The sequence below is a fragment of the Bos indicus x Bos taurus genome, chromosome 10, assembly GCF_003369695.1.
Source record: "Bos indicus x Bos taurus breed Angus x Brahman F1 hybrid chromosome 10, Bos_hybrid_MaternalHap_v2.0, whole genome shotgun sequence".
NCBI classification, from domain to species: Eukaryota; Metazoa; Chordata; class Mammalia; order Artiodactyla; family Bovidae; genus Bos; species Bos indicus x Bos taurus.
In genome coordinates this window covers 82,481,321-82,622,357 of record NC_040085.1, presented here as the reverse complement: position 1 = coordinate 82,622,357, position 141,037 = coordinate 82,481,321, and the positions used below count along the sequence as shown (strand labels likewise).

The following is a 141,037-nucleotide window of genomic DNA, read 5'->3' as shown; positions in this document are numbered from 1 at the left end:
ACCATCTTCCTAGATGGATGTTGCTATGTCAAACAGTAATGGAAATTTAGTGCCCCTTTCTAGGGACATGATATTGCCAATATCTTATTATTGTATAGACTCAGAAACACCCCAGCTTATCTGTGTGGATGACTGACCAGAAGCTGCTTTGTTACCTGCTGCTTGCGACACAATTTGCCAAACTTTGATTTCTCCTCTGTCCTGCCCTTTTTTTTTTTCTTGAGTGTTAAATAATTGAGTTTATATTGTAATCTTTGGTGGGTTTTTTTTACAGGAATAAAAATTAACAGATTCATCCTTTATGTGTAGCTGGATTCTAAAATTAGTTCATAATAGGATAATTTTATATAATTAAAATTACCACCGAGAAAAAAAATCCCTTAAATTTTCCGTGATATATATTATATGAACACTGTGTGCATTATGTGTGACTCACTGAAAACCAACATGTCATTCAGTAAATCAGCAGTCAGCTTACCCTTCAGCATTTGAATAGGTGGTTCTTTAGTCAGCGGATTGTCAGATGAAGGTGTTGGCTCGTGGTCAGGGACAGTATTTTACAAACAGCGCGTGTTCAAACTGCTTATGGAGTGAGGTGCGTGCGCTGTGAGAAGCAGACCCGCCAAGAGGACAGCAGGCCCCTCATCAGCCAGGCTTCCTCCAAGGCTGTGCCTGTGGACTCGTCTGGGAGGTGGAGGGGGCTCAGCAGGACTCTTTGCACAATTCAGTTCTCGTTTTTATGTATATTTACTTCTGTGAGGCACATATACTTGAAGATGTATGTAATGCAACTCCACTTTGACACAGGAAATTACACAACTCAAGAAAAAGGGAATAAACTGGTAATGACTCGTACCCAATTTTTAGTTGTCTACCAGAAATTTTCTAAGTCAAGGGTCAACAAACTAACTCACCTCCTGTTGTCATATAACTATGAATAGTGTTTGCATTTTTAAATGAAAAGGGGCGGATTAGAAGAAGATTAGTGATACATGAAAATTATATGAAATTCTTGTCCATAAATAAAGTTTTATTGGAACACAGCCATACTTAATTCATTTACAAGTTATCTGTGGTTGCTCTCATGCTCAAATGACAGAGTTGAATAATTGTAACACAGACCACGTAGCCTACAAAATCTAAAAGATAGGATCCAGCCTCTGTGGTAAGTTTGCCAACAGCTGGAAAGGAAACCAGACCCCTCGAAAGGGACCTGAAACCAAGAGAAAAGACCAAGTGGAGGATTTTTCTTTTCTTTATTATTTTATATAAAAAATGCCAGGATAGATATTCAGTGTGATCTGGGATATCTGCGGTGTCAAGAGTCATGAATGTTAGGTCTGGGGAAATTGCCACACTAATACTCTGCAGGTGGGAAAGTAACTTGCTATAACCTCTGAGGCTCACTTTGGCATCCTGTAACCTGTAATGAATTCTGCATCCCAGTTTGGTCAGGGCAGTCCTCAGTGATGTTTCCTTTTCCTCTCAGAAGGGTTCTGGTTTGATGACAAATTATACGGTCGTCTTAATTATGTTTTAAAATCTGTACCACCTGACCCAGTAGATTTCACTTCTAGTTGAGTCTAAGGAGGTAATTAGAGCTGTCTGCAAGATTTTTGTGGAAAAACATAATAGTGAAAGTTCGAAATAAACTCCAGAGACAGGAGTCAGTTGATTAAATTCATGTATGTATGCAGTAAATGGTTTTTGTGCATTTTATTCTTTCCACAAAGCACTTGGCTTTGTGGTGTTTATTTCCTTGTGGAAATGACATAACCATACACTGGAGAACTAAAGCCGTTAAAATTCACGTCTTGGAAGAACAAGTAGAGATATGAGGAAATACTTGTATTTAATGAGAAAATTCAGTTATGAAACCATGCATAGTAATCTAATTCTGTACAGATTGTTTGCTATTTTAAAAAAGTGGAAGGCTTTGTATACCAAAGTGTGGATGATGGTGGGAGTATAATTGATGTTTCTTTTATTTGTGCTTTTCTGTATTTCTAATTTTTTGATTGAAAATCTTTTTAAATCATTTTTAAAATACAGCACGCTTGAATTTCTTTTAAAAAAATACTGTCTTACCTAGTAGTTCTGCCTCTGCTTGAAATATATTAGAATATAAATCTTAGGACATAAACATTGTCTAACAAGAGGAGCTTGTTTGATGAAGCTGTTTTATGTAATAAGATACTATATAAACAATATCACGTTTTAGAGATCTCTTCAGTGATCAGAAGAAATGCTCGATATGTTAACTGAAAAACAGCTTAAAAACAGTATATACAAGCATTTTACCAGTGTGTTTTGTATGTGCACAAAAAAGGCTGGAGGGTTATAATATATCTTGCAGATTTTCTACAGCAGCGTAGATTGGTCTTTGGAAGAAGGCTTTGGGATGCGTTCTGGAAAGGGGCAGGCAAGGTGCACAGTGCACTCAGCAGCAGCAGCTTTGTAAAGTGTCTGCTTGCTAAGTGCCCTCATCAGTGCCCTTCCAAGCTCAGAGGGACCCATCAGGCCCAGAGGGATCTGCTCACTGCTCTTGGTTTATTATTTCAGGAGAGCTGCTTTGTTTCCAGCACCCTTCATCAGGTTTTTCCTGAAGGATCCCAGGCCCACAGTGAGACAGAGATACGTTCAACAGACAGACTCAGCAAGACTTGGCTTGCCATGTTCTGATTTTTCCAATTTTTCACTAAAGTGAAAGTGAAAGAGAGTGAAAGTCGCTCAGTCCTGTGCGACTCTTTGTGACCCCACGGACTATACAGTCCATGGAATTCTCCAGGCCAGAATACTGGAGTGGGTAGCCTTTCCCTTCTCCAGGAGATCTTCCTAACCCAGGGATCAAATCCAGGTCTCCCACATTGCGGACGGATTCTTTACCAGCTGAGCCACCAGGGAAGCCCAAGAATACTGGCGTGGGTAGCCTATCCCTTCTCCAGCGGATCTTCCTGACGCAGGAGTTGAACCAGCGTCTACTGCACTGCAGGCGGATTCTTTACCAACTGAGTTTTCAGGGAAGCCCACTTTTCACTAAGCTGGACAGTAAAGAATCTGCCTGCAATACAGGGGACCTGGGTTCGATCCCTGGGTCAGGAAGATGCCCTGGAGAAGGGAATGGTTGCCCACTCCAGTATTGCCTGGAGCATTTCATGGACAGAGAAACCTGGCAGGCTACAATCCATGGGGTCGTGAAGAGTTGGACACGACTGAGCAACTAACACTTTGCTTTCAACCTGGTCTTAAGCCCTTTTCTGTTTTCACTTAATCTAAAAGGTTGGTTTATTAGAGCAGGGGAAAAAAAAATAAAAATCCTAATACCCTAGGTATATTCTGGTAAGGCAAATTAGACTGGTAATGAGGTGGAAAGGAGTCCAAGGAATGGTTATTGATCTCAGTGTGAGTGAAGGGCTGGCAGACATCAGTAGGAAAGACACCTCACCTGTTTCCTCTGCTTCAAAGATTACAGTGGAAAAAGCAAGGCAGATCTAGTTTCTTAGCCTGGGTAGTAAATGTTTATTGATATTGCTTTTGATCAACTATCCTCTCCAAACTTGAGCCCTCATGAAGATAAGTTTGTTGGCTGTCAATTAGTTTTATCGGTAAAACAAATTTTTGACTATATCTGTCCATCCTAAAGGAAATCAGTCCTGAATATTCATTGGAAGGACTGATGCTGAATCTGAAACTCCAATACTTTGGCCACCTGATGCGAAGAACTGACTCATTGGAAAAGACCCTGATGCTGGGAAAGATTGAAGGCGGGAGAAGAAGGGGACGACAGAGGATGAGATGATTTGATGGCATCACCGACTCAATGGACATGAGTTTGAGCAAGCTCCAGGAGATGGTGAAGGGCAGAGGAGCCTGATATACTGCAGTCCATGGGGTCGCAAAGAGGTGGACACGACTGAGCAACTGAACAGCAACAATAAAATCACCTGGGTGAGGCCTGCCTTCACTACCCTATTCAAAATCTCAGTCCCACTGGTGTTCCTCATCTTCTTTACCACACTCTCTTTTCCATAGGATTTATGACATAAAACTGCATTATAAGAAATAAGGAAATAATTTTATTGTCCCCCCCACACTAGATTCTGAGTTCCCTAGTTCTCTAGAAGAGTGGCTGGTACATAGTAGTTTCTCACTGTACATCAATACCTGTTGACTGAATGGGTGCCCGGTGTTGACAGGGTGTGTGAGAATGAGCCTGCATACATTCAGATCAGATCAGATCAGTCGCTCAGTCGTGTCCGACTCTTTGTGACCCCATGAATCGCAGCACTCCAGGCCTCCCTGTCCATCACCAACTCTCGGAGTTCACTCAGACTCACGTCCATCAAGTCAGTGATGCCATCCAGCCATCTCATCCTCTGTCATCCCCTTCTCCTCCTGCCCCCAATCCCTCCCAGCATCAGAGTCTTTTCCAATGAGTCAACTCTTCGCATGAGGTGGCCAAAGTACTGGAGTTTCAGCTTCAGCATCATTCCCTCCAAAGAAATCCCAGGGCTGATCTCCTTCAGAATGGACTGGTTGGATCTCCTTGCAGTCCAAGGGACTCTCAAGAGTCTTCTCCAGCACCACAGTTCAAAAGCATCAATTCTTTGGCGCTCAGCCTTCTTCACAGTCCAACTCTCACATCCATACATGACCACAGGAAAAACCATAGCCTTGACTAGACGAACCTTTGTTGACAAAGTAATGTCTCTGCTTTTGAATATACTATCTAGGTTGGTCATAACTTTCCTTCCAAGGAGTAAGCGTCTTTTAATTTCATGGCTGCAGTCACCATCTGTAGTGATTTTGGAGCCCAGAAAAATAAAGTCTGACACTGTTTCCCCTGTTTCCCCATCTATTTCCCATGAAGTGGTGGGACCGGATGCCATGATCTTCGTTTTCTGAATGTTGAGCTTTAAGCCAACCTTTTCACTCTCCACTTTAACTTTCATCAAGAGGCTTTTTAGTTCCTCTTCACTTTCTGCCATAAGGGTGGTGTCATCTGCATATCTGAGGTTATTGATATTTCTCCCGGCAATCTTGATTCCAGCTTGTGTTTCTTCCAGTCCAGCGTTTCTCATGATGTACTCTGCATATAAGTTAAATAAACAGGGTGACAATATACAGCCTTGACGTACTCCTTTTCCTATTTGGAACCAGTCTGTTATTCCATGTCCAGTTCTAACTGTTGCTTCCTGACCTGCATACAAATTTCTCAAGAGGCAGATCAGGTGGTCTGGTATTCCCATCTCTTTTAGAATTTTCCAGTTTATTGTGATCCACACAGTCAAAGGCTTTGGCATAGTCAATAAAGCAGAAATAGATGTTTTTCTGGAACTCTCTTGCTTTTTCCATGATCCAGCGGATGTTGGCAATTTGATCTCCGGTTCCTCTGCCTTTTCTAAAACCAGCTTGAACATCAGGAAGTTCACGGTTCACATATTGCTGAAGCCTGGCTTGGAGAAATTTGAGCATTACTTTACTAGCGTGTGAGATGAGTGCAATTGTGCGGTAGTTTGAGCATTCTTTGGCATTGCCTTTCTTTGGGATTAGAAGGAAAACTGACCTTTTCCAGTCCTGTGGCCACTGCTGAGTTTTCCAAATTTGCTGGCATATTGAGTGCAGCACTTTCACAGCATCATCTTTCAGGTTTTGGAGTAGCTCAACTGGAATTCCATCACCTCCACTAGCTTTGTTCATAGTGATGCTTTCTAAGGCCCACTTGACTTCACATTCCAGGATGTCTGGCTCTAGGTGAGTGATCACACCATTGTGATTATCTGGGTCGTGAAGATCTTTTTTGTACAGTTCTTCTGTGTATTCTTGCCGTCTCTTCTTAATATCTTCTGCTTCTGTTAGGTCCATACCATTTCTGTCATTTATCGAGCTCATCTTTGCATGAAATGTTCCCTTGGTATCTCTGATTTTCTTGAAGAGATCCCTAGTCTTTCCCATTCTGTTGTTTTCCTCTATTTCTTTGCATTGATCGCTGAAGAAGGCTTTCTTATTTCTTCTTGCTATTCTTTGGAACTCTGCATTCAGATGTTTATATCTTTCCTTTTCTCCTTTGCTTTTCGCTTCTCTTCTTTTCACAGCTATTTGTAAGGCCTCCCCAGACAGCCATTTTGCTTTTTTGCATTTCTTTTCCATGGGGATGGTCTTGATCCCTGTCTCCTGTACAATGTCATGAACCTCATTCTATAGTTCATAGGCACTCTTATCTATCAGATCTAGGCCCTTAAATCTATTTCTCACTTCCACTGTATAATCATAAGGGATTTGATTTAGGTCATACCTGAATGGTCTAGTGGTTTTCCCTACTTTCTTCAATTTAAGTCTGAATTTGGCAATAAGGAGTTCATGATCTGAGCCACAGTCAGCTCCTGGTCTTGTTTTTGCTGACTGTGTAGAGCTTCTCCATCTTTGGCTGCAAAGAATATAATCAATCTGATTTCGGTGTTGACCATCTGGTGATGTCCATGTGTAGAGTCTTCTCGTGTTTTTGGAAGAGGGTGTTATGACCAGTGCATTTTCTTGGCAAAATTCTATTAGTCTTTGCCCTGCCTTATTCCATATTCCAAGGCCAAATTTGCCTGTTACTCCAGGTGTTTCTTGACTTCCTACTTTTGCATTCCAGTCCCCTATATTGAAAAGGACATCTTTTTGGGGTGTTAGTTCTAAAAGGTCTTGTAGGTCTTCCTAGAACCGTTCACCTTCTTCAGCATATCATCAGTGTTTCATGCAATTTTGAGCCAGCACTTCTAGGTATCTTCCCTATAGAAAAGCCTGTCCAGGCACAAAATGATACATGTAAGATGTTCATTCCAGTGTTCACAACAGTGGAAAACTGGAAACAACCCAAATGTTAACCAGTGGGGAAAGAGTTGTTTGGATTATGGTTCATACACACTATGGAATATTAATACTATGGAGCCCTTCACAAGAATGTACAGACATGAAAAGTGCTCTCAGATATATTGGATATCTTGGTTAATGAAATTTTCAATAACTTTCAATTGGTTATTGAAAAACATGAAATGGTAGAATTCTATGTACAGTGCACCAACTAATATGTAAAACCTAAACACGACTATCGTCTGTAGATACATGTACCTGTGTGTAAAGATGGGAAAAAAGATGCATCCAAATGTAGTGGAAGGAGGAGGACGGGAAGGGAGTTTTTACTTTCTAGGTATTGTGTGTGGTCTGATTTTTTTTTTATATAAGAACATATTTGTGCACTACTCATAAATTTTTAAAATTATATAGCAAACCCTGTAAAGAATTGTATGCAGTAATTACATGAAAAATGGAGGAAATTCATCTTTTTTTCCCCAGACTCTCTGTAAGTTTCCTCTTATAAATAAGAACAGGTACTCTGTTAAGTGGACTTCCCAGGCGGTTCTAGTGGCAGAGAACCTGCCTGCCAGTGCAGAGACTCGGGTCCAGTCCCTGGGTCAGGAAGATAGATCCCCTGGAGGAGGCCATAGCAACTCACTCCAGTATTCTTGCCTGGAGAATCTCATGAAACAAGGAGCCTCACAGGCTACAGTCCATAGGGTTGCAAAGAGACACGACTCAATCAACTTAGCAGGCACACACTCTGGTAAGTGATGCAGAAAGCACAGTTTCAGCTACTCCCACAAAGATTTCTGGATTGGGTTCTCCAGGGGCTGACTAGGGAATGTATGATTCTATCCATCCAGGCAAGAGAACCAGCCTCCATCGTGTTTGGGTCTGTCCTGAGCTCAGGTGGCTCATCGCACCTGGAGACCTTATTCTCCATCCACCATGGAAACACCAACGTGGGCTTTGGTTGCTAGGGCGGTAAATAGTCAGCCTGAAGGTTGAACCAACTGGTGAGGGCCACAGTCGTCCTCTGAAAAGGATTACTATATTCTAGGGATGTTACTGGACAGATGAAATTGAAGTCTGCAGGGCCCTAAATTTATTATCTGTTAGCTCTGTGGTGAGGGAAAGCAGGAGGAGAGACCAAATCTGCTGTTTGGGGCACACTGGTGCGCGTTCGTGCACGTCTACTTTTCCTGGGCATAGCACGTGTTCCCTTTTGTTAGGTGTTAACTGTCCTATCCCCAAAGTGACATTAGGCCTGAACATGTGCCCAACCCTTGGCCAGCTACTCCCACTGCTCCCATCAAAAGGAATCAAGCACTTCCTCGGAGTGACCAGTTAGAGGCCCTACACACTTTGCTTCTTCATTTTTAGGTGGTGTTCAACACAAAGGCTCTAGTCTCAACAGCTGGAAAACACTCAAGTAACCACCTTGCCTGGGTTCTGGCCATGGACAATTCTTCTCTTATCTCTGAAGACAACCATGCCATGTCTGTGCTGTTATCCAACTAGTCCTGCCTTTGGAAGGATCACTCCAGTGGTGGAAGAACTGCCTACACGCGTTGAGGAAACACCAGCGTTGCTGCCGTCAGGCAGGCAGCAGCAGCCCTTGGTATTTATTAATCCAGCATCTCTGCAGCATGAGTCACTGTGTTTTGTGAATGTGATGGGCACTGTTTCTGCCCTCGGGGCTACAGTGAGTGGGAGAAACACCTCCGTGAACAGGTAATTAAATGTGCCGTGATGAGCCAAGAAAAAGGTGCAGCCGGAGGGGCATCCAACAGAGCTGGGAGGAAAAGGCTTCCTACAGGAAGGGACATAATAGCTGGCGAAGAATGAGCTGGCCTCAGCTTCACTACCCTCCCGTGCGGCTAAAGACCTTTTATTATCTCTATTGTTTCTTTGGTCTTATGGGAACAAAAGCGTCTGGAAACTTTTGAGGACCTTTTCACACCTTAATAGTTTATGATCCGGTAGGATTCATTCATTCTATTCACAGCCCTTAGCAATGTCTGCTGTCATGCCTTTTGTTCTCTTATGTGGGTCCTCCAAACAAAAAGCTAAGAGCAGGCTTTCCTTGTGTTGTTCACTGATAATTCCCTGACATCTAGAATATTGCTTGTATGTGCATGCATGCTAAGTCACTTCACTCATGTCTGATTCTTTGCAACCCTATGGGCTGTAGCCTGCTAGGCTGCTCTGCCCATGGGATTCTCCAGGTAAGAATACTGGAGTGGGTTGCCATGCCCTCCCCCAGGGGATCTTCCCCACACAGGGATCGAACCCAAGTCTCTAAGACTCTTGAGAGTCCCTTGGACTGCAAGGAGATCCAACCAGTCCATCCTAAAGGAAATCAGTCCTGAATATTCGTTGGAAGGACTGATGCTGAAGCTGAAACTCTAATACTTTGGCCACCTGATGTGAAGAACTGACTCATTGGAAAAGACCCTGATGTTGGGAAAGATTGAAAGCGGGAGAAGAAGGGGACGACAGAGGATGAGATGGTTGGATGGCATCACCGACTCAATGGACATGAGTTTGAGTAAACTCCAGGAATTGGTGATGGACAGGGAGGCCTGGCGTGTTGCAGTCCATGGGGTCTCAGAGTCGGACATGACTGAGCGACTGAACTGAACTGAGAAGCCCATTGCTTGTACATAGCTGCTCAATAAAATACTGTTGAATGATGGAAGAAAAATTTCCCAGGCAGCCTTTTGTGAGGGATTTACTGTTTATCCTGAGCAGGGATGTGGCTAGCAAAGGTACTTCCAGTGTCATCAGCCTAACCCTATCCAAGTGCTCCTCCTGCTTTAATGAGGAACCATTCCGCTGTAAGACACAAGCCTATCAAATTACGAAAAGTACCCAGGGGCAGGAAATGCAGAGCCTCCCTGAGAACTGCTGCTGCTGCTGCGAAGTCGCTGCAGTCGTGTCGGGCTCTTAGCGACCCCACGGACTGCAACTTACCAGGCTCCTCCGTCCATGGGATTTTCCAGGCAAGAGTACTGGAGCGGATTGCCATTGCCTTCCCTGAGAACTAGAGGCCGAAAAGTCCCCCGGACCACAGCAGCTCCCATACTTCCTCCCTTCCTCTCCCTCCCCAGTCTCTGCCTGTGTCTGCTTCCTGGGATGGCAGACCTTTTTCTGATTTTCCTTACACAGAGCTGCCCCTGAAGTTGCCCCTTCAGCCTTCCAGGTTGGATACAAATAGGTAATTAACCCGGATCCAAACTGCTGGAAGAAAATCTGCTCAATATTCTTCTGGTCCCTCGTGGTCCCCGGTCTGGTCAGCAGTGGCCAGAGATGCTGGGACACTTTCCTCATCAGAATCAAAGGTAGGATACAGGACTTCCCTGGTGGCCCAGTGGTTAAAGAACCTGCCTTTTAATGCAGGGGACACAGGTTCGATCCCTGGTCAGGAGCTAGGATTCCACAGGCTGAGGAGCAGCCAAGCCCATAGGCCACAACTACTAAGCCCATGTGTCCCAGAGCCCTTGCTCTGCAACAAGAGAAACCGCTGCCATGGGAAGCCCGAGCAGTGCAACTAGAGAAAGCCTGTGCACGCCAAAGAGCCAGCACGGTCAGAAATAAAGAAATCAAAGGAAGGATAATGGGTGGAAGGAAAGGAAATGATTAGTGGAAGAAATGATTGGCATCTCTACCGACATGCATCGTACAAATTTCCTTCTAGAATGAAGTGCTGGAGAAAGTTAACCCCAGATCACTAGACCAGGAGATAACAGAAGGGGGAACCTATCCATGGCTTTGTCCAAGCCCCTTCACCAGAGGTTATACTCTCAGGGCTCCCCCAGACAAAATTCATCAGTTGCCCCCGTGACATCCCTGCTGCTTGTTGCCTCTTGGGCTTTGTTGAAAGGTGGGAGATGGGGGTGAGTCATCTGCTGCCCCCGCAGCTCCATTGCTTGGGAGACCAGAGGTGACTGAGGCGCTTTCAGCCAGAAAAATATAATTTAAGGCCTTGGCATCTGGCTGGGAGCAGAGAGCTGTGTTGCCATGGCAATGCCTCGCTTCATTTAACAGCAGCATATCCCCAAGTTTGGTCACATCCACACTCAGGCACATACAGCTCCCTGTCTGCGGCCCCCACGACACGCACACACATACCTCTGGCAGAAATCCCTCTGCAGAAGTGAAACCCATTCCTGAGCCTACCTCCCCGTCATAGACACCCACGCCCACACCCTTTCCTGCAGTACCTCGGCCAATCGTGTGGGCTGCAAAAGCACCCCCAGACGGCACGGAGCCCTCCAGGGAATTTAGAGGGCCAGATGAGTGCAGAGCCCCTGTGACAGGTCCACGCGGAAGACTGCTGGGGATCCTTATGCTTTCCGGCCTTCCTAACACACATCCGTCTTCCTTTATAAATCTCCTTTATGCATCTCCAACCCCTTGTAAATCTCTAACCCTTTAATGACTCCCAAGAGCATAGGAAAGAGAGGAATAGTGGCATCTGGTGCACAAATGCAGTATATTTTCTAAAGAGGAAAGGGGTTAGGCCAAAACCCTGCAGGTACTTATCCAGAGACCCCTAAGCACCTGCTAAGCTTCTGTTTCTGGCCCTCCCTTAACTCAGGCAGCAGTGGACAGGATGGATCAGGGCAGGGAGACCTGGGAGCACAAGGATGTTCATAGCAATGCTATTTGAGGCAGGGAACAACCAGATACAGACTAAACGTCCTTTTGCAAGGAATAGGTAAATAAATTTAGAGAAAGAGAAAAGAAAGAAACTATAGATATTTCACCAGATTCCCAATGATAAGAAATAAAATGTCATCAGACTTGGAAATAGCTGCAAATGTGAAATAGATGTGCATATTATTACTGAGCTATCAAAATGGATGATGGGGATTGTCTGTTCTCTTCTGGATCTCTGCCACTGCTTGCTGATCATTAAGTAATTTTCAGAACCACATTTCCACCCGTAAAATGTAATGATTCTCTTTGATGAGGTCTTTGTGAAAAAAAAAAAAAGAGTGATGATTTCACACTTACACAATATTCCTGCAAAGACGGTTTGGTCCACTGGCATTGACGATTTAATAAAATAGTGCCCACAAAGGCAAAGAAAAAGAAGATGAACTAAAGAGAAAACAGAGCACCTCCGTTTTAACATGGCAAGTTTAAAGCATCACAATTCCCAACATGTCTTGTTATGTGCAGAGCATGGTGCAAAGCATCAAGTTCCCGGGACACAACAGGGAGAAGCAGAAAAAGAACTGAGACTATTAGAAAGATGCCAGCAATGAGTTGTCACCTGGGGTGCCAAACCCACAGGGAAGAAGAGGTCCCAGGTCGCACGCCTGGGATAGGACCACAGACAGGTGGAAGGGAAGGCTGTGGAGAAGGGAACTTCTTCCTCACTCCTGACATTTTCTTCCAGAGAAGGAAGCTTAACTAGTGGAACTTCTGGAACTCTCTCTGCCCCACTGCTCCAGTGACTTGCTGTTAACTTTGGCAAGAGTACTTGGGCCCCCTTGACTCCGCCCACATCTTGTTTCTCTTGGGTAACTAACTGTTCTCCCCACCTTCTTGCTTTTACTCTTTTTTTTTTTTAAGGAGTAGGCATTTTACTTATGTATTTCAGAACAATAAAGACTTTTATTACACGAACTGAGGTAGGAGGCAAGAGGGTTTATTTTTGCTTTTTTATTTATTCTGTTTTTTTGTTTTTTTTGAGACTTGCAGGATCTCAGTTCCCCAACCAGGGACTGGACCTGTGGCCCCTGCATTGGGAGTGCCAAGTCTTAACCACTGGACCGCCAGGGGAGTGCTTACTTTTACCCTTAAAGAGCAGGAGGTCTGTCTCCAGTCAGGTCTGCTTAAATTCTGGGGCTCGGTATTAGCAAATTCCGTTGCCTAAGAATGGTCTCTGACCGCCAATAGAGGTACTATTTCACCTTCCATACTTACTTTTGTTTTACACCTTGACTTATGCAAAACTCAGGTGGAAATAAGAATGCTAACACTTGGGAGCCACTTGAAGCCTGTCGTGGTTATCCGCTGCGGCATAACAAACTCCCCGCAGACTTTGTAACTTAAAATGACAAGTGTGTTATGTTTCCCAGGGGTGGCTTAGCGGAACGGTCATGAGGCTGCAGGTCAGGCTGCCGTGGTCTGAAGCTTGTTCAGAGCCAGAGCATCAGCTTCCAGCGTGGCTGTTGGTCAGAGGCCTCAGCTCCTCCCTCTGCAGCCTCTCCGCAGGGCTGCCTGTGGGCCCCTGACACAGGAAGGCTCCTCCAGGGCAGTGATCTAACTGACAAAGTGGGGGACATCACCAGGCCTTTATAACCTAGCTTCCAAAGTCAAACGCCATCACTTTTCTCTGTATTCTTTAGAAGGGAGTCCAGCCCAGAAGGGGAATTCAGCTCCATCTCTCCAGAGGAGTGTCAAAGAACTCAGGGATCATTCTTTTAAGAACCACAGAGTCCTCAACAGAGGAAAAGTGACTCTTCTGTCTCACGTAAGAAGCCAGGCAAGAGCTGGAGAAGGAGACGCCATTCGTTCAAGCAGTTTTTTTGTTTTTGGCTGAGCCTGCCTGGTGGCACGTGGGATCCTTGTTCCCTAACCAGGGATCAAACCTGTGTCCCTGGCACTGGAAGTGCAGAGTCTTCACCAATGGACAGCCAGGGAATTCCCCCTTCAAACAGCGTTTATCGCCCACTAGCTTGTGGGCTTCACACTAGAGATCACGTGGAAGGACGAATAACACAAGGCCCTTCACTGAGTATCTGGTGAGACCGGACACTTCTTTGACTCCCTCCTTTGACCATGGCCCTCCCCTCAAGGCGACTCATCCACAGGCCCTGCAGAGGGGCCTAGCCAGAGTACTGCACCCCCTTCTAGACTGTGCTCTGAGCAGCCAAGACCCCCAAATGCGCTTCCCAAATGGCCCAAGCCTCCTAACTGCGCCTTGCAGTCCTCATCCTCAGGGTCATTTTCCCACCCAGGTATGCACCCCCGGCCCACGGGCTACTTGCTGGGGTGTGGACGAAGCTTGGTCATGCAGACTGGGGTGTGCTTTATACATGGCGTGGAGGTGAGGAAGGGACAAGAAGAGAAGGAGGATGGGCCGGGGGGGTGGGGGGTGGCGGCCAGACGAGAGGTCAATTGTTAGACGCACGCAGGCCAAGGTGCCCACAGCACACCAGGGGTGTTCCTTTTCTTCCTAGCTTGCCAGTGCCCTTGTCTATCATCTAGCAGGCCTGTCTCAGCCAAGGGCCGATGTGGGTCGGACTTTGGCTCCCTTGGAAGCATCCCTTTGCAGCCAGGGACCAGCAGAGCATCAAGAAGCAGTGAGGTGGCACTTCTGAGCCCAGGCCTCCCTCTAGTGACCAGTCCGGGGACAACAGCGAGAGGCTCCTGGCCACTCTTCTGAATGGACGCCCCTTCCTGAACCTGCTTTCCAAAAATGGTATCTGATCCTGTGGTGCTTGGCTTAGACACCTCAAAAACAAAGCAAAATTTCTCAAGCTCCATGGCCCCTGCATCGATCTTCGAGGGAAAAGCAACGCCCACGCCTCTGTCCAGTGGACAAGGTCCTTCCCAGAGCCAGCCGCCCCCCGCCGCCCGCCCCATCCGCACCACCACCTCACCCCAACCTCGCCTCCAGCACAGTGCTCACCCTTGCGCTTCGGTCAGGCCAGAGGGCTCGCTCTTCCCCACTCACCAAGTGCTTTTGAGCCTCTCTTCTTTTGCTGGCAGCAAACAGCCCACCTCTGCTCATCAAACAGACTCTTACTCCCACCAAAAGACTCACTTAGCTTCTCTGTGGCTCCCCTGGGGGAGAATTCTCGACCTCTCAGAGGGTCTCTTTGAGTGCTTTTCTACAGAACAGCGGCTAACGCGGACTGAGCCATAATGCCAGTCCCAGCACTGAGGCCTCTAGTGACATTATGTCATTGAATCCTCACTAGAACCCCAAAGCCAGGAGCTATGAGCATCCCCATTTTACAGACCAGGAAACTGACAGGAGCAGGGTTAATCGTACGCCCGTGGACACACCAACAGCACATGAGAGTCTTATTCCCATGGACACACCAGCAGCCACCATGCGCTCTTGAGCTCCAAGCTGCCTCCTCTGAGCGTGGCTTGTGCATGGACTTGAGGGCCCCTGTGACTCCTGCCTGGAAAGGCCTCAACCTAGTTTCTGAGCCAATGGCAGACAGAAAGGGTTGGCTTTGCCTCCCACGCCTTTTCTCAGGTCCTCTGGTTCTCTGAATCTTGATTCTGACTGAATCTCTCATCTTGTTCCAGATTCAAAGCCAGTCACACATTGTTAATAAGGAAGGGCAGACCCATGGGCATAGTTTGCAGTTTAAAGATTAACTAAGAATAAGAAACAGGGTGTAACTTTGAGCTGGTTGCCAAAACAACTGATTCTTAATTCCCATCTCTAAATTAATAAACCCAAGTCAGCCAGGACCATCAGGGTTTGTGCTGACCCAGCCAGCTGCTCCCAAAGGAGGGCTGCCCACAGTCCCCACTGTCCCCCGTCCCCGGCAGAACCAGCCTGTGTCCCCAGGCCCCCCACCCCCGGCCCCTTCTTCCTCCCGACGGCATTCTCTGCTCTCTGTCCTCTAATTTAGGCAACAAGCACTAAGGAAACACTTTTTTGTCCACCCAAAGTACTCGAGTTACTAGGTTGTTACCGTGTCTTCCTTTTTTTTCTTCAAAATGAAAATACAGGATTTTGTTTAAAAATTCTTCCTGATTATGAAAGTAATACAGTCTGGTGAAAATACAAGCACACACATGTTTACAGTAGAAAGTAAAAGTTGCCAGCCCTTCCACCAGAACAAGATAATCACTGTTTTCAGTTTAGTTTCTAGCATTCCACATGTGTGTATGTGATTCCATATTAATCTGAGTTGTAAATGAAGACTTTTCTCATGGTAATTTCATTCCAGCAGTCCTGGGTTGAAGTGATGCTGCTGCTATAAGATCCAGGTCAAGAACCATCCAGATTCACCCAAACAGAATTTTCCAGCTTCCATCGGGAAGGGTTAAGAAGAGGGAACCTTTGGTTCCAGAAGATTCCTGAGGTCCTTATACCGATTGATCATAAAAGGTCTGTGTGTAAAGTGACCTTTACTAAAGCCATAGATAGGAAGTCTTTTTTATACCATTTCCTCAGAGCCAGGCTCCTACTTACTCATATCACTAAAACTAAGGGAGCCCACTGATGCGGTATTTCCCTTCACAGTAAGGAAACTCTGCTCTCCGGGGTACTTTGCTCTCTTTTCTTTAGAACTCAGCCTAGGATGGCACAGCTTTCATACCTGGTTCCTGTCCAGAGGAGCTCACAGGCTGTGGGAACAGTCCTCCCTCTCCAGGGCAGGAGGCAAATTTCTCCATAAACAGAAAAATGCCAGACTGTGTAAAGCAGGACTCATGCTCCAGTGGCTGACTCATGTCACCACACCCCAAGAGACGGAAGCGTAAAACCAGAAAAGCAGTTTGATCATCTTCTAATAAGAAGTAGATCCTGTAAACAGATTGATAGGCTACTTGCGTTTGCTGACCACCAGTTTCTCTCCCTGTGAGCTTATGATTACAAATGAAAATACAAATAGAAAAATGAGCACGATAACAGTTCCATTTGCTCTGTTGAGTGCCTACTGCGTGCTAGGTACTGCGCTGAGCATTTTATCTTCATCTTCTTAAATTAGTCTCTCTACAACACTACACAGCATCACCAGCTCAACGGACATGAGTTGGAGCAGGAGCTGGTGATGGACAGGGAGGCCTGGCGTGCTGCAGTCCATGGGGTCGCAGAGAGCCGGACAGACTGAGCGACTGAACTGAACTGAACAGCACTACGGTGGGTACTATTTTTATCCCCCCTTTGCAAGGGTGTTCAGAAATGTTTATAGCAAATAAGTAGTGGACCCATGGTTCAAACCCAGTTCTTCATGCTCCTGAGGCCCAAGCTCTGAATTTCCCACCCACCTGGCCTCTCCTTCCCTTCTGGGAAACCGGATTGCAATCTGGACTCAGACCAAGAGGGCGTTGTGCAGAGACTAGAACACAACTCAAATGCAATGGGCCTCTTCGGAGCCTATCTCAACACAGTGATGTACAGGGTCTGCATCCCACATACAGAGTGTCCACTGCGGTAGCCATCGTCCATGGAGGACTTGAGCATCCTCAGGTTTAAGTACCCACAGGGGTCCTGGAACCGAGGAATCACTGTACAGAGACAGCACAGATCTGACTCCAAAATCACCAATGCAGAAGGTCTATTTTCCTGAAAAGAAAAAAGAAAGTGAAGTCGCTCAGTCGTGTCCGACTCTTTGCGGCCCCATGGACTGCAGCCTACCAGGCTCCTCTGTCCATGGGATTTTCCAGGCAAGAGTACTGGAGTGGGTAACTAGCCTGGTAACAGCTAGACTTTACAGCAGTCCTTGGAATGGGTTTTCCTGGCATGTCTATGAATACGCATGAACACCTTGTAAACGGGACACTGAATGAAGTTCTCATGTGTGTGTGTGTGTGTGTGTGTGTGTGTGCTCACTCGTTCAGTTGTGTCCAACTCATTGCGACCCCATGGACTATAGCCCACCATGTTCCTCTGTCCATGGAATTTTCCAGGCAAGAATACTGGAACCGGTTGCCATTTCCTATTCCTGGGGATCTTCCCAACCCACGGATTGAACCCATGTCTCGTGTGCCTGCTACACTGGCAGGTGGATTCTTTACCACTGGGAAGCCTCTCCAAAGGCACTATCCACAGATGAAAAGGCAACCCATAGAATGGGAGAAAATATTTGCAAATTCCTGATAAGGGATTAATGCTCAATATCCAGAGAGCTCCTGCATATTCAACAACAACGTTCAACAATGAAGAAGCAACTAACCTGACGATAAATGGGCATGGCTGCTCATGGGAAATCATCCAGCGTGTACACCCAAGGAGAACATGCCCTCTGCACTCAAATGAATGCAGAGCAAAGGCCAGGCGTATCTCCTAGAGACTTGCTCTTATCACAGGGTAAAAGTCAGTTGGGCAATAAAAAGTGAATGCGTAACGTAACAGATGGTGATAACATAATATAAAGAGTTTAATATTTGTTCTAAGATGGGTGCTTCTAGTCTGACTTTTATACTTATGATAAGAATAAGCTTAGTGCCTAGTGATTCATCTTTGAAATAAACTTTCTCATTTTTACCTCAAGCTTGCTAAGTCACTTCAGTCGTGTCCGACTCTGTGCAACCCCATAGACCGCAGCCCACCAGGCTCCCCCATCCATGCGATTCTCCAGGCAAGAACACTGGAGTGGGTTGCCATTTCCTTCTCCAATGCACGAAAGTGAAAAGTGAAAGTGAAGTCGCTCAGTCGTGTCCAACCCTCAGTGACCGCATGGACTGCAGCCTTCCAGGCTCCTCCGTCCATGGGATTTCCAGGCAAGAGTACTGGAGTGGGGTGCCATTGCCTTCTCCGGGATTCATTTAATTATAATCCTTGAAGTTGTCAGTTGAACTTTTTGTTTTCTAATGAATCCAGCTTCTCTAGTGTCTTGCGATGGTAGACCATATTGTTGTTTAAGAGTATTCTCTGTTTCTCCCTTGGATAAGATTGTGTTACCTTGCCTTGTTGACATCAGGCTTGCCCTTGTGATTTGTTTGGGGCAATCAAATTTGAGTGGAAGTGATCTGTGTCACCTCTATAGCCAGCAGTTGCTTATCATTGTCCTTTCTTCTCTGGGCCACAATGAGGAGAGCCAGGCTCTGGAGTGAAGGCAACATGGAACAGAGCCTACTCCCTGCTGGATAAAGAGCCTGAATGAGAAATAAACCTTTGTCACGTGCCACTGAGATGTCAGGATTGTTTGTTACGGCAGCATAATCTAACCTATCCTGACCAAGACATGGGCAAACGAAGCAAAAATACTAACTCTGATAACACAATAGATTGCAAAGTTGTCTATTTTTTTCTTGTGTATCAAAATGATTTATATTTTCTCATTGATTGAGAAGTAAATACCATAAGTTTAAACTCATAAAGTAATTACATACCCATCAGATGCTCTATATAATGATACATAAAATTACAGCTATATACACCAGATACACACAAATCACCCTCCCAGGACAAAGCTTAGATAGGAAACTGTCAACGTTTGCTTTTTTGCAACTCCCCTTTTAAGCACCCGTTGCAGAATAAACCCCTTTCCAACAGACATATTTTTTCTTAAGAGAGGCCAATAGCTTTAATCAGCCTATTGTGTCAGGTTCTGCTAACGTAGAAGGCATTCTGCCTCTTGACGTGGCTGTGTATGTCTCAACTCAAATCCTTTATGAGTGAAATATTTTCAAAGTATTGCTGTAATACAGGTACCTGGGGAAAAAAAAGCTAGAGTAGCAAATGATAAGTAAACTCTCCCCCGCTGCCCCAGTCCCCAGTACCACTCTACAGAAGTAATCCTGTTAGGAGTGTCTCATCAGGGCCAGCTTCCAGGGTACACTATCCCCGTAGTCGCCCAGATCTCCATGCTCAGTATTCTGAACTTGGTTTAATGCTCTGCCATTACCATCTGAAATTCTTAATCAGTTTTGAGCAAGGGCCTAGCATTTTCATTTTGCACTGGGCCCCCAAATCATATTGCTGGTCCTGCTTATGTATATCCTTCAGAAACATTTCCATGCATGTACAAGCATATGTTAGCTTATTTTATTTTTTTTAAACACAGTAGCTCATCAAGTCCTTTTCTTCTTCCCGGGCGTGCAGAAAGACCTCATTTCTCAGCCTAACTTTCAGTTAAGTTGGAACTCTGTGACTGAGCTCTGGCCAGTGGAAGGTAGGCAGAAGTGAGGAACACCACCTCCAGAAGGATCCCCTAAAGGGACGTACCCACTCTTCTGCACAGTCCTTCTCTCGTGTGGATGGCTCTTGATGTTTGCACAGGAATGAAGGACTCTGAAAGCATACCGTCATGTGAGAGGAGGATCCCGTCATGAGTCATCCCTGAAGGGCGAGCCACTTGGAAGAACCTCTAACCCACATGAGACTGCAATTCTATCAGGCTGTGGCCTCTTTGGGGTGATTTATTACAGCCGTTGTAGTGTTAATTACTGTAAGACATACACAAATAAGATCATACTCTGTGTGTGTACACATTATGTGTGCATGTATGCTAAGTCACTTCAGTTGTGTCCAACTCTTTGGGACCCTACGGACTGTAGCCTGCTAGACTCACCTAGCCATAGGTTTCTCCAGTTCGAATGGTTTCGTATACCCTCCTTCAGGAAATCTTCCTGACTCAGATATCCCAGCCATGTCTCTTATGTCTTCTGCATTGGCAGGCGGGTTCTTTACCATTAGTGGCACCTGGGAAGCCCATATATTACATATATATATATATATACACATGTATGAAATATGTATATAAATGTTTATATATATAAGTATCATATATGTCTTTAATATATAAATATTATGTATACATGTAAATGTCTTTGGCACCTTTAGCGTCCCTGGTAGCTCAGCTGGTAAAGAATCCACCTGCAATGAAGGAGACCCTGGTTCCAATCCTGGGTCAGGAAGATCCCCTGGAGAAAGGACAGGCTACCCACACCAATATTCTTGGGCTTCCCTGGTGGCTTAGATGATAAAGAATCTGCGTGAAATGCGGGAGACCTGGGTTCAATCCCTGGGTTGGGAAGACCCCTGCAGGAGGGCACGGCAACCCACTCCAGTATTCTTGCTTGGAGAATCCCCATGGACAGAGGAGCCTGGCGGGCTACAGTCCATGGGATCGCAAAGAGCTGGACATGACTGAGTGAAGTGTTCTCATCATATGTATGTTGAATTTATACTTTAATTCATTGTGAGTTCTTTGTAGGCAATTCACCACAGCTCTGAGTAATGACAACCTAAGCGATGTGTATCAAGCGCAGAGCAGGAGAATTTCTACAGAACCCTTTGGTCCGGATCTATTTACCTCTTCTCCTTCCTCTGTGTCAAAGCAGAACTGACGCCTGTAGACTGTACTTCTTGAGCCAGCTGGCTTCCTGTTGGGCCTGGCCAACGGAAGACAAGAAATGAGGCGGGAGAAAGGGAAAGGCCAGAGTATTTTCTACTTTTCTTGTTGCCTTGATGCATCTTTAGCAGCTGCTGCGTGCTTTTGGTGCCTCTAGCTCTTACTGGACAGGCCCTCCAGAGTTCTGACTAAAACTAATTGATCCGGGCCCTGGGCTCCATAACACCATCTCCCTTCTTCATTATCGACTGAATGGCTGTGTCCTCCCCCTCCCCAAATCCATATGTTGACGCCCTAACCCTCACTGTAGCTGTATCTCCTTGTAAAGGAGATAGGTCCTTTACGAGGTGATCACGGTTAAATATGCTTATCAGAGTCCTGGTCCTTCTAAGGAGACACACCAGAGAGCTCTCTCTCTGTCTCTTTTCCTTCCCCCTTTATCTTCCCCCTCACGCACAGCACAGTGAGATGGTAGCTTCCTAGAGAAGCGACCTCAGAATGAACCCTACCTTGCCGGCACCTTGATCTTGGACTTCCTAGCCTCTAGAACTCTGAGAAATAAAGTTCTGTTGTGTGAACCACCCAGTACACGGTCTTTTATTAGAGCATCTTGAACAGATGGAGACCCCCTTCCAGCGGAGAAGGACTGGTAGCTGCCTGGCATTGCTCATTTCTGAGCTGTCTCACTGTTCTCCTTCCGGCTTCTCAGCTTTTCTATTGCCTGTTGTCTGCATTGAACTCCCTTTGTCTCAAGCACTCACCGTGGTTTCCTTTCTCCTGGCCAGACCCTGAATGACTCACTCCCATCCTGCTCAAAGACGTTGCATGGACTCAGACATATTCAGCTCCCTTCACTGACAACAGTGTGCTGCTTAAGAAAGATGTTACTGGGGCTTCCCTGGCAGCTCAGCGGTAAAGAATCTGCCTGCCAATGCACGAGATGCGTCTGGGTGGGGAAGACCCCACATGCCACAGAGCAACTGGGCTTGCACACCACAACTGTTAAACACGTGCCCTAGAGCCCAGGAGCCACAACCACGAGGCGCATGTGCCTCATAAAATCCTTGAAACCCTGGAGCCCGTGCTCCACGAGAGAGGCCACCACAATGAGGAGCCACACGCCACAAATAGAGTACCCACTGCTCACCACAGCTAGAGAAGAGCCCGCACAAAGCAACGAAGACCCAGGACAGCCAAAAAGAAATTAAAACAAAATTTTTTAAGACATTATCAAATCGGACTGGCCTGAGTTTGAATCCTGACCCCACCCACTTCCTGGTTTAGTCACCAGAGTGTCACTTTAGTCTCACTAAGGCTCAGTTTCCTCATCTGCAAAATGGTGATAAAAACACATAGCTGAAGTCTAGCTCACGAAGGATACAATGCTTGAAAGGGGGCTAAGCATAATGCCTGACACACAGGACGTGTTCAGTAAGTGTTAGCTAATATACCAGGAGGAGGGACAGGGCTTGGTGAGAAGCTGACATGACCGGGCATAATTGCCAGAATCTTCTTGTAATTTGCGATGTGTAGTCAGTCTCCTAATAGCACGGGGAGCCTCTTGTGCAGCATCCTAGGAACTTGTTTATAATCCCTTATTTATAATCAGGGTCCAGAACACATTATGGGAGAGTCTCAGAAAGTCTGGTTGGTCCTGATTTCCTAATTACTGCAGAGCACCTTACATTGGCCCTGTCTTTTTTCTTGTCCTGCCTCCAGCTGGCCCTGAACTTGCCCTAAGTTTCTGGGCCTTTATCCAAAGAACCACAATATCTGCAGTCCTCTTTCCCTTTACCTCTCACTTCCTCACATCTCAGATTCTCCCAGAATCTGAGACTTCCAAAGTCATCAAAAACCTAAGGAACTGCTGAGAATTCCCAACCTGGAGTCAGCAAGCTTTTTCTGTAAAGAGACAGATAGTAAATATTCCAGGGTTTATTTGCAGGCCACTTACAGTTTATGTGCTAACTACTCAGATCCACCTTTTTTGTGTGAATGCAGCTGTAAGTGAATGGGCATGGCTGTGTACCCATCAAACTATGTTTATAGAAACTGACAGTTGAATTTCATATAATTTTTACTTGTCAAAAAATATTATTTTTCTTTTGATCACTATTAAAGAAGTTATCTTTTTTTAACTATCTATATAATATAAAAAAATATTCTCAGCTCTCAAGCTGTACAAAAAACAGATAGCAGGCAGAATTTGGCCTGTAGGCCATAGCTTTCTGATGGCCTGGAATTTGGATGGAATTTTCTACTCAAATCCCTGTGCCTTTTTAGTTGTGGCCCTCTTCCTTTCCTTCTTTGCTGTGTGACACTGGGTAAGTCACTTAGCCTCTCTAAGCCACAGCAGGTTTTTTTTTCTTTTGCACTAAATTTATTTTTCAGTTTTATGAGATAGAACTGGCCTTCATTACAAGTTTAAGGTGGACAGCAGCATGATTTGATTTACATATATTGTAAAAGGATTACCATGATAATTTTAGTTCACATCCATGGTCTTCAGTTCTTTATCAGTAACTCCAGAGTAGCAGTAGATGCACGTTTATTAAAACCAGTTCTTCACTGAGGATGGGGCAGGAGAGCAGCTGTTGGTTTTGCTGTTACTGTTTTCAACCTTTTTGTTTGTTTGTTTAGGCATCCAGGTAAAAAAAATCTCATTTCAACAGAAAGTTCCCCTGGAATTAATCTGGGAAATTACGAAATGATCCAGTGGTTCCAAATCTTTTTCCTACCTCCTCATTCTTTACCCGCACAAAACAAATGCAGATTTCAAAGAGTAAAGTGGATTTGGCATAAAAGTTTACTTTCCTCCCTGAGAACTCCCTTATTAGACGATCAGTATGTTTGTTCATCATGGATGGAGGAGCCTGGCGGGCTGCAGACCGTAGCGTCGCACAGTCGGACACGACCAAAGCGACTTAGCAGGCACGCATGTTTGTTTATGACCTGTTTATATATTTGTTCTAGGCACAGAGTTCCATACACTCATTAAAGAAATATGTGTGGATCGCCCCCTATGTGCAGAGCACACTGGATGTTCTGACTTCTTAGGGAGGAGCCCAGTCATGAAATAGGAGTGGGGGAGCGGGGGAAGGGGGCTGAGTGCGGTGGGGACGGACCACGTAGGAATGCGGAGAAACAGGGAGGGGCAATTAGTCACCCTGGCTTCTGGGTTCCCAGAACCGTCCCCACTGTCACTCCCAACCCCCTGCTATCTTGCCTCCCCGATTTCCTTCCGGTGCTTTTGCCAAACACAGGCTTCAGTCTCCCGGCCAGCGCGTCCCTTCCGCCGTTGGTCCTTTCCCAGCGCGCAGGGAGAGAGGGCAAAGAGCTTGGGTATCACACCCTTCTCCCCCGCGCGCCCCCTCCCTCGCCCTCCTTCTCGGAAATGCCCCCCGCCCCACTCGCAGCTACAGCCCCCACCGCTGCCCTTTATCAGTTCAGGACACGTGGGAGCCTGGCGACCCCCGGACCTCCCCGCGGTGTTCCGATCTCCGTAGGGAAACCGAATCAAGGCTGACCCCAATCTGTTTCTGTGACCTTTTCTGCAGAGAAACGCGGCGGCCTGCGATTGCTAGGGAACGCAGGCAAACACAAGTTCCCTGTGAGCTTTCAGCCTAGAAAAACCTCCAGTCCGGGCCTTCACTCTTGTGGGGCGGGGCGGGGCTGGGGGGTTAGAAGAGAAAACCACCCTCTTGGTTTTCTCGGGACAACGCTGGTTTTTCTCCAGGGCCAGTCCTTTCTGCCCTTATTTCTTCACTCACCTCTCTTCCCCACTCTTGACTGAAGAAAAGTCCTTACAAGATCGAATTTTGACTTCTCTTCTGAGGAGTTTTCAGAACCCCCTGGGATAGCTGTTACCTCTCTCAGCTTTTCATCTGCTCTTGGAATCTGTTCGTCTCTCTCAGGCTGAGTGGCCCCTTGGCACCCACTCCCTGACAGATTTAACCTGATTTTTAATCTCCCTTCCTCTCTTCTTGACCCAATAAGATAGACACTTTGGGGTAGCTTTTAGCCCATGCCTGTCCCTTCTCTGAGGATTTCACACACAGAGAGAGAATTAGATTTCTGGGTGTACCCTCAGCAGCCATGTTTGAGTTTAAGCACTTAAACCGGATCTTTACCTCCATGGTGTTAACTGGACCAGAAAGTACGGGACTAACAACTGGGCCAAGCCCGTTCTTTCTTCTAGACTTTGAAGATGCTAATTGCAACCTGAGCTGATCTCTTAGATGCAGGAGATGCAGGCAGGGAGGGCTTTGCCACCTGAATGTCGAATCAGTGAAAACTGGTCTGTAAAGAAGAAAGGACACAGATTCTCAGAAAGAAGGAGAGTTGAGGCTGGAAGAGTAACTCCCTAAGGATGCAACAGCTTTCTTCTTCCTACTTCCTGACTTTGGAGAGCAGCTGCCCTTGGCTTCCTTGAGACTCACAATAAATGTGGTATGTAAGTCTGCGTGAGATAGGATGCAAGTGGCTTCGATGGGTGAAGAATCTGCCAGTATCTTCAGTGAAGGCAAGGGTGTTAGTTAGTTGTGGTGCAAGGAAGCCCCCCCAAAAGCCATTTTAACGGAAGTTATTTTGTATAAGAATATGTAGCATTGTCAAGTGAGCATAAACAGAAGATGGGGAAGACAGCAAAATCTTTGAAGAGTTCTATATACAAGTGGAAAAGAAATGGCTGCCTCACCATAAACAAATTCTGTTTAAATATGTAAACATCATTGCCCCATAGAACACACATGCCACATAGCCTAGGGATGAATGACTCTTCTAATTTGTGTCACTTTTAACTATTTTTTAAATTGAGGTATGATTTACCTAGAGTACAATTCAATTTATATCATTTAAAATCAATAATACATAGTATTCAGAGTTGGTATGGACATCTATGAGTCCTTTGTCACAATTAATGCTCTCTTAAAGAGTAAATTCTGTGTGTAGAGTTGGTATTTCTATTTTTATTATACAACTACAAACATTTATTAACTGCTTTGAGATGACAATTTGATAAATATGACACTCATTTTCAGTTCAGTTCAGTTCAGTTGCTCAGTCGTGTCTGACTCTTTGCGACCCCATGAATCACAGCACGCCAGGCCTCCCTGTCCATCACCAACTCCCGGAGTTCACTCAGACTCACGTCCATCAAGTCAGTGATGCCATCCAGCCATCTCATCCTCTGTCATCCCCTTCTCCTCCTGCCCCCAATCCCTCCCAGCATCAGAGTCTTTTCCAATGAGTCAACTCTTCGAATGAGGTGGCCGAAGTACTGGAGTTTCAGCTTTAGCATCATTCCTTCCAAAGAAATCACAGGGCTGATCTCCTTCAGAATGGACTGGTTGGATCTCCTTGCAGTCCAAGGGACTCTCAAGAGTCTTCTCCAGCACCACAGTTCAAAAGCATCAATTCTTTGGCGCTCAGCCTTCTTCACAGTCCAACTCTCACATCCATACATGACCACAGGAAAAACCATAGCCTTGACTAGATGAACCTTTGCTGGCAAAGTAATGTCTCTGCTTTTGAATATGCTATCTAGGTTGGTCATAACTTTCCTTCCAAGGAGTAAGCATCTTTTAATTTCATGGCTGCAGTCACCATCTGTAGTGATTTTGGAGCCCAGAAAAATAAAGTCAGCCACTGTTTCCACTGTTTCCCATCTATTTCCCATGAAGTGATGGGACCAGATGCCATGATCTTCGTTTTCTGAATGTTAAGCTTTAAGCCAACTTTTTCACTCTCCACTTTCACTTTCATCAAGAGGCTTTTTAGTTCCTCTTCACTTTCTGCCATAAGGGTGGTATCATCTGCATATCTGAGGTTATTGATATTTCTCCCGGCAATCTTGATTCCAGCTTGTGCTTCTTCCAGACACTCATTTTAATCAAACATAAATTTGGGGTAAATTTTGGAGGTTAGATTTGATGAAGAGACAGTATCTAGAACCCATATGTCATTAACATTGTCTAAAAGTGTTGAGAGTCTCCTAAGCATTCCTACCTTTCACTTCTTGTCATTATATTTAACATGAGCAGTATAAGGGACATCTGTTGCTTATGTATGCCCAATACCCCTTTTTCTGCTAAGAGCACCCATCTCTTCCATTTGGAAAACTATTGTTCTCTCATTCTTAGATTCTGTGGCTCAGAATTGGAGGAGTGGGTGGGCACAAGATTCATGCCTGACCAATCAACTTACCATCTGCCTGAGACATGTGACCTGAGCTGGGCCAGTGGGAGCTTCACTAGGAATCTCAGTGAGACCCCGAAAAAGAGGCATTCTCTCTCAGTTGAGATTTTAAAGCCGGTGGAAGGCAAGCTTGCCAGCCAGCCGTGCGCCATCTTTACCATCGCATGGTGGCCCCCTATCCGGGAATGAAGCCAACTCAGAGAGACACTAAACCAGAGATGGAGACAGATTCTTGATCACAACAGATCCAGTCAGATCTACTCTACCTCTTGTCTTTTTGGTTATGTGAGCCAAACCTCCTCTATGCTTAATCGAACTTGAACTCAGTTTCAAAACTCGCAAGGCAGAGTCTTGAGTAATACCACCACCATCGTCATAATTGTTATCTGCAGCACCACCCCTCCTTCCTGGAGCCAGAAGCAAAAGTCCACATCCTGAAGCAGAGCCACAGATGATCAGAATAATCAGAGGACCAAGTGCCCTTGGGAAATGCAGGGGTGCAGTGCAGGTGTGGCGGTTGAGTAGGACAGAGGAGACACTGGCAGAGAAGTGCTTCTAGAGCAGAGGAGACACAAGGCAGAGTTCTACCACTGAGAGACAGGCTGCAGCTCCCTGCTCCCCGAAATCTCATGTCTCATTTCCGAGTTCTGACTGCAAACGCCTTGTAGCGTGGGTGCTCAGTTGCTCAGTTGTTTGACTCTTTGTGACCCCACATACACTTTTTGGTTGGTTGTGTGCCACCACCCCCGTGGACCAACGTGACCCAGACTCAGCCAGTCAGATACTCTCTCCCATGACTGACTCAGGTAAGTGACTCAAGGATGGAAGAGCTCATCAGAGCTCATTTATTTCAGTGGTGGTACGCTCACCAGCTTCTGTCACAAACCCTTGCTAAGGCCCATGCTGCCTAGCCCTCTGGCTCTCCTCTGGCTCCTGAGTTTTTCGAAGCCTGGTCCCCCAGTCTTCAGCCAGGTCTCTAAGCTGCAGATAACCTTCCAATGAATTTCCACCTGTGCAAGTCAGTTCAGCTCCATTCAGTTTAGTCTCTCAGTCACATCTGACTCTTTGAGACCCCATGGACTGCAGCATGCCAGGCCTCCCTGTCCATCACCAACTGCCAGAGTTTATTCAAACTCATGTCCATTGAGTTGGTGATGCCACCCAACCATCTCATCTTCTGTCATCCCTGTCTCCTCCTGCCTTCAATCTTTCCCAGCTTCGGGGTCTGTTCAAATGAGTCAGCTCTTTGCATCAGGTGGCCAAAGTATTGGAGTTTTAGCTTCAACATCAGTCCTTCCAATGAACACCCAGGACCGATTTCCCTTAGGTTGGACTGGTTGGATCTCCTTGCAGTCCAAGGGACTCTCAAGAGTCTTCTCCAACACCACAGTTCAAAAGCATCAATTCTTCAGCGCTCAGCTTTCTTCATAGTGCAACTCTTACATCCATGCATGACTACTGGAAAAACCATAACCTTGACTAGACGGACCTTTGTTGGCAAAGTAATGTCTCTGCTTTTTAATATGCTGTCTAGGCTGGTCATAACTTTTCTTCCAAGGAGCAAGCATCTTTTAATTTCATGGCTGCAGTCACCATCTGCAGTAATTTTGGAGCCTCCAAAAATAAAGTCTCTCACTGTTTCCACAGTGCAAGTCAGGCAGCATTAACTTGTGTTGCATGCAAACGAGACACCTCTTTGACAGTGCAGGCCAGCTGCTCCTCCAATGATATAGCCTAGTTTCTCTTACTTTATTTCTCTTCCTAGGCTACGTCCTGCATGGCCCTTTTTAATGTGCTGTACTGGAAGCCTCCTCCAAACAATTGTTATTTGTCGTTTTCATTCTCATTCCTTGTAGTGGATAATGATAGGCTTGTTCTTTCCCTGCAGTGAATCCTCCTTCTCTGTAACTGATTCCTCACCTCCAACAGCTTGAACTTGGGCTTTGGCCATCACTGATTGCTCAAGCATTAGATATCTTATGCTGGGCCAATCAGAGTTCTGTCTCCTAGGAGTTTATAAACATAACCTGCTGCTAAGTCACTTCAGTCGTATCCGACTCTGCGTGACCCCATAGACATCAGCCCACCAGGCTCCCCCGTCCCTGGGATTCTCCAGGCAAGAACACTGGAGTGGGTTGCCATTTCCTTCTCCAATGCATGAAAGTGAAAAAGTGGAAGTGAAGTCGCTCAGTCATGTCTGACTCTTAGCGACCCCATGGACTGCAGCCCACCAGGCTCCTCCATCCATGGGATTTTCCAGGCAAGAGTACTGGAGTGGGGTGCCATTGCCTTCTCCAAAACATAACCTAGGGAATGTGAAAGTTGTAAGCGACTACAGTTAAACCTCAGAAGTGATGTTCTCGGGGAAAGGTCTATAGTTTTCTGTTGCTAAGGTTTGGGATTTTTTTCTGGGTCCCAACATTTACCTATCTTGAGGAGAGATCTAATAAATATACACTTCTTGATTGTTGTTGTTCAGTCGCTCAGTGGTGTCCGACTATTTATGATCCCATGGACTGCAGCACGCCAGGCTTCCCTGTCCTCTACCATTTCCCAGAGCTTGCTCAAACTCATGTCCATTGAGTCAGTGATTATCAGGGAATGTTTAACAGGAGGATTCCTACGTGCTGTTTCTCACAGTCCTTTGTTTCATTTTAAGTGGAACAGCACGCTGCCCCCAGGAACTGAGGTCATTATGTGACACACGCTTGAATCTCCTTTAGTAAAAATTCTGTTTATGACAAAACTGCTTAGTCTCGATCCCCTTTCTTGAGATATGGATTGTCTCCTTATCTTGTGACCATTATTAATCTCTTGTTCCCTTGGTAACAGTTGCTGTACATTTGGTTTTCTGATCTTTATCATTGTTGAAAGAAACTTCTTGTACCACAGCCTTTATATACTCACAGAGAAATCATTAAAACACCTTCGCTCCATCAGAGCTTGGCTCCCCGTGTCTATCTTTCTCTCTCTCTCTCTCTTGGGCTGATTGTTTGGAGCACAGAGATCCGTCTTGGTAAACCAGGGAGTATCAGCCTCTCTCTTTCACTTTCTTATCATTGCCTCTGGACCACCAGGTCCCCGTGCATTAAAGGACCCCAACAAGTGGCGCCCCAGAACAGGGACTCTGGTACACGTGCATTTTGGTCGGAGGGACTCGGGACTTATTGAGGTCAGGACCTATTGAGGTCGGTAAGTACTAAGACATGGGTCAAACAGCTGGAAAGCCCCATCATTTCTCTACTTTACTTCACCATTTGTTTAACGCTCAGAGACTTTTGGTTTCGTGCTAATGAATAGAGGCTTGCTTTCAAACAGTGGTTAAATGTAATCCTTGGTTCCCTGATAAATGCAGTTTTGATTTAGAAATCTGGCACCGGGTCAAAGAAAATGTTGAATGAGCCACCAAGAAAGGAAAAAATATTCCAATTGATTTCTAGCCCTCACAATATTCAACAACAGACAAAACACTTATTGCATGAATATGAATTAGATGATAAAACTTTACAAAAGGGCCTAATTAGAACAACATAAAATATTTCAAAATTTTCTTACTAGCCCTGCCCCGGCTGTTCCAAATGCTCCTCCTCTACTAACAGGCGCAACTGCAAAAGTCTCTCCTTTGTTAAAACCTAATGAAAGTTATACTAATTTTTTAGCTAGATTAGAAACTGCTATTTCCCATACTGTAATCAGAGAAGAAACCAAGAAACAGCTAGAGAAATTACTTGCTTTCAGATTACTTGCTTATGAAACTGCAAATCAGAAATGTCAGAGAGCTATGGCTACAATGCTTGAGACTGGGACTATTACTGATTATTTAAAGGCTTGTCACAATCTAGGATCAAAAACTCAAAAGATACAAAGGCTAACTGAAACAATGGCTACTACCTTTAAAAAGGGAAATGAAAGATGCTTTACATGTGGAGATAAAAACCATTTAAAAAGAGACTGCCCTAAGAAGGCTAATAAAAACCCTCCAAGAATTCACCCTCGCTACCGTAGAGGAATGCATTGGGCCAAAGACTGTAAATCTAAATTTGATATTGAAGGAAAACCTATTCCAAGAAACTCCAAACAGGGGACTCCCCAGGTCCCCTACAACAAAAACCAGGGGCAAATTCTATCTTTTCCCGCAAACCCTCAACATCCGGCAATGCTGCCATCAATATACCAGCCCTAAGTGATTTTTTTTCCTTTACCCTCAAGCAGTCCCTTCTAGAGTACCTACCGGACTTTTTGGACCCCTGCCCCCACAAACCTGCAGTCTTTTATTTGGCTGATCTAATTTGGCTTCTAAAAGAATCACTGTTCACCCTAGAATAATTGATTCAAATTATAAAGGAGAGATTCAAATTATGATGTCATGTCAGATTCTATGGCAATTCAAAAAGGGGGACAAAATTGTGCAGTTACTTCTTTTGCCTTCAGTTCAGTTCAGTTCAGTTGCTCAGTCGTGTCTAACTCTTTGCAACCCCATGAACTGCAGCATGCCAGGCCTCCCTGTCCATTACCAACCCCCGGAATTCACTCAAACTCACGTCCATCGAGTCGGTGATGCCATCCAGCCATCTCATCCTCTGTTGTCCCCTTCTCCTCCTGCCCCCAATCCCTCCCAGCATCAGAGTCTTTGCCAATGAGTCAACTCTTCGCATGAGGTGGCCGAAGTACTGGAGTTTACATTTCTATTAACTCCTCTAATAATGTATGGACAGGCAGATTCGGCAGCACAGATCAAAAACAATCCTTATGGACATCATTGGTATCTGACTATGCCCAACTAAATATAAATATCAAAATTAATGGTAAAAGATTTTCTGGTCTCCTTGACACTGGATCTGGTATTACTATTATTTCCAAACACTTACGGCCCAAATCCTGGCCTATACAAAAAATCTCTTACCAAACTGCAGAAATTTCTCAAACCAAAATACAAGAAGTTTATCAAAATGTTCAAATCTACCCATATAAAGGACCCCAACAGGTCATGCCATCCAACCATCTCGTCCTCTGTCATCCCCTTCTCCTCCTGCCTTCAATCTTTCCCAGCATCAGGGTCTTTTCTAATCAGTCAGCTCTTCGCATCAGGTGGCCAAAGTAATGGAGCTCAGCTTCAGCATCAATCCTTCTAATGAATATTCAGGATTGATTTCCTATAGGATTGACTGGTTTGATGTCCTTGCAGTCCAGGGGACTCTCAAGAACCTTCTCCAACACCACAGTTCAAAAGCATCAGTTCTTTGGCCTTCTTTATGGTCCAACTCAGCCTTCTTTATGGTCCAACTTTCACATCCGTACATGACTACTGGAAAAAACGATACCTTTGACTATACCGACCTTTGTTGGTAATGTCTCTGTTTTTTAATACACTGTCAAGGTTTGTTATAGCCTTTCTTCCAAGGAGCAAGCATCTTTTAATTTCATGGCTTCAGTCACCATTTGCAGTGATTTTGGAGTCCAAAAAAATAAAATCTGCCACTGTTTCCTTTGTTTCCCCATCTATTTCCCATGAAGTGATGGGACCAGATGCCGTGATCTTAGTTTTTTGAATGTTGGAGTTTTGAGCCAGGTTTTTCACTCTCCTCTTTCACCTTCATCAAGAGGCTCTTTAGTCCCTCTTTGCTTTCTGCCATAAGGTTGATGTCATCTGCATATCTGAGGTTATTGATATTTCTCCCAGCAATCTTGATTCCAGCTTGTGCTTCATCCAGCCCAGCATTTCGCATGATGTACTTTGCATATAAAGGACTTCCCTGGTGGCTCAGACAGTTAAGCGTCTGTCTACAGTGTGGGAGACCCAGGTTCCATCCCTGGGTCAGGAAGATCCCCTGGAGAAGGAAATGGCAATCCACTCCAGTACTATTGCCTGGAAAATTCCATGGACAGAGGAGCTTGGTAGGTTACATACAGTCCATGGGGTCGCAAAGAGTCGGACACGACTGAGTGACTTTACTTACTTTACTTACTCTGCATGTAAGTTAAATAAGCAGGGTGATAATATACAGCCTTGACATACTCCTTTCCCAATTTGGAACCAGTCCATTGTTCCATGCCTGGTTCTAACTAATCTGCATACAGATTTCTCAGGAGGCAGGTAAGATGGTCTGGTATTCCCATCTCTTGAAGAATTTTCCACAGTTTGTTGTGTTCCACACAGTCAAAGGCTTTAGTGTGGTCCATGAGGCAGAAGTAGATGTTTTACTGGAATTCTCTTGCTTTTTATATGATCCAGTGGATGTTGGCAATTTGATCTCTGGTTCTTCTGCCTTTTCTAAATCAGCTTGAACATCTGGAAGTTCTCAGTTCACACACTGTTGAAGCCTCGCTTGAAGAATTTTGAGCACTACTTTGCTAGCGTGTGAAACGAGTGCAATTATGCAGTAGTTTGAATATTCTTTGGCATTGCCTTTCTTTGGGATTAGAATGAAAACTGACCTTTTCCAGTCCTATGGCCACTGCTGAGTTTTCCAAATTTGCTGGCATATTGAGTGCAGCATTTTCACAGCATCATCTTTTAAGATTTGAAATAGCTCAGCGGGAATTCCATCACCTCCATTAGCTTTGCTTGTAGTGATGGTTCCTAAGGCCCACTTGACTTCATACTCTAGGATGTCTGACTCTAGGTGAGTGATCACACTATCTTGGTTATCTGAGTCATTAAGATCTCTTTTGTACAGTTCTTCTGTGTATTCTTGCCACCTCTTCTTAATATCTTCTGCTTCTGTTAGGTCCATACCTTCTTGATTAAGTTTTCTAACATTGGCTTTGTTGTTTAGTTGCTCAGTTGTGTCGATTCTTTTGCCACCCCATGGACTGTAGCCCCAGCAGGCTCCTCTGTCCATGAGATTTCCTAGGCAAAAATATTGGAGTGAGTTGCCATTTCCTTCTCCAGGGGATCTTCCCGACTGAGGTGTTGGACCCATGGATCAAACCCATATCCCCTGTCCTTGTCTTCTGCATTGCAGGTAAATTCTTTACCGCTGAGCCACCAGGGAGGGCCCCTTATCTGCAGTCAAAACAACCTTAATTCATAATCTCCATGTGATATAAGGCTCCTTGGAGGTAGGACCAGGTTTTCATTCATTCATCCATTTATTCATTGATAAACCATTTATTGGACATTTATTGTGTTTCAGGCACTGTGGTAGGCGCTTAGCACACAAAGATAAATTAGACAAATACCTGAATTCAAGGAGCCTGCTCTCTGTCTAGTTTGGGTGTAAATGTCTTCAGTCAATCATTCATTCATTTAACAAATCGTTCATTTATTTTAACGAACTAATTGTCACCAGCACTTATTTACATGACAGGCCCGAGTACTAAATGCTTTTCTTTTTTTTCCTTTATATTATACTCCAAAATATGTTGTCAAAATCAAAATTAATAAAATATCTAAAAAATTTTGGAAGACAATTTTAATGGAAATGTATTTAAAATTTTTGAAAAATATCCTATTACCTTGAACATCCATCTACAGGGAAAGGTTTTCCTAGGCTCTGGCTACATGACCACTGGTGAACCGGATCCAAGGTGAAAAACTAATTGAACGATCCAGCCAGTCTGTTTTGCTAGGGCGGTTTAATACATCGAAGTGTCAGGACTAGTACTTCTAGTTCCCCACTCTGCATACAAGCATACAAATGAGTCATGATGCGTTGTGCCCAGGCAGTTTTCAGATTTTTCTGATAATCAGAAATATAGGCAAATACAGATGGAAAGCAAACACAGTAGCTTCAGAGTCAATATAAGTGGATGTCCTGTTGTATTTTTTGAGTTAGATTTAGTAATATTTACATTCAATAGTTTCGGGTGACCATCTTGACACCTTTAAACAAATTTATTTTCTTCTAGATAAAAAAACAAACAAACAAAGTCTAATGTAATGGGTTTTAGTTGGACCATTAAGCAAGAAAATTGCAAAGAAGATTTAATCATCATATCCTAGTATAATATACATAAACCTTGACTGGTTTGCTCATTCCTGGAAGTCAGCCTCAGGACAGTATCTTAAGAATAGGACTAAGAGGCCAGTAGCAACAGATTAATTTCAAATAAATTGCGTAGTAGTGCTAGAAACTAATGAAACTCTAACTAAATGCTTTTCTTGTTTAATTCTCATAACAACTCTATAAGATATGTCCCAATTTGCAGATGAAGGAACTGAGTCACAGAGAGGTTGTGAGGCTTTGCCAAAGTCACAAAACTAGGTGCTGGAGATGGGTCTCCAATCCTGTCTGACTACAGGGCTCTTGCTTCTAATCATTGTGTAACCTCCTTGTCAAAATAAAGAATCCCAAAGCACTGTATCATATATTTACAGAGGTGTGTATAAAGTTCACAGGGAAGAAAGTGACTAATTTGGCTAGGAGGTTGGAGTTCAAAAAAGGTTTCACAGCAGAAGAGATCAGAGCAATCTTGGAGGATAAAAGAGTTGTATAGAACTCTTGCATGGTGCCTTGCATAGAACTTTGCATATAAACTCAATAAAATGATGATAAGGCTGCTTAAGCCTCTGGAAGCAGTGGTTTTGCCCTTTGCATAGAGGCTAGGGGTGTTTCCTACTGCCTTCTGAGGCATGCTTTTTGTGATTTAGCAACGGTGGGCATGATCATTAGATCCTTTATGTATTATTTCATGCTTCCCTGGTGGCTCAGTGGTGAAGAAGCTGCCTGCCAATACAGGAGACTCGGGAGAATACAGGGTTCAATCCCTGGGTGGGGAAAATCCCCTGGAGAAAGAAATGGCAGTACATTCCAGTATTTTTGCCTGGGGGAGCCTAAGGACAGAGAGGCCTGGTGGGCTCTAGTCCATGCGGTTGCAAAGAGTGAGACATGACTTAGTGAGTAAACAACAACAGTAATGACAAAATCATTTATGCTCAAAAAAACTTTGTGAAGTAAGTAGTATGGGTATCAGCTTTGGGAGATGGGTGAGGAAAAAAAGACTGATGTTGGATGACTTGGTGATTATGTGGCACACATGGTGAGTAAGTGGCAGAACAAGACAAGGACCTGGTGTCTTACCCTCTGGAAGGCGGGACTGACTAGCAGGATTCCTTAATCTAGCCAGATTCCTTAACCTTTACTCTCCTGTTCTAGGCTTTGCTGTCTCCAACCTCTATACCTGAGCTTCTGAAGGGTCCCTCTTCTAGGAACACCTACTCCTTCCTCCTCATTTGCAGCTCTCCAAATTCTACTCATCTTTCAAGATCAAGCTCCCTTGACTTCTCTGGTGGTCCAGTGGTTAGGAGTTCACCTGCCAATGTGGGCAACACAGCTTTGATCCCTGGTCTGGGAAGACGCTCCCACACTCTAGCCACCTGATGCAGAGTCCACTCACTGGACAAGACCCTTATTCTGGGAAAGATTGAGGGCAGGAGAAGGGGGTGACAGAGGATGAGACGGTTGGATGGTATCACTGATTCAATGGATATGAATTTGAGAAAACTTCAGGAGAGAGTGAAGGACAGGGAAGCCTATCACGCTGTAATCCATGGGGTTGCAAAGAGTTGGACATGACTTAGTCACTGAACAACAACAACTGGGAGGATTCCACATGCCCTGGGGCAACTGGGCCCATAGGCTACAACTGACAAGCCTGCATGCCCTAGAGCCTGTGCTCTGCAACAAGAGAAGTGAGATGAAGTGAAAGTCGCTCAGTCATGTCCAACTCTTTGGGACCTCATGGACTGTACAGTCCATACAATTTTCCAGGCCAGAATATTGGAGTAGGCAGCCTTTCCCTTCTCCAGGGGATCTTCCCAACCCAGGGATCGAACCCAGGTCTTCTGCATTGCAGGCGGATTCTTACCCCCTAAGCCAAAAGGGAAGCCCAAGAATACTGGAGTGGGTAGTCTATCCCTTCTCCCGCAGATATACCCAACCCAGGAATTGAATTGGGGTCTCCTGCATTGCAGGTGGATTCTTTATCAGCTGAGCTATCAGGGAAGCCAGAAGCCCAGGCACTGTAACTAGAGAGTAGCCCTTGTTCACCACAACTAGAAAAAGCCCAAGGAGGTAATGAAGACCCAGCACAGCCAAAAATAAAAATTAAAAAATAGAACTACCATGTTGTTCAGTCGCTAAGTCATATCTGACTTTGCAATCCCACGGACTGTAGCATGCCAGGCTTCCTTGTCCTTCACTATTTCCTGGAATTTGCTCAAACTCATGTCCATTGAGTTGGTGATGCCATCCAATAACCTCATTCTCTGTCGCCCTTTCTCTTCCTGCCTTCAATCTTTCCCAGCATCAGGGTCTTTTCCAGTGAGTCAGCTCGTCGCATCAGGAGGCCAGAGTGTTGGAGCTTTAGCTTCAGCATCAGTCCTTCCAATGAGTATTCAGGGTTGATTTGCTTCAGGATTGACTGGTTTGATCTCCTTGCTGTCCAAGGGACTCTCAAGAGTCTTTCTGAGCAGCACCACAATTTTAAAGTATCAATTCTTTGGTGCTCAGTTGTCTTTATGGTCCAACTTTGCTCACAAAAGTCTGTATAGTCAAAGCTATGGTTTTTCCAGTAGTCATGTACGGATGTGAGCGTTGGACCATAAAGAACCACCATATGACCCAGCAACTCCACTCATGGTTATATATCTAAACAAACAAAAGATATATGCACCCCAATGTTCATTAAAAAAGAAAGATCAAGCTCACTCCACATCTTCCTCCCAAGCCTTCTCCAGGTTCATTCAGCCCACTGTCTAAGCCCCAATTAAACCCCTTACCCCTGCTTCCAATCAGATTCCTGCCCTGAAAACTTCCTATATAGAAAGTCTAGACTTGTCACAGCCAACCAGCCTTCCTCATCAGAACTCCTGTTACCTAATCACTCCAGCCTTTGGTCAGACTTTCATTTTTGTTTACTTCACGTATGTACATCTTTTCTCTTGTAGAATGTGAAAGGAATACCATAAACTTTTTTTGGAATCATACATGTATTGACCTCCCTGGTAGCTCCGTCGGTAAAGAAACTGCTTGCAGTGCAGGAGACTTGGGTTCGATCCCAGGGTCAGGAAGATCCCCCAGAGAAGGAAATGGCAAGCCACTCCAGTATGATTGCCTGGAAAAATCCCATGGACAGAGGGTTCTGGTAGGCTACAGTCCATGGGGTCGCAAGAGTCCAACACGATTTAGTGACTAAACCACCATTTCCTTTCTAATAACTATGGGGATATAGATAAAAATAGGTGAAAAACAATGTATATAAATATATATAAAATGCTTCTAGTATAAGTATTGTGATAGGTGCAAGGTGCAAAATGGCTCGTTAATAGAATTCTTGCAATGAGTCTATTAAGCAGGAAGTATTCACTCCATTTTAAAGAATCAGGTTTAGCTTCTGGTTACTGGCAGACCTGGAACAAGACCAAGTTTCTTGACTCTCTGTACAAAAGAAATTGTACAGAAAACCCTGAAACTGAAAAGATGTGAAGGGCAAAGAGACATGTGAATTATTACTTAAACTGTGTTACTTAGGATGAGCATTGAAGAATGGTGAGGCAATGTCAAAAAAAAAAAAAAAGGTATCGTGTAAAGAAAGAATTAGCTAATTAAATAGAAGGCTGGGACTCAAACCGAGCACTTCCCCGGAGGCAAAGGCAGAGAGAGCGCCACCACTCCAGGAGAACCGGGAACCCGCTCTAGAGACTTGGGCTCAGCCCAGCTCCCAGGTCCAAGCTGTCCCCCTCCAACAAACCCTCCTGACACACCCGCGGAACCGCGTCGTTCTAGCCCGTGACTGGCCAAGCGGAGCGAGGGTCCGCCTCCTCCCCCGCTCTTGATTGGCCAGCGGCCCCCTCGGGCGCACGCCACTCTTGAGCGCTCCCCCCTGCCGGGTCTCGAGCTCCCGGGGGCCCCGCCTTGGGCGCGCCGCAGGCTTCGGCGGGAGTGGGCCCCGCCCCCGCGTGACGGCCCGCAGGGAAGCGGCGGCGGCGTGCAGCCATTTCCGGTTTCGGGGAGGCGGGAGGGACGCAGAGCGGCACTTCGGGGCGGCCGCTCCCTCGGCCGCCGCCTACAGAGAGCGTCTGCCTGTAGCCGCCTGGGTGCCGCCGGGACGATGCGGCCGGATCCCGGAGGCTGCTGCTGCCGCCGTCGCCCGGTGCGGGCAAACAGCTGCGTGGCGAACGGGGAGGTGCGGAACGGGTACGTGAGGAGCAGCGCCGCGGCCGCCGCAGCCGCTGCCGGCCAGGTACGGAGGGACCGGGCGGCCGGGGACCTGGGGGCCCGGTGCCCGCGAGCCGGCGCCTGTGAGGAGAGGCGGCGGGGAGGTCGCAGTGACCGTCCGCGGGGCTCAGGGGTGCCGGCGGCCGCGTCCTGGCGCTGACCCGGCCTTTCCGCGGCCCGGAGGCTCAAGGGCGGCCGCTGGGGCTCCCCTGTGTCTCTGCGCCTGAGGTCTTCCCCCACCTCACCCCACACCACCCGGGAGGTCTGGCTCTGCTTCTGCTCCCCGATCCCGCCAGAAGTGGGTGCTGCCGCCCTGGGGAGGCAGGGAGTGCCCCCTGCCCCTCGGAGCCTGGGAGGGTCCACTGGTGGGCTCTTGGTTTTTTTGTTTTTTGTTTTTTTCCCTCCGGAGGCTCCCTCCTCTAGCCCTTTCAGGTGGTTTTGCTTCCTCCTAGAAGCTCTGAAGCCCTCCAGGGAAAACCACACTTAGAATCCTCAGGAGGCAAAGAAAAGTTAGGAGGTGGTACCAGTTGGAAACGCACCCAATCTCTTCCTTACCCCTTCCTGCAAAGCAAGACTTTGGACCACAAACCTGGCAGTGAACCCAGTCCAGAGGCTTAAAAGCACTATGGTCTTGGTCCTAAAAGCACGATGGTCTTGGTCCTAGGTGAGAATCTCCCCTCCCCCATCCCCCCCCCCCCCCCCACCGCCCCCGCCCCATCCCGGGCTCCAGGTTGAATCAGGTGGTCCTTTTGACCCTTTTGCAGGAGTGCTATCACGCAAGGGGATTTTTTTGCCTTGTGATGACTTGTGATGAGGGAAGTCCAGGTGTGTCAGCAGTAAAGAATCCCCCTGCCAATGCAGGAGACGCGGGCTCCATCCCTAGGTGAGGAAGATCCCCTGGAGAAGGAAATGGCAACCAACACCGGCAGTATTCTTGCCAAGATAGTCTCTTGGACAGAGGAGCTGGGAGGGCTAACAGTCCATGGGGTCGCAAAGAGTCAGAGGAGACTGAGCCCAAACGCACAACTTGCAATGAGTCTGTCTACTAATTCACCAAGGCTGAGTCACCAGCCAAGCCCTGGCATTTCTGAAATATTTTGAAAAGTTCCGAATTCAAAGCAGTAATGACTGTCAACTTTACAGTTCTGTGGACTGATAGGTATACTGAAATGTGTTTTTAAAGAGAAGCTGGTTAAAAAGATCAAAGGTCAGTGTTGGTGGAAGAGTGTTGTGATATTTGCGGTTGACTTTAATACTGGTAAATCTCATTAAGAAATTAAGGAAATTTTTTTTTTTTTCAGAAGTAGTCTGTTCCCCATAGCAGGAAATGTGCCTGTTGTAATTTGGTATTACCATAAATATGTGCCAGCCTTCTCCCCCAATCAGTAAATACAATAGATAGGTCTGATACTGTCTGGCATGAAACAGAAAATAGGTGTTTCTCCGGGTCTTGTTGAGATATTAAGTCTGTAACAGTTAGAGGGGAAATACTTAAAAGAGTCTTGGCCTCCCCTGAAGTTTTAAGGCATTCTGCTACTGCTGCTAAGTCGCTTCAGTCGTGTCCGACTCTGTGCGACCCCATAGACAGGCAGCCCACCAGGCTCCCCGGTCCCTGGGATTCTCCAGGCAAGAACACTGGAGTGGGTTGCCATTTCCTTCTCCAATGAATGAAAATGAAAAATGAAAGTGAAGTTGCTCAGTCATGTCCAACTCTTAGCGACCCCATGGACTGCAGCCTACCAGGCTCCTCCGCCCATGGGATTTTCCAGGCAAGAGTACTGGAGTGGGTTGCCATTGCCTTCTCCATACACAGACTCAAAAAAGTTTTGTTTCCATTTTTGAAGCAATAATTGTGTGAGACAGGAAGTGATAAGAATCAGCTCATTATAAGCCCATTGAAAAAGTTGTTTTCCTAGCAATGGCTAATAAGATAAAATTGTTGTGTTACAGACAAACAGGGAAACCTAATGGTGGAAATCGGAAAATACATTGCAGGCCAACAAGTGCATTATGATATTTAAGAGTGAGGAGGAAATCAAGAGAAAGATGTTCACACGTTAGAGGTGCTTTGTGTTTAAGTGCTCTTTTCACTTAACATACTTGGGTTTGGAGTTAGTATTCATAGTAAATAAGATTTTTCCGTCCCATAATCCTGAATTGTTTAGCACTGGTGGACATGACATTTCTTCAGAGATTGCTGACTGATACACTGAAGAAATATTAAGCTGCTGAAATGAAATTTAAAAATCCATATAATTGGGAAACTTGACTTTTTCTAATATATCTTAGTGAAAAATTTCACTCAAGACACACAGGTGGTATTTGGAAGAATGGTTTGGTGGAGTGCCCAAAGAATACTAGGGGCTGCACTATTCCTTCTAGAAAACAATTTCTCGTGAGTCTTTTTTTTTTTTTTTAAGACAAAAACTTTAGGTATTAACTTTTATACTAATAGGAGGACTTGGCTGTGGGGTGTTGTTTTTCCCACTTTGTTTTTTCTTAAGCAAAAGAAATTTCATGAGAGCAAGAATATCTTTAAAATATTTTTTAGAGTTGTGTTTGTTTTAACTGAAGGGATGTGCTGTGGTGCCCCAGAGCACTCTAGAGTTTCTGGGGGAAATATGGCAAATTATACCATAAAAATACACCTAAGATGTTAAGTGCACAGACTTGCGTCTTGCTTTTACTAAAAAGAGAATGTAATGTGGTTTTTAAATCTGAGATAGAAGTTCATTTCCTCACATATTCCACTTTTTTGTTTTTGTGCCATGCCCTGAGTCATGTGGAATCCTAGTTCCCTGACCAGGAATCGACCTGAGCCCCCTGCATTGGAAGCATGGAATGTAAAAAACCACTGGACAGTCAGGGACATCCCTCATTTGTCTTTAATGAACAGAAGAGAAGTTAGAAACTTCTAAGATCCCTCTACGCTCTCAGGAGTCTACGTTGCTGTGTTTGAAGGGATGAATGTGTATGCTGGCCTCTTTGTTGGATTTGGGTTTAGAGTTTAAGTAAATATCAGTAGATGCTGTGGTAGAAAGGGCAGTATGAAACAATCAGATATTATTGTTTGGTTTTGTGTTCTGTTTTCCAATTTTTTTTTCTCCTGTGGTAAAATACACGTAACATAAAATTTACCGTCTTAACCATTTGTAAGTGTCCAGTTCAATGGACTTAATTCACGGTGTCCTGCAACCATCCATACCACCCATCTCCATAACTCTTTTCATCATGTAAATCTGAAACTCTACCCATTAAACAGTATCTTCACATTCTCTCCTCCTTCCAGTCCCTGGTAACCACCATTCCACGTTCCACTTTTTTGTCTTTTGGTGACTGAGTTGTTTTTTTTTTTAGCATAGCATCCTCATGATTCACGTATGTTGTAGCATGTATCAGAATCTCGTTCCTTTTTAAAGCCCAAATAATATTCCGTTGTATGTATATATACCACATTTTGCATAGCCATACACCTGTCAGTGTACACTCCAGTTGCTTCCATGTTGCAGTTGTTGTGAATAATGCCGCTGTCAGCCAATAACTCTTAAACTATGCTTTCAGTTCTTTCAGGTATGTACGTAGATGTGAAACTGTTGGATCATATGGTATGTTTAATGTTTTTGAGGAAACATGCTACTGTTTGCGGAGAAGGCAATGGCACCCCACTCCAGTACTCTTGCCTGGAAAATCCCATGGATGGAGGAGCCTGGTGGGCTGCAGTCCATGGGGTCGCTAGGAGTTGGACATGACTGAGCGACTTCACTTTCACTTTTCACTTTCATGCATTGGAGAAGGAAATGGCAACCCACTCCAGTGTTCTTGCCTGGAGAATCCCAGGGACAGGGGAGCCTGGTGGGCTGCCGTCATGGGGTCACACAGAGTCGGACACGATTGAAGTGACTCAGCAGCAGCAGCAGCTACTGTTTGACACGGTGGCTGTACCACTTCACCTTTCCATCAACAGTGCGCAAGGGTTCCAGTTTCTCCACGTGCTCACCAACACTTGTTATTTTCTGTTTGTTTTTTTTTCTCTTACCGTAGCTATGAGATTTATAGGAGAAAAATATGTATATATCTGCACCCACTCCTATGTAATTTCCTAAGTGATAAAAGTCCTGGAAGCATCTTTTGTTCTAATATTTGGTCTTCCACCTCCAGTTTCTGACTCAGTTTCACATTTCCTGGATAATAGAAACATCTTTTGTTCTAATGAGCTGACTCTTATTTGGCTCCTGAATGTGAGCCCCGCTCACGAAAAAGACCAAGTCATGATTAGAAGCTTGGGATTTGGGACTTCCTGGTGGTCCAGTGGTTAAACATCTGCCTTGTAATGCACAGGACACGGGTTCAGTCCCTGGTCGGGGAACTAAGATGCTATATGCAAAGGAGTGACTGAGTCCCGGCACTGCGACGGGGTCCAAACGCCACTGCCACGACTAAGACCCGATGCAGCCAAAAATAATAAAACCAGAAAAGAAGCTTAGAATTGTCAGCCCCACCCCCAGTTCTCCAGATAGGGGAGAGAGGCTGGAAATGGAGTTAATGGTCAATCATGCCTGCGTGATGATGCCTTTATAAAAGTCCAGAGAGGACTGGGTTCAGAGAGCTGCTGGGTTGCTGACCACGTGGAGGGGCTGGGACAGCAGCGCACCTGGGAGCTTTGTGCCCCTCCGCACATTCCTTGCCTGCCTCTCTCTTCCATCTATATCCTTTGTTATCATCTCCTTTTATAACACACTGGTAAACAGTGAGGAAACAGTCTTCCTGGGATCTGTGAGCTGCTCTAGTGAATTAACCAAACACAAGGAAGGGATCCCCAGAGCCTCTGATTGGTCAGAAGCACAGGTGATAGCCTGGACTTGATACTGGCATGTGAAGTTGGGGGTGGAGCAGGGCAGGCTTGTCGGACCGAACTCTTCCCTGTGGGATCTGATGCTCTCTCCTGGTAGTGTAGAAGCGAGTTAAATTGTAGGACACCTACACTTGAAACTAACAGCATTGTAAATTAGTGATATTCTTCAGTTTTTTTTTAAAAAAGGGAAAAAATTGCAGGACACCCAGCTGTGTCACAGTATTGCTTGGTGGTATGTAGCAGCCCCCCTCCCCACTGGTCCCCCCCATCCCCCCGCACACACATGTGGTCAGAAGTGTTAGTGGTATGGCAGTGTGAGAATTAAGGAGAGATATCACAGGAAAATTAGGTTTTTTTTCTGTACAGTAGCCATCCTTAAAGGTGTAGACATTACTGTTTTTTAATGACAATGGTAGATAAGAGTTTTCACAAGGAAGAGAAGCGGTAATTTTTCTTCTCTGCCATTCAGAGGGAGTGAGAGAAGAGAGTCAAGATTTTTTGAGGTAAAGGGTGGCAGTTAGTATTAGGGAAGCTTTGAAAGAGAATTGGGAGCTTTGGCAGAATTAAGAGCTGGAAGGAACCTTAGGGGTTTATGTAATTCAGTCCCTTTATCTATTTGTAGGACTTTATTAAAACTATATCATTAAAACTAATCTTGATAGATGATTCTATCCTATTTTTAAAGACCTCTAGAGGTTTTGCAGGAAATTTTCTTAGCAGCAATTTGGAGTGTTCAGTGATCTTAATTACCAAGAGTTTATTACTGTGGATTTAACATTTGGTTAAATAAATGCCATATTTTGGTTGCCCCTGAAATGTAGTACTGTTGGTTTCTACTTTTAAAGCTCCTTGTTAACATTACATTTTTTCTGTCTTCCATTTCTTTGAAGAACTTTTGAGATTTATTTACACATTTAACTTTCCTAAATTAGTTAACAATATAGAAGAAAAAAATGATCTGCCTTTGAGAGAGTTTGAATCTAAGTTTTTTCCCATTCAGTATCAGTTCAGTCGCTCAGTCGTGTCCAACTCTTTGCGACCCCATGCACCGCAGCATGCCAGGCTTCCCTGTCCATCACCAGCCCATTAGGAATAGTTTTATGAGATATTAGAAGAATGACACAGCCTTCTAGCTACCCCAGTAAATAAGATTTTATCTTAAGGAATTGGCGCACAAGTTATGTTCTTAATGTAAGTAATAAGATAAATAAAGTAGAAAGAACAAGGTACTGGTTTTGCTACTTAGAAGAAGGCAAATGAATAACTAATGAAAGGTGGTTTACTAAGTAGCTACTAGCTTTTGTTTCCACTGAGAGGAAACAGTACCAGGGAAAAGAAGTTGGTTATGACACAGGAACTGGAGGAGTAGCTAGAATGGTGAATATACCTGTTTAGGTTTTACAGGGCCTGATGAGACATCAGAAGACCTCAAAGCTTTGCAGAAATAATGTAACTGTTTACAACTCATGGGATTAGATGTTTGTTTCAAGTGCTTTTTGTTCCAAGAGGAAGGACATTTCAAGTCTTACTAGTTGGATCTGAAAGATTCCAGAGTCATTTGAGGAACTTAGGAATTCTCGTTAATAAAAAGTCTTGGGAAATGAGACCAGTATTTAACATATACATCACTGTATTCTTCTTTTCCCCGTACCTCCCCCGCCACAACGGTATTCTTAATATAGTATCTTAGAACTTGGGAATTCAGGGCAGGCAGGCTTGCCCATTTTTTAAGGTTGGCCTAGGTGGCCTAGAAACTTCATGGTGTTCTGAGCAAGTAGTTAATTGGTTGAGATTCAATTAGATTCCATTTTTGAAAGAAAGAAGCAGTGTTTATTGGCAGAATAGGCAATTGAGAGGGATGGGTAGAGGCTGTGTTCGCATTCTGAGTGGGTGTGCCTTACTTGATTAAATACGTGGTTTGTGGCCTCAAAAGCCAGTTGCCTTCTGAATTGCTTCTAAGAAGACTTGTATAATATAATTTGTAATTTGTGACTTAATGTGAATTAAGCAAGTAAACCCTTTACTCTTGCCTGATTCAAGCTCAGAAAATTTATTGTAACATTTGTCTTTAAGACTACCTTCAAGACCCATTATGAAGATTAAAGTGGTGATTTTTCCTTTTGTTTTAAAATAGTTTTTCCTTCTGACTGTAGAAATAATACATGTGTACTGTAAGACCCTAAAGGGCTGGGACCCTGTGTTGGGGGCTCATTTTCGAATGTGATCTGTTGTAAATCAGTCTGCTGTTTTCTGGTATTTCTAAGTAGAGTAAAAAGTATGCAGTTATACTGAGACTATGCATGTGATCCAGTGTTACTCTATACGTTGAGGTTGGGGAAAATATTCAACGATTTTTATGATTTAGAAAGCTTTAGAAACTACAGATAAAGTACTGACCAGTCCAGTGTGGTGGTTTTGAATTATTCTAAATAATAAGCCTCTTTCTGCTTAATAAGTAAGCCCCTTCAGCAAACATCTCAGCTTTTACTATTTGAATTGTGCCTGGTTTGTGATAGGAACTAAGGAGATCTTAGTTGAAGGAATGAAGGGGTGGTGGCTGAAGCCATGGAAGTTGGTAAAGTAGATAGAAGAGGGCATTAAGCAAGCAGAGGAAGCACCATGGATGTAATATTGGGGAATCCTAGTGTTCTTGGGAGAAGATACACATGCACACACACACCATTGTTGAAGAAGGTTGATTGGGAGGGAAGAGAAGTGTTGGGAAGTGGTGTGAGAAAGCCCAAGGAAATGGAGGGTGTTTCAGTAAGGAGGGGTAAGCAACAAGCTTGGTGGTGAGAAACTAAGGATAATAATAGCCATAAGGGGCTTCCCTGGTAGCTCAGCGTTGCAGAGTCCCCCTGCCGATGCAGGAGACACAGGTTTGATCCCTGGTCTGGGAAGATCCCACATGCCGAGAAGCAACTAAGCTTCCGTGCGCCACAACTGCTGCTGAGCCTGTGCTCTAGAGCCCGGGAGCCACAGCTGCTGAAGCCTGCGGGCCCTAGAGCCTGTGCTCCGCAACAAGAGAAGCCCCTGCAGTGAGAAGTCCGCACACCACAGCGACGAGTAACCATGCTTGCCACACCTAGAGAAGAGCCCGTGCAGCAGCAAAGACCCAGCACAGCCAAAAGTAAATTAAAAAAAATTTTTAAAGTGATAGTAATAGGTACCATTTACTGTGGTCAGAGCCTCTTCCGGCTTTTTTACCTATCTGATCTTCACAAGAGCTTGGGTAAGTGAATATTATCTCCATTTTACAAGTAAGACTGAATTCCAGACCATTTAAATAACTGGCCCAGGTACTAAGTTAACAAGACCAGGTTGCATTCAGTTTTGTCTTAATCTGTTATGCCACTGGATTTGACAATTCACAACTTAAATTAATTTTTGAGGACTTTGGGTATTAGGAATGACAATAGATTTCATCTCTTGAGAGTTGGTTATAGAGGCTGATCTTTCTTTGGATTTTTCCTGAAATGAGCTAGCCTCTCACTACTGCCTACCACACATACTAGAAAAAATAGTTTGGAGCTTTACTCCCATCACACAAGCTATGCCTCACTCTGAACATATATTTCCAAAAGTGTCCTCTTTCTTTTGGCAGGCACATTTAGAAAAGAAGGGAATCCACATTTTTTTCCTTGCCATTAGGATAAGTTCCTGATTTTTTGTGAAGTTACCTCATATGGAGTGGACTAAGAAGTGCTTCCAAAGCCAGCCGTAAAATAAATCTACATTTTGATGTCACCATATTCCTATTGATAATTCAGAAACGCAGGCCTCCAAGTGTGCACGCACTGCTTGGTTTCCGTCAGCCACAGCCTGTGTGCTCTGGGCAGTGACGCTCTGCACGGGAGGCATCATTGTCTCTCACCACCCACATCTCTGCAGCACTTTGCTGTCTCTTAGACAAGCACCAAGGTACGACAGGCGGATGTTGCAGGAGACCTGTGTGCCAGTGCAGGTCTGCCCCAAATCCTGCATTTTCTTCTGAGCTCTCTTCCACCTCTAACATGTTCTGGGCCTGTGCCCTCCCCCTGCCTTTGTAGTGGGCATGAACTGGAAGGGCAGGCGGTTCGCATTAATTTCCTTAAAGCCAGTAAAGCACAGCTTTTGCACACACAGCATCAAACAGAATTAAACGTTTAGGAAAAATGCAACAGAAAAATTGCAGGACTTGGATACTGAAAACTACAAAAGCATTCTGAAAGAAGTAAATGATCTAAATAAGTGCAAAGACATCCAAATGTTAAGGGATCGAAAGACTTAAGATTGGTCTACAAATTCAGTGCTGCTGCTGCTAAGTCACTTCAGTCGTGTCCAACTCTGTGTGACCCCATAGATGGCTGCCCACCAGGCTTCCCTGTCCCTGGGATTCTCCAGGCAAGAACACTGGAGTGGGTTGCTATTTCCTTCTCCAGTGCATGAAAGTGAAAAGTGAAAGTGAAGTCGCTCAGTCCTGTCCAACTCTTAGCGACCCCATGGACTGCAGCCTACCAGGCTCCTCCATCCATGGGATTTTCCAGGCAAGAGTACTGGAGTGGGGTGCCATTGCCTTCTCCAACAAATTCAGTGCAACTCCTATCAAAGTATCAGCTGGATTTTTTGGTAATACTTAAATCTGGTCCTAAAATTCATATGAAAACATACAGGACCCAGAATAGACAAAGTCTTGAAAAAGAAGAACAAAGTTGGAGGACTCACCCTTTCCAATGTCAAAACTTACTGTGGGGGCTTCCTGATATTCCAGTGGCTAAGACTGCACTGCCAGTGCAGGGATCTCAGGTTGGGGCAGAACTAAAACCCTTATGTTTGTGGTCAACTGATTTTTCTACAAGAGTAGATAATTCAAGGGGAGAGAGAATGACCTTTTTTAAAAAGTGGTGTGGGGGCAGCTGGCACATGCAAAAAATAAAAGACCTAAATGTAAGAGTTACAACTACAAAATTCTTAGGAAAAAACATAGGGGTAAACCTTTATAGACTTTGATCAGGCCATGGTTTTTTTTTTTTTTTTTTTTTTTGTCCATGACTCCAAAAGTATCAGCATCCAAAGGAAAAAAAAAAGATAAATTGTCCTGGGTCAACATTAAGAACTGTATTTCAAAGGAGACCATGAAGAAAGTGAAATGAAAATCCATAGAATGGGAGAAAGTATTTGAAAATCAAATCATATAGCAGATAAGAGGCCTGTTATCTAGAATGTATAAAGCACTCTTCTAACTCAACAGTAAAAAGACAACCCAAGCAAGTTCCCTGGTGGTCCAGTGCTTAGGACTTGGCATCTTCACTGTCATGGCCTGGGTTCAATCCCACCGTGCAGCATGGCCGAAAAAAAAAGACAAACCAGTGTTAAAACAGACACATGATTGTGATAGAAGTACCTGTTAGAGACCTCTGCTGTATACACTACAGGGTGATATCTTTATCGCCTCCTGTACAGGCATGGTTTGTATGTAGGAAAAGGAAGCAGGTTATTTTCAGGATAGCTAAGTTAATTAGTGTTAGTTCTGGTTTCCTAGAAACAGACATTTTCTTAGTAGGGGAAATGAAACTCAGCTTCTGTCTCAATTCATGTATAGCTGATAATATGAATAGCAAAAATAGCTAATTATATGAATAGCAAAAAATGAACACAAAGGTTGAGTTTAAAGTGAAAGTTTTAAGCCACTGATAATTTTTAAACAATCAGATTAAGTTATATTATCTATGAAATAATTAAAAGTAAATTTGATTCATAGAATATCTCAGGAATATGACTGAAAGTGAAAGAAAGTGTTAGTCACTCAGTCGTGGCCAACTCTGGGATCCCATGGACTTTCGCTCACCAGGCTCCTCTGCCCATGGAATTCTCCGGGCAAGAATACTGGAGTGAGCGGGTGGCCATTTCCTTAAGGGGAATCTTCCCAACCCAGGGTTTGAATCTGGGTCTCCCGCATTGCAGGCAGATTCTTCACCATCTGAGCCACCAGGGAATATGACTAAGAAATGGCAGTAAGTGGAAAATGTAGAAACTTGTATTCTCATCTTGACTTTCAATCCAGCTTTCCTGTGACTGGACAGATTGCTTAAATCTTCCTTGGTTTTGTCATTAGTCATGTGAAGAGGAAAAGTGAGACAACTTGAGAAATACTTGTGCTCAAAATGCGCCTCACTTTGTGTGCAGTTTTCATTCTGCATATTTATATGTAAACCCCTTTAGATAGTGTCCTTTAAAAAAGTTTCTCTATTCTCTTTTATCTCAAAAATCATGATGATCTTTGTCTTCTTTTTCTCTTAAAATTGCAGAATTCTTGAGGACTTGAAAAAGGACTACCTTTTATTTGCATCATCAAATACAGGGTATAGATCTTTACATATAAATAGAAATGAAATATTTGCTGAATGAGTGAAAAGAATGAGATGATCATGATGATTTTGAGCTCATTGGTAGAAAGGGGGCTCTGGGTTCCCAGAGTCTGATGTCCAAAAATTATTTTTGCAGTTTTAGAAATATTAAAAAAAATTAAACAGGAGGATTCTATACTTCTGGGGACATGAAATTAAAGGGAGGGATCAAGGTGTGAGAGATACCCCGAGACTTTGTTGTTATTGTTTAGTTACAAAGTTGTGTCCTACTCTTTTGCAACCCCATGGACTCAAGCCCTCCAGACACTTCTGTCCATGGGATTTCCCAGGCGAGAGTCCTGGAGGGGTTGCCATTTCCTTTTTCAGGAGACCTTCCCAACCCACATCTCCGACATTAGCAGGCAGAATCTTTACCACTGGGCCACCAGGGAAACACATGTCCCAAGACCAGCAGTACTGAAATATAAAGCTACTCTGTGCTGCGCCTTCTCTCTTGTAGTCGTGCTCCTGTTCTCTCCCAGCCTCCTGGGAAAGCAGGGGTTTTTGATTGGTTGCTGGCTGTTATGAATAAAAGACCAGCAGAGACTAAAGTCTTTTTTTTTTTTTGGCCTTTTACCATTTGCTCTCTTAGAGATATGGGAAGGGCCTGAGCACCTCCGTCTAACCAGGTCTTGAGTTTGGTGGGCTGGGCAGTTTTTAGGTAGATTCGGTTCACTCTTGTGAGCACAGTGTCTCAAGGATGGGGTCCGTTGTGTGTGTGTTGCAGGCTCCTCCCTCTGTCGTGACCTTGCCTCCGTAGCATGGTAAGATGGTGGTTGACTGCACATCACCTTTCTAGTCATCTCCCTAGCTTCTCCAGCTCTTGATAAATGTCCTGTGCAGAAAACTGGTCACATATCCAGGACTCTTCACACCAACCTATATAGCTCTTATAAACTCTGTTGGTTTTTCTCTTCCTTGGTAGAGCTCTTCTGCCCATGGCAAGCCTAGTTATGATCTGTTCATGATCAGTTTCTATGAATACCGTGAGGAGAGAAAATGACCACTGATTTTAGCTCACTAAGGAAAGGCTCTTTCCTCTCTGGAATCTTAGTTCACCTTGTCCTCTTTGCATGGAAAACAGTTTCTCATTGTCTTTAAAACTACTTCTTGTTTTGAGTAATCTATATAGTTTTATCTAGGTTTTCTGTGAAAGTGATGGCTTGGCTCTACCTATTAACTCCAACTTGGAAGCAAAAGTCTCAGTGTTGTTTTTGATTTTTTGTTTTGTTTTTGTTGCTATAAGTGTGACGTTTAAAAAAATAAGGTAGAGACGATCTCTTTACAATCGGGAGATAGGTAGTCCTGAGTAGGTAGGGTGTGAGATCTAATCTTTGTTGTCTTGCAGTCTTTGAGGATGCTGTCTTCAGTTAACATCTTCAACCACACCACATTCCAGGCCACAGGCAGAGAGGTGGGAAAGTGGAGGGAAAGCAGCACTTGCTGTTTGAAAGGACGTACTCCAGCCCTGGTATACCCATCATTTCTGTTCACTTCCTGTTGGCCCGAATTCCTCACACGGCTGTCTTTTGCTGCAAGAGAGATTGGGGAATGTGGTATGTAGCTGGGCAGCCTTGTACCCAGAGAAAACTGAAGAGCGTCCATCGCTAAAGGGAATTTAAAGAGAATGTATACAGGGGCCACTTAGCTGTTTCTTCCACAGTATGGTAGGAGGAAAAGCTCTAACTGGAGTGTCTTTTTTTTTTTTTTCCTTCCTCTAAACGATCAGTTTTCTTAAAATGTTTTTTTTTTTTTTAATTTTTTTTTTTTTTAGCTGCTCTGTGGCCCTTGGACCACCAGGGAATTCCCTACTTAATTTTATTTCTTTACAAATTGAAGATGCAGTGAAAAATAAACTAATGAAGAGAAATGGGAGGTCTAGAGCAGGAGTATCCCAGGCTGGGAACAGGCAAACCTGGTCACTGTCAAGCCCGGCCCTTGTGCTGCCCCATCCAGGTCTTCCTAGAAGATAACCATCAGGCACAGTCGTTACCGAAGCCTGTGGAGAGACTGTGTCCTGGCAGGAAAGGCTAGCCACCTCTGCTTTTCTCCCTGTCAGCCTCCAGCTTGGAGAGCGGTGTTTCCAGCAGGGGCTCAGAGTGAGATGTGGGCTGGCTCCATGAGGTATTGCAAGTTGGTGATTAGGCTCCCTGCAGAAGCGTCCAGCGTTGGGGACTCTGCAGCTGGAAAGGAGGCTGATGCCTCTCCCGGGTCTCAGGACACTTTGCAGCTCTGTTCCCGGGCCCATTCGTGTCTGATAATGTGCCTCTCTCCACCAAGGGATCACCAGTCACTGCAGGAGAAGCTAATCAACCCCCCTCAGTGAGTGAGTTGGCTGTTGACTTCTAGACCCTAGAAGACTGACCACTTTTCTCTCCACTGTCTGTGGTTTATACCCTGCTCTTGTGCATGTGTGTGTGTTTATCCCGAGCATAGCAAGTTGTTGATGAAACACGGCTGAATTAGCCGCCCTTCTCCCTGAGATCCCTACTCTCCTCACCTGCCCTTCTCTTCTTGGAGGCTGGTCCAAAGGGACATGTAATATTGCGAGGGTCTGGGTGGCTCCAAAGCCCCCAACACCAAATCACATAGAGTGAGCTGAGAAACTGCATTCCTCACAACAGGATTAGCAGGAACAGGAGGGTAATGTAAAGGGATAAGGGCCCCTTCCAACAGCAGGGCATGGCAGAGTTGTCGGGTACCTGAGCCCAGAGTGAAGGTGTCCCTTACGTTCTTTTAAGGTCAGCTTATGTGACTTGCCAGCTGTGGAGCTGTCCCAGTTTCTCTGCTGTCCTGGTACTCTCTGGAGGCTGGCCTGGACCCTGTGCTATTTACCCATGTGCTCTAGCCCAGTCGCTGTCTGAACCTCCTTGTGCCTGTGACAGAGAAGGTCCCCATGGGATCCTCCCCCACTCAGGCTCTTGTCTTTCACTGGGAGGTGTTGCACTGCATCTCCAGCTTGTCCTCTCATTTCACCATGATAAGCTTCATCTCTGTGCCCTCGGACCATCAGTGAGGGCTCGCACCTTCTTGGACAGCAGATTATCCAAAACTGGCAGAACATCCGACCACTGTGGTCTGACTGAAGGAGGTGATGCGGAAGAAGCTCTGTACAACACCCTGCTGGACAGTCGCTCCCACCAGGGAAGAGGTTGAGCTCATTCTCCAGCAAATAAATACCCCCGTTGCTTAGACACTCTAGATGCTCCAACTACTGGTTTAGTGGTCTTCTCAATGGGAGAATTTGCCAACGGTAGGAGCTGAGGATAGGAGAAGACATTGGTCTCAGCCACGTCCGTGGAGGTAACCAGCTGTTGGACTTATGCATGGCCATCAGTAGTGACCTCAGCTCCAGGACATCACTCTTGAACACAGAGTTCAGGTATACTGGGAGCAGCTTCATGCCCTTGGAAAGGATCAGCTGTTCTACAGAGGAGGAGCTCTCACAGTTCTTTCTGTAACAGGCCAACATCTGGGCACACCGAGTGATGACAGCGTCAGCAATAATCTTCACAGGGCTATTCAGAATCCCCCCGCCCCGCCCCAGGCTGTGGATGCAGAGCCGTGGCTGCCCTGCACAGCCGGGGTAGAGCAGAGCACACTGCAGGGCTCCACTCCCCTCATTGAGCCAAACATTATGCCTAACCCCCCAGTCACCATCTTGTCCCCATCCAGCCCCACATCTGTTGTGTCACTCATGTAGAAAGCCCCAGAGAAATCTACAGCATGGACACTAGTGCTTGTCTGGACCCGCAGCACAGCATCAAAGCCAATGACCTTCTGTAGATCCTGACTTTGGTCTCTAAGGAACCATTGCTGGTCATGCTCCACCTGAAAACAGGTATGTTACAGAGAGCCACCAGTGAGCTGGGGTACTGCAGAGAGCATCGCCATACCCACACACAGGCTCCGGAAGAGAGCAAGGTCTACACCATAGCCTTGGGCCACACATTCTTTGGCCAGGATCTGATAGGCACCTGGGTGAGGCTGAAACAGAGTCCTCTTGTCTACGCTGATCAACTTCCTGTCATCTCGGTTATTCAGTCTCCCTGGAGCCTCTGCAGTGAGCAAGCAGGTGTGGAACAGAAACAGCTTCCCTGGACACTCGGCAGCCTTCAGAGCCTCCATTCTGGCCTGGATAATTGGAGCAAATACTGTCTCTGTCTCCCTTGTGTCTGCAGATTTTTCTGGAATCTGATCCAATAAGCCGTGATAACTGCCCGAGACTCATTGACATTGACCAGGAAGCCATCCAGCATGTTACCCACATCAGATACAACCATCATCTGTAGTTGGGCCAGTGAGCTCTCTGCATGGTACAGGTGGAGCACCTTAGTACAGGTGACGAAGCCAATGGGGATCGCTGACTCTTCTGCCCACCCTCCGTAGGCAGAAAGTCTAACAGTACCTTGAGCTGCTCACAAAGGAGCCTAACAGGACCACTCCTGGTGCCATTATAGGAGACGTCAGTCATGAAGATGAAGGCAAAAGTCCTGGGGAACTTGGTGTTCTTGCAGTCATCCACAGTGGCCAAGAATTTGTAAGAGCCCAGGGATAGCTCAAGACCATCATAAGCACCCACATATTTGCTGGTATGAGCCGGATGTTGAGAACACTGGGGGTGGGGGAGCATCACTGATACAGCTGCAAAAGCAGCACTGGAAGCTTTTCCCTCCCTCAGGGAACCACACGAAGGGGCACACACATGGTTTGCAGTGATTGCAGTGCTAAGGGCCCGGTTCCCCATGGTGAGTGATACACAGTGAAGCCTCCTCTGGGGGCAGCCTTGCCAGCGGCCTAATGACAGCTGCCGGGGCACCTGAGCCTTACCATGTCAGATGGGCATGGGGTAGTGTAGGTTGTGCATCGGATGTATCGGGGGTTGCATTCCCTTGGTCATTCACCAGGAGGTTGGTGGTGACTAAGGGTGGCACCTGGCCCCGTACTCCAGTAACAGATGGCGCTGAACCCCGATTGTTCCTGTCATCCTCAGTAACCTCAATAGGGCTTGGGATGGCATCAGGGTCCAAGTACTTAGGAGGCAGTAGTTGGGAAGCCCTGGCTGCCTTATGAAAGTGGCTGCTCCTCGGTAGGGACTTCATAATTGGTCCGAGGCCCCCGGCTGGTCCACAGGAACCGTTTTGTTGCAGCTGGTAGCCTAGCTTCTGGGAAGAGTGCATGTGTGGTTGTGGTCCTGGGGGCCAGTCGTTTGGATGTTGGGGGCAGAGCTTGAAGAGGGGAGGAGGACACATGACTGGGCTGGCTCTGGCTATCCAGCTCGGAGTGTGGAGCTGGAGGCCTGTGGTGGGACAGATCGCTGGGGAGGCTGGGCCCCAGGGTGGCCCTGAGGGTAGGAGCCGTACAGACCAGGGTTAGGGAGCCTTCTTGACACTAAGGGGCAGTGATGTTAGTGGGCCATAGCCTAGCCTCACAGTGGGAGGGCCACAGCCCTGCCCGTCTGCATTCCAGCCAGGTGAGCAGTCACCTGTGCCTTTGTCAGGGGAGGGCCAGAGGGCTGAAGCCAGCTGGCTGGCTGACCACCAGTGTTGATGGGGCTGACCCGGATGGCTGAGACCCAGGGTGCCTGTGCATCTGGACAGTGGAGCTTGGCCCATTCTGTGCATCTTCTTGGCCAAACTGGCCGTAGGCTGTCTGGCCACAAGGGCTCTATGCTGTTGAGGCTGGAGGTGCTCCTGGGGAAGGTGGGGGAGGGGTCGGCAGGGAGCTTGGTACCGGGCCCTTGTTGGCTCCATGGGGCGAAGGGGCGGCTGTGGGTCCTGGTTGCCCACCATAGCTGGATGATAACCCTGAGTAGTTGGGCTGGGGCTGCCCAAAAGGCAGCCCTGGTGGAGCTGACCGGTTATCCAACCAGTGAGCCCGACTTGATCTCACCCAGCTCCAGATCCAGGCTTGACTTCATTGCTAACGTCAAGGCTCCTAGGCTCCACTTACAGTTTCCTTGAAATCTTGTATTAAATAACCTATTACTTGCCCTTTGTTTTGTGATTTTTCTCCCGTGGAAAATTAGTCTTATTTAATGGTGATGAGCATGTTCTCTGTAGTTAGACAAACTTAGCAGACAAACATCTAAATTTTGATTTATGGCCTCTTTGATTTGCTGTCCTTTTAAAAAATGCTAGTTCTGACTTTCCCGCCTTTTGGGGGGGGTCTGTCATCATGTGTATTAATGAGAATGTGGGGAGAGGTTACTTACAGCAGGCAGTTAGAATCTGATGTCCCTTAATACAAAGAAGTAAGTACTTAGGATGTTAAGCCAGGTATCCCTTATCCTAGATAAGATCGTAAGCAGTATTCCAAATGCACAGAATTGATAACGTGGGGAGCCAGTTTTTAAAATTTGCTAAAGCCCTAAAAGTTTTCAGGCTGTGCCAACATACAAAAAACTATTTTAGTAAGTGCAGGGAAAAAGTTCTAAAATATTTTTAACACAGAATCTGTGTTTGTTAAATTTCTTTCAGTTGATAGCAGCTGACTCTCACTGAACAAAAAGGCGACTTATTGTCAGGATGATGAGTATGCAAGCAAAAGGAGGGGTGGGGAGGCGTTGGCGAGCCACTCAGAAAAGGGGAAATGACAGGAAGTAACGCAGTGCTGGGAGTTACTCCCTGCGGCGGGTGCGGACCTTTTCCCCAGGATATTGGCGGTCCAGTGCCCTTCAGACTCCTTCACCAATGAAATTTTAAATCCCCGCGTGAGAGAGTTAACAGGTTCATTTTGGCAGAGGTGCCTACCCCTGTGCCAGCCAGTTGGGAGCCAGGAAATCGGGTCCTACTGCACAGGTGTAGACCACCAGGCGCCCACCCCTGCTGTGAGGGAATATTCCCAGAAAAGGGAGACTGATGTGACTCTGGTGGCCTTTCCAGTTTGCGGCTACTACAAAGCCAGGGTGGCGAGCACTGCGTTACAGGCGCAGAACACGGTAGGGGTGGGAGAGACCTCAGGGAAGATGTGAGATTTGCACAGACCCACCCTGGCACACTATCTCCTGTGACATTCATCTGTCTTACCTTGATGCTTATCTGGAGACAGAGGACTGCTACAGAGATGCGGGTAGTGGGTGACGATAGGAACTCCCGTGCAGAGCACCACTGCCCAGAGCGCACAGGGAGCCGCAGACTGAAATCACGCAGAGCGTACATACTTGGAGTTTGCAAAAGGAATATGGTCATGTGAAAATACAGCTGGCTCTGGAAGCATTTCTTAGTCCATTCCATCTGAGATACTAATCAAGAAATCAGGAGTTTATCCTGATTGCAAGAAAAAAAAATGTGGACTCCCTGCTTTTCAAAATGAGGACACTTCTGGAAATAACACGTTCAGAGTGTGGCATAGCTTGTGTTATGGGCGTAAAGCTCCAAAGTATTTTCTCTAGTATGTGTGGTAGGCAGTAAGAGAGGCTAGTACATTGCAGGAAAATTCCAAGAAAAGACCATTTCAGCAGAACTGATTTTTAAGGAACAACACAGCATATTGCTGGAAATGAATAGGGTTCATTTAAAAGACATAACAGTCCTTTGATTGCTGAGGCGTAATGGGTGGTTCATATTGAATTTTAGTTTTTAAAATAGCGTCTGTCCCAAGCTTTCCTCCAGGTGGGCACATTCTGTGGTGCTAAGGCAGGTCCTGTCCCCCTGCTGTCACGTTCAGTGGGAATGTGTGTGTTTGCTTTAAAAGAAATCATGCTTCTGTGATTTTGTGTTTATATCACAAACGTAAGGTTCCATTTTCTAATAATTACTTCCTCATTATTGCTTCATTGCATAGTTGCTTTGTTTGCTTTTATGGGATTCTTGAAACCTCTGCTCAGGATTATTCCTTCTAGTTATTTTACAATGAAATCCCCCTCCTTTTTTTTCTTTTCTGAAAGGAAAGAGAATGCAATACATTATCCAAATCTTTCTTTTGCTATAAAAGACACTGTTAGGACAATTAGCAAAATCTAAATAAAGTCCATATTAGTACTCTAGCAATGTCCTGATTTTGATAATTGTCCTGTAGTTAGGTAAGAGGATGTCTTTGTTTTTAGAAGTACGCACTGAAGTACTAAAAAATAAAGATACATTATAACTGCTGCTGACTCACAAATGGTTCATGAAGAAAATTCCCTATTATTTTCTCTCTCCACACACACACACACACTTCTTTTTTCCTGAACCAGTTGAGAGTAGGTTATATGCATTATGTCCCTTTACCTCTCTCTTAGCTCAAGCTTCTCTAACAAAATACCATAGATAGGGTGGCTTAAACAACAGATGTTTGTTTCTCACTATTCTGGAGACTGGGAGGTCCAAGATCAAGGTGCTGGCAGGCTCAGTTCTTGGGGATGACCCTCTTCCTGAGGACCCTCTCTTCCTGGCTTGTAGACAGACACTTCTCATAGTATGCTCACGTGGCCTTTCCTCAGTGGGGATCTCTGCCTGCTCTTCTAAGATCAGATGGGCTTCCCTGGTGGTAAAGAATCTGCCTGCCAATGCAGAAGATGCAGGTTCGATCCTTGGGTTGGGAAGATCCCCTGGAGAAGGAAATGGCAACCCACTCTAGTATTATTGGGATTACTGGGAAATCCCATGGACAGGAGCCTGGCAAGCTACAGTCCATGGGGTTGCTAAAGAGTCAGACATGACTTAATGACTAAACAACAACAGTCACGTCAAGGGCCTCCCAGGTGGCACAGTGGTAAAGAACCCACCTGCCAGTGCAGGAGACACAAGAAAGAGTCTCAGGTTAGTTCCCTGGTCTGGGAAGATCCCCTGGAGGAGGAAATGGCAACCTGGTCCAGTATTCTTGCCTGGAAAACCCCGTGGACAGAGGAGCCTGGTGGGCTACAGTCCATGGGGTCACAAAGAGTTGGATATGACTGAACACAGTCACATCAAAAGGGCCCCACCCTTGGGACCTAAACAGATTTATCCCCCAAGGGCCCAGCCTTCAGACACCTTCACACAGAAAGGCTTAGGCCTTTAACATCTGAATGGGGGCAGAGACACCAACACTCAGCCCCTAACATTCTGCCCGAGGCCCTCCTGTGCGTGCTCAGTCTGTCAGTCACATCCAGCTCTTTGTGATCCCATAGACTGTAGCCCACCAGCCACCTCTGTTCTAAAAGTCATGTTTTTTCAGTTCAGTAGCTCAGTCGTGTCTGACACTGCGACCTCGTGGACTGTAGCACGCCAGGCCTCCCTGTCCATCACCAACTCCCAGAGTTCACTCAAACTCATGTCCCTTGAGTTTGATGCCATCCAACCATCTCATCCTCTGTCTTCCCCTCTCCTCCTACCTTCAATCTTTGAATCAAGCATTAGGGTCTTTTCAAATGAGTCGGTTCTCCGCATCAGATGGCCAAAGTATTGGAGTTTCAACTTCAGCATAATCTTTCTAATGAATATTCAGGACTGATTTCCTTTAGGATGGACTGGTCGGATCTCCTTGCAGTCCAAGGGACTCTCAAGAGTCTTCTCCAACACCACAGTTCAGAAGCATCAGTTCTTCGGCGCTCGGCTTTCTTTGTGGTCCAACTCTCACATCCATACATGACTACTGGAAAAACCATAGCCTTGACTAGATAGACTTTTGTTGTCAAAGTAATGTCTCTGCTTTTTAATATGCTGTCTAGGTTGGTCATAGCTTTTTTTCCAAGGAGCAAGCGTCTTTTAATTTCATGGCTGCAGTCACCATCTGCAGTGATTTTGGAGCCCAAGAAAGTAAAGTCTGCCACTGTTCCCATTGTTTCCCCATCTATTTACCATGAAATGATGACCAGATGCTATGATCTTAGTTTTATGAATGTTGTGTTTTATGCCAACTTTTTCAGTCTCCTCTTTCACTTTCATCAAGAAGCTTGATGTTTTCAGTCTTCTCTTTCACTTCCATCAAGAGGCTTCATCATGTTTTATGGTGTGTGCTTATAGTCTTGACTTAAAAAATTTTTATTTGCCTTTTTTATTTTAGGAAAAAAAATATTACCATTCAAGGAAATGTATCTTGCTATTAATTGGCATTCTTTTTTTTTTTTTAATATACCTAGATATTTATTTTCCAAATATTTTCTTCCATTCCATTGGTTGTCACTTCACTCTGATGATTGTTTCTTTTGCTATGTAGAAGCTCTTTAGTTTGATGCATACCCACTTATTTTTTTTTTTAGCTTACTAAACCGATTTTATTTTTTAACTTAACAATAATGTATTGATTTTGCCATATATCAGAGTGACCCCTTGATGATTAGTACTAACAGTGTCACACTCTGGTCTGCTCAATGTAAAATTTTTTAACCTGGAGGGAATAAAATGCTAATTTTTTTAATTGCTTTGTTGTCAGTATAATTATCAAGTTAGAATGACTGAAAGGCTTCTTAGGAGCCCTCTTGTGGAGTGAATCCAGAATATAAAATAACCCTGTAAGGGCTTATAGCCTGTGTTACTTGAGAGTGAACTTGATCTCCAGTTCAGTTGAGACCAGAAAGGGTCAGATCTGAGTTCTAGGGGTGTCCTAACATTAATTGGGTAATCTCCGTAAGTTAATCCCTTCTGTGATAGAGCAAAGAGCATAATGTGCATTTTCATTTACAAATATTTGTTGAGCTGCAAGGTGCCAACTTTCTTTAATACAAATAGTAATAAAAGGCCACTTCCCGCTTGACTTTCGGGATCTTAGTTTCCCAACCAGGAATTGAATCCGTACCTGTGGCAGTGAAAACACAAGAGTCCTAACCACTGGACCGCCAGGGAATTCCCAGAAGGAAACATTATTGAGTACTTACTGTTTGTTCAGTTCAGTCGCTCAGTCATGTCCGACTCTTTGCAACCCCATGGACTGCAGCATGCCAGGCCTCGCTGTCCATCACCAGCTCTCAGAGTTTACTCAGACTCACGTCCGTTGAGACGGTGATACCATCCAACCATGTCATCCTCTGTTGTCCCCTTCTCCTCCTGCCTTCAATCTTTCCCAGCATCAGGGTCTTTTCAAATGAGTCGGTTCTTTGCATCAGGTGGCCAAAGTATTGGAGTTTCAGCTTCAGCATCCGTCTGTCCAATGAATATTCAGAGTTGATTTCCTTTAGGATGGACTGGTTGGATCTCCTTGTAGTCCAGGGGACTCTCAAGAGTCTTCTCCAACACCAGTTCTAAAGCATCAATGCTTCAGTGCTCAGCTTTCTTTATATTCCAACTCTCACATCCATACATGACTACTGGAAAAGCCATAGCTTTCACGAGATGAACATTTGTTGACAAAATAATGTTTCTGCTTTTTAGTATGCTGTCTAGATTGGTCATAACTTTTCTTCCAAGGAGCAAGTGTCTTTTAATTTCATGGCTGCAGTCACCATCTGCAGTGATTTTGGAGCCTCAAAAAATAAAGTCAGCCACTGTTTCCCCATCTATTTCCCATGAAGTGATGGGACCGGATGCCATGATCTTTGTTTTCTGAATGTTGTTAGCACTTAATAAATCCTATCCTGAGTGCTAGTTGTACAGTGAACAGAAATCAACCTGGTGCTTTCCCTTATGGAATATTATACACATATTGGGTGATAACACCATTATTTTTATTTGAATCACGTCAGAGTTCACATTTAGCATTCAGATGGTAAAGAATCTGCCTGCAATGTGGGAGACCTGGGTTGGATCCCTGGGTTGGGAAGATCCCGTGGACAAGGAACTGGCAACCCACTCCAGTATTCTTGCCTTAATAATCTTGCCTGGAGAATCCCGTGGACAGAGCAGCCTGGCAGGCTACAGTCCACAGGGTCACAAAGAGTTGGGCACAACTGAGCGACTCACACACACGTGCTTTGACTGAGGCCACGTTATAGAAGTTGCTTCACAGTTGAATCTCAGTTCACTAAAATGCATTTAATTTTATTAAATGAAGCTATGAGAGAATCACACAATATTTCAAAGCAAACTAAGGATTAAACTTCCTGCTTCCTGCTCAGTCCAACCAACTGTGTAAATTCACATAGTCTTGCTGGTTTGGGTGTGTCTGAAAATAAAGGCAAATGTCTTTTTTAAAGAGATCCACCCACAGCATTCCTGGCATATGTATCTCCACACATTTGTTAGAGACGTAGGAACTCTGAAAATTGCCTTACTTTTTATTCGTATGTTCTATTGAGAAAAAACAGTTTAAACAATTTCAGAGTTAAAAGGTGAGTTAGGTACTGGTATTCAAACACAGTGTTCTTACAGCAAAATATTTTTATAGTTTTTTTTTTTTTTAAAGGGTCAGGATGTTATTTTTCTTGTGTTTTAAGTGATCTTGATTTTGCTTTGTCCAGCTTAATAGCTTGCTTACATGTTATTACTTTTAAACAATTTTTTAATCTTCAAATATTGACTTATTTTTAACTATTCTATTCTGAACACTTTACAGCTTTGCTCCTGCATAAAAGTTTACTATGCACTAGATGTTAACACAGACTTCCATCTCTCGGGAAGAGATGGATAAAGACCTAAGTCAGTTTTATGAATAGTTTTCAGAAGTTCTTTAGGCATCAAATTGAATTAGTACCAACAGATTCCATGTATCTTGCCTATGCAAATGTCTTTCCTCCATCAAATATAGTAATTTCTTCCCAAACTGTTCTGACTTGTAGCATTCTAGTAGCTTTCTCAAGCTAACATTCCCAGGATACAGAAATCTAAAATATATTTAGTCCTTGGATCAGGTTGCCTGAGAGGCCAAGAAAGAGTCTTCTATTCCTTTGGAATTCTTCTTAACTCGAGTACAGTGCTCAATTGAAAATATATGTTCCTGGTAAATTGTGATTATAAATTGTGATGGAAAGGGAAGCCTGGCGTGCTGCAGTCCATGGGGTCACAAAGAGTCGGACAAGACTGAGCAACTGAACTGAAATTGTGATTGACCATCCTCACAGCAGTTGGTTGTTTCAGAGTTAGGATTAAAAGTACATACAAACTACTTCAGTGGAAATTTACTCTAAAGCAACATTTCCATTAAAATTGAACAAAGAGTAATCCTATGGGATCAAAAGTATAGTACCTTGGTGTTTATGTGTTAAAATTTGGATATCCCAAAAAAAGGAAGCTAGGCATAATCTTACAGTGTTTGGAAAGAGTCACTAGGTCAGGATGAAGGAGAACAGAATGATTTCAGGACTGTTACTGATCACTCTTAACAGTTTTTCCCCTCGTGTTAGATTTCACTTTGCTTTATACAATGCTGGATCACTGTTATGTAAGCATTTGACTTCTGCACATAATTTATTTGTGTTAGCACTAACAACAAAGGCCAGTATAAACTGTGAGTTTTCATAGGGCCTCGTGGTGATAATTATTTGAAATGCTATGGCTTGATGACTTTAAGAATATAAGCTAGTAAAACATTTATGAATGTTTTATTTTATTCTAAAACTGAATTTACTTTTGATTATTTGTAAGCTAATATGCCTGTTTTCAGAACAGGCTTTCTCTTTGTCCATTTCTGTTTTCTTCATTAGAACAAAGAAAATTATGCATTCTTCAACTATACCATTTTAGGATCTCTTTCATAAAATAAAACGATAGAAATCAGTGTTAAGTGTTTTTCTTAGACAGTCCTTCTTCCCTTGTTTCTCTTTGCTGTTCATCTAAAATATATGTAACTTGAAACTTATTTCCATTGAAAAAAATTGTGCCCTGCTTAGAACTTAGTGGATGTTTGGATTTTTTTTTTTTTTTTGACAATTACTTAGAGAATTCTGAAGGTTACACATCTGTCGGGACTCAGATTTTAAGTAGTAATCTTTTGCTTACCATGACTGAAATAAACATTTTTAACTTCCCTTTTAGATACATCATGTTACAGAAAATGGAGGACTGTATAAAAGACCCTTTAATGAAGGTTTTGAAGAAACACCAATGCTGGTTGCTGTGCTTACTTATGTGGGGTATGGTGTCCTCACTCTCTTTGGATATCTTCGAGATTTCTTGAGGCATTGGAGAATTGAAAAGTGTCACCATGCAACCGAAAGAGAGGAACAAAAGGTAATTGTCAGTCTTTGATTCTGTAAATGGAAGCCTCTTATCTTGCTATTTTCACTGATTTTTTTTCTCTAGGCATTGGGTATACATTAAAATTTTAAAAAGTAATAATAATCTAGATGCAGTTAGATGAAAACATTCCACAAGGAAAGTGAGGACAAGAAATCAGAGGATCTAACATAATTTCATCATCACAAAAATCTATACTTACTTAATGGCTAAGAAAGCTGCAGTTCACAGGTTAAGCAATGTTTCCCAAGATGTGTGATGTTAGAACTGGCTTGTGGAGACGGGTCTGTTCACAGTACCGTATGGTGTCCCAAGTTGTGTACAGTCTTCAGGAAAGATCGTGTTCTTCAGAACACGTGTTGTGTTTTGTCATAGACGTGTTGTACACTCCTGTCTTGTTCACAGGTCGCCTCTACTCCCCAAAACACAGACCCTCAAGCAGAATGTGACTGAGCTACTCTGTTTCCATGGAAGGCAGTCTTGTTTTAGTCATGGTAAACAGAGATGTAATGCTTGTCTCTGGGGAGGAGACCGTCTTCCCCTCACCTCACTTTTCTCTGCATACTCCTTTGTGCCTCTGTAGTGAAGTATAATATACATGTATTATCTGCTCTTTAAAAAATTGTTGTAAATCAGCTATACTCCAATAAAATACAAACAAACAAAGCCTAAGGTGTCTTGTACTAAGGAACAACAGTATGTTTTTTCTCAAACCAAAACTTTCGTTATGGGCATTTTTTAAGTTTTTCGATTTTATTATTTTAAATGATAAAAGATTTTCTTTTTCCCATAATAAATGTTTTTTTTTCCTTTTTCCATTGAAAAAAATAAGTAAATAGAATCAGAGTGAAATAACGTCCGATCTTGCAAAAAGCAAACTTGAGTGTTCTCGCATGGGAAGTATGGAGAGGGTGGCCCTCCAGGCCAGGGCATGTGCTCGATCAGAGAAGGGATTCGGAAGTTGGGCGCTCGTGGCCCACCGAACCTCTCACTTTCATGGGGCGGCGTAAGAGGAGCGAGGCAGACGTGGCGGCGGTGAGACCAGCACTGAGAGGGGACAGTGATACTGGGAGTAGATGGCGAGACGCGGGGAGGGGAATAAAGCGCCAGGAAACACGAGGGAGGAAAGGGCGTCCTCAGCTCCTAGGAGGCGGAAACCAGTCAGCATGGGGATTGGGGATCCTGAAACTGGGAGAACTGAGGAGCCAGGCCCTCTTCTCTCAGTCAACCATGCTGTCCCCTCCCCAGCCCCAGAGCCACAGGCTGCCCTTCCTTGTTGCCCTAACTGACGCAAGCAAAACCCTGCTTTCTGAACTCTAGAACTCATTCTGAATGCCAGCCTAGAAAGTGCATGTGTGAGAAGCTGTGTTTGAATGTTTGGTAGGCAGCGAGAGGTCATAGGCAGTTTTGAGCAGGGGAGTGACTGGAGAGTGTGCACAGCTGGTGTGTGCTTTCACAGTGTGATGGAAGAACAGATGAACCCGTGGGATGCATCTGAACTCCTTTGTGAAGGAGGACATTGTCTTCGGAACTTGTTTCACGTCTCCAGAGGGTAAATTGACTGTTTGGAAGCATTGGGACTGCCTGTGTGTGTACTTCACTTTGTGTAGAAGGATTGGAACACGTAGATTTTCTTCTTAAATCTGATTCTGTTGAGGAAACACAAACACTTCAAAATCATAGGCCTTTGCAAAGCACCGTGCAGGTAAATAGTACTTGGATTATATGCAGACGTAGAACAAAAAAGTAAGCTGAGTAGCACAGAGTGAATCAGGAAATAATTCTTGAAGGAAGTAACGGGAGGAAAAAAAAGAAAAAGGAAGTAACGGGAGGAAGTATGTAGAACAGAGGGGACATTTACCTATAGAGTTTATTCATGGGACGACTGTACTCAGTCATTCAAATCCATTTCAGTAGGATTTTCATAGTAGATGGCATTAGCAGCTAAAACCTGAATTCTGCCATTTTCTTGTAACAGTTCAGCTTTTAGAAGGGAAGGAAGGTTTCTTTGGCTTTATGGTAGATCGTGTGCGTCTTTTTATGCTGGATTAGATGTAGTGAGAGGGATAGGCCATTTTTAAAGTGTTGGCACCGGAAAGAGGGGAGGGAAAGTGCTTGCTTAGGATCGTAAAATGCAAATATAATGTTGTTACTTTCTTATTTTCCTGAGTGAGTGGTGCTTGTAACCACATCCTTATTTTTTCCCTCATTCCATTACAAAAGAGAGCCTCTTAAACTATTTATGTTAGTTCTTCTTTCTATGTTGCTTTGGGTAGAAATGAACCACACAGTCATGCTAGTAAAGGTGAGTTTTGCATAGGGGTGTTCTGTTTTACATAACTTGCATAAAATTGTTGGAATTCTTTACTGCTTGATTCTCTGTTACTAGTGGTGTTTTGGATGAAAATGTTTTTTTCTCAGTCTGATTTCTTTATTATGTGAAGTGAAGCTAGTAGTCAGAAACATGTATGTGATAGATAACAGTAAAAGCTTGAGTTAATAAAAATGTTCCAACATCTAAATAGGAAATACCCAGAAGTCAGGGGCAAATCATGGTGGGTAGTTACCACACGGGCTTCCCTGGTGGCTCAGCGGTAAAGAATCTGCCTGCAGTGCTGGAGACTCAGGTTCAGTCCCTGCATCAGGAAGATTACCTGGAGGAAGAAGTGGCAACCCACTCCAGTCTTCTTGTCTGGAGAATCCCCATGGACAGAGGAGCCTGGCGGGCTGCAAAGAAGCGGCCACAGCTGAGCGACTAAGCACAGCACATCGCCAGTTAACAATGTCGTGATAGTTTGAAGTGAACAGTGAAGGGACTCAGCCATATATATACTTGTATCACTCTCCTCCAAACTCCCCTCCCATCCAGGCTGCCACATAACACTGGGCCAGAGTTCCGTGTGGTCTACAGTAGGCCCCTGTTCGTTATCCAACACTTTTTTTTCTTCTAATGCTTGTTTATTCATTTAATTTTGTCTGTGCTGGGTCTTCGTTACCGTGGGAGCTGCTGTCTTCTAGTTGCAGTGCTCGAGCCTCTTGCTGTGTGGCTTTTCTTGTTGGGGAGCACAGGCTCTAGGGCTTTAGGGCTTTAGTAGCTGTGGCACGTGGGCTCAGTAGCTGCAGCTCAGGTTCCAGAGCACGGGCTCAGTTGCCCGGCAGCATGTGGGATCTTCCCTCATCAGGGATCAAACTTGTGTTTCCTGCGTTGGCAGGTGGATACTTTACCACTGAACCTCCAAGGAAGTCCCCTGCTTTTTTGTTTTTTTTTTAAACAGCTTTATTGAGATATAATTCATATACCATGAAGGGCACCTGTTTAAAACGTACAGTTGAATGATTTTTATTACTATTTACAGAAAACATACAGCCAGCACCATAAGCTAATCTTAGAGCGTTTTCATTATCTGAAAAAGGAACCCATATGTAATAACAATCTCCCTTCCTCCCTCACCCCACGCTTAGTAGCCACTAATCTACTTTCTGTCTCTAAACATTTCATATAAATGGGATCATACAGTGTATAATTTTTTGTGTCTGGCTTCTTTCACTTGGAATGTTTTTGGAATTCATCCATGTATAAAAAGTGAAAAAAAGTGAAAGTGTTAGTCGCTCCATTGTGTCTGACTCTTTGCAACCCCATCGACTGTGCCCACCAGGCTTCTCTGTCCATGGGGTTCTCCAGGCAAGAATACTAGAGTGGGGTGTCATTCTCTTCTCCAGGGGATCTTCTCGACCCAGGGATTGAACCCGGGTCTCCTGCATCACAGGTAGATTATTTACTGTCTGAGCCACCAGGGAAGCCCCATGGTGTAGTATTTCAATTATTCATTTTTTTTTGCTAAATCACATTTCATGGTATAGAATAGTTGTCTGTTTTTATTTCTTCTAGGGATTTCTCACTGGGCATCTAAATCTAGAATAAACCACAGAAATGTTACCACTTTCCCCTTTTGCACTAGTGATGTTACTAGGTTTGCAAGAGTTTCCCTGTCACCTATTAGGCTTTTTTGTTTATAGCAACAATGTAGCTTTTTTTAGAAAGTTTTTTTGACTTTTGAATCTTGAGGTCTCTCTTTCGTTATTTAGCTGTTCTTTGCATTCAGCAGTTTGAAACTGTTTTTACTGTTAACTCAGGATGTGGAAGTTTAAAAAACAGGTGTCCTATCCCCTATGCTCAGTCATTCCAAGTTTAAATTGAGTATCGTTGCAGTGTCAAACTGGCAAACCGATTTCAAGATGCTTATTATGATAAAGTTTAAAAACAATAATAAAATTCATAGGTCCCAGAGATTGCCTGTAAGCCCTCAACAGCTCTTAGATCCCAGTGTAAGAAACCATGTTGAGGTTTCCTTAGATTTCAAGCTATATTTTGGTTTTGTTGCTTCTCATTAGAACCTTTGGAAAATGCCTTAACATCTTTGGTAGTAGATGACTGAAAATGTAAAAGAACAGTCTTCTCTACCTAAGTGTGGCTGTCCAGGCTGTCCAGTAGAGCTGGTCATGGATAACACAGGCCAGTGCTCTGCTCCTGATCACTGCACAGTCAGTGCTGGCGTCTGGGATTCCTGAGTCAGCTTGGCCTCAGTTTGTCCTATATCACATCATTGCAAGTAGCATAGATGGTTATTTCTCCCATCTCAGGAGAAAACCTTCTCTCAATCCTTTCTCCTCATTTACGGCTCCTTTCTTCTTTTAAAGCAGAGTTCTTCAATGTAGCAATGTCTTTCTTTCTGCTTTCCACTGAACCCACTCCAGTCCAGATTTTGCCCCAACACTTCAACTGAAACGACTCCCATATTGCAACGTCTTAGTCCTTCTCAGTCTTCGTCCTGTTTGGCCTCTCAGCATTTGACCCAGTTGGTCACTCCCTCCTTCTGAAGCATTTTGCTCACTTGTTTCCTAGACCCGATTGCCTGTTTTCCCCCTGTCTTTCTGGCTGTTTTCTCTTATCCTCTCCTGCTGCATCCTCGTCATTTGCCCACCTTCTCAGTGTGGATGTAGGTGTGGCACAGGCTTCATGCTTAGTCCTCTTCTCCTCTCATCTGTACTCACTCTCTTGGTGATTTCATCTGCTCTTTTGGTTTTCAGTGCCCCTCTGTACGACGAGAATGTCTAAATACATGTCTCTAGCACTGTCTCCTTCAGTGGGCTCTGCACTGTGTAGGTAGCTGCCCACTTGGCATCTCCACATAGGCCCCGCAAACTCTGCTTGTCTAAAACTGAGCTGACATACCCTTCTCTAATCAACCAGCAGTCTTCCCTATCTCCGTGAATAACAGTTCTCTTCTTCCAGTTGCTTAGGCTTTGGAGTTACTCCTCTTCTTCTTTTTGGCATATGCCTTTTGTGGTCCATTAGGAAATTCAGACTTCACCCCTTTTAATCAATCTTAATTTATCACCTGCTGCTGCTGCTAAATCGCTTCAGTCCTGTCCGACTCTGTGCGACCCAATGGACGACAGCCCACCAGGCTCCCCTGTCCCTGGGGTTCTCCAGGCAAGGACACTGGAGTGGGTTGCCATTTCCTTCTCCAATGCATGAAAGTGAAAAGTGAAAGTGAAGTCGCTCCGTCGTGTCCGACCCTCAGCGACCTCCGTCCGTGGGATTTTCCAGGCAAGAGTGCTGGAGTGGGGTGCCATCGCCTTCTCCGAATTTATCACCTATGCATAATTTATTGTTTACTTAGCCTCTCACTCCTCTGCTCCAGGCACACTGGTCTCTTTGCATTTCCTCAAGGTTCTAAGTAAGTATACTCTTGCCTCGATGCCATTGCACTTGCTGTTCACCTGCCGGGAAAGCTCTGCCCCAGGTAGTCTTGTGGATGGTTTCCTTGCTTTCTCTTCCTCATTGTACCCTGGCCACCCTAGCTAAGTTTCAGCATGATGCCAGCATTTTACATCCTGCTTCTCTGTTTGATTTTTGTTTTCATTAGCACTTTCACTACTGACATACTTTATATTTTATACATGTGTCTTGTTTCAATATCTGTTTCTTCCACCAAAGCATAAATTCCACAAGGGCAAAGAGTATTACTTTCTTTTTGTTCACTGTATAATCGGTGCCTGAAAGACTGCTTGGCACATGTTAATGTATCATATTACACATTCAGTTAAGTGTCTAAGAGGTAAGTGCTAAGATGTGAGTGGTGGTAATAATTACAGTGAAAAGTTCTGGGCTTTGAACTGATGTATTCACAGTCCTGTGTGTGTTTGTGTGTGTGTGTATACATATTCAGATGCAGACACACAGATGACCCACTTTTAGATTTAGAGAAAACAAATGTCTCTAATCTTGAAATCTCATTTTATGCTTTCACTGATGTTACAGAAACAGCAAGGAAGTGACCTCCTATAACATTAAAAACATGAAAGAACACACAGTAAGTAACGTGATTTACATGAATAATAGGGAAAGCTCTTGACCACAATTCAGAGATTTTAAAGTCACTAGCTTAATACTTTTCTCAGGTTATTTCACCTGATTGTCTTCATTAAGTAGAGCTAGAGATGACATTGTTAGTTTATAACACCCCTAGCCACATAATGCTTTTTTTTAAATTAATTTTTATTGGAGTTCCTTTACAATGTTGTGTTAGTTTCTGCTGTACAGCAAAGTGAGCCAGCTGTGCATGTGCATATATTCCCTCTTTTGGATTGCTTTTCATTTTCGTTACTTCTTCAGGTGGGAATTATATAGGATTTTCAAATTCTCTTAATTTAAGTATTGAAACAATTTTGTCATGCTTCAGCTATCTCTGGACATACCTTATGAGGTTATTTCCTTCTCTAGAAAAGGAAGTGTTGCCAAAATAAAAATTTAGACCATTAAAGACTTTTTATCATTAGCCTGTCTCTGATATGCGGTATCCTCTTTGTCATGCTTCCTAGGTGGCTCAGTGGTAAAGAACCCACTTGCTAATGCAGGACCTGCAGGGATTTGACCCCTGGGCTGGGAAGATTCCCTGGAGGAGGAAATAGCAAACTCACTCCAGTGTTCTTGTCTGGATAATCCGTGGACGGAGGAGGGGGTGGGTGGGGGGGTAGTCCGTGGGGTCTCAGAGTCAGACATGACTGAGCACACACACAGTCAGTCATCCTGTTTATCACCATGAAATGTCTTAACAGTACTGTAGTAACCCATAAACAGCATTCAGTTCAGTTCAGCTGCTCAGTTGTGTCCCGACTCTTTGTGACCCCGTGAATCGCAGCACACCAGGCCTCCCTGTCCATCACCAACTCCCAGAGTTCACTCAGACTCACGTCCATCGAGTCAGTGATGCCATCCAGCCATCTCATCCTCTGTCGTCGCCTTCTCCTCCTGCCCCTAATCCCTCCCAGTATCAGGGTCTTTTCCAATGAGTCAACTCTTTGCATAAGGTGGCCAAAGTATTGGAGTTTTAGCTTCAGCATCAGTCCTTCCAGTGAACACCCAGGACTGATCTCCTTTAGGATGGACTGGTTGGATCTCCTTGCAGTCCAAGGGACTCTCAAGAGTCTTTTCCAGCCCACAGTTCAAAAGCATCAATTCTTTAGCACTCAGCTTTCTTCACAGTCCAACTCTCACATCCATACATGACCACTGGAAAAACCATAGCCTTGACTAGACGGACCTTTGTTGGCAAAGTAATGTCCCTGCTTTTGAATATACTATCTAGGTTGGTCGTAACTTTCCTTCCAAGGAGTAAGCGTCTTAATTTCATGGCTGCAGTCACCATCTGCAGTGATTTTTGGAGCCCAAAAAAATAAAATCTGACACTGTTTCCACTGTTTCTCCATCTATTTCCCATGAAGTGATGGGACCAGATGCCATGATCTTCTTCAGTTTTCTGAATGTTGAGCTTTAAGCCAACTTTTTCACTCTCCTCTTTCACTTTCTTCAAGAGGCTTTTGAGTTCCTCTTCACTTTGTGCCATAAGGGTGGTGTCATCTGCATATCTGAGGTTATTGATATTTCTCCTGGCAATCTTGATTCCAGCTTGTGCTTCTTCCAGCCCAGCGTTTCTCATGATGTACTCTGCACATAAGTTAAATAATCAGGGTGACAATATACAGCCTTGACGTACTCCTTTTCCTATTTGGAACCAGTCTGTTGTTCCATGTCCAGTTCTAACTGTTGCTTCCTGACCTGCATATAGGTTTCTCAAGAGGCAGGTCAGGTGGGCTGGTATTCCCATCTCTTTCAGAATTTTCCACAGTTGATTGTGATCCACACAGTCAAAGGCTTTGGCATAGTTAATAAAGCAGAAATAGATGTTTTTCTAGAGCATTTTTAAAGCAAAGGTTTCCGGTGTGTAGCCTTCAGTTTCAGTGGCCGAAGGTTTGGAAGCACCCTGATGTTTCCCGAATAGCTACGTGCCTTAGTGTCAGCAGACACAGTGGGTTTTCTTGCGGTCAGATGTTAAAGCAAATTGGGTTACATGCTGTTGAGCCAGGCAGTTCAACAGACTTTGTCATGTAAAACTTCTGTGTGAGATTTATTGAAAAATGCTCTTTCCTTTACTTTTTAACCTGTTTATTGGTTATATATAACCAATATATACATATGTACACCACACATCTTGAAAGGTTAATAAAAAAGTGGATGTGGTTGTAATGAGTGCTTATATAAGTGAGCAGTGATGAAACTACCACCTTAGAGGTAACACATTGCTGTCACGTCAGAAACCGCACCCCCACATGTCGCTTCTCAGTCCTGCCTTTTCCCTCTCCCTTAGGCTAGCGATTGTCTTGACTTTTCTTTATGGTTTTATCATCTGCATGTATATCTATAAGCAATACAATTTAGTTAAGCCCAGTTTTGAACATTCTATAAATGGATTTGCATTGTGTGTATGTTTTGTGCCTTAGTTTATGTATTCAGCATAGGATTCAGCTGTCTTATGGTGTACTTCTGCTTCATTTGTTTTCATCGCTGAATAGAATCCCAATGTAAGAGTATAACTAATAAAGTTTATCTACTCTAGTGTCAGTGGACATTGAGGCTTTTTTTTTTTTTTTTTCCAGTTTTTGTCAGTGACTCATAAAGCTGCTGTCAGTTTTCTAATGTATGTTTCCTGAACATGTATCTATGAATTTCTCAAGTCTTAGAATACATGGGTTATAGAATATGCGTGTCTTCAACTTTACTAAATAGTAACAAACTTTTTCAAAGTGATTGTACTATTTTTTACACTTACCAGCTGTGTTTGAGAGTTCTCATTGTTCCACATCCTAACCAACAATTACTATTGTCAGAATTAAATTTTTTTTTTTGCCAGTTCTGGTGTATTTATGTCTGGTATCTCATTGTAGTTTTAATTTGCATTTCTCAATTGCCCAATTAAGCTAAACACTTTTGCATTATGTTTAATGATTATTTGATGTTTCTATTTTGTGAAGTGCCAGTTAAAATCTTTGGCCTGTTTATCTCTTGGCTTTCTCTTTTGTTTTGTTTTTTTCTTAGCTGTTTATAGGAAATTTTTATGTCCTCTAGAAGACATTTTACAATTGTCTAAGCCCATTTTGTGACTTGTCTTGCCACTCTGTGTATATCTTTTTAAAAAACTTATTTGTTTTTGATTGAAGAATAATTGCTTTACAGTATTGTGTTGGTTTCTACCAAACATCAGCGTGAATCAGCCTTAAGTTTTCTGTGTGTGTCTTTTAATGAACAGAAGTTCTTTTAAAGTAAGCAGATTTATCCGTCTTCCTTTATGAATAGTGCCTTTGTACTTTGTTTAAGGTATTTTGTTCTAAATCTGTGAATTTGTTTTCCTGTTTTCGTTGCATTTTAAATAATAAATATACATCAAATCACATGAAAATACCAATATTTGACCATTTTTGAACTGCTAAAATGATAATTTCAATGTGATTCAGTCTAATAAGATAAAGAAGGAAGAGCATATATCTGGACATAGTATAGATGTGTAAAGGTGTATAATATGGCTGTATATAATATGGTTGGTAAGTTAAACTTAGGTTGTGATAGAAATTATTAATTCTTAAAAAATTGCTTCCCTGTGCTATAATTAGTACCTATTTTACCTATTTTTACATGAGAGAAATAAACTAGCTGTCAGAAAGTGGGCCCCTGGCTTTTGACCTCTGCAGTTCAAGTAAAACATTCCCTCAGGGATTCTTGTCATCTGTGTCACTTACTTCCTGTGGCTGAAAGACTGGTTTGAACGCAGAATAAGCACAGGCTTGTTCAGCCATTTTTCTATATGGATGTATGTACCCGCACATGGCCCCATTATTCGGCTTTTCAGAGAAAGCTTCTTCGTCATGGGGCCAAAATCCTTTTATACAGTATATGCTGGAGTTTTATTTATTTTTTTTTTAGCTGCATTGTGCAGCTTATGGAATCTTAGTTCCCCAACCAAAGACTGAACCCAGGCCCAACAGCAGTGAAGCTCCGAGTCTTAACCCCTGGACCACCAGGGAATTCCCTGGAGTTTTGTCTTGAGACATTTGGGAAATGCTAGCTTTGCAGCCGGAGAAAGCAATGGCAACCGACTCCAGTACTCTTGCCTGGAAAATCCCATGGACAGGGGAGCCTGGTAGGTTGCAGTTCATGGGGTCGCTACGGAGTTGGACACGACTGAGTGACTTCACTTTCACTTTTCACTTTCATGCATTGGAAGGAAATGGCACCCCACTCCAGTGTTCTTGCCTGGAGAATCCCAGGGACAGAGGAGCCTGGTGGGCTGCCATCTGTGGGGTCGCACAGAATTGGACACGACTGAAGCGACTTAGCAGCAGCAGCTTTGCAGCCATCGCTTATTATAGCCTGTCTCTCACACTGCCGATGAACTGCAAGCTCAGCTTTTACTCCTCTACCCCCAATGTGGCTCTTATTTATTGGGTTGGAGAAAAGGTTTGTTTGGTTTTTCCTGGCTCTAGTAGCACTTAGTTGTCTTTAACTCATTCAAAAATTTTGTTAGATTGTATTGTGACAGGTGTTACATCAGTGTGCATTTTAATAAAATTATCAAAATTGCTGAATTTTTGTGTAGCTATTTAAATATTGAAGATGGAAGAGAAAAGAAAAACATTTTCTCCATGTTGAGAAAAGAAAGTGGAAGTGTTAGTTGTTCATTTGTGTCTGACTTGCAACCCTTGGACTGTAACCCACCAGGCTCCTCTCTGTCCATGGAATTTTCCAGGCAAGAATAGTGGAGTGGGTAGCCATTCCGTTCTCCAAGGGATCTTCCCAACCCAGAGATCAAACCCTGGTATCTTGCATTGCAGGCAGATTCTATGTTTTATTATTTCAAGAAAGGTAAAAATGCAGCTGAAACACACAAAAAAATATTTGTATGGTGTATGGAGAAGGTACTTATCTATCAAAAGTGGTTTGTGAAGTTTCATGCTGGAGATTTTTCACCAGATGATGCTTTACCATCGGGGAGACCAGTTGAAGTTGATTAACTAATGTGTCAAATCAAGACATTAATTGAGAACAACCAACATTATAGCATATTAAAGAGCAGAGACATTACTTTGCCAACAAAGGTCCGTCTAGTCAAGGCTATGGTTTTTCCAGTGGTCATGTATGGATGTGAGAGTTGGACTGTGAAGAAAGCTGAGTGCCGAAGAATTGATGCTTTTGAACTGTGGTGTTGGAGAAGACTCTTGAGAGTCCCTTGGACTGCAAGGAGATCCAACCAGTCCATCCTAAAGGAGATCAGTCCTGGGTGTTCACTGGAAGGACTGATGCTGAAGCTGAAAGTCCAATACTTTGGCCACCTCGTGCGAAGAGTTGACTCATTGGAAAAGACCGTGATGCTGGGAGGGATTAGGGGCAGGAGGAGAAGGGGATGACAGAGGAAGGCTGGATGGCATCACTGACTCGATGGACGTGAGTCTGAGTGAACTCCGGGAGTTGCTGAGGGACAGGGAGGCCTGGCGTGCTGCAATTCATGGGGTCACAAAGAGTTGGACACAACTAAGCAACTGAACTGAACATTATATCACACAGGAGATAGGTAACATATTCAAAATATCCAGATAAAGCGTTGGAAATAATTTACACCTGCTTGGTTATGGTAATCACTTTGATGTTTGGATTCCACATAAGTGAATAAAAACCTTCTTGACCATGTTTCCACATGTGATTCTCTACTGAAATATGATGAAAAGTTCCATTTTTATAACAAGCTGTGATGGGCAATGAAAAGTGGATACTATACAATAATGTTGGAACGAAAAGAGATCATAGGGCAAGCGAATTGAACACCAAAGGCTTTGTTGGTCTTCATCCAATTAATTCCAACAAGTATTGCTTCCTCTTAGAGCAACTGAAAGCACTTGACAAAAAGCATCTGGAATTAGTCAACAGAAAGTGCATAATCTTCCGTCAGGATGCTGCAAGACTGCATGTTTCTTTAATAACCAGGCAAAAACTGTTACAGCTTGGCTGGGAAGTTCTGATACATCTGTCATATTCACCAGACATTGCACCTTTGGATTTCCATTTATTTCGAACTTTACAAAATTCTCTTAGTAGGAAAAATTTCAACTCCCTGGAAGACTGTAAAAGGCACCTGGAACAGTTCTTTGCTCAAAATGATAGAAAGTTTAGGGAAGGTGGAATTATGAAGTTGCCTAAAAAATAGCAGAAGGTAATGGAACAAAATGGTGAATATGTTCAGTAAAGTTCTTGGTGAAAATGAAAATGTTTTTTATTTTTAAGAATCTGCCTGCAGTGCAGGAGAGCCCAGTTTGATTCCTGGGTCGGGAAGTTTGGTTGTATGCTCAGATGGTAAAGAATCCACCTGTAGTGCTGGAGACCTGGGTTCAATCCCTGGGTTGGGAAGATCCCCTGGAGAAGGGAAAGGCTACCCACTCCATTATTCTTGCCTGGAGAATCCCCATGGGCAGGAAAGCCTTGCAGGCTACAGTCCATGGTGTCACAAAGAGTCGGACACAATTGAGTGACTAAGCACAGCACAGACCCACTTCAGTATTCTTGGGCTTCATGGTGGCTCAGATGGTAAAGAATCCACCTGCAGTGCGGGAGACCTGGGTTCGATCCCTGGGTTGGGGAGATCCCCTGGAAAAGGGTGTGGCATCCCATTCCAGTACTGTTACTTGGAGAATCCCCAAGGACAGAGGAGCCTGGTGGGCTATAGTCCCTGGGTCGCAAAGAGTTGGACACGACTGACGAACTAAGCACACAGCACACAAAAAACTGAAGAAGCTTTTTGGCCCACCGAATATTTGAGTAGTAAACTTCCAGTTGTGACAGACAGAGCATCTGTGGATATTTTCTCTTCAGTTCAGTTCAGTTCAGTCGCTCAGTCATGTCCGACTCTTTACCAGTTGCAGGAGAGATGGTATCAGGTACCACAAATTCCGGAGAACTTTGTGACTTTACTTCAGCTTTATTTAAGGAGATTTTTATCTACTGTGAGGTTTATTTATTTAGTAGGCACTTTAGAGTCCAGTGTCCTAGAAGGTTGTTAATTTTAAAGTTTTATGTAGAGCCTTCTTTAGCAGCGAAAATCTTTTACAGAATAAGGCTTAAAGTTTTAATATTTTTGATTAGCTTATTTAAAAGATTAATTTGGGTTGGCACCAAGCCCAGATCTGAGGGCTAGAAGCTCAGTAGTTTGCTGACTGTTGTAAAACTCTGGTATAGTTTTCTTCTGTTTTGTTTACCAATTACCCTCAAGTAGACCTCATGTGGTCTGGTCACTCTGCTCTGAGCAGAACATTATGTCTTAATTAAAGCTCCACTGTGACTATTTTTTATAGACTTAGAATTTAGCGTAACTTATAAGGGAGATCTTTAAAGTCTAAAGTCTTGATCATGGAAATTCATTTTGAGATTTTTTTTAAAACTCCCATCCAAGGAAAGAAACCTAAGACAGGTGTCTTTCTATAACCTACCTTTTAGTTTTTCTTATTTATAATTCTTCTTTGGATTAATTTCCTTTTGATCCTTGAAAATATGCAGAGAATGGAATCTTAATTTTGGAATTATTTTTCTTGGTTGAAATTGGAATTATAGGATTTTATGGCATTTCCCCTAGTACATTATGGGGCAGAGATGGAGCAGAGTACAGTGTTATTAAGGTTATTAGAAGGGAAAATCATTTATTGACAGAATTGTACAACTAAGTTTTATTTTTATGAGGTCTGCTTTACGAAGTTAAATTCTTTGACCCTACTTTCATGCAATCGTGTAGTGACTTGCAACCATTTTCTTAGAGCTCATCGGTCAAAGCTAAGTGATTTTTATCTGGTTGAGTTGTTTAAAACAACAGAAAGAATGGATGCCTTCCCAAATGTTTTCCGTATCAGTTAATTCTGAATAACTGACCTCTCCTTCTAAAGTGCTCTTGTACTATGAAAAGAGAAGTTGTGCAGAGAAACTCAGTTAAACATATGGCATCTCACCATTCGTTGGCAGGACTTTGTGTCACTGTACCAGGATTTCGAGAACTTCTACACGAGGAATCTCTACATGAGGATCAGAGACAACTGGAACCGGCCCATCTGCAGTGTGCCTGGAGCCAGGGTGGACATTATGGAGAGACAGTCTCATGACTACAACTGGTCCTTCAAGTGAGTCTTGGTTGGGAAATTATTTCAGTGGATTTCTTCACCTTAGAAGATTTTCTGTTGCAGTTAGAGTATTCTGTCAAAGCAGGAGTAGAAGTATTGAGAGTGCAATACAGCATGATTAACTTTCTTGCATGTTGTTCATTGTTTTGGAGATTTTTAAAATGCATCTCTCTGTGACATCTGCCACTGTTGGATTATAACTGAAAAAAAATTGGACTTAAAAGAACACACACAAAGAAAAATCGTCCTTTTTGTTGGGCCGTTTAGTAGAGTCAAGTGTCTGAATTTATTTATGGATATTTTGATTTCTGAGATGATTCAAGGAGTGTTTTTACTTAAATGGATTGAACTGTTTAGAAAACTAATTTTTTTTAATTGGAGGATAATTAGTTTCTGCCATACATCAACATGAATCAGCCATAGGTATATATATATGTCCTCTCCCATTTGAACCTCCCTCCATCTCCCACCCATGCCAGCGCTCTAGGTTGTCACAGAGCACAGATTAGAAAATTTTATATATTGATAAAATTTTGTTTATATTGTGCAAGCTTTTCATGGTTGTATGGTCATTATTATTATCTTTTTTTTTAAAGATAATACAAATAAAGTGAAGGTCTCCTATGAGAACTAACCACTGTCCTTTTGCAAATCCACCTCTCCACAAATGCTCACTTCCTAGAGATGACCATTATTATCAGTTGATTGTATATTATTCCTCCAGATATTTTCTGTGGCGTATGTATGTAGTGTATTACGGGGGTTGCACACAGTGTTTTGATTATGGGATCTTAATATAGAAAGTATTTTACATCTTGCTTTTTTGCTTGCTAACATATCAGTAACATCTTTCTTGTGCCTATTCACCAAGCTCATTATTTGTAGTGGCTACTTAGTATTCTAAAATATAGATACATATAATGTAGAACACATTGGGCTGCCTCATCCTATCTTAAAAACCCCAGATCTCTGAGTTAAGACAGCAGCAGTTAATTCTTTGTTTATACTTCATGACCATCTTAGACCAGTAAAGCCTCTGAACTGTGATCCTTATTCTGGGGTCCAGGGCTGACTGTTCTTCCACCGTGTGGAATGTCACTGATCCATGTGCCTGAGAAAGGGACATGGTAGGTGAATTGTGTAGTAACTTGAAGGATCCTTAAGCATATATCCTTTTATATGTGTGTAGGAATTGCTCAGTCAAAAATATGTATTGAGTTGGCCAAAAAGTTCATTCAAAAACGATAGGTTTGTTAGGTAAGTACTGCCAAACTGCCCTCCAAAAGGAAAAGATACTCTTATCTACAGCTTATGAAAGTGTCCTGGCCAACACTGAATATGGTCAGATTTTTCTTTTTTTTTTTTTTAATTAAAAAATTTTTCAGAGTCATGCTGCATGGCTTGTGGGATCTTAGAGTTTCCTGGCCAGGAATTGAACCCAGGCTACAACAGTGAAAGCGTCAAGTCCTAATCACTGGACCGACCACCAGGGAATTCCCATGATGTAGTTAGTTTTTAAACATCCCTATTGATAAGTGAAAATTGATATTTTGTTTTAATGTCCACCTTCCTAATTGGTAGTGAGTCTGAGCTGCTTTTCATGGAGACCATATTCTCTCTTAATTCCTACAGATGGTGCTTCCTTTTGTATTATCAATAAGTTTATTATCACATGTAAGTATTTGACTTGCTCCTGAATTTCATGAACTTTTATGCTGTTGAAATACAGGTACACAGGGAATGTAATTAAAGATGTTATAAACATGGGTTCCTACAACTATCTCGGATTTGCGAGGAACACTGGACCATGTCAGGAGGCAGCTGCCAAAGTCCTAGAGGAGTATGGAGTTGGAGTGTGCAGCACTCGGCAGGAAATTGGTAAGCATAGGCTATTAGTTTGGTCAGCTCATGTTCTTAACTCTTTTTCTCAGGAGGGAAAATACTGATACAGAGCTAGAATATGAACATCCAAATACATACTTTGCTGTGGAGTTTAGATCAAGTAAAGAATGCTTTATTTTTCTGAAGTGATGGATGATTTTAATGCTTCAGTGTGTTTTGAGATATTTTTATCTTTTCCATTATGTTTTACATACATACTATCTCTAGAAAAGTTCCATTAGGTATTTGTTTCATTTATAGCTTTAATGTTGACTTTATTGGTTAAATGATAGTGATTGAGAGAACTTTTTACTGGTATACTGAGCCCATGGGCAAATGAGGGTTAACCTGCTTCCATACTGGTAAATTGGGGCTAATAGTAATTCCTACCTTATAGGGCTGTTTCAAGAATTAAATAGGCTGATTCATGTAAAGTGCTTATACCGTGGTAAACCCTCAATAAATGTTAACTCTTTTATTATTATTACAAGTCTATAAAACATAAAAGCGAACAGTTGTCTACAAAGAGATTTAGTTTATTTAAGCTCAAAGGAAGAGTCTTAATTTTTGTATCTTGTTGAAGAGAACTGATAACCATAAAAGTTATAAGACAACTTTCTGGATATTTATTCCTGTGGATCACCCCAAAACTTAGTAGGTTAAAGGGTTGTTCATTATGGTTTCTCATGGGTCTAGAGAATGGCAAGTGCTGCTGAGTCGTTCTTCCTTGGGATCCCCAGTGATGTGCTTAAGGGAGCCTTATGCAGTGATGACACAGAGTGACCACACCTTGTATCTTTATGGCCCTTTATGAATTGCTCGAACATCTTATCTCTTTTGATCTTTATAACAATGTCATGAGGTAGATAGAGCAGATGTTATTATTGGTGTTAAACAGATAAGAAACAGAGGCCCAGAGAGGATAAATCACTTGCTTAAGCTTTAAAGAACACATAGCATCCTAATTCAGCAGTCTTCTCTCTCAGCATTGTTTCTCTTCTACATGTAGCCAGTATCATTGATGAACGTTGTTCCTTATGGATTTGAGCACTGATTTAAAATCATAATACAAAGTTAGGGAATGTGTTCTTTAACTCACCTTTTGCTACATGACAAACCATTCCAAAACTTAGTGGCTCAAAACAGAAACATATATTTATTTGCTTGTGATCCTGTCATTTGGAAAGAACTTGACGTTTATCGCAGCTCCACGTGGGGTCAGCTGGGGTATTATGACTGAGGATAGCGTATCCATGATAGCATCACTTGCATGTCTGGCACCTCAGCTGATGGTGAGCCCTGCCCCTTCCTTCCTTAGTCTCTAAGAGCCCTTCCCTGTCCACATGATCTCTCTTTATCAAGGCTTTCCAGACTATTTTACATGGCAGCTGACTTCAAATGTATAAAAGCAGGTGCTGCCAGGCCTCTCACGGCATAGCCTTGGAACCAGCACGTGTGAATAGGAATGGGAGACATTGTTGGCAACCCTCTTTACAGAAGCGCCACAAGTGCTGCATCCGATTTTATCCAGCTGTTGTGTCTTTATGAGCCTTGACTCTTCATGATACTGACTCCTTCACTAGACTTCAGTCTGAAAAGCTTATAACACAGGCTGTGGTTTCTTTTTCTAAAGTAATGAGTAACTCTTAAATTTGAACTTTGGTGACATTGACTTCATTAACTTCTTCACACAGGAAACCTGGACAAGCATGAAGAACTAGAGAAGCTTGTGGCAAATTTCTTGGGAGTAGAAGCTGCTATGGCATATGGCATGGGATTTGCAACAAATTCAATGAACATTCCTGCACTTGTTAGCAAAGTAAGATTTAGTCTGTCACTTAGGAAAGCTCCCTCATGTATATCTTCTTTTGTTTTGTAAAACATTCAGGCAAGCCGGAAAAATTTTGTATAAGTGTATCCCGTGGAAACTTAACATCAGTTGAAGCTTTTTTACTGGAACCCATGATTTTTTTCTGTATTGCCTTTAGATGACTGTTTCTTCATTTCGTTTTAAAGGAATTCTTATAAATAAAATCTCATAAAAGACTAAAATAATGGGAGAACGGATGTTTAATTTGGAAATTATTAATCAGGTTGTTTCTTCTAGTAGAAAAATATGAAAGTATATAGGTCCCTAATACTTGTTGTTACTGTAATGCACATTGTTCAGAGATCTTTGGGCAAAGTGTGTGTGTACGCACGCACATTGAGCGACCCAGGTGGCACTAGTGGTAAAGAACCTGCCTGCCAATGCAGGAGACATAAGAGACTCAGGTTTGATCCCTGGGTTGGGAAGATTCCCTGGTGGAGGGCATGGCAACCCACTCCTGTATTGTGGCCTGGGGAATCTCCGTGGACAGAGGAGCCTGGCAGGCTATGGTCTATAGGGTCACAAAGAGTCAGACATGAGTGAAGTGACTTGGCACTCACATACACATACATATATATATATATGCAAGAGAGAAGATTTAAACACAACTATATTGATGTCACATTAAACATAAACGGTTTGTATTTCTAAGTAGAAGATGGATTGTCAAGTTAGATTAAAAGTTTTTTTTTTAAATTAAAGACAGGCTAAAAGTAAAAGGATGGAAAAAGTTACAGCGTCTAAACAATAATAACAATATGATTTATGTAATACTTAGTATATAATAAGCTAATATTTTACACTATCAGTATTATAAACAAAGACTTCAGAGCAAACTGATACCTTTGCCATTGTGCAGACTTTCCCTACTAAAATATAATTATTAATGGTTTTAGCGTTTTGTAGTTCGTCTAACTAAACCTTTCCCCTCAGATTCTTATCTTCCTCTCCTGGTGATTTTGCAGGGTTGCCTGATTCTGAGTGATGAACTGAACCATGCTTCACTGGTTCTGGGAGCCAGACTCTCAGGAGCAACCATTCGAGTCTTCAAACACAACAGTGAGTTTGTTGTGAAATCTACTCTGGCTTTAGGATTTAGGATTGTTTGGATTAGTGGCAGTGGTAACAATTAGTTACATTAACAGTTGAAACTGTAAATGAAACTGAAGTACCAATACCTAAAATATAAGTTCTGGTCCTGTGTTTTAAAAGTTACTATCTGAGTTAGACAGGTGCGGAGACGCTTCTGGAAGTAACATCGCAATGGCTGCCCAAGGAGAACCCCAAGTTCAGTTCAAACTTGTTTTGGTTGGTGATGGTGGTACTGGAAAAATGACATGCGTGAAGCGTCATCTGACTGGTGAATTTGAGAAGAAGCATGTAGCTACCTTGGGTGTTGAGGTCCATCCTCTGGTGTTCCATACCAACAGAGGACAGATTAAGTTCACTGTATGGGATACAGCTGGTCAGGAGAAATTTGGTGGACTGAGAGATGGCTATTATATACAAGCTCAGTGTGCCATTATAATGTTTGACATTACATCAAGAGTTACTTACAAGAATGTGCCTAACTGGCATAGAGATCTGGTACTACGAGCATGTGAGAACATCCCAGTTGTGTTGTGTGGCAACAAAGTGGATATTAAGGACAGAAAGGTTAAGGCAAAGTCAGTTGTCTTCCACCGAAAGAAGAATCTTCAGAATGATGACATTTCTGCCAAAAGTAGCTACAACTTCGAAAGGCCCTTCCTCTGGCTTGCTAGAAAACTGATTGGAGACCCTAACTTGGAGTTTGTCGCCATGCCTGCTCTTGACAGTATTGAGAGGTGCAGTCTTGTTTGTTGCTGTCATTCGCATTCCTTTGCGTTTAGAATCAGAATGAAGTTGTATTTCAAATATCTAAAAAAATAAAGTTACTATCGTTCTCATTGGAATAAAAATAAAGGCTAAAGGAAGCCTTTCGGTACAAAGTAAAACATTGTTCTTTTTCTGACTTTGAACTTTTTCATCTTCCTTGTTTATAAATCACTTGTTCAGTATGCATTTATACTAGATGCCTGTCTTGCCATAATATTGTGGGTACTGAAGTGAAATAAAGCAGGCTTCCTGATCTCCAGATCTCTGACTGGTTGCTAAAGAGACTGTAGACAAACCACTAGTTAGAATACAACAGACAAATACTGAAATGCAGATATGAACAGGTGCCATAAAAGCAGAGAAAAGTGGCACTAGGCCAAGACTTTCCCTAAATGGAAATATCTTAGTGCATTATTAAAATAATTGTAATAAAAACGCATAGCTTTCCAGGTTAAAATGCTCTCGTGGAGTGAAGAGATATGACCAAACTGTTTAATATCATCTTTTACCAAAATGTGTACACAAAGGTCTAAAAGACAGAAGAAGTCTTTTAGACAAACGTCAGACAAAAGTCTGAAAGAAGGTACACTCAAATACTAGATGTATGCCTCTGGATGGAAGGTTTACGGATGGTAATAACCTTTCATCTCTGTCTTTGTCTGAAATGCTTTACAATGAGAATGACACATACAGCATTTTGTTTTATGTAAGCGGGATTTATGAAGCACCGTTGTATGACTTGTTTTCTTGAAGCACACTGGGAACTATGGCGGTACATGCGCCTGCCTCCTGTCAGAGTGAGGTGGCAGGCTGTGCTCTCATTCAGTCCGTCCTTCCGTTGGAACATCCAGGCTGTTTCTGAGTTTCTCTGCTAGAAGCAGTTCCACCTACATTCATATTTTCCTCACTAGTCTGATTAGTGCCTTAGGGTAAATTCCCAGCAGTCTTTAGAATGCATGGTTAAAATGATAGACATTTGCTATACTTTTCCAGATTGCCTCCAAGCACTGTACAGATTTTTACTCAACAACACCTGAAATCAAAAACAGTGACTGTTTCTACTTACAGGCCAACATGTATCATTTAAATGCTTTCCTAATCTAATAAGTCCAATAACATTAATTTTTATTTATTAGGTGTTGAGCAACTTTTTATACAGAGTTATTGTCTTTGTATTTCTTTGTAAATTGGTGATTTTCAAACTGTTTCTCTTTTTACTGGTTATAAGAGCCCTTTGTGTTGCAGTATTTTTTATTTTTAACTTTGTTTTTAGTGTCTTGCCCTGTGGACTTGCTGAAAGGTTGATGTCACATTTACTGTTTTACGACTTTTGTTTGGATTTTGTGTGATGGCCTTTCTCATTCTCAGATTATTCTCTTACTTTTTCTTCTGGTCATTTTGTGGTATGTTTTTTGTCTAAATCTCTAATTTACATGGGATTTGGAGAGTATACTATGAGAAAAGTATTGAATTTTGTTTCCTAAGTAGATAATATGGTCAAGAATTCGGGTATTTTCTTTCATGTAAAATTTTAAATCAACATTTTATTTTTCTCTTCCTTTCTCTGTATAAACAGAGGAAGCTAAAACAATGAGTCCATTTTTACTTGTCTTCTGCTAATTGCCACACATTGCCCTCTCTGTGATCAGAGGGCAGCTTCAGATCAGATTTTTTACTTTGTGGGAGCATCTCCTTTTTCTGGGTTAGATAGCAGATAAGATTGCTTTGCTATGAATAACTGAAAGTGTAAACAGTCAACTTTTGGCCATTTTATTTGTGTTTACAGTGTGTGTTCTTATTACCTTACTTCTCTTTTCTACCGGTTATTTTATAAAGAGAGCAAATCCGTGTGACTTTGTAACCCCTCCCTTCAGTGATGAACAGTAACGAACCAGATTTATGACAAGGGTGTCTCCCACCCCTGATAAATATACCCTAAACTTCATGTTGCATACATTTTTGGGCGGAGAACTCTCAAGGGCCTTGTTTCAGGACATATATTTTAAGTGTGAAGTCTGTAGTGGTAGTAACAGTGGTCTTCCAAGTGTTTATCTTTAACAGGAAAGTTATTCTCCTTAATGGCAGTACACCCGCAAGTGTTTCCTAGGCCTGGTAATTGCCGTAACAGCAGAGCCCCAAGAACTTGGTTGTAGACAGACAGCTGGTCAAGTCAAACATGGAACAGTCTCTACTGATTGCCAGGCTTGTTTAACATATAGATTCATGCCTGTCCAGACTGGTGTTATTTCTAACCACTACCAAGATAAAACTACTTAACAAGCTTTTATTGAATATATCCTAGGTGAAAGGAAATGGATATGCACTTAGAAGTTTTTCTCCCATATTTGCTATTTAGAAGGTGTATGTGTTTATAGTAGTTTATTCTCATTTTCTTACTCAGCTTTCTTTATGCGTTTACTTCTGAATGGATGACTAGGATTAAAGATACATTTGATTGTTTAAATACAAAAAAAGCTAAATGAAATTTCATGAAAAAAATCGGTCATTTCATAAACATGCTAACCAACTAAGTCAACTTTACCACACTCATTTAATTGAGTTTCTGGTGTTTTTGAACACTTGTTACATTTTAAATGAGATTTTAATTCAAGTTATCGGTAACCTACCCATTTTGCCCCGTTTTTGTTCTGTCCGATTCTAAGTATGTTAATGTCCTTTGCTATCTGAGACATGCTTCCTGAATAAGAAATGTATATTTGCATTTTAGGAATAAAGTTAGAAAAGAGGAAGATACTTTGTGCTGAAATTCTTTTTTGTGTGCTACAGATATGCAAAGCCTAGAGAAGCTGTTGAAAGATGCCATTGTTTATGGTCAGCCTCGGACACGAAGGCCCTGGAAGAAAATTCTAATCCTTGTGGAGGGAATATATAGGTAATCCTGCTATATTTATTCTGTCTGATTTGCCACATGAAGTCATAGAATTTTTAAGTTGAAGGGGACACTAATCTAGACCCCTTTGAAAACTAAGGAGACAGAGTTTCTGACTTGTTAAAATACCTGGGTCGCCTTTATTCTTTTCATCATGCTATATATATCATCTCCAAGTCTCCTTTCTTTTTGGGTCCATTATTTTTCCACTGTTTGTATAGGGAGTTTACACATAAGGAAAAGAATTAGAATATGTTTTCTAATGTGTCAGAACAAATTACATGCCATTTAATTTTAAGAAACATTTTATATTGTTTACCTGTTTGCAGCCCTTGTATTTATTCTTCCACCTCCTAATGTTTTTTATTCTTTCGTGTAACTTTAATTACACATGCAATATGTGTAAAGTCAAATGTTGCCTGTAATTACAAACTTTAGAAGAATCTACTGTGACCTCTGTCCCTCTGTGGTGAATTAAGGTCACTTGTATTCTGGTGTTTGTTTTAAAAGATCCAATCTCCTTTCCTCTGGATATCTGCCTAGCCATGGCATTGTCTGTCGTTGCCAGTTTAAAACCACAAGCAGCATTGTCAGATCATTTTTAAAAGCAATGAACTTATAATAATAAAGTGGCCACCTCCTGGTTTTGAGAGTTAAAAAGTCTCCGTGTGTGTGTGTATTTTCCCCTGTTTTGCCAGCATGGAGGGGTCTATTGTTCGCCTTCCTGAAGTGATTGCCCTGAAGAAGAAATACAAGGCGTACTTGTATCTAGATGAAGCTCACAGCATCGGGGCTCTGGGCCCTACAGGACGAGGCGTGGTGGACTACTTTGGCCTGGATCCTGAGGATGTGGACATCATGATGGGAACATTCACAAAAAGCTTTGGTGCTTCTGGAGGATACATCGGAGGCAAGAAGGTAAACGGGCCCTGACAATCGAGCAGTTAAGGTACACTAAGGCCCTGGCTACTAGATTTAAGTTTTGAGGAGGTAGAGTCCCGAACTTGGATGTGGACCTCCTGAATTTGTTTGTGGGTCAGGTACCTGGTGCCAGCAGGCTTCAGACTTCAGCTCCCCTCTCAGTGCCTCTGATAAACCAAAGGCGGGTTCTGTTCATTGTTGTCTTCCTTTTGGAGCTTCATTCTAAAGCACATCCTGGTCTGAGGACAGAATACCCTCTTGTATGAAAGAGCACACAGGGTGCTGCCCGTTCGCACAGTCTTCTGTTGAGCCTGAGTTGTGCTCGCTATTTCAGACACAGCAGGCATATCATGGGAGCCAGTGGGACAGAAGACCAGTTTCTTCCCCTACTCTTGGACTCAAATGCGTCTTGGGTGAGCATCAAGACTTTGCTGGCTCTGGTGTACTACAGAGCATTGTCTTTGCCAATCCAAAAACTACATAATGAACTCCGGGGTATTTGAAAATCAGTATAGCATGGTGGGAATGGTTGAGCCATGGAGACAGAACCCTAGGTTCGGGTTTGAGTATTTTCCTAACTTTGTGAGACCTTGGGCAAAGTACTTAATGTTTAAGTTTCCTTATCAGTAAAACAGAGATAAGTGTGCCTGGCTCACATTTGTAGCAAGGGCTTAACAAATAATACATGCCCGTGCTATAATGTGGAAATAACCTTGAAAGCATTATGTTAAAGAAGTCAAAAAAGCTCACCAGTTACAGTATTTCTTTTATATGATATATCCAGAATAGGCAAATCATAGAGGCAGAAATAGGTTAATGGTTGCCGGGGCAAAGGAGATACGGGAAGTGGAAAGTGACTACTAACGGATACGAGGTTTCTTTTTGAGGTAAAGAAAATGTTCTAAAATTAGATCGTGATGAAAGTTGGACAGCTCTGTGAATATACTGAAAGATACTGTATTACACACTGTGAAAAAGAGAATACTATAGTACATGAGTTGTGTATCAATAAAACAGTTATTTAAAAAATCTATACACAATGTTAGGAAAAAACCACTGTATGTCGAGTATTTGTGCACGGTACTCTAAATGTACTTAAATTCCTCTTTAAAATTTGACCCTGAGAATCTTAAAACAGGGACTTTCTCTTCATCATTGATTCCTTTTAGAGAAACCCCATTTTCACTGGTTTTGGTCAGGTTCGATGGATTTTTGCCCTAAATTTTTGTTATTAGGAAAAGACTATCTCAGGCTTACTTTGGAGAATTGATTGCTTTTTGGTAAGATTTGTTGCTACACCAAAAGATAGAAAAATAATACTCTGGGAGAGCATCAAGATACAATATATTTACCTTTTTATATTGGGTTTTGTACAGTATTTTGTATTTTCGAAGTAACACACTGCACTGTTTCCTGGTTGCATTTTGTGTTTCCTGGTTTGGGTCTGAAACATAAGCTTCTTTGTATGCACATTTTATTTAAAGACTTAGTGAAGTTAAAAGGCATCAGAGAATAGGGATATATAATTGATTGTTTGGAAATTTTTCTTACTGGCAGACAAGGTTTTGGTTTTGTTTTTTTTTTTCATTCAGTGAGATAGCTTTAATGATCTTAGGAAAAAACCAGTAAATTTCTGTTTAATTTCTGCCACATTTATATCATTTTATAAATCTCTGTGTATCTGGAGGATATTTAATGTCTTTAAAATTGACATTAGAGAACTGTCTTTCTCTTACTCAGGAATGTAAGGATGGGCTTTGCAGGCATGGGGTAAGATGCAGATGATATTTTCTGTAATACTTAGAAGTAAGTCATATCTAAAAGCAATCCAAATACTTTCTTGTTTAATTTAGGATTGTAAATCTGTTTATAATATTAAATTATATGTTCTCTAAATTGAGGTCTTTTTTAAAACTAGTTTTTCATCCTTCCATGTTGTGGCATGTTTAAAAAACAAAACAGGAAATTCCCCAATGGTTCAGTGGTTAGGACTCCACACTTTCACTGCTGAGGGTGTGGGTTCGGTCCCTGGTTGGGGAGCTAAGATCCCACAAGCTGTGCAGGATGGCCAAAATAACAAACAGAACAAAGCCTAAGGGCGTTGCATGTTGCTGTTTAGTTGCTCAGTCACGTCCAACACTTGGCAACCCCGTGGTCTGCAGCATGCCAGGCTTCCCTGCCCTTCACTGTCTCCCAGAATTTATGCTCAAACTCATGTTCATTGAGTCGGTAATGCCATCCAACCATCTCATCCTCTGTTGCCCCCTTTTCCTTCTGCCCTCAGTCTTTCCCAGCATCAGGGTCTCTTCCAGTGAGTTGTCTGTACGCATTAGGTGGCCAAAATATTGAAGCTTGAACTTCAGCATCAGTCCTTCCAATGAATATTCAGGACTGATTTCCTTTAGGATGGACTCATTTGATATCCTCGGTATCCAAGGGACTCTCAAGAGTCTTCTCCAGCACTACAGTTTGAAAGCATCAATTCTTTGGCAGTCAGCCCTCTTTGTAGTCTAACTCTCACATCCATACATGACTATTGGAAAAACCATAGCTTTGACTATACTGAGCTTTGTTGGCAAAGTGATGTCTCTGCTTTTTAATATACTGTCTATGTTTTCCATAGCTTTTCTTCGAAGGAGCAAGCACCTGTTAATTTCATGGCTGCCGTCACTGTCCGCAATGATTTTGGAGCCCAAGAAAATAAAATCTGCCACTGTTTCCATTTTTTTCCCCATCTATTTGCCATGAAATGACGGGACCAGATGCCATGATCTTGTTTTCTGAATGTTGAGCTTTAAGCCAACTTTTTCACTCTCCTCTTTCACTTTCATCAAGAGGCTCTTCAGTTCTTTACTTTCTGCCATAAGGGTGGTGTCATCTGCATGTCTGAGGGTATTGATATTTCTCCCAGCAATCTTGATTCCGGCTTATGCTTCCCCCAGCCCTGCATTTCACATGCTGTACTCTGCATATAAGTTAAATAAGCAGGGTGACAACATACAGCCTTGACGTACTCCTTTCCCAATTTAGAACCAATCCGTTGTTCCATGTCCAGTTCTAGCTGTTGCTTCTTGACCTGCACACAGGTTTCTCAGGAGGCAGGTAAGGTGGTAGTCCCACCTCTTTAAGAATTTTCCGCATTCCAACAAATGCGGATCCTTTTGTTGTGATCCACACAGTCAGAGGGTTTAGCGCAGTCAGTGAAGCAGAGGTAGATGTTCTTCTGGAGCTCTCTTGCTTCTTTTCTAACCCAGTTGTTGCTGACAGTGTGCTCTGCCCGTGGTGGTGGGCCTTGTGTCTCTGACTGACGTCCCCAGTCAGGGCTGTTGAAGGGAGGAGGCTTCCTTCACCTGGGCGGAAGGCAGAGAGGTTGCCAGTGCACCTACCCACGGCCTCTAATGACTTGCCTCTGTGCCGTCCCCAGGCGCTGATCGACTACCTGCGGACGCATTCCCACAGCGCGGTGTACGCTGCGTCGCTGTCCCCGCCTGTGGCAGAGCAGATCATCACTGCCATGAAGTGCATCATGGGGCAGGATGGCACCACCCTCGGTAAGGCCTGCTTTCCCTGGAAAGTTTCCTGGACTCAGTTAGTACTCAGCCGCCAGACGTGCTCTGTTTTCTTGAGGTTTTTTCCTAAAATGAGGAAACAGGCATACTTCTGGGCAGAGCTGACGGGTGTGTGAGGTCTTGGTGTCTATGGCCACTTTTCACTGTGTCTGCACGTGCCCGGACAACTAGCCTGGCTCACTGTAGCCAGGCTCAACTGACTCCCCAGGCTATGGTTGTCTTGTCTATAGACGGTGAGGCTTTAATCTCACTGTCCTACGTATTCACGGTAAGTCTTAGGTGATAAGTCTTCAGGGTCTTGAATTGTATAATTTCATGTGAAGGTGTAAATAATTCACTGGGTAGTGATGTTTCATTTCCATAGTATGTAAAAGCTGCTGTTTCCATGAATTAGTGTCCTTTATTTAATGCCTTTTAAATGATTTTCTACTTTAACATACAATAATTAATAAAGGTCATCCTGAATCTATTTATTCTGTCCTTGGTAGGATTTGTAGTCCAAACTAGATGCCCTGACTTAAAACATCCTCAAGTGAACAGTGTTCACTTCCTGATACTTGACTTATTTTGTATCACTAGAGGGCAGCGTTGACTATAGAAACATTATAATAAAAGAGGAGCAGTTGGGGTTTTTGTTTTTTCACTTTGAGAAGAATCTCCATTGTGAGTATGAGATATACATTTGCTTGTTGCTTTTTTAATGCTTCTAAAATCAGTTTTACTCTTGTAAAACATTATCAGCCTTGATAATCTCCAGTCTTCAGCTATGTAATATTTTGTGATACGATTGATCTGGCTTGCATTGAGAAACAGGAAGAAAGTAGTGCATCTCATTTTCGTTGATTTGAGCCTGTTTTCTTAAATCAGAATTTCACCTTAATATTTTTTCTGATCTGTGATACATACATTGTTGTTAGCTCTTGGAAGTGTTGATCATTTAGAAAGTAATTCAGTAATGTTGTGAACACTGCGTGTAGCTTTGTGAAAAGCTCCCTGTTAATAGAACTACAGTGTTACCTTCTTTCTTATAAGGTATTGCTGGAAATAGTGTGCTTTGACCTGAGTATACATATGTGCTCGTATATGTAAGTGTATGCGTGTCTCTGCTCAGACAGGTATATGTATATACATAGCTATTATTTATCTAGTTATTTGATACAGGTTTAGATGACTAAAAAACGAATGTTAACAGTTATCAAAGTTACCTTGGATTATGTCTTTGCCCGATCCTAGAGCATGGATCCGAGTGATGTGTGACCTCTGGATAAATGACTCATCTGTGCTAAATGACGAAGTCTAGGCTCTACTGGTAGAGAGAAAATGAAATGTGATAATTAGATATAGGCTTCGGGTTAGCACTCGTTTTCCAGTTTATCTGTTGCCTCTGTAACCACCCTCTAAGCTTAGTGGTGTGACACAGCAGCTATCTTAACTATGCTCACAGATTCTGTGGGTCAGGAGTTCAGTCAGGGACGGCTTGTCTTTGCTCAACAGTGTCTGGGTTGAACTTGGAAGACTGATGGCTGGGGGCTGGGAACACCTGGAGACGTCTTCCCTCACACATCACCTGGGCTGGCATGACTTGAAGGTTGGACTCAGCTGAGCTATCCTCTCCATGTGGTGTGAGTCCTCATGGCCTGGTGACCAGATAGGATGCTGCAGAGAGCATGCATTCCCAAAGGACGTGCTGAAACCCCACAGTGTTCTCTGATCTGCTGTTAAGAGCGCGTCACCAAGGCCAGTCCAGATTGCAGGGCACAAGGGACCAGACTCCACCTCAAGTGGGAGGCAGGTTGAAGAACTTGTGGCCATTTTTAAAACTTGCCACCACCAGCTTTTAGATAATATATTTTAAAATTAGTCCCTAAAACTTCTAATTAGTATGACAGACTTCTGTTGGCTACATTGTTTCTCTCAAAATATAGGATAATAAAATTCTAACCAAAAGTAGTTAGATTTTTTTTTTTTTTTTGCCACTCCATGGACTGTAGCCCAACAGGTTTCTCTGTCCATGGAATTCTCCATGCAAGAGAATTCTCCACTGGAGTGGATAGCCATTCCCTTCTTCAGGGGATCTTCTTGACCCAGGGATCAAACTCAGATCTCCTGCATCACAGGCAGATTCTTAACTGTCTGGGCCACCAGGGAAGCCCCAGTAAAAAATACCATTTCTTATACAGGCTGCTACCTCATCCTATTTAAGTTTGGCCTGATTTTTTTTTTTTTTTTAGATTTGAGTGGGTTAGGGTAATACTTTTATGGCATTGTTGAACGCATCTTTTCATTGTCCTTGAAGAAGAAAAGGTGGAATCTGGCAGTAGCCTTTTCACTGCGCTTTAAGGTAACCTTTAAAAAAGAGGTATCTGCAATTAATTACCTGATGTGATTTTATAATAGAAGTCACCTGCCTTGAGAGAGACTTAATCTCATGTGTTCAGAACATTGAATCCCATTAACTCTGCAAACATTGAGTATCTCACTACGTATTAATATTACACTCTGTAAATCAGAATCCGTAGACAGTGAACATCCAAGCAGATCACTTGAATGAGCTGTGTACTTGGGGGTCACTGGGGATGTAGAGAGAAGGCAATGGCACCCCACTCCAGTACTCCTGCCTGGAAAATCCCATGGATGGAGGAGCCTGGTAGGCTCCAGTCCGTGGGGTCGCTAAGAGTCGGGCACGACTGAGCGACTTCACTTTCACTTTTCACTTTCATGCATTGGAGAAGGAAATTGCAACCCACTCCAGTATTCTTGCCTGGAGAATCCCAGGGACAGAAGAGCCTAGTGGGCTGCCATCTATGGGGTCGCACAGACTCGGACACGACTGAAGCGACTTAGCAGCAGCAGCAGGGGATGTAGAGGATAGTGGGCTGTTGTATTAATCCCAGAGATTACCATGTCATAGAGAAATGGAAGTTTTATTAATCATTCACCAAATACTTGCGTGCCCACAGTGTGTGGTAGGTGCTGTTTCTAGGCACTCCTGATTCATCAAATAATAAAATACCCCCTGATTCCTGCCTTCTGGGGTTCTAATAAGGGAAATAAATTACACAGTTGCCAAAAAGTGGTAAGTACTCTGGAAAGAAGGAGGAAAGTATATGTTGGGTTCTGGAGATGCAATTTGCAGTTTTAAATAGGGTGGCCATTGAGAAGGTAAGATTTTATCAAGCCCTTGAAGGAGATGAAACTTTAGCCCTGAAAATCCAGGGCAAGAAGGCCCTGAGATGTAGATGACTCTGTGTTCAGCAGGAGCGTGGAGGCCACTGTGGCAGAAGCATAGTCATACAGGTGGAGTGCGTGAGGGGGGGTGAGCAAGGTGGGTCACAGATAGAGTCTTATCCTATAGGAGTGTTAGGTTGATATGAAAACACAGGCACACTGGTTCTCTTGCCTTGTATAGCACCAAACTCAAATTCTTGAACAGTTTTCTGTGGGCTGCTTAATATAGAAAGACTTGTGGCCTGTTTCCCAGAGGTTAGGAATTTTATAGCCCCTTCAGATTTCATGAAAAGTACAGACTATAATATATCCATGCTTATCTTTTGAAGGAATTTGTCTGGAGATCAGATTTGCTTAAGAGCTATACTGATATTTTTCTTTGAGTGAATTTCAGTAGTGCAGTGAACTGGAAATGAGGGAAGCAAAGTGTGACCCATATATGAACAGAAGAAACTGTTACATAATACTATTGATGTTGCAAATGAAAGAACTCTTTCTTTACTTAATGGTAAATATCTCACATGTGAATGTGAAAGTCACTTAGTCCTGTCCGACTCTGTGTGACCCCATGGACTATACAGTCCATGGAATTCTCCAGGCCAGAATACTGGAGTGGGTAGCCTTTCCCTTTCTCCAGGAGATCTTTCCAACCCAGGGATCAAACCCAGGTCTCCCACATTGCAGGTGGATTCTTTACCAGCTGAGCCGCCAGGGAAGCCCAAATACCTCACATATGATTTCTGTTTCGGAATAAGAGGGGCAAAGATAATGTAATGTCAGAGCTTAGTGCTTAGTCCTGGATTTAATGTTGGTTTAAGGGAATATTAGGAATAAGAAGCTGGCTTTCTTTTTGTGTGCTTAATATAATTTTCTGACTTTGTTATCAGACATACAGGTATTAAGCATTATTTGAAATAGCTCATTTTTGACATAATATTTTCTCCTTTTTGTAAGACATAATAGTTTTATATACTTGCACATCTTTAATTTCTCTGTTGTGTAAACTTATTTCACTGTGAACAGTCCTTCTTGTGGGGCCACTCTAGAAGTTTTCCCTCACCAAAGAGGATGCTAAGCCGACAGAATTCCATTGTAGACGGGACTGAAGACAGAGAAGAGTCACCAGAAACTTGATTTCCTTTTTCATTTATTTTTTCCTCCTTTTTCAGTTTCAGATAATTCAGAGAAGTGTAGGACTAGAGGCTCCGAGTAAGCTGCAGTTAGCACAGCGTTTGTTGGCTTGCTTTCACCCTGGGCCACTTGTACTCCCCCCCTTACACGTTTTGGTTTCATTACCACACCCTTGCTTTGAGACCCAGATTCACTTTTCTGAAGACATTTTATTCACAAGATGTGTGTGTGTGTGTGTGTTTTAAGATCATGAATTTATGTCTCTCTTCTCTAAGCTACTCTCTTACTGGAATTGTTAGCATTTTGTATATGATCATAAATTTGTGGCAGATTTCACTTTTGAGACTGATTTAGCAACTTAAGGGGCTCATACATGATCTCTACTAAAGTATTTATTTTCTTTCTTGGCCCAGTATGGACCCTGTTCATTTGCAGGTCTCTTGTTTCTATACAAAGATCATCTTTCATTATGTCTTTCATTTTTAAATGTATATATTGTTTTGTTTTTGAAACTTCCTACAACTTCTAGGGAAAAAATGGAAATTGTAGGGAAAAATAGGAACATTCTAATCTTCCTTGGTGTTCTTGCTTTTCCCAGTTGGTATTAAGGAACTGGGAGCAGGGGAAGAGAGCTAAAAATTATGAAAAAAAAAGTCACAATAGTTTAAAATGTTTGTCCCTAGATTTCATGATGTAGACCTGTAGTCATATGGCAGCGTTAATGTCTGTTAGCACAATGTTTTGAAATCTTTTTCTTATCTGTAGAACAGTCACAGACTTACATAAAAATTGGAAGTACAGCACACAAAAATACTTTTTTTCCTGAATCATGGCTGATCTTATGCTCCATCATCCCATGTGCTTTAGTGTGTACTTCCTACAAAGGCGTTTTCCTACGTGACCATAATACAGCCGGTCAAAGCAAGAAGCTTGCACTAATACATGAATATTATTTAATTAACTAATGTGAACATGCTGTCTGTCGCTTAGTCTCAGTCAGTAAGAGTGGCACGCTGCTGTTGTCTGTTCCTCAGGCCGTGTCCCGAGGGTGTGGAGTGGGGGCCAGGGTCACCCGTTGCACTGAGCTTTCTCGTCTCTCTTGTCTTCTTCAGCCACAGTTCCTCAGTCTTTCTTGAACTTCCATGACATTGACACTTTTAACAATTACAGGCCAGTTATGATACAGAATATCCCTCAATTCAGGTTCATCTGGTGTTTCCTTGTGATTAAGATTCAGCCTACCTGCCTTTTAACAGGAAAAAGGCAGAAGTTATGCTGCTTTTTCTCATTGTATCCCCTCTTCGTCGTCTCAACTAAGTATAGTATAGGGCTGTCTTCAAGTTCTCTGGGTCTGGAATCATAGCCGCCTGTCCCCGTATCTGAGTCAGAGTCTGTTGATTCTGTCTGCCACTTCTGCTTATTCCCTCTGCCTCGTGACTATTTTCAGGCCCTGACTCCCTGTTTCTTAAACAGTTGCACCGCTCGTAACCGCTTTCTCTCCAGTCTCTCCTGTACCACCTGTTACAACCCTCTGTCGTTGTCTGCCTGAAGACACCAAAGCAGAGGATAACGGTGCTCAGTAACTCCTAGGTGCTCATAGAATGAAGTCAAATCTGTAGTTTGATTTTTAACCTTATCTTTTCCTGTTTGTACTCTTATTTAAACCAGTTTGGTGCCTCTGACGATGCTGATCCTCTTGTCACCCAATGCTATTCATTTTTCACAACAAACTGAAGTGCTGTTTTTTATGATGCCTCTGTGTTGATACATGTTTTTTCTCCCAAAAACTGTGTTTCACAAGTTTATAGTTTCACACATTTATTGTCTCACAGAGCTAATGCTTAATGTTTGAACACAGTGTTTTCTTCAAAGTGTATAAATCAATAGACTTACTTGCTAGATGTCATTGTTGGTGTCCCAGTCCTAAATACAAAACGTGTAATGAAATCTCTAAGCTTTTACATTGCAATTTTTAAAGGTAAATAAGGTTTTTATTTAAATTTTTTTCATCTTTTATACAATTTTAATTTTACTTTCCATTTATGGTTATTACTAAATATTGGCTCTATTGCCCATGTTATGCAGCACATTCTGAGCCTACCTTACTCAACAGTTGGTACCTCCCACTCCCTGGTGGGGGAACTAAGATCTCACAAGCTGTGTAGCATGCCCTCCCCAAAAAGATAGTCTTTAAATTTATGAAGATAACTAGCCACTACGAAAATTTTTAAATTAGTAATATTACAAACAAGTAGTGGTGATTAGTGGACAAAACATGGAAAGGAGGAGTCCAGATAGATGCCTTGCCTAGACACCATCCAAGATTGACAGAAAAAGCAGCAGAGGGGCAAGGATGCCCTTTGGCATTTCTGTACCAGCCATGAGGAGAGCCTGAAGCAGAACCTGCAGCTTCTTGCTGGGAGTGGGAATGGAGGTGACTGGGTGGAGGAATGAATCTTATTTTACCAGATTGAATATGTTACTTTTATGATTAAAACCTTTTTGTTTTAGATTCCAGAGTACATTAATAACTTCCATGGAAATAATCCTGCTTGAGGTTGAAAGTAAGGCTTAAACATGCACTCAAGTAGTCTGTGGTTGATTATTGATAAATGTTTTCATCTTTCTTGTGGAAAGACATGTTATTCTTTGGTGACAGGAGTGTAGAGCCTTCAGAAAAGCTGCAGCATGCAGGGCGAGTTGAGATCCTTTCCCTACCCTGCACTGTGAGCATGCCTTTCTTCTTTCTCCCAGTTTTTTCCGCATTTCCTCTCCAAACTGTATGACTAGAATGACGAGTAGATCCTGAGAGCCATGTTCCCTAGGAGCCACAGTAAGGTAGCAGTGGTGGGGAATTGTGCATGTACTCTTGAGTGGACACGTGAAGTTGGAACAGGCTGGTGAGTAGGAAAAAAATAGAGGAAATTCTGACAAATTGCACAAGGCATTTGAAATTCCAGATTTTACTTCACACATCACTAATCCACATCCAGTAATGGAAATGTAGCTGTAAGATCTATTCATGAATCAAGGCAAAATGTCTGGCCAAAGCAACTAAAATTGTGTTTTTCCATTTTCCAGAGCTGGGCTTTCATGTGTTTTGATGTCCAAAGACACAGTCCATAACAAGCATAGCACCTAGCTTAGTGTCTGAAATCTAGTAGCTTTTTGATAAACTTGCTGAACAAATGAATGCACACATGATCCAGAAATACTGGAAAATGGATGGAAAGGTTCTTAAAGTAAGTTGTATGAAAGTGTGAAAGTGAAGTCGCTCAGTCGTGTCCGACTCTTTGCTACCCCATGGACTATACAGTCCCTGGAATTCTCCAGGCCAGAATACTGGAGTAGGTAGCCTTTCCCTTCTCCAGGGAATCTTCCCAACCCAGGGATCAAACCCAGGTCTCCCACATTGCAGCCGGGTTCTTTACCAGCTGAGCCACAAGGGATTAGTTGAATATTAAAGCCAGAATGGCAAAATTATGCAACAAAATAAGCTAGTTAGGTGCATCTTACTGATAGATTGTAATATGACAGAAATAACTTTCTTTGTAGAAACTGTACTTTTTGTACTTCTTGGTATTGAGGGGAACTGAGAGCCCATTGGGCAGATTGAGGTTTAATTAAAATTGAGTTTGGCTCATTTGGATTAATTCCTGTAATAGACTTGTTAATGAGGTGCTAAACGATCATGTTGAGAATCCCAGGAACTGTCCAAAGCTAATTTAGAACTGAGAAGGTGTTTTTTACAAAAACCCTTCCGGGGGGGCCCCCACACTGAGGGGGCAGGACTGTTAAAGAAAATAGTCTTTGAAGGGGAGGGAATGGTCATAAAGAGAATTTCCGACACCCACTGGTTATGTTTGGCAGGCAGGCTTCTCCTTTGGTTGAGCCTGGGTCCGTCCTTTCTGATTCCTATGCTTTCTGAGGCTAGGAGTGCTTGAATTCCAGTTTTTTTTCTTTATTATTACATGTCTGCTTTTATGTAATTTGTTTATTTCACTATTAGATTCATCTAAGTAAAAGTCAAGTTTTCTAGTGAACACATTTTTATTCTTAGCCACAGTACAATTTAGCAGTGTAATACTGAGAGTTAGAGTAGATCCTTTTACTTGTAACTTACTGCCTAGAATAATGTTAAGAACTATTTAATTCTTCATTTATCAAACGTTTCTCAAGCACTTACCCTGTACCCTGTGGTGGCTGTGCTGCTGAGGGTGCAGAGTGAACAGTGCATGACCTCGCAATTGGGAGTGCTCACAGTCTAGTAGCAGGGCTGGGATTCTGGGGACTGGTTTCAGAGCCGCAGATAAATTCCTCTTGGTTCAGCTTCCCCCTTCCTTCATTCTCCTCCTTCCTTCTCCTCCCTCACCACCCCACCAAAGAAAAGGAAGTTTATACTTCCTTAAATCCAGCTAACTATTCGAAGCAAATTCAGATCTTACTGATTTTATATTTCTTACTAATCTTTCTAGCCACGTGGATTTTTCCTATGGAATATATTACTTTAGAAAAATAACCAGCAATCAAAGAAAGATTTTCCTTCTGTAAAGTAGGCTATTATCTTGCAAAAAATATTTTTAATTCATGGCTTAAGCATTCTGAAATTAGCAAGCAGCATAGCCACTTTATAGGTAGAGGAATTTGAGCTCACACATAGGACAGGTTTTCTTAATATCTGAATAGAATGTGGCTTTCCTGAATTCCATCCACTTCTGGTTCTGAAGTTCTTTAGTGATATTTAACATCTTATTAAAATAGACTACTATTTTATAACGTATTTTTAATTTTCTTTTTTCTGGTCTGCAAATTAAAACAAAAAACCGCTAAGTTTAGTTATAATCACTGCTACAAATGAAAGCCTGCTACCTCTTTCCTCCCCATGGATCAATAACCCCTTTAACCTCCCTCTCTGCTTCAGAAATCCATGCTGAATACTCAGGAGCTTCTGTAGCATGGTTTGTCTATTTCTTCTTCCACTCCCATTTCTTTTTTATTTTTTGTAGATGATATAAATTTTTTTTTTTACTTTACAATATTGTATTGATTTTGCCATACATCAACATGAATCTGCCATGGGTGTACACGTGTTCTCAATCCTGGACTCCCCCCCTCCCCCCGCCACCTCCCTCCCTGTACCATCCCTCTGGGTCATCCCAGTGCACCAGCCCCAAGCATCCAGTATCCTGATCGAACCTGGACAGGTGATTCGTTTCTTATATGATATTATACATGTTTCAATGCCATTCTCCCAAATCATCCCACCCTCTCCCTCTCCACAGAGTCCAAAAGACTGTTTATACATCTGTGTCTTTTTTGCTGTCTTGCTTACAGGGTTATTGTTAACCATCTTTCTAAATTCCATATATATGCGTTAGTATACTGTATTGGTGTTTTTCTTTCTGGCTTACTTCACTCTGTATAATCGGCTCCAGTTTCATCCACCTCATTAGAACTGATTCAAATGTATTCTTTTTAATGGCTGAGTAATACTCCACTGTGTATCTGTACCACAGCTTTCTTATCCGTTCATCTGCTGATGGACATCTAGGTTGCTTCCATGTCCTGGCTATTATAAACACTACTGCGATGAACATTGGGGTACACGTGTCTCTTTCAATTCTGGTTTCCTCGGTGTGTATGCCCAGCAGTGGGATTTCTGGGTCATAAGGCAGTTCTATTTCCAGTTTTTTAAGGAATCTCCACATTGTTCTCCATAGTGGCTGCACCAGTCTGCATTCCCACCAACAGTGTAAGAGGGTTCCCTTTTCTCCACACCCTCTCCAGCATTTATTGCTTGTAGACTTTTGGATCGCAGCCATTCTGACTGGTGTGAAATGGTACCTCATTGTGGTTTTGATTTGCATTTCTCTGATAATGAGTGATGTTGAGCATCTTTTCATGTGTTTGTCAGTCATCTGTATGTCTTCTTTGGAGAAATGTCTATTTAGTTCTTTGGCCCATTTTTTGATTGGGTCGTTTATTTTTCTGGAATTGAGCTACAGGAGCTGCTTGTATATTTTTGGGATTAGTTGTTTGTCAGTTGCTTCATTCGCTATTATTTTCTCCCATTCTGAAGGCTGTCTTTTCACCTTGCTTATAGTTTCTTTTGTTGTGCAGAAGCTTTTAATTTTAATTAGGTCCCATTTGTTTATTTTTGCTTTTATTTCCAATATTCTGGGAGGTGGGTCACTCCCATTTCTTTTTTCCCAAATCCAAGTACTAATAAAAATTTCTTGCCACACAAGTGGTCTCCTTGTTTCAGAGTTTGTTTGAAGCTAGCTATTAAGATGTCCACAGGCAACAACAGGCTGGAAGCTAATCTCTGAACAAATGTAGACTTGTTCATTTAGTAGAATATTGTTATAATGCACAGCATAAATAAGGAGTTTGAGGATGTTCCCCTTGGACAGGAAAAGAGCCTTGAACTATTTTGGAGAAGATGTGGTAAGATGATATAAGGGAACTAAATTTTTTTTAAGTAATTTTGTTTCTTGATTTATTTTTTATTTTTGGCTTCACTGGATCTTTATTGCTGCGTGGGCTTTATCTAGTTGCAGTGAGCAGGGGCGACTCTTCTTGGAGGTGCATGGGCTGCTTCTTGCGGAGGCTTCTCTCGTCGTGGAGCTTGGGCTCTGGGGCCCGCAGGCTCAGCAGTTGTGGTTCCCAGGCTCTGGAGCACAGGCCCCGTAGTTGTGGCACACGGGCTTAGTTGCTCCTTGGCAGGTGGGATCTTCCCAGATCGGGCTCAAACCCATGTCCTCTGCGTTGGCAGGCAGATTCTTTACCTCTGAGACACCAGGGAAGCCTGGGAACTAAACTCTTTATTAAAAAATACTGTGAGTCATATTATTATTATTTTAAGATTGAAGTAGATGAACTACTTTAGATTTATTTCATAATAAAATTGATTTAAAAGATTTTTCCATGATTTGATTTGTTCAGTTAGCTGAGACGAATGACCATTTCTTCTCATCACTTATAATTTGGCAACTTTATAGCCTAATCTCTGTTTTCTTTGTTGAAGAAGAATAACTTTTTCAACCTTAATATGGTTGGAACTGCTTTTTTTCCCCCCCAGAATTGTTTTTGAGGGCTTTGTCCAGGGGACTTTATCCTAGATTTTCATCAACTTTATTGTAGTCTATTATACTTAATATGTATAAATAAGTGACAAGACAGATGGACTCTTCTCGATTAAGAACCAGATATTCTCCTTAAGGCTTTCCTTAAAGATTTGAGAGCTTTTTGAAGAGGAATTGATTTTTTTTTTTTTTAATTGTCACCTGTGGTTTAGGAAAAAATAAATGATCTAAATACTTGTATCTGCCTGCCATCTACTTTGACAGTGGAATGAGTTTCAGAAGGACCTTATTAAGGTACATTCTTTTCAACTGTTTCAGACTTTGTCCATGGACCACCTGCATCAAAGTCACTTTTAGTATGGCGGTTTCTAACCTTGCTCACACACAGTAGTAGTCATTAGTAATAATGCCTAATACCTAATTACAACAGCCCCTTTGCAGACCTAGTGAATATCTGGGGATGAGGCTCTTATAAGTTTTTATTTAAAAGCATCCCAAAGGATTCTAACGTGTGGCACCAAGTTTGTTGAAAATGAGGATTCGAGGACATCCCTGGTGGTACAGTGGATGAGTCTGCCTGCTAACATAGGGGACGCTGGTCTGATGTCTAGTCTGGGAAGATTCCATGTGCCGTGGAGCAGCTAAGCCCATGCACCACAGCTACTGGGCCTTTGCTCTAGAGCCTGCGAGCTGCAACTACTGAAACCCGAGTGTCTAAGGCCCTTATTCTGCAATAAGAAAAGCCACAGCAATGAGAAGCCCACACTCTCTGCAACTGGAGAGAAGCCCGCACAGCAACGAAGACCCAGCACAGCCAAAACATTAGTTAATGAATTAATTAAAACAATGAGAGAACATTGAAAAAAACAAGGATTCGAGTCCACTCCACCAGACCATGAGTCTTGGTGGACAAGACCATGCATTTTAAAGAAAACCTAAGTTAATAATGCAAACTAACTTTTAAGAGATTTGAGAGTTGTCTTTTTCTCTCTTCCTTTTTTTTGAGCTGGGTTACATCAGTGAGAACCAAAAGCAACTCAACTGATTGGTGGTGATTGGGGAAAGGAAAGGAAAGGACAAGATATTTGATCTGTTTTCTTTTAAAAAGAAAAATAAGACAAGTATTGGCATGTGGAACAGGAGTTTGATGTTGATGCTAAGTTGTCTGTCTTCACTGGGTTTGGAACTGAATGCATTGATGCTTCCTTCCAAAGAACTGATGGTCCTTGCTGAATGCATCAGCAGCAAGAGTGAAATTAGAACCAGTTAGGGGAGGGAAAAGAAACAACGAAGAGATCAGGGGCATATGGTCAGGCCTCTACAGGCTGGCTGGAATTTTTTTGTTTTAATGCTACTTATGTTTTTATAGCCTATTAATTCAGAATCTCAAATTCTTTTGTACCTAACCTACAAAAGCCTTGCCCATTATATACTCTTCTTTTCCCCCCTAAATGTTCAGTACTTGTTCATTGCCTTGCCTTCTGCCTCTGAAACTCTAGTTTAATTCCAAGCCTCGCTTTATTTGCTAACGCCCTTCACCTGCCCATGGGTGCTTGACCACAGTAGTCGTATTTCCCCATTGCTTCATTTCTGTCTAAAAGTAACCATGTAACATTCCGGTACCAAAGGAGGACAGTGGGACAGTCTTTGGGCAAATTAAGCCTTTCTGTCCTACTTATGGGCTGGCACCCTTTAAACCTCAGTTCCTCAATTTCTGAGGCACTTGGCCTCTTTTCTTCCTTTTGTTTATGGCCCTCTGTTTCTAACCGTTCTTTTAAATTCTTGATTATACTGAATCAACAACTTAAAGCCTTGGCCCCTCTGCCTGTTGCACATCCTGCGGCAGTCCTCAGGAAATCCTAGTTTTGGGCATTGAAACTGATTAAGGGATTAAGCTGCTACTAGGGAGAGGGTGCTGGAGAAGGCAACGGCACCCCACTCCAGTACTCTTGCCTGGAAAATCCCATGGACGGAGGAGCCTGGTAGGCTGCAGTCCATGGGGTCGCTAGGAGTCAGACAGACTGAGCGACTTCACTTTCACTTTTCACTTACATGCATTGGAGAAGGAAATGGCAACCCACTCCAGTGTTCTTGCCTGGAGAATCCCAGGGATGGGGGAGCCTGGTGGGCTGCCATCTATGGGGTCACACAGAGTCAGACACGACTGAAGCGACTTAGCGGCGGCAGCAGTAGCAGCACCAGGGAGAGGGTGATAAACCATGCTCGTGAAAGGAATTTACCTACAGTGCTTGGTGTTCACAGAGCTCCTCTAGTTGCCGAGAAAAGAAATAGAAATAGTGTCGTTAACAGGTAGTAGATTCAAATACTTAGATGCGTGCGGTTGCAAAGAGTCGGACACAACTGAGCGCACTCACACATACACATGCACTCTTGTAGGGAGTTGAAGAGCTGAAGGCCTGCTTGAGAACAGCATCCCTAGACTAGGGAGAGGCAAGCCGTCTGCTTTGACGTTCATTAATTTGACAGTCGTCCAGGTTGTGCACTTTGATATTTGTCAACAGTCTAGCAAAACAGGGGCTGCGTCTAGAGCATGGTAAACTCATTTTGCTTCAGTGTTCCAAAGTTACTGAATTATTGCTTCCTGAAAATCCCTTATAAGTATCCATTTTACAAGACTGTTCACTATATTTATTTTTCTATTCCCTTGGGCTCTTAAGCCCAATGGGAAGATTTCCTGGTGCCCTTTAACTGGGGCCAAAATCATTGCAGATGGTGACTGCAGCCATGAAATTAAAAGACGCTTACTCCTTGAAAGGAAAGTTATGACCAACCTAGATAGCATATTCAAAAGCAGAGACATTTGCCAACAAAGGTCTGTCTAGTCAAGGCTATGGTTTTTCCAGTGGTCATGTATGGATGTGAGAGTTGGACTGTGAAGAAGAAAGCTGAGCGCCAAAGAATTGATGCTTTTGAACTGTGGTGCTGGAGAAGACTCTTGAGAGTCCCTTGGACTGCAAGGAGATCCAACCAGTCCATCCTAAAGGAGATCAGTCCTGGGTGTTCTTTGGAAGGACTGATGCTAAAGCTGAAACTCCAGTACTTTGGCCACCTCATGCGAAGAGTTGACTCATTGGAAAAGACTCTAATGCTGGGAGGGATTGGGGGCAGGAGGAGAAGGGGACGACAGAGGATGAGATGGCTGGATGGCGTCACCGACTCGATGGACATGAGTTTGGGTGAACTCCGGGAGTTGGTGATGGACAGGGAGGCCTGGTATGCTGCGATTTATGGGGTCTCAAAGAGTTGGACACGACTGAGCGACTGACCTGAACTGAAGTGTTACTAAAATCAGTCTGCCCTGCCTTTTGGCTAATATTTCTTTTGTTTTAGGTAACATTGTTTAATAGTATACTTCTTCCTTCTTTCTCTCAGATCATGTGAAAAACATGAACAGATTAATTCAAGTTCCAACATAGTGTGGTTTTAAAAATAGCTTCATTGATGTTTTTCTTTAGGTCCTGTGCTATTCTCTTTCACCACTACTGCCTTCTCTAGTCCCTTTTGGTATTTTAAGATATTTTTAGATATAGTGATGCTAATTTTTCACCTACATCTCTGCACGTGTTCATGTAGAAGTTAAAGAACTGATGACCTTAAAGGTCAGTTGACTCCTGTCTTTGCTGGCATTCTTTTGTCCCTCTTGCTCTCCTTTCTAGGAGGCCATGAGATGCTGATTTTCACGAGGCATCTTGTCTGGATACTTGTGACAAGTACATCATTTATTGATCTAGAAAGTGCTGTGATGAGAGTTCAAAGTGTTATCTGCTGCCTCCGTGCCCCCGCCCACTTTAGAGCTGATCAAAGAGGGATCATTAGTGATTAAGAAAGATGAGTCAAGAAGAGATGCTTCTTCAACAAAAAAAGCTTGATGAGCTGGTTAAGAATGAATCCCTATTCTGCCCAATTCATATACTATGGTATCATCTAAATGTGAATATATATATATATATATATAAAATCATAAAATAGAAGTTCCTTCATGGTTTAACCTTAATAATTATCAATATATTTCTGTTGACATGAAAATCAACTGAAGTATCTATGCATTTATAAGATTCATAAATTAAACAAAAATCATCACAATTGTAGGCAGACGTTTTACTGTTTGAGCCACCAGGGAAGTCTATATCAAAATTTTAACAAGTACAAAATACTTGCTACAACTTGTAGAAAAGGATCCTCCCCCATTTTTACCTTTACTTATTCAAGTTTTTTTTTAAGCAAATATTTTGTTTATTTTAATGAAGCTAATACAGACAGTGTCCGTTTAAAACCACTCTCCCAGGCCAGAAAGTAGCAAAAAGAGCAGTGTTCTGTTGTAATCACGTCTACGTGAATTACTTTAACTACTAATGAAAACTAGAACTTTTCTGGGATCTTCTAATAAGGTTTTTGGTCTTAAAACGCTGTCTCTTCCGTGAAGCCGTATTTGGAGTTAACCATTGTTCTCACCACCTCTGTCACCGTGACGCCAACCTGATACTCCTCTTCTTTTGGTCCTGACCCTCAGATTTTAAAATTAGCTTCAAGCTAAGGAAAGATCATTCTTCATAGTTCAGTTCTCTGAAAAACTTCCATCTCCCACTGAAAATCCTACTCCAGGAGTGAAGTGATCATATGCCTAAGAACTGGAAAGTCATTAGAACCGCTGACATTAATGGATCTTATTTATCACAAGCCTGCAAATATGCAGTCCTGGAAAAGGTGGCCTCTTTGTGCACCCATGTTATTTTTAAAACAGAGGGCGATACGACAAGGGCTGAGGTTGGATCACCAAAATTCAGCACAAGGAAACAGACGATAATGAATCATGGGCACAGGAATCCAAATCACAGCGTCTTTTAAAAAGACGGGGTATCAGCTTTCAATTCTGTTTTGAACGCCACGTTACAGAAGAGCTATTTTTTTTTTTTTAATTTTTTTAAAGGATTAAGGAAAAGAAAAAAAAAAAGAATGTAAACTGTTGAATGACCCTCTTTGTTCCTGAAAAACTTTAATCACATCTTCTTCCTCCATTCCCAGTTCTTTTGGAGTGTGATTATCCTGACCTTCAAAGAGAAACCTGGGTGAATTCACAGGAGCTCCTTGTCTTTGACAGTGTGATTCTTTGAGTTTCTTGAAATGTGTCATCATTTTCACTTGGAAGTGAATCTCACTGCTCTCTTGTCCAGTGACCTTGAGTTTAATATATTCTCCTTCCTTCTTACCTGTCAAATCCTCAGTTGAAGGTTTTGCCTCCTGGTCAGACCTGGTGACAGAAGCTTCCCCAGGGGTCTCCATACAGCAGCACTTCACTTCAGGGTTTACAGATTCATGTCTGTGCTCCATAGCACAGCACCAAGTCTGGAGGGACTTCACTACACCTTCTGCTTGTTCAATTTTTAATTATTTAGTAAGCTCTGCTCTTGTGGGAATGTATAGAGAGCATGGTTACAAGAATTTTTTATCCTAAAATAATTTGCTACTATATGTAATTTTGAGTAATGTCTACCACTCAGTTTTTGTCTGAGCCACACCTCTTCAGTGACAGGTGCTCTATTCCCAGAGACCTAGAGAGCTGTTTGTCTTTGCAGTTGACAAAGGTTAAAAGTGCTAAAGAATCCTCCTGCCAATGCAGGAGACACAAGAGACTCAGGTTTGATCACTGGGTTGGGAAGATTCCCTGGAGGAGGAAATGGAAACCCACTCCGGTATTCTTGCCTGGGAAATCCCATGGACAGAGGCGCCCGGCGGGCTACAGTCCATTGGGTTGCAAAGAGTCGGAAATGACTGAGCACACACAAAGGGTAAAAGAAGTGCTTGGTCAGTTTAGTATTTGATATGAGAAGTGGTTCTTATCTCTTCCTTCTAACCAAAACCTTTTAAGTGAAGTACAGTAATTATATGGATTAATATTCTTTCCAATTCTATGCTTGTACTTCAAATGGTAGAACTGGGGATTGCAGCCGTTTGTGGAGCATAGTAAGTAGAAAAGAGAGTAGAAGATAAGTGGCTCTAACAGCAGTTAGAAGTTATTTTTAACTTCTAAGTAAAAGTATGGCCCTTATCCAAGAAATGTTCTATTAAGTATCATCTAAGTCCCACAGCACCTGGAATAACTTGGTCAAATGAATAGATTGCTGGCTCTTGGAGAGATTCCAAGCTTTCTAAGACATCCATGCCACAGTCATCATCATAAAACATCTGCTGAACTTTCCCGTGCAGTATTTTTATAGGGAGGATAGAGGGAAAGAGGAAGAGAAAGAATTGGCTCACGCAGTTACAGGGACTGAAAGACTCCAGGTCTACAGCAAGCAAGCTGGAGACCCAGATGATTTAGTTCAAGTGCCGTCAGTCTCAAGATCCGGGAAGAGCTGGCGCTTCAGTTCAGGTATGAAGGCAGGAAAAATAATAACGTCCCACCTTAGCAGGCAGGCAGCCTGGCAGGTCTTATTTTGTCCTATTTAGGCTTTCAGCTGATTGATTGTGGCTCACTCACACAGGGCAGTCAGCCAACTTAAATGTTACTCATTCACAACACCCTCACAGACGCAAACAGAATAATGTTTGATTAAAGATCTGAGGCCCATGGAGCCCAGTCAGAGTGACACATAAGATTAGCCAGCACAGTATTCTTAATTAGTCCACTCTTTTTGAGTACTAAAAAATTTTTTTCTCCCTCCCACCCATTCCCCTCCCCCTCTCCTTAATACTAAAATTTGCCTTTAATGTTTCTCAGCTTCAGTAGAAGTAAATAAGTGAGTAAACTCTTGTCTGAGCTTGTCAGTTTTCCCCCCTCCATATTGGGCTTGGCAGTGAAGACCCAACTTTGGACTCTAAACTCTGATTTCCTTGGAATGTTGACAGTTTTACAACATAAGGTTCAGTTACCTTTATATTTTAGTTTCTGCTCATTAATTGATTTTTAGTTGGTCCCATGCACGATGTTTATATCCTCGTCAGTTTGCTAGAAAGTAGATCATCAGTAACAGCCAAGAACAAACTGATTTTGGAACTTTGTTATGTAATTCTAATTAGTGAAAGTAGGAGACTAACAAGGAAAACTCTGGATGTGAAGTTTATTTGTACAAATAAGAAGATGTGTTTTCATGTTCTGATTTAAGTTCTGATTTTGAAATTCTTTTTTATATATTTTGTTTGAGTCCTCTTGCTGTGTAAGTATATGGAATTTTGGGATCGGTCTGTTAAGGATTGCAAATGTGGAATTTTTAATACCACCTTTTTTTTTTTTTTTGGCTGCATTGCATGGCTTACAGGAGCTTATTAATAGCTCCCGAACAACAGATTGAACCCAGGCCCACAGCAGTGAAAATGCTGAATCCTAACCACTGGACTGCCAGGGAAATCCCTTTAATACTACATTTAAATATATCTGCCTACTCATTCATTCTTATTTTGTTTATAGAAGCAATACCTGCTCATTTTCAAAAACTCAAACATATATCACATAAAATAAACAGGAATAACCAGTGTCAGTTATTTGGCATATAGTCTGCATTCTTTTACATGGACATATATATACATATAATGCTTCCCTAGTGGCTCAGATGGTAAAGAGTCTGCCTACAGTACGGGAGCCCTGGGTTCTGGGTCAGGAAGATCCCCTGGAGGAGGAAATGGCAACCCAGTCCAGTATTCTTGCCTGGGAAATCCCATAGAGAGAGGAGCCTGGCGGGCTACAGTCCTTGAGGTCAAAAGAGTCGGATACGACTGAGCAACTTAATACCACATATATACATATATACAAATAGTATACATATATACTGCAGAAGGCAATGGCACCCCACTCCAGTACTCTTGCCTGGAAAATCCCATGGACGGAGGAGACTGGTAGGCTGCAGTCCATGGGGTCGCTAAGAGTCAAACACTACTGAGCGACTTCACTTTCACTTTTCACTTTCATGCATTGGAGAAGGACATGGCAACCCACTCCAGTGTTCTTGTCTGGAGAATCCCAGGGATGGCGGAGCCTGGTGGGCTGCCGTCTACGGGGTTGCACAGAGTCGGACACGACTGAAGTGACTTAGCAGCAGCAGCATACACACATAAAAATAATAATTTTATTAGTGTTATTTTTAGCATAGCATATACATAGCACCAAATGATTAGAGGAGTTTGACTAGTTTGACCACCTAAAAATCAGTGAACAGAGAAAGTCATTTAAGGGAGGGAAGAAAATGAGGATATTGATTGCCTTTTTAGCAGTTTGGGTGGACAATTTCATTCTAAGGTTATTAGAATTTACTCCATAATTTTGGCAAGAACAAAAATCAGATGGGTTCTGCTAGGATACAGATGGTGCTTATGAATAACAACACATAAGGAAGTCCGTCTCAAGGAAATCAGTCCTGAATGTTCATTGGAAGGACTGATGTTGAAGCTGAAACCCCAATACTTTGGCCACCTGATGCGAAGAACTGACTCACTAGAAAAGACCCTGATGCTGGGAAAGATTGAAGGCGAGAGGAGAAGGGGACGACAGAGGATGAAATGGTTGGATGGACATGAGTTTGAGTAAACTCTAGGAGTTGGTGATGGACAGGGTGGCCTGGCGTGCTGCAGCCCATGAGGTCGCAGAGTCGGACACGACTGAGCAACTGAACTGAACTGAACTGAACTGAGGGGCATTTTTGATTGTCATAGACTGGCCTGTGCAGAGGTGCTATTGGCATTTATTGCCAAGAGGCCAGTGGTTCTGAATGTTCTGCAGGGCACTAGACATCCTTGACAACCCAGAACTGTCATGCCCCAAATGCTAATGGCAGTCTTATTGAGAAACACTGGCAGTAGTTGACCAAAATTTTGCACGATGCCCCCCTTTGGAAGATGGTGGATGACAGAAATCTTACAATGGAAATTGGAAAGAATGCAGGATGAGAGGAAGTCTCTGGGCACCATGTCTTCCTGAGAGCAGAGCCAGACAATCGAGGTGATGTGGTATGGACCCCCTGGGCTGAGGTGTTGGAGGCAGTGTGAGTCAGTGACAGATTGCTAAGAGGCAGGTGAGTCTCCAGGGGGTGGGCTGTCAGGGACCAGCAGTAACTTATAATTAAACATGGTTACTCTGTTCTCCTTTTACATTCCTTTTACCTAACATTTATTAAAAATTTAAAAAAAAATTTATCTTAGAGTATAGTTGATTTACAATGTTGTATTAGTTTCAAGTACACAGCAAAGTGATTTAGTTGTACATAGTGTTTCAGGTGTACAAGCTTTTAAGTTTAATTAGGTCTCATTTGTTAATTTTTGTTTTTATTTTCATTACTCTAGGAGATGGATCCAAAAAGATGCTGCTGTGATTTATGTCAAAGAGTGTTCCGTTTATGTTTTCCTCTAAGAGTTTTACAGTATCCAGGCTTACATTTAGATCTTTAACCCATTTTGAGTTTATTTTTGTGTATAGTGTTAGAAAAATCTCTTATTGCTTTTACATGTAGCTGTTCAGTTTTCCCAGCACCACTTATTGAAGAGATTGTCTTTTCTCCATTCTATATTCTTGCCTCCTTTTTACAGATTGATTGACCGTAGGTGTGTGGCTCTGTTTCTGGTCTTTCCATCTTGTTCCATTGATCGATGTTTGTCTTTGCCAGTACCATACTGTTTTGTTTACTGTAGCTTTATAGTACAGTTTGAAGTCAAGGAGCCTGAGTCCAGGTCCGTTTTTCTTTTTCAGGATTGCTTTAGCTGTTCAGGGGTCTTTTATGTCTCTGTACAAATTTTAAGATATTTTTTTCTATATCTGTAAAAAATGCCCTTTGGTAATTTGATAGGTTGAATCTGTAGACTTCCTACATAGTATAGTCGTTTTGACAATATTGATTTTTCCAATCCAAGAACATGGTATGTCTTTCCATCTGTCATCGATTTCTTTCATCAGCATCTTGGAGTACAGGTCTTCTGTCTCCTTGCTGCTGCTAAGTCACTTCAGTCGTGTCCGACTCTGTGCGACCCCATAGATGGCAGCCCACCAGGCTGCCCCATCCCTGGGGTTCTCCAGGCAAGAACACTGGAGTGGGTTGCCATTTCCTTCTCCAAGGCATAAAAGTGAAAAGTGAAAGTGAAGTCACTTTGTCGTGTCCGACTCTTAGCGACCCCATGGACTGTAGCCCACCAGGCTCCTCCATCCATGGGATTTTCCAGGCAAGAGTACTGGAGTGGGGTGCCATTGTCTGTCTCCTTAGGTAGGTTTATTCCTAGGTGTTTTGTTCCTAATATTTCCTTTGGGTCAGTCCTGTTAATACAGAAACTAGAGTAGATCAGTGAGTGGTTAAAAATACAGTCTGAAACCAGAAGAATCAGTTCAGATACTGGTTCTTCCACTTGATTTACATAACCTCTCTGGATGTTACTTTAGTTTTTTCAGCTGCAAAATAATTTTTAAAGTTGTTTCTTTGATATTTGGCAAAACTAATACAATTATGTAAAGTTTAAAAATAAAATAAAATTTAAAAAAATAAAGTTGTTTCTAAAAGGAAGAGGTGAGAAAACCTTTTTTCTCTCAGAAGTTATTGATGTGGTGTATGAAGATGCTGTGGTTTAAGTTTTGAGGATAAAAGGAACTTGAATTCATTTTCTTGGCCTGGGCTTACTTTGTCTCTTTTGAAAGTTGTCATTGTGCTTGCATCTGAGATTTTTCTGCCAAGCCAGCTATTTACAGTTCTGGGAATTAATATGACAGCAATAGTTACCACACACCTAACTCCTCCTTTGCATAACCCCAGAGTACTTTCAGCTGAGAGGGAGATGAAGCTGTTGTCCTGATATTGGATTTAGATATTGCACCACTAGTGAAAGAGAGTGCTAAGCTGATTTTTTTTTTCATAATTTTATTTATTTATGGCTGTAGGGCTTCCCTTGTGGCTCAGATCGTAAAGAATCTGCCTTCAATGTAGGAGACCTGGGTTCGTTCCTTGGGTTGGGAAGATTCCCTGGAGGAGGACGTGGCAACCCACTCCAGTATTGCCCAGAGAATCCCACAGACAGAGGAGTCCATGGGGTCGCAAAGAGTCAGACATGACTGAGCAACTAAGCACACACACTTATGGCTGTGCTGGGTCTTTGTTGCTGTGTGGACTTTTCTCTAGTTGCCGTGTGCAGGCTTCTCATTACAGTGGTTTAGCACAGGCTCTAGAGCACTCGGGCTTCAGTAGTTGGAGTTCCCACGCTCTGGATCACAGGTTCAGTAGTTGTGGCTCACCGGCTTGGTTGCTCCACAGCATGTGGGATCTTAGTGGACCAGGAATAGAACCCATATCTCTTGCATTGACAGGCGGATTCTTTACCACTGAACTACCAGGAAAGCCCCCAAGTTTATTTAAATCAATACAAATCAATATGTGCATCCATTCACTTATGGAAGACTACAAAGTAGTGTCTTATCAGGAAGTAAGGCTGGTTAGTAGTTGACTTTGTAATATTTAGACATATAATAACTAAAGCTAAATATAATTTTTCCTTGATTAGAAATTACTTAACTGGCAAAGGGAAACGGAGGAAGCATTTATTCAGCCTGGCACTATGCTTGCTATGTTATGCGGTTTCTTTCCTTTAAAGGGAGTTAGTACTAGAAGCTTCCAAGATTTGGAAATAACCTTTGAAAACAGAGTCTGCATTTGAGTTACCTGGTATTGTAAAGACTTGTTTAAGAAGTCTAAGATAGAAGCTCCAGTTTTAGATCTCAGTGGAGACGCATGTTTAACGTAGGCAATTTACTCAGGATGACTGAGTTTGTCCTATTTTTTTTTTTTTTTAAGAAAACGGTTTTCAAGAGAAAAACCGCAGGAGTGAAACATGTTCCTTTTCACTCTGGATTACATAGTCCAACCAAAGTGAAATATTTTTTAAAATAACCTTCCAAATAGCAAAAATAAGACCTTGGACAGATGGTAAACTGAAAGATAGATAGTAAAGTTCAATTCTTAGACAAAAAATATTAAAGAGATATTATGTGAAATACCCATAATGTAATGTTTTGGTAGTATAGATTAGAAGGCGATAGGTAGTATTTTTTCATATTTTATCCTGACTTATGTCCCATAACTCCTAATGCTGAAAACTAACTGAAACCATTCTTGGGGCTATATGTTCTGTTTGCTGCTAAGTCACTTCAGTCGTGTCCTACTCTGTGCTGCCCCATAGACGGCAGCCCACCAGGCTCCCCCGTCCCTGGGATTCTCCAGGCAAGAACACTGGAGTGGGTTGCCATTGCCTTCTCCAGTGCATGAAAGTGGAAAGTGAAAGTGAAGTCGCTCAGTTGTGTCTGACCCTCAGCGACCCCATAGACTGCAGCCTGCCGGGCTCCTCCGTCCATGGGATTTTCAGGCAAGAGTACTGGAGTGGGGTGCCATTGCCTTCTCCGCTATGTTCTGTTTGCTGCTGCTGCTGCTAAGTTGCTTCAGTCGTGTCGACTCTGCGACCCCATAGACGGCAGCCCACAAGGCTCCCCCATCCCTGGGATTCTCCAGGCAAGAATACTGGAGTGGGTTGCCATCTCCTTGTTTGGGGGACCCTAAACTGGGAAAACCCTCATCTGCTTTGACATTATGACCTTTAAGAAGAAGTGGGGAAGGGGGAAGAAGTTCTTCAATTTCAGATTCTTCCAACCCATTATAATTAACTGGAAAGTATGAGTCTGAGGAATAGCAGTACTTTTATTTTTCCCAGGAAGCTAGATTATGTCAGCGTAACCAGGAAATCTAAGAAGATTAGGAGCTGTGTAATGGGGTATAATGTGACTTAGGGGATCAACTCTGAACACCACTCATTGATGTCCTTTATTTTGGAAGATTTCAGTTAATACTGAAAATGTTATTTTTGAAGTTGCAGACTCAAACTTTGGTTGATTATAAGTTATAGTAGAAAGCTCATCAGCTAAATTGAAAGTTGTATTGCTGTGTAAGCAGGTGTGAAGTGAAAAAAAATGTGAAGTGTTAGTCACTCAGTCATGTCCAACTCTTTGAGACCCCATGGACTGTATGTAGCCTGCTAGGTTCCTCTGTCCATGGGATTTCTCCAGGCAGGAATACTGGAATGGGTAGCCATTCCCTTTTCTAGAGGATCTTCCAGAGATTGAACCTGGGTCTCGCACATTGTAGACAGGTTCTTTGCCATCTGAGCCACCAGGAGGCCTTGTAAGCAGGTTTTAGATACTTGCTATATTTTTTGAAGCCTAAGTTCTGAGTAGTTAGCACTAATGGCCATTGAAGACAAAATGTCTGCTCCCTTTTGTATTCCTTACTTTGTACATTGAGGTTATCTTTTTTGTTTGTTTTTGTTTGTTTGCTTTTTAACCAGTCCTGAGACTTCAGAAAATTTGTAGCTCATAGAACACTGTTCTGATTGATAAACTGTCTGGAAGCGATGTCTGGAATGCAGTTGTACAACTGCAAAATCTGTTTAGCAATAGTTAATAAATGTAACTCTAAATCTAACTCTGTTTTGTAAAAGTGATTTAAGGTTATCAATGTTTGAAAGTGAAGTTGCTCAGTCGTGTCCTACTCTTTGCGACCTCGTGGACTATAGCCCACCAGGCTCCTCCGTCCATGGGATTCTCCAGACAAGAATACTGAAGTGGGTTGCCATTTCCTTCTCCAGGGGATCTTCCTGACCCAGGGATCGAACCCAGGTCTCCCGCATTTCAGGAGGATGCTTTAACCTCTGAGCCACCTGGGAAGCCCTATCAATGTATGCTGCTGCTACTGCTAAGTCACTTCAGTCGTGGCCGACTCTGTGCAACCCCATAGACGGCAGCCTACCAGGCTCCTCCGTCCATGGGATTTTCCAGGCAAGAGTACTGGAGTGGGTGCCATCGCCTTCTCCGCTATCAATGTATAGTGGTTGTCAATACATAGATAGTTGTGATGTTCCTTCTAGTCCATCTTCTCCCTTTTTAGGCTTTCAGTTCAGTTCAGCTCAGTCACTCAGTTGTGTCCGACTCTTTGTGACCCCATGAATCGCAGCACACCAGGCCTCCCTGGCCATCACCAACTCCTGGACTTCACTCAGACTCACGTCCATCAAGTCAGTGATGCCATCCAGCTATCTCATCCTCTGTTGTCCCCTTCTCCTCCTGCCCCCGATCCCTCCCAGCATCAGAGTCTTTTCCAGTGAGTCAACTCTTCGCATGAGGTGGCCAAAGTACTGGAGTTTCAGCTTCAGCATCATTCCTTCCAAAGAAATCCCAGGGCTGATCTCCTTCAGAATGGACTGGTTGGATCTCCTTGCAGTCCAAGGGACTCTCAAGAGTCTTCTCCAACACCACAGTTCAAAAGCATCAATTCTTTGGTGCTCAGCTTTCTTCACAGTCCAATTCTCACATCCATACACGACCACAGGAAAAACCATAGCGTTGACTAGACGGACCTTTGTTGGCAAAGTAATGTCTCTGCTTTTCAATATGCTATCTAGGTTGGTTGTAACTTTTCTTCCAAGGAGTAAGCGTCTTTTAATTTCATGGCTGCAGTCACCATCTGCAGTGATTTTGGAGCCCCCAAAAATAAAGTCTGACACTGTTTCCACTGTTTCCCCATCTATTTATCATAAAGTGATGGGACTGGATGCCATGATCTTCGTTTTCTGAATGTTGATCTTTAAGCCAACTTTTTCACTCTCCACTTTTACTTTCATCAAGAGACTTTTGAGTTCCTCTTCACTGTCTGCCATAAGGGTGGTGTCATCTGCATATCTGAGGTTATTGATATTTCTCCCAGCAATCTTGATTCCAGCTTGTGTTTCAGTTTCCTTTAAAGAATTAAATCTAATGATGCCGTCACAACCCACTGATCCATCATATTCATTTTACTTCGCTCCTTAGCATAAAATGTATTATAAGAAGTTGAGGAGCTGCAATATTAACTGCACATACATATTTATTTTCTCTCTCTCTCTCTCTTTCATGCCAAGCTGTAGATTTTTACTGAAAAGATCCTAAAAATGGCTTCATTCTAACAAATTGCCCAAAAGGACCGCCAACACAGTAAGGTTCATTTGTAAAGTTCAAGAGAATCAGAACAGGGGTTCTCTCTAAATTGCCTTTATGCTTTTTGTCACCCTTAAAAGTAAAGATTTATGTTTGAAAAATAGAGAAGAATGCTGATTTCTTATATTACCATCTGTGTTCTCTCTGAGGCAAAGATCAAGACCTTTTAAGAGTTAGTATTTTTTTTTTAACAATGCTAACCTTTTTTGTTTAAATTCACATTTGACCCTATACTTGCTATAGCTTTGCAGTGAGAAAACTCTTTAGAAGTGAGCTTGGAGGTTGAACTTAAATACCATGCTTCTTGTATTAATGTTAACTGGTATTTTATATGATGTTTAATTCAAAATGGATAGCTGTGTTGTCTTTAAAATTCAGTATCACCTCATAAGAGATAACCACTTTCCTAATATGTATAACTGCAAAAGTTTACTGATTTGTAAGTAACTTGGCTGCTTTTCCTATTCTTATCTTTGAAATTATTAGGTTGAATCAGAAGAAACTGCCTTTTTAAAGTCAAAAATAGTCAAATATTGGTATCTTCTTGATTCTGCCCAGTAGTTTTTGTTGGATAAACAGACCACTTAATTTCTGGGTTTCTCTGTGACCGCCATTTCTAATTTAGTTCACTTCTTTCTCCAGCGCTGGTCTTGATTCTTCCCCTCAGTCTTTATTCTCTGCTCACCACTGATGATTGCAGTTTGCTGTTGCAGATGAGTTTATTGGAAGTACTACTCTCTGCTTGCCTCATCCTTGCCTGCATCTGCTTAGGCTCCCTCGCCCGTTCATCCCTGTCCCATTCATTTGCTAGTAAGTGCTATTTAAAAAGTAAGGTACAGATGCATGTGTGCATGCATGCTCATTCACTTCAGTCGTGTCCAACTCTTTGCAGCCCTATGGACTGTAGCCCACCAGGCTGTTCTATCCATGGGATTATTCGGGCAAGAATACTAGAGTGGGTTGGCAAGCCCTTCTCCAGGGGGTCTTCCTGACCAAGGGATCAAACCTGCATCTCCTGCATTGCAGGCAGATTCCTTATTGCTGAGCCACCAGGGAAGCCCAAAATACAGATATTGTTACCCAGTAAAGGGATAAACACTTTAGAGTTTGAAACAGACATAATTTCTGGCTGTAGTGTGAAAGCAAAAGCACTGAACTGGAATCAGAAAACCTTGATCTTCCTCCTACTGAATGAAAGGCCTTGGAGAAAATAGTTTAACGTCTATGGGCCTATTTTGCTGTGTGTAAAGTATAAATACAGTTGACTTGTGTGCAGTGCAGATATGAACTGCCCGGATCCACTTATATGTGGATATTTTTCAATAGTAAATACTACAGTACTACATGGTCCCTAGTTGGTTGAATCTGTGAATTCAGAGACACGTCCAGCTATTGAGTCTTGACTATAAATTATATGTGGATCAATCCCTGTCTTACTAACGGTCAACTCTAGTACATATTTTACCATATCCTCCTAAAGTAAGTTAGAATCAAGTGAAATTGAGCTGTTAGTTGCTAATTATAGTAATTCTTTCCTTATTTGGGCATGACTAAGATGCTTAAATATATATTTAGGAGGTAAATTTTTATTGAAGTATAGTTGATTAACATTGTTTTAGTTTCAGATTATAGCATGGTGATTCATTATTTTTGCAGTTATATTCTATTGTAAGTTATTACAAGATAATGAGTATAATTCTCTTGTTGTTTGGTCCCTCAGTCATGTCCAACTCTTCGCAACCCCATAGACTGCAGCACACTAGACTTCCCTGTTCTTCACTGTTTCCTGAAGTTTGCTCAAACTCGTGTCCATTGAGTCGATGATGCCATCTCATCCTCTGTCATCCCCCTTTCCTCCTGCCTTCAGTCTTTCCCAGCATCAGGGTCTTTTCCAATGAGTCAGCTCTTAGCATCAGGTAGCCAAAGTATTGGAACTTTAGCTTCAACATCAGTCCTTCCGATAAATATTCTTTCTGGGTTGATTTCCTTTAGGATTGACTGGTTTGATCTCCTTGCTGTCCGTGGGACTCTAAATAGTCTTCTCTAGCACCACAGTTCAAAAGCATCAGTTCTTTGGCACTCAGCCTTCTCTGTGGTCCAACTCTCACATCCATACATGACTACTGGAAAAACCAGAGCTTTGACTGTACGGGGAGCTCTGTCCGCCAAGTGATGTCTGCTTTTTAATACACTGTGAAGATTTGTCCTAGCTTTTCTTTGCAAGAGCAAGTGTCTTTTAATACAGTAAATTCTCTTGCTTATCTATTTTATATCTAGTAGTTTATATCTGTTAATCCCATAGTTTTAATTTGTTCCTCTCCCCTTTGGTAACTGTAAGTTTGCTTTCTAAGTCTGTTACCATTTTGTAAATAAGTTCATTTGTATCACTTTTTTAGATTCTACATGTAAGTGATATCATATAATGTTTGTCTTTCTCTGATTTACTTCACTTAGTATGATAATCTCTAGGTCTTTCCATGTTGCTGCAGATATCATCATTTCATTTTTTTTATAGCTGAGTCATTTTCCATTGGGTGTGAGTGTGTGTGTGTGTGTGTGTGTGTGTGTGTATGTATCTCACATCTTCATCCATTCATTTCTCAATGGACTATTATGTTACTTCCATGTCTTAGCTATTGTAAATTAGTGCTACTATGAATATCAGAGTGCATATCTTTTCAAATTAGACTTTTCATCTTTTCCAGATATATGCCCATATAAGTGATATCACATAATATTTGTGTCTCTCTGACTTGTTTCACTAAGCATAATATTCTCTAGGTCCATCCTGGTTGCCACAAATGGCATTATTTCATTCTTTTTGTGACTGAGTGATATTCCATTGTGTGGGTTCATATATATATTCCACGTCTTCTTAATTCAGTCATCTGTGGATGGACACTTGGGTTACTTCCGTGTCTTGGCTGTTGTAAATAGTGCTGATTCGAACATTGGGTGCATATATTGTTTCGAATTAGTCTCTCCTTTTTTTCCAGATTGCCAGGAGTGGAATAGTCAGATGATATGGTAGTTATATTTTTACTTTTTTAAGGAACCTCCATGCTTTGCCTGGTGGCTGAGTCACTTTACGTTCCCACCAGCAGTGTACAGGGTTCCCTTTTATCCACATCCTCTATTTAGGAGAGAATTCTTTTAAATCTGAACTTTATAACTGCCAAAATGAAAGTTGGTAATCTCAACTCTGATGTTCATTAACGTGTAAATAGGTAAACAAATTGTGGTGTATCTTTGGTAAGGAATACTATTCTGCAATAATAAGGATATATAAGTTGAGAATTTTAACTGCCTGTTCCCAGTATCTTCCAGTTATGCATGTGGGTGTTAATTTAGATGTATTTTCTTCTGGGACTCTTCTTGTCAGGGAACAGATGACAGTGAATGGCGAGACTGAACTGTCTACTTCCTTTCATTACAGAAAACATGCTTAGAATGATATAGCAATAAGTGGAAGTGGTGAGGTCTAAATCTCTTGGCATTTCTTCTTTTCCTTGATAACTTTTCTAACAGAAGGTAATTTGTGGTAAGAAAAAGGTAGCAAGTTGTAAAATAATACAGGAAAAATTAATGTATATGGAACTTAGCAAATTTGTCAGTTTCTTTAAAAATCTTTAATATCATTTATATACAGTAAAATTCACTAAAGTGTAATTCCATGAGTTTTAACAAATGTATGTGGTCATGTAACCATACCGTAAAGTACAGAATATTTTCATCACCCCTGAAAAGACCCCTTATACCCCTCTTCCGTCAATCATCTCTCCATTCCCTGGCAACCACTAATCTGTTCTATCACTATAATTATGTCTTTTTAAGAATTTCCTATAATTGGATTCATAAGAGTGTAATCTTTTGTGTCTAGCTTATTTCATTTAACATAATACTCTGCAACTCATAATCATTTTTGTATTTTTCAGTTATTTTTATCTCTCTTCATCACGTTTCCTCTGTTTTTCTGAATGGATGGAGCATTTTTATAATAGCATTTTTCATCCTTGTCTGCTAATAGTCTGTCATTTCTGCTCTGTTTCTCTTGATTGACCTTTCTCCTAGTTGCTGGGTCATATTGTCCTGTTTCTTTGAATGCCTAAATTCTTTTACTACACATCATGACCTTGTGAATTTCACATTATTAGGGACTGCATTTTGTTATATTCATTTATGTAATAATGTTGGACTTTGTTCTTGGAATCAATTGGATCCTCTCAGGACTTGCTGTTGAGGAGTGTTTGGGTGGGCCAGAGCAGCTTTTAGTCTAGGGCTAGTTTAGCTCCACTACCGGTGTGATTCTAAGGTCTTTCCATTCCAGTTGGTGAAAGTAGAAATTGTTCCCCGCTCCGTAGGAGTGCTGGGAATTGCTTAATCTGCTGCTTTCTGGTGGATCTCCCCAGACTCTCATGGTTTCTTCTCCTGTGTGTGCAGCTCAGCCCTTTGCCAGAGGCTCTTCTGCAGGCCCAAGAGCTCTCTTGGTGCACTTTCCTCCTCTCCTTTTGTGCTGCCCAGTAAATTCTAGCCACCTTAGCTTCCCCAACTTCAAAATCTGTTGTCTTCAGCGGACAAGACTAGGTCCCTGCTTCCGGAGCAGCCTGGGAGCTGTCTCTAGGTGGTATGGAGGCAGTTGCAAGACTCACTTCTGGTTTCCTTCCTCTCCAGGAGGACAGTTGTGCACTGCCTGTGGCCCAGTGTCTGAAAACCATTCTTTAATATACCCTGTCCAGCTTTCTGTTGTTTACAAGCGGTTCAGTAAATCCAGTTACAAGAAGTACAGTAAATCCAGTTCCTGGTACTCTTATCACAGCTGGAACTGGAAGTCTCTTACTCTAAATGTAGAGTAAGCGTGTGTTGGTATTTCTAGGGGAAAGTTAGAGTATGTTGCTCATCAGTTATCAACATAAATGTAACATACTTTAATGTCTGCTTTAATATTTGTAAGATGTATGTCATAACTTAAGTGATGTTCTTCAGTGTTCACACTAATCTAATCTACGCTTGTGTTAGCTTCTCTGGTCAACTTAAAATTATTTACATAAAGAATATTAATTTGGGGTTATTTGTAGCAAACTTACCTAGAGTAGTCTCCACATCAGTGATGGATATGTTAGTGTTTTGAGTCTAAGAACATTTGTTAATCATCTGTATTTCCAGTTGATTGATTTATCTTTGAACTGTATGATTATATTTTTTAAAATATGAATCTGCTGGATTTCTCATATATGTGAAAAAATGACCGCAACCTTCCTTATTTGTGAGCAGATTTTGAAAACTGTTGAACAGTTCTTAGCCCTTACAAGCTGATTTTTTGAGTTTGTGTCTTGCTCTCTATAACAGAACAATTGTTTTAGGACATCTGTTCGTAGATCGACGTCCCATAAAGTCAAAACCAGGTCAGATATCTAGTCAGCAGTTCGAAAAATGTATGCCTTAATCCATTTGTGTTTAGGAAAGATGAACAAAGTAGGGTTAAAAATATGATTTTTACATTACACAGGTATGCTGCTGCTGTTTGATAGGAGTTTTAGGAAAATGGTAATACAAACTCAAAACTCAAGAAGAAAATGTGGGACTCTCTGATCTTATATGTAAAATCATTTTGCAGCAAAGTTTTTGGAATGAATATTGAAGTTGAGAGACCTTAATTCTAGTCAGCTGTGCCACTTATTATCGTATGACTGTAAGCCAGGCACAACCTTGTGAGTCTCCTAATATAAATATATGTATTTATATATTATATATTGTATAAATATTTATATAAACGAATTGGTAGTAAGTGTCTTACCTACTGTGAAGGGTGGCAGGGTGTTAAAGGAGGCGGCACCAGTGCACCTGTTTGAGGACGCCTGTGTGCCACTGGCAGTAGTGGGAATACTACTCCTTAAACTTCATTTTGTACATTACCATGAAATCTACATACACTCAGCACTTACCATGACAGAATTTACCAAAGCAAGATATCTTTGTGTCTTTTTATATTCCATACAGTTTACTGTGCAAAAATTATTTTGTTTCCCTCCCCATGATTTTCCAGGCAAAGAGTGTATTCAGCAGTTAGCCGAAAACGTCAGGTATTTCAGGAGACGTCTGAAAAGCATGGGCTTCATCATCTATGGAAATGAAGATTCTCCAGTGGTGCCTCTGATGCTCTACATGCCAGCCAAAATTGGGTACTTTTTTTTTTTTTTTTTTTGGTTATGTGCATAGGCTTTCTGATTTTGATCCACGGGCTTTTCACCACAGTGGCTCCTCTTGTTGCAGAGCAAGGGCTCTAGAGTATGCAGGCTTCAGCAATTGTGGCACATGGGCTCCGTGGTTTTGGCTCACAGGCTCCAGAGCTCAGGCTCTATAGTTGGGTTGCACGGGCTTTACTTGGCTCCGCTGCATGTGGGATCTTCCTAGACCAGGGATTGAACCCATGTCCCCTGTATTGGCAGGTGGATTCTTAACCATTAAGTCTCCAAAATTGGGTACCTTTTTGCAGATGACAGATCAGCCTCTTATTAGACTTAAGATCTCCCATGATGTGAGACCAGGGTTGTATGTTCTGTTAGGTAAAATTATCTTGGTCACATTATGTTAACCTTCATTTGCTAGATGTGCCATTGAGTAAACAATGGATTACAGTTTGTAAAATGCATTAACTTGTTAGTCTTTCATTAAACAAACATTTGAGTTAAGTGTACTCTTCTACGGGGTTAAGATAGGTCAGTTAATAAACCACAGAAATAGAAATCCCTGTCCTTGTGGAGTTTATGCTCTACTGGGGCACGAGTCAGACAAACAATAAATAAGGAAATTTGTAATATGTATGTTAGAAGGTTTTAAGTGCCATGGGAGAAAACAGAGTAGGATAGGGGGTGAGAGAGAGTGCCTTGTGGGTGGGCAGATTACAGAATTAAATGGGATGGTCACCCCTGGGTGGGCCTCAGTGGGAAGGGAAGATGATATACAAGCTGGAACTCATAGCTGAGCAAGTTAGCCACTTGGAGAATGAAGCTTCTGTCCAAAGGCCATAATATGGGAACATATTCCTTCCACTGCTAGCCAGTGGAAGACTAGCAGGAGGTGAGGGGCTGAAGTGCAGTGCCCAAGGCGGGGCAGTGAGCCATGAGGTCAGCCGTGTAATTGCACAGTTACCAGATGTGCACAGTGTACCAGCCCCTTTGGCTTGTGCAAGGCATATATAATGGAAATCTTTGCCCTGAAATAGCTTTCGGTGTATTTGAGAAGCACAGATGTATAACAAAACCAAAATATATTTGAAAAGCCGATATGAAGTGGATAAAGGAGTCATCTGCTTAGTCAGTAAAAAGGGCACATCTTTTCAGAGTTGAGAGTTTGGGTCTTAAATATAAATTCAAATAAGGATCATTTCTCAGGTTTAAGTGAACTCAGCAGAGAAGCAAGTTTTTTCTTCGCCTTTGAATATCCAGTGCCCACCATAGCTCCTGGCACTCAGCAAATGTTTATTAAAATGAATTATTATAGGAGGGGAAATTAAATCAGGGAACCTGGGAGTATGGTGGTCCAGGTGGTCATCTGAAGATGGGATGAGCTGGCCTCACACACACCCAGGAAACCCTGAATGCCAGTGGCAGCTCAACACCTAAATCGATCCAGAAAATGCATGGTCTGGAAGGCTAATGCTTGGTCTTTCTACCAGCAGAAAAACGTCCATATTATAGCAGATCCTCCACATCCTTAGTCTTAAAAAATTTTTTATACTGCCAAGCCTAACATTTCAAGGACCAGGCTTAAACTCAAGTTCATTTTGAAACCTCTGAACCACTGTTACATATCAGGGACACCTTAAAGCTACCACTGCAAATTACCTTGACAAGCCTTATTAAAAATTGGTCTCTGCCAACACTTATCCTTTCACCTTTCTGTGAAACCTTTTGGGAGAAGACCACTTTAGGATTGAATGGAGTCTTTTTGTAAACTGTCAGCTTTAACTTTCACAGAAGTTAGAAGAAACTCCTAATAGAAATCTCTAGTGCCTTTAAGAGTTTAAATCACTCAGGACGGCAAGACCTTTGTACTGGTGCTTTATTATTCTTCCTAGTTTCTTGTTTTCCCTTTGCAGCGCCTTTGGACGGGAGATGCTGAAGCGAAATATTGGTGTAGTTGTGGTAGGATTTCCTGCTACCCCAATCATTGAGTCCAGAGCCAGATTTTGCCTGTCTGCAGCTCATACCAGAGAAACGCTTGATACTGTAAGTAGACACTTTCACTTTGATATGCTGCTGCTGCTAAGTCGCATCACTCGTGGCCGACTCTGTGCGACCCCATAGACGGCAGCCCACCAAGCTCCTCCATCCCTGGGATTCTCCAGGCAAGAACACTGGAGTGGGTTGCTATTTCCTTCTGCAATGCATGAAAGTGAAAAGTGAAGTCGCTCAGTCGTGTCCGACTCTCAGGGACCCCATGGACTGCAGCCTACCAGGCTCCTCCGTCCATAGGATTTTCCAGACAAGAGTACTGGTTTGCCAGTGCCTTCTCCGTCACTTTGATATAAATATACCTTATACTAAGAAGGCCTGTGTATCAGGTGAAATCAATCATCTGTTGGTCCTCATGGTCATTGAGCACCTGAGATAGATAGTCACTGGTAGACGAGGGAGCACACAGTGCTGTTTAATACATGGCTGTTAACAAAAAATTGCAGAACTGTTAGCATCACCCACCAGATCCTGTGTGATCAGGGCTCTTGGGAAATTTCTGGCTTCATCTTGTTCCACTCTCTCCTTCATTATAGTCTCTACAACTCTTTATTCTCTTTCTATTCTAGCTTTCTCTTGCAAGCTTTCCCACCTGTTTTTCTGTGTGTGGAAGTTTCTCTCTTGATCCTTCTCTCCCCTTTGTCTGGCTGACTGTTACTCATTTATCACATCTCCACGTAGACCTACTCAAGGGTTTTTCCAAACCCTCTTGCTAGATGTTTCTGAAAATCCTAAGACTCTTGCCTAGAAAATTCTTTACACCTGTAGTTATTTAATGGCAGTCTTTTCCATTAGGTAAGTCTTAAGCAGGAACTAAGTCTATTTTTTTCATTCTTGTGCCAAGCATATAATAGGAACTCATAATTATTACTGACTATAAAAATTTATGGTCTCTTAATATGTTCTCGTCTCTTGGTATTTCTTTAATATGCTATTACCTCACACATAAGACTTCAGACTTTTTAAAGCTTTAAGATGTTCCTATGTTGGGTGCATTTAGTTCATTTCAGTTTAGTTCAGTCGCTCAGTCATGTCCAACTCTCTGCAACCCCATGGACTGCAGCATGCCAGGCCTCCCTGTCCATCACCAACTCCAGGAGTCTACTCAAACTCAGGTCCATTGAGTCGATGATGCCATCCATTGATCTCATCCTCTGTCATCACCTTCTCCTCCCACCTTCAATCTTTGCCAGCATTACAGTGTTTTCCAGTGAGTCACTTCTTTGCATCAGGTGGCTGAAGTATTGGAGTTTCAACTTCAACATCAGTCCTTCCAATGAATATTCAGGACTGATCTCCTTTAGGATGGACTGGTTGGATCTCTTTGCAGTCCAAGGGACTCTCAAGAGTCTTCTCCAACACCACAGTTCAAAAGCATTAATTCTTCAGCACTCAGCTTTCTTTATAGCCCAACTCTCACATCCATACATGGCTATTGGAAAAACCATAGCTTTGACTAGACAGACCTTTATTGGCAATGTCTCTGCTTTTAAATACGCTATCTAGGTTGGTCATAACTTCGTCTTTTAATTTCATGGCTGCGGTCACCATCTGCAGTGATTTTGGAGCCCAAACAAATAGTCTGTCACTGTTTCCATTGTTTCCCCATCTATTTCCCATAAAGTGATGGGACCAGATGCCATGATCTTAGTTTTCTGAATGCAGAGCTTTAAGCCAGCTTTTTCACTCTCCTCTTTCACTTTCATCAAGAGGCTCTTTAGTTCTTCTTTGTTTTCTGTCATTAAAGTGGTGTCATCTGCATATCTGAGGGTATTGATATTTCTCCTGGCAATCTTGATCCCAGCTTGTGCTTCATTCAGCCCAGCATTTCTCATGATGTACTCTGCATATAAGTTAAATAAGCGGGGTGACAATATACAGCCTTGACATACTCCTTTCCCGACTTGGAACTAACTGTTGCTTCCTGACCTGCATACAGATTTCTCAAGGGGCAGGTCAGGTGGTCTGGTATTCCCATCTCTTTAAGAATTTTCCACAGTTTGTTGAGATCCACACAGTCAAAGCGTTACATCTTCCTTGGGTTTATGCTGTATGGGACTCTGCACTTTCTGGACTTGGGTGGCTGTTTCCTTTCCTATGTTAGGGAAGTTTTCTGCTACTATCTCCCTATATTTTCTTAGGCCCTTTCTCTCTCTCTTCTTCCTCTGGGACTCCTATCATGTGAATGTTGGTGTGTTTAATGTTGTCCTAAAGGTCTCTAAAACTGTCCTTATTTCTTTTAACTCTTTTTTCCTTATTCTTTTCCACTCCAGTGATTTCCACCATTTTATCTTCAAGTCACTTATCTGTTCTTCTTATTCATTTATTCTGTTGATTCCTTCTAGTAGAATCACTAATAATAAAAATATTCCTTCTATTTTTCATTTCAGTTATTGTGCTGTTGAACTCTGTTGTTTATATTTTCTAGCTCTTTATTATACATTTCTTGTACCTTCTTGGTCTGTGCCTCCATTTTTTATTTTTCCTGAGATCTTGGGTCATCTTTATTATCATTACTGTGAATACTTTTTCAGGTAGATTTCCTGTCTCCACTTCACTGATTTGTCTTCTAGGGTTTTATCTTGATCCTTTGTCTGGAACATACTCCTCTGCTGTCTCACTTTGTCTTAACTTTCTGTGTTTGCAGTCTCCATTACGCAGGCTGCAGGGTTGAAGTTCCTCGTCCTTCTGGTATCTGGCCCCTGGTGGCTGAGGCTGGTCTAGAGGCTTGTGCAGGCTTCCTGGTGGGAGGGATTGGTGCCTGCCCACTGGTGGGTAGAGCTGGGTCTTGTCCCTCTAGTGAGCAGGGCCATATCAGGGAGAGTGTTTAGAGACAGCTGTGGGCTCAGGAAGTCTTTAGGCAGCCTATCTGGTGATGAGTGGGCCTGTGTTCCTGCTGTGTTGGTTGTTTGGGCTGCCGCATCCAAGCACTGGGTGCCTACAGGCTGTTAGGTGGGGCCAGGTCTTGGTGTCAAAGTAGCAGTCTCCAGACTCTAATGAGTATTCCCCCATACCTCCACCACCAGTGTGAGCCACAGCCACCCCTGCCTTCCCTTGGGGACCCTTCCAAGACCAGCATGTAGGTCTGGCCCAGGCTTCTATGGAGTCACGGCTTTTCCCCAGGGTCCTGGTGCATACAAGACGTTGTGTGCATCTTCCAAAATGGAGTTTCTGTTTCCCCCAGTCCTGTGGAGGACTGTAATCAAGCCCCACTGGCCTTCAAAGCCAGATGCTGCTCCTCCCATTGCCAGACCCCCCACCCCAAGCTGGGATGCCTGACACGGGGCTCAGAACTCTCCTTCCTATAGGAGAAACTCTGCAATGTAATTATTTTCCAGGCAGTGAGTTGCCCACCCATTGGGTGTGAGATTTGATTGTATTGCGAATGTGGCCTTCCTGCCATCTTGTTGTGGCTCCTTTGTCTTTGGATGTAGAATATCTTTTATGATAGGTTCCAGTCTTTTTTGTCAGTGGTTGTTCAGCAGGGGGTTGTGATTTAGAGAGAGGATGAACTCAAGTCCTTCTACTCCACTGTCTTGTCTCCAGCCTCTTTAAGATTTCAGACTTCTAAAAAACACAAAAGGATTTCAAACTTTAAATAAATACTACTTTCTAAGAGTTTATAGAGCTCTAGAACATATTTGCATAAAATTGGTTGATAGAAAAAAAAATTAGGTGATAGAAATATCAGAATATTAATTCATGGGAGAGCTACTAATCTTAATATTATGAATGCATGTTTTAAAAAGCTTAATTTTTAAAAACAGCTTAATTGACATTTTAATTTTCTTAACTGCTAAAGATTTTGATTTTTTTGTCCCTATTTCTTCATAGCAAATCTTCTACAAATATGGTATATTCTTAATCATCTGACACTGAAATGGGATTCAATTTATTGATATTATATCTTTGTTTTTCTTCTTTATTTTTTTTGAGATTTTTCCGATAGATTTTCCCTTTACTCAAAAATCTTACTGATGAATTTCTTCTTTCATTATTTTTTAACCCAATGATACCAGCTTCTCTTCCATCCTGTTTGGGTATTTAAGAGTTTCAACACACCTTTTAAAAAATAACTGTCATTAAAAGCAATGACTAAAGTTATTCACTATGTCTTCTAAAAATTTTTACTCCTGATAACTAAACAGATTCATGAAATAACTTAGCTGTAATCAGGTATCTTGGTAGATTTCTATTGCCAATAGTGTGTTTACCAGTTGACAGTTCTGATCTTTTTCTCATAATATCCATTGAAGGATTATTTGACTTTGCCTTCCATTTAGGTCTTTTAAGCATAAAGTTTTTTTTTTTTTTTTGAAACTGCAGGTTTGTTAAAGTCATTTTGTCTTAATGATTTTTTATGGAAGTAACATGAACATTATGAGATACAAATGAAGTTTCATTTATTAATAGGCCCTGAGACATGCTTCTATATATAGGAAATGCACTATAATTCACACTAAAAAACTAACCTGCTATAGCTAATAAATATATTCAGCAAAGTTGCAGAGTAAAAAACACAAAAATTAGTGTGTTCTATACACTGGCAGTGAACACATGAAAAGGAGATTAATATTTCATTTACGATAGCATTCAAAAGAATAAAATACCTAGGAATAAATTTAACCAGGGAGGTGGAAGACTTGCATATGAAGCTGTAAAACATTGCTGGAAGAAATGAAGGAAGACTTAAATAAATGTAAAGATAGCCCATATCCATGGACTGGAAGATTTAAGTTTATTAAAATGTCAGTTCAGCAAGATCTGTAGACCCACTGCCGTCCCTATCAAAATTACAATGGCTATTTTTGCAGAAATAGGAAAACTGATCCTTAAATTCGTATGGAACAGTAGGAGGCCCCAGATCAGCAAAACAATATTGAGAAGGAAAATAGAAGTTGGAGAACTCAAACTTCCCAATTACAAAACTTTCTACAATGCTACAGTAATTGGAATGGTGGAGTACTAGCATAAAGATAGACTTGTAGACCAATGGAGTAGAGTCAAGAGTCAAGAAATAAACCCAAATATCTATGGCTAATTGATTTTCAACACGGAAGCCTAAGACTGGTTAATGGAGAAGGTATAGTCTCTTCAATTAATGGTACTGAACAGCTGGATAACCACATGCCAAAGAATGAAGTTAGACCCTTACAGCATGGATGAGCCTTGAAAACAGGATGCAAAGTGAAAGAAGACACAGAAGACCGTTCATATGCAGTGTCTAAAACAGGCACATCCACCGGGCCAGGAAACAGATCGGTGGTTGTCAGAGCCTAGAGGAAGGAGGAACGAGGATTTGAGTATGGACTTTATTTTTTGAAGTGATAATGTTTTAAAATTAGATAGTGATGAAAGTTGTACAACTCTGAATATACCCAGAAGCACTGAATTATGAACTTCTAAGAGGTGAATTTTGTGAATTATATCTCAGTAAAGCTATTATTTTTAAAAAGGAGAAGAGCAGAATTGTCAGCTTGGGGATGTGCAGCTATTCTAGAATATTCTCTTATTCAAAGACCATATGCAACCCTATAATTAACATGTTTTCCCCCTAAGAACTCATCTTACCCTGTCATCCAGAAGTTCAGTGTAGACTATTTGTTAACAAACTTTGATACTTGTAATGGTTTCTTATTCCTAATCTAAGCAGGTAACCTCACAACATGGCCAGCAGTTTGTAGTTACGGTTTTCTCTTTTATGTCAGTAAAACCTGTTCATCTGAGATATTTGTTATAGTATCAGTCTACATTCCTTTGGGCTGCGGTGGCTTTCTTGCTCATTTTCTTTTTAAATTGATGAACAATATCATGTTCTTCTGAATATACTTTACTTTGTGATTTAGTAAGTCATGTGTTGTTTTAAATTAGTAAGTCCTATATCAGAGGTTGGGAGAATAAATGGCTTAAGAGATTCTCTCAGCTGAAATTCAATCTTAAATTGTTTCCATATGGAACTTTTAATTAAACCTCTCCTCAAAGGTACCACTGTTCTGATAGCCTATTGAAGTCCAACTCTTACTTGCTTTTTATATTTTTCACATTTGGAGTGAAGAGTATTTTTTTCTTATGTTAGGATAAATATGCAGTACTTTTTATTAGTGTCCCCCTCCCCATAAACACTGATTTCTTAAAGGCTAAACTTAAGAACAGTTGAATGTGCCTATTACCTAATAATCAGCTGATTTTCTTTTCTGAGCTAGATGGTGTACATTTTCCTGTGTAATTATCACCCTGAGTGGACAGATGATGTATATGATGTGATGGAGATTTGGAGAGCCACAGTCAAGCAGCCGGGCTTCTACCTTTTCTTAGTCTAATGAGGTAGTGTCCCAGATAGAGCCATTCTCACCAAAGCCGAGCCTATTAGACTCACGTCCACAGATGCCTGTGGAGTGAACGACAGTGCTGGAGAGCTGCCTTGAACTGAAAATGCAGTCTGTGACCTGTGCCAGGTGCTTTTATTAGAAAGCCTTAGAATCCAGGATTTCAGAATTTTGGCCATCGTCAATGGATTGCTCTGAGAAATTCCCATCACACGCATCACACATCCCTTTCTTGCATTGTGACTCTCTGTTCTCACTCTCTGTGTGCTGCTTTTTGGAAAGTTAACTGTGAACTATGATTTGTATACTTTGCTGTATGTATGTATACTTCAACCAGGAGTTGGGTTTTGTTTGTTTTTAAGTATATATAGGAAACCGTAGACAGATTACGAGGTAAGACTAGTGTAGCAATTAGGAAGAGATTTTTCACTTCATCACTTGTCTTAGTGTTTTAATTTTTATAAGAAACATATTATCTTTGAAAAATAAAAGAGCAAACTTTACCAACAAGAAAGTTATACTGAGAGTTTTGATGGAAAGACAAGATAGTCTGTCCACGTTAGGATTTGGGGGTTTAAAATCAAACCTGAGTTTAAATGCTGACTGTTCTTTCTTTTTTCTTACTGAGTCTGCACAGCAGTGCATTTGGGGACTTTCTTCATCTCTCATCTAGGAAGCATCCCAATGCCAACTTCTTACTGCTTTTCTGGTAGTGTGATACCAGAAAGAACACATACTGGAGGATAAAAGGAGAGGTGACAAGTTGTAGCCATCCTGGCCAATTCAGGGTACACACTCCTTCTTCTAGAAGCATGTCATACGTTGATTAATTATACCCTTCATCCTGAATCCCTGCTGTCCACAGCCTGTTCTTCATGGTCAGCCTGATGTCCTTGCTCAAAAACCTGCTCTTTCCACTGCCAGACTCTAGTCTGCTCAGAGCAAATGCACTGGGCACAGCCTACCTCAGGATGGCCGTGCCATGATGATTTTTAGAAAGGTGAAGCAGCAAGTGTGCCTTCCTCCTCCTGGCTCTGACTCACTCCTGCTGTGTCTTGTGTACTAGGCTTTAAAGGAGATAGATGAAGTCGGGGACCTGCTGCACCTGAAGTATTCCCGTCATCGGTCAGTACCCCTCCTGGACAGGCCCTTTGATGAGACGACATATGAAGAAACAGAAGACTGAGCCTTTTTGGTGCTCCGCTACAGGACCTGTCTCACTCACCTAGGAACTGCATGTGGCCTCTCTGAGCCAGTGGCAGGAACCACACTTCCGTGGCCATCTCACGTGAAAGACATTTCCTCAGCTACTGACGGCAGCCACCTCCACTCTCAGCGGCGTTTTGTAAATAGTGAGAAACTGCTGCACATCCTTCCTTAGCTACATTTCACCTTAAAAAAAAAAGGGGGTGACTCACTTTGCTTTTTTTTGTCTATTAAAAAAAAATGTTTTATTTTATAACTATTCTACTTGTGAAATCACGCTGACCCTAGCCCGTCTCTGGCTGACCACGCAGGCTGTTTCGCTCTCGCAGCCCCCTCCTACTCCTGCGCCCGGCCAGAGCTCCTGCCGTCCCTGGCCCTCCTTCCTGGGGAGCAGGTGCCTCCCACTCACCTTCAGTCAAGGTCTCAGAGGCTGCCAGCCTTGGAATCCCTACTGAGCCAGTCACGACACAATCCACCAGTGTTTTAAAGGTGACTGAAGTCTAGCCGTGTGAGAAAGGCAGTCAAGACTAACGTTGCCGAAACTGCCCCCCTCCGCTTGGAACTCTCTCTGGCCAGGAGCCTCTGAGGCTTGGTCTTTGTCCGTTTTGTTCTGGCTACCAGAGGATAATCCTCCTTCACCATCAAATGTTTCTCCATAATGGTCACCCTCTGAAGGTTATGTCCAGTTTCTGGGTGTTTCCCAAGCTACGATCTGACACTCCTGCCCCCTCTTTAAGACACGGAGATTGCACCCACTTACCACCCTGGTCAGACCTCGGTGCTGAAGCTGATGCCCAAGCTCTCTGCTCTGTGCAGAGCAGCCCCTCGGTGATCCCTCCTCCTGCCAGCATGAGAGGGCAGGGGCCGTGTGGAAAAAGGTGGTGGCTCCTCGTATCCACAGAACGTCTGGGTTGGTTATTACTGCTTTCTACTTTTCAAAATTATGACAGCCTCTGCCTGGGTCTGGGTCCAGATTAGGATTGAAACTGATAAAGGAAAATGTGGGTGAACCCCCTGGAGGGCTCAGAAGGTGTTTGTCACGTTCCTGAGTTTGCTAGCTCACCCTCTCAAGAGGATGGCCTCTGTAAGTAGCACTCTCTGAGTGATGTTGCTCTTTCGCCCTCAGTGTCCTGGTGCAGTTCTCAGCTGGCATTTGGGCCTCGGGCTCCATCTCCTTCCGTTACCTCCTTGTTTCTCCCTGAGAAGTTCTGAACACACTTTCTCTAACCTGAGATCCTCTTTTGACTCCGTTTTCATTACCAGGCAAGGGAACATCTTTCAGTGAGCTTTATACTGCTCGACCAAAGAACAAATCCGAAAATCACCCTGTTAAAGTTCTTACTTTTTTTTTTCCGTTGACCAAAGCTTAAGTGAAGAGAACTTTGGACTTTTTTGTACCCAGGATCAGCTTTTAGTAGCCATCCAGCACTACAGGGGAAGGAGTGGAAACAGAATGAAGACCTATGTGTGAAAGCAGTTTTGTACATTTTTGAAATCGCTCCTTTTATCGGCAAAAAAAATTCTCAGTCCAAGTTCTCTCTAGACATCTTGTCACCAGATGTGGTATTTTGTGCTGAAACGTTTAGTGGAGGACATAAACGATGCTATTGCTGGTAAAGTTCTGTTTTCATGTCTTAAGTTATCTTAGGTCACTCTCAGCATCTGAGAACCTTAAGCCCTTGAAATAGTTGGAGGTTTTATTATACTTTTTTAAAGAATTAAAAAAAAAAATGAGCCAGGTAGAGATGCAGGGACTGCATTTAGCAGGTACAAGTTGGAGTAAAAAAGACTGTGGTAAACTAAGTAATTAGTCGTGTAAAATAAAATACATTACTAACAATCCCTGCACATCTAGTCCTCACCATAGAACCCCATTAGAATACCAGAGAGCTTTTGCTGGTATAGAGTTTGCAAAAGTCACAAACTTTAAGCAATGAACTTAATGGCCAGTCTTTAATTTTGACTTGCATGAAGTCACTGCAACTTAAAATGTCAGTTATGTGGGCATTTAAATACATATATATATATATATATATATATATATATATATATATCACTTTGCTATGCAGTTATTTCAGGATAAATGCAGTTAAGTTATAGGTTTATTTTGAAGTGGAAAAAACTGTGATCTCACCAAGCACTCTACTTTCGAGAGGAAAAAACATTATGCACACTGATTGTCTCTTCCTGAAACTGTAATGTAAATCTAGGGTCCAGTCATATCACAAACACCATTATTTAACCATGTACTTGGGAAAATACAAGTGTATATAAATGAAGTCATTGGGAATGAGTAGAAACAAACCCAAAACAAATAAGTGTTGTTTAGTACATGGTTTAACACAGCCTGCTTCAGGAATCTGATGGGATTCAAACAGGTATCTGCTAACCATTCCTACCAAAGCTGATCCATCGGACTTAGCTGATAGAGGTGTGACTAATCCTTACTACTTCTTCTCATCCCTCTTTTCATGTAGCGTTGTCTTCATCCATTGCAGGTTTATATGACCGTTTTGTGCAGATCGAATCAGAAACCAGGAAGTATATAACTAGGGGACATCAAAATCACATCCAAAGAATTGATCAAGTGGCAATGTCAGATTCTCCTCCCATCTTTATTAAAAGCTTTGCCCTAGAATATGGCGTGTGTTTTGGAACAAGTAAATATTGAAAGGGAAGGTTCAGGGTTAAGGTCTTTGAAACACCAAACTTTTCACTTTGCTTTGAAACATTTTTTCCCTTTAAAAAACATTCTGGTCTCCGGAGCCCAGAGTACTGCTCGCTCGTTTGAAGAACTCGGCACCTTTAGTCTTTTCATCACTATCTTAAACTTTTGTGATAGGGTATTTCAGTTGGTCAAACAGGCTTCTTCCTTATGTGGGGATGGAAGGTGAGCAGAAGTAAGGGACACAGCTTCTGAGGGCTGTGTGTTTGCCTGGTGCCTTTTCAGAAGCCAAAGCCATTTATTCCCTCTCACCTCCCTTTCCAAATTGATGAGGATCTCTGGCAACTTGTCATACTGGGTTAGGCAGCAGCACAGAACTGCTAGTCACGTGAAGAAAGAGAATTCGGGTTCTTCTTTTGTATGAATTTGTGGCAAAACCACCTTCAGAAGGTTGAATATAATTGACTGTCGCCCAGTTTTCTCTTTTTTTGGCCACTCCGCATGGCATGCAGAAGTCTAGTTTTGCAGTCAGGGATCAAACCCGCGCCTCCTGCAGTGGAAGCGTGGAGTCTTAACCACTGGACTGCCAGGAAAGTTCCTCCTGGTTCTTTTGTAATAATACAAAGAGTTGCTGTGACCACGTTCCCAGGGTGTCTCTCTTGATGTTCTAGGTAAGCCAGAATAGGTTTTAATCTCTACTTGCTATAACCTGTGTGGTTAGAAAAGACGAAAGAGTTCTTTTCCTCTGTCCACCGTCAGGAACGTCAAGAATTGTTGAGCACTTCACGCAGGTAAAACCAGTGTAGCCCCAAGGGGTAATGAAGGGGGAGTTAGGAAAATCACAGGATTCGTCTTGGCCATTGAGCAGCTGTCTGCTTCAATGCACCCTCAGCCTGTAGAGTGATATGCTGCTACCTGCCTAACATGGAAGCTCAGTGCCCAGGGCATCTTAATCCGCGAAGCTAGTTAATCAAAATATCTTCCATTCTCTCCTCAGCGTTACCTCCATGAAACATGGTGTTCAGACTCCTGGCCAGTTGCCATGTGCCCAGATAGCTAAGTTAGACAGCTGGCTTCCTGCCTTATCGTACAGAAGAAATGTCAGGACTTGCCAGTAAGCCCTTTGCTCTTAATGTGTAAAAATGCCATTGCCCCTTTAGTCACTTCCAGTACTTCTGAGCACCTTTCCTATAGATTGAGCCTTTTCTAGGGAGGAGACTGAAGGGGCTAGCTCAAGCCCTCATTGGAAATGATCTAGTCTCTGCTGAGTCTGGAGTTATCACATTCCCAGTCATTCTTGGGAAGGACTTGGAGGAGCTGTGGTCAAGGTCTTGTTTACTACAGAGTACACATGATAAATGGCCTTATAAACTGAAATTCTTTGTGGTATGATGAGTTTATTCAACTGACCGTAAAGAATTCAGTGGTTATCTTAAACTGCCATTACTATGTTTTTAATGAAGCATACCCAAAGCTCTGTTCTTCTGGAGCAGTTGTGGGGAGGTTGAATGAAAGGTAAAAGTTAGTTCGGCGCCCTGATATTGTGCCAGGTGTCCTGCCTTGTTGCTGTCTGCGTGGATAGTGGATCCTCCCATAGACGAGGAGCCTGGAGCCCACTCAGTGTCTGCTTTTTCCACCACGGTTCCAGAGTTCCTGTGCACGGCTTTGTCGCTTGGCCCAGGTCTTCTAAGAAGTGTGGGACATATCCCTGGCCAGGGTGGAATGTCTTCACCCTTAGCATTAGGTCTTGTTCCCTCAGTTGTTAAGGGTTGGAACAGTAAAAAGCATCCTCAGTGGTTCTTCAGAGGAGACTAGTGAGGTCACCAAGACAGCCAGCATGCAGACACAGTCTTAATGATCCCTCTCTGGATAAAGGCAGCTAACATTAAGAGAAGGGGGAAAGATAAACGAAGAATAGAGACATAGCTTATGGGGAGCTTAGCTCTTTATTTTGTTGGCCTGTATATTTTTCATTCCTGAAAAACTGGAATTTGCAAGAGGTGCTGTGATAACCCTTCTCCAGCCCTGTAATGCTCATATAATCTGAGAAAGAGAAGGGAAATATATAAATTAATTTTTTAAGATTTAGTATTGTGTTAAAATGTCACCCTGTCTCCCTTCTTTGCTGAATGATTTTTTTGTTTTGTTTTTGATTTGTTGGATGATGGTTGAGCTATAAATAATGGCTTGGGGAAGGTGTATCCATTCTGAGAGTGTATGTTAAGAGCTGAAGGGGAACTACTTGAGATGACTTAAGAATCATCCCATGCAAATACATTGTTTTGCTCCAATAAAATACTCGAGAAGCTGTATCTGCCTTTATTCATTCCACCAATAAATACCGAGTGCTGTTCCCACGCCAGGCCCTGTGCGGTGTGTCACTCAGTCATGTCCGGCTCTTTGCAGCCCCATAGACGGCAGCCTGCCAGGCTCCTCTGTCCATGGGATTTCCCAGGCGAGAACACTGGAGTGGGGTGCCATTCCCTTCTCCGGGGGATCTTCCTGACCCAGGGATCGAACCCATAGCTCCTGTACTGGCAGGCAGATTCTTTACCACGGAGCCACTTGGGAAGCCCAAGAGGAATTCATACAGGGAGTCATTAAGGTGGGGTGGGGGAGACCTTTGGGTTCACAGTAGCTGGAACAGTAACAGAACAAGCTAAGATTTTAACAATATAACTCACCCCCTCTTCCCACCTTGTACTTTGTCTGGGTCATCACAGCATTCAACCAGTAAATACCGAGTGCTGTTTCCATGCCGGACACTGCACTGAGCATCACAAACGAAAGAAGTTAGGGTTCCTACTTTCAAGTAAACAAATAAGCACACGAACCAAATACATTAGAAACTACTCAGTGCCGTGAAGGAAAGGCGAACGACGTGAGACGACTGGAACCAGTGTCTGGTTTAGACAGAGGTGATAGAGGAGACTTTTCTAAGGAGTGGAGACTCTGGAAGAGTGTGGTTAATGGTCACTGAGGAAAGGGCCAGTGGTGAGGTGGGGCTCACGAGGTGCTGGCCTGCTGCACAGGCTGTCGTGGTGAGTTTATCTCACTGGGAAAGTGAGTGAAAACTTCTAAGCATTGGAAGGAATATTCCCTAGCATGCTTTTTGGTAGACAATGACAAATTGATAAAATGTGTATGGAAATGCAAAGGACCTAGAATAGCCAAAACAGTTTTGTAACGGAACTTACACGTGTGTATGTGCTCAGTCATGTCCGACTCTGTGGCCCCCGTGGACTACAGCCCACCATGTTCCTCTGCCCATCGAATTTTCCAGGTAAGAATACTGCAGTGGGGTGCCATTTCCTACTCCAGGGGATTTTCCCGACTCAGGGATTGAACCTGATTTCAAAACTTTGTGCAAAGAAAACTGCAGTAACCAAGAGTGGTATCAGCCAAGCAGTTGATACTAGACTAGTCACAAAAGAGCAATAAAACAGAATAGGGAGTCCAGAAGTAGACCCACACCTGTGTGGTCAGTTGATTTTCACACATGCCAGGTTAATTCAATGGGAAAAGGACCTCAACCCTAATGTAACATAACAGTTAAATCATTGATCTGAACATAACAAACAAAGCTGCTAGGAAAAACTATGAAAGAAAATCTGTGACTTTGGATTGCTGCTGCTAAGTCACTTCAGTCGTGTCCAACTCTGTGTGACCCCATAGACGGCAGCCCACCAGCCTCCCCGTCCCTGGGATTCTCCAGGCAAGAACACCAGAGTGGGTTGCCATTTCCTTCTCCAATGCATGAAAGTGAAAAGTAAAATTGAAGTCGCACAGTCGTGTCCGACTCTTAGCGACCCCATGGACTGCAGCCTACCAGGCTCCGTCCATGGGATTTTCCAAGCAAGAGTACTGGAGTGGGGTGCCGTTGCCTTCTCCAGTGACTTTGGATTAGGTGCAATGATTTCTTCAGACACAAAAAAGGCTCAAAAAATGCTGATAAACTGGACTTTAAAAAAAAGGAAAAATAGGAAAAGGTAACAAAAATGTAGGTCACAGACTGGGTTAAAATATCGACAGAACATATATCTGACAAAGGCTGTCTAGAATATATAAACAATTCTTAAAGCTCAGTAGGCAAGAGATTTGAACAGACACTTCACAAAAGGAATACTAGTGGCCAGTAAGCACATGGGAAAATGCTCAGTATCACTGG

At 42.6% G+C, this 141,037-nt stretch overlaps 1 protein-coding gene and 2 pseudogenes across 1 annotated transcript; 2 read left to right on the top strand and 1 right to left on the bottom strand.

Annotated features, from left to right (window-relative positions):
* The first annotated feature begins 38,983 nt into the window (after positions 1-38,983).
* Positions 38,984-139,226, top strand: SPTLC2 (serine palmitoyltransferase long chain base subunit 2). The gene is made up of 12 exons (XM_027552537.1): positions 38,984-39,233; positions 64,258-64,452; positions 78,854-79,008; positions 80,738-80,886; positions 82,584-82,708; positions 83,725-83,818; positions 87,404-87,509; positions 88,205-88,424; positions 91,852-91,978; positions 124,482-124,617; positions 126,537-126,666; positions 134,065-139,226. The coding sequence occupies exons 1-12, from the start codon at positions 39,102-39,104 to the stop codon at positions 134,182-134,184; spliced, it is 1,689 nt and encodes a 562-aa protein (XP_027408338.1). The 5' UTR covers positions 38,984-39,101; the 3' UTR covers positions 134,185-139,226.
* Positions 83,825-87,392, top strand: LOC113899171 (annotated as a pseudogene).
* Positions 107,414-109,120, bottom strand: LOC113899172 (annotated as a pseudogene).
* Positions 139,227-141,037: the final 1,811 nt, after the last annotated feature.

Excerpts from the sequence above, each read along its gene's own strand:
- SPTLC2 (XM_027552537.1), top strand. The coding sequence starts at position 39,102 with ATGCGGCCGGATCCCGGAGGCTGCTGCTGCCGCCGTCGCCCGGTGCGG. Across the intron at positions 79,009-80,737 it reads GACTACAACTGGTCCTTCAA|GTACACAGGGAATGTAATTA; the intron begins GTGAGTCTTGGT and ends GTTGAAATACAG. Across the intron at positions 88,425-91,851 it reads GATACATCGGAGGCAAGAAG|GCGCTGATCGACTACCTGCG; the intron begins GTAAACGGGCCC and ends TGCCGTCCCCAG.